Here is a 144,179-nt window from a genome sequence, read left to right as displayed (position 1 = left end):
AGTATTCTCACCTCTCCCCAGGGGCTGATGTGCTAATGAAATAGATACTGTAGGGGTTTTTTTGTTTCTTTCACGAAACGAAGCCCAAATGCGCTTCCTAATGGTTTGTTTTCCAAATGGGCTGAATCTAGTCAAAACTACAACTACCATTGAGGGCCCACAATGTCTAAAAGAGCGGAGGAAGCCATTAAAATATGCTAAAAAAATAAAATAAAGTTGGAGGCCAATGGAATTTTCTTTAGTCAGTTTTTTGAGTAGGAGGAGATAACTTTTATAGACATATAAATGTTGCTGGCTTCCCAGGCAGCTCAGAGGTAAAGAATCCTCCTGCCAATGGAGGAGATACAGATTCAGTCCCTGGGTGGGCAAGATCCCCTGGAGGAGGAAATGGCAGCCCACTCCAGTATTCTTGTCTGGAAAATTCCATGGACATGAGCCTGGCAGGCTACAGTCCATGGGGTCACAAAGAGTCAGAGATGACTGACCACAAACGTATGTCACTAACAAATTATGTAAGTCATCTACCAATCAGCAAAGTTAATGCTGTTTAGAAAAATAAAAGCCTGTCTTTACACAGCCCCCACCCCATCCAGCCAACCCTTAACTCCTCCTCTCCCTCTACCTCTTAACTCTCCCCCCAAGAACTTCCACTGAGTGATCAGCAGACTCATCCATCCTCAGATACTCCTCTGAGAATTCCCTCACCTCTCTGCCAGAGTTGAGACCCCAGCCAGTGTGTGCCCTTCACTCTCCCGCAGCTTGGGGTCTGATGGGAGAACGGTCCTCCACGTGGGTCCTTGCTGCTTCCTACAGTTATTCCTCTACCTTGGTGTTAAACAAACAACAAAAAAACATACAATAGCAACAGCAAACCCAGCTCCCTTGGGGCACGTGCTGCCCTCTGTTGCCTTCTTTCCTCTTGCTCTGTGGTCACGTTACCTCCAGACTCTAGCCTGTGATCTGCGGGCTTTGTCTCCTGGTCCAGGGACTCAGCTCAGGGACTTCCCTTCTGCAGGCAGGCAAGCAGCTCGCCCAGCGCCCCACCCATCCACTCGCCGACCTTCCTTAGCAGCGCCGCAGCCTGGGAGCCTGAGATTCCACCACGGACTTTGTCTCCAAGTACGTGATGATCTGACTTATGGACCACATCTTCCTCTCTTGCCAGGAATTCTTCAGCCTCATGGAGACCTCTAATCTCTTCTTCCAACCTTTATGTTTTGCCTTTTCATACTGTATGAAGTGGTTTGCTATTCCCTTCTCCAGTGGACCACGTTTTGTCAAAACTCTCCACCATGACCCATCCGTCCATTTTGGGTGGCCCTACACTTCCTGAGAGTCCCTTGGACTGCAAGGAGATCCAACCAGCCCATTCTGAAGATCAGCCCTGGTGTTCTTTGGAGGGAATGAGGCTAAAGCTGAAGCTCCAGTACTTCGGCCACCTCATGCGAAGAGTTGACTCATTGGAAAAGACTCTGATGCTGAGAGGGATTAGGGGCAAGAGGAAAAGGGGATGACAGAGGATGAGATGGCTGGATGGCATCACCGACTCGATGGACATGGGTTTGAGTGAACTCCAGGAGTTGGTGATGGACAGGGAGGCCTGGCATGCTGCGATTCATGGGGTCACCAAGAGTCAGACACGACTGAGTGACTGAAATGAACTGATCTGAACTAACACAGCATGGCTCATAGTTTCATTGAGTTAGACAAAGAGTACGTCAAGGCTGTATATTATCACCCTACTTATTTAACGTATGTACAGAGTATATCATGCGAAATGCTGGGCCAGATGAAGCACAAGCTGGAATCAAGATTCCTGGGAGAAATATCAACAACCTCAGATACGCAGATGACACCACCCTTATGGCAGAAAGTGAAGAAGAACTAAAGGGCCTCTTGATGAAAGTGAAAGAGGAAAGTGAAAAAGTTGGCTTAAAACTCAACATTCAAACAACAAAGATCATGGCATCCAGTCCCATCACTTCATGGCAAATGGATGGGGAAACAGTGATACTTAATTTTCTTGGGCTCCAAAATCACTGCAGATGGTGACTGCAGCCATGAAATTAAAAGATGCTTAATCCTTGGAAGAAAAGCTATGACCAACCTAGACAGCATATTAAAAAGCAGAGGCATTACTTTGCCAACAAAGGTCCATCTAGTCAAAGCTATGGTTTTTCCAGTAGTCATGTATGGATGTGAGATTTGGACCATAAAGAAAACTGAGCTCTGAAGAATTGATGCTTTTGAACTGTGGTGTTGGAGAAGACTCTTGAGAGTCCCCTGGAGAGCAAGGAGATCCAACCAGTCCATCCTAAAGGAGATCAGTCCTGAATATTCAGTGGAAGGACTGATGCTGAAGCTGAAGCTCTAATACTTTGGCTACCTGATGGGAAGAACGGACTCATTTGAAAAGACTCTGATGCTGGGAAAGATTGAGGGCAGGAGGAAAAGAGGACAACAGAGGATGAGATGGTTGGATGGCATCACCAACTCGATGGACATGAGTTTGAGTAAACTCTGGGAGATGGTGATGGACAGGAAAGCCTGGTGTGCTGTGGTCCATGGTGTTGCAAAGAGTTAGAGACGACTGAGCGACTGAACTGAACTGAGCTGACTTATTTTTTCTTTTGTTCATCTGCCTTTTCTTGATATCACGTCAATCTCCCTCACTTACGGTTCATGGATCGTTCCGTCACCACCCCCCACCACCCCCTCCACTGTGTCTCTTACCCTTCTTTCCTCTCATCACACACACCTCATAGGTGGAGCAGTTTCTATATACCAACTTTTCCAGGAATAGCCACAGAAAGCCACGAAATGAAGCCAATTGTTGTCACTTTAAATGAAGAGCTGAGTAATTGACTTCAGCTGGGTACACTGTGCTGCCGGGGATTCCCACGCTCTCTGTCGATCAGCTTGACCCCACCCCTTTTGTTCACTCCTCAGATTTCCCCGGCGTATCTGTTTTCCTCCTTAAAATCCAGGGCATCACGTGGGAGTGCGCCCGTCTTTCCTTGACCATGCAGGACATCGTCCTGTGTCTGCATCCAGCTTCCTTCCTGTCTGGTCCAGGAGAGCAGGCACCCTCCTCCTCCCCCTCCTCCCCCTCCTGCCCCTCCCCCTCCTCCTCCCCCTCCTCCCCCTCCTCCCCCTTCTGCCCCTCCCCCTCTTCCTCCCCCTCCCCCTCTTCCTCCCCCTCCCCCTCTTCCTCCCCCTCCCCCTCCTCCTCCCCCTCCTCCCCCTCCTCCCCCTCCTCCCCCTTCTGCCCCTCCTCCTCCTCCTCCTCCTCCTCCTCCTGCGCTTCATCCTCTGCAAGGCCGTCCTCTCCATGTGCCTGGGTTTCCCCACTCCAAGGCCACACCCCTTCTACATCATACGTCATGAATTACCCCTTCTTACCTGGGTCACACACAATCCTGTCCACACACAAAGGATGGAAGAGCCCCCACTTTAAAAACCTTACAAACTAGTGACACTTCGCCCCCGAGCTCCGCCCCCTTCTCTTCACCCCTCGTGCTTAGCTCAGAGGAGCAGTCGGTCTCCAGGCCTCCTTTCCACGTGCGGACTTCCCCTCCGGCCCGCCCGCCACACTCTCCACTCCGGAACGTCTCCTCTCCACGTCCCAGTGACGCCCCTGTCCTCGCCCTGCTCTGACGCTTCCCGAGGCGAGCAGAGTGACCCCCAGAGCCGGCTGTGACCAGTGGGATGCTCTGCTGGGCCTCTCTCTCCCTGGTTCTCTCAATTAGGCTTCTGGCTGGTCCACCATTTTGCCTGTATCCCGCAGATAACAGTCTCTTCCCGTTGTTCTCCATGAAGATCACGGGTATTTTCAGCTGTGCTTTTAGGAAGGAAGCTCTCCACTCTTTATTCCAAATAAAGTCAGAACTGTGGAGCTGTTCCTTCTTGTGGCCTGCCTTTCCCACGAGGTTCAGATGAGTGGTAGCAGTGCACTGAAGCTGGGCCAGAGAGCCTCTCTTCCCAAAGGGATGTCCTTGCTTAGCAAGTGTGTTCTGTGGGAGGCGGTGTGGACACCCATATCATCTCTGCCCTGCAAGTGTGGGCAACCAGGGCCCTGGGACCCTCAACTTGCCTGGGGAAGAGCTTCTGCCCCACAGGTGGGGCTGGATGAGAAGAGGGAGACCTAGTCCTCTTGGCATGACTTTCTGGAATGCAGCTTCTGCAAAATGGGGCTGAAAGTTGAGAAACAGCAGCCTCCTTCCTCCTCTGGGGTCAAACCGCAGCCCCAGACCCAGGTCTCAGGAGAAATGCAGCGTTTGGCTACACGTGCTTTGGGCAGAACTTCCAAAACTTGGAGCTAGTGGGGAGGGCAGTGGAACAGAGTGGGGCTCACACACCACAGATTTTCACTGTTTTTATTGAGATACTTTAGATTTTCTTGAACAAATGTTTCTCTTTTGCTATATCACCATAGGGCATCTTTCCAGAGGCTTTCAATGATGACTGTTTTAAACAATATCCTGAGTTCAGTTGTTATTTTACTTGGGAGAAAGCATGCCAAGCTTTCTACTCCATTATTCCAGAAAGTCTATCTCTTAATTCATCCTTATATGCCTCCTCTAATGTCCCTTGGCATGTTAGCATAGCTGTCAGGAGCACAAGCCCTAGTCTAACAGCTTCAGTCCAAGTTTCTATTCTGCCGCTTGTTAGTTATGGTACTTAGAATAAGTCATGAAACCAACGGCAGCAACCTGAGGAGCGCGGTGAGGATAAAAGAGCTAATTCTCCCGTGATGTTCGTCTGAGAGTCAACACCCGCTGCAGAATAGCTCTCCCTTCTCTGGTTGAACGCTGCATAGCAACAGATCGCCACAAGGGGGCACCAAGAGCCAGGTGTAGTGATGAACCACTCCAGGGATTCAGTTGGATCATCCCAACAGTTCCATCAAGGACCAGCCAGAAGTAGGTATTTTTCCAGACAACAGAAGGTGGAAGTCGAAGGCACTTCTAAACATTACCACATCATTTTCTGCAGAAGGTAGAAATTCAGAGTCTTCCTAAACATCGCCCAGTTTGCTTCCCCATGGAAACTGAGCTGTGTACAATGAAGTATGCTGCGAAGGCCCTGTGTGCAAGGTCGTATTCTAGAAGTTGGGAGGATGCAAAGTTCTCTTGAATTACAATCAAATATCATAAGTTGGTACTTACGTATTGAGTGCCTGCCAAGCATTAAGGGTTCTCAATAGCATCAGGTATTACCCCATTCCTTTCATTCTGACTGAAGAGGGCCCAGGGGCTCAGCTGGGGGTTTGACTTGTTCAGAGAATAATAAAAAGTCAACAGATATTCTGGAGCAGGAAGTAGGTACCTTAATGAAGAAGCGGTTGGCATGATTTATTTAGAGCAGAGTGCAGGGGAAAAGAGTGGCAAAAGTCAGAGACGACCAGGCAATGTTGCAGGAGACCAATGTGAGGCCAAACACTTGCAGTGAAAACTCTTAACAAAGCTAAATTTTAAGAGAAACTCCAGTAGTTAAGAGAAGTGAAAATGAAGCTGTTGTTCTGGCTGAAACACAAGTGTGGGACCCAGGTCTTCACATACTACGCCTCTTTATTACCTTCTTGCAGCCCCCAAACGGTAAACTGGCCACAATTTTTAAAATTAAATGTTGGGAGACCCTTGGGTGTACCTCTGGGTAGCAGTTTGCAAGCCCCTACAGTGGTCCAGAGAGCACAGTGAGTGGATGGAGATTCAGGGTGAAGGATGCCGGTGAGGACGTGGAGGGGGGCAGAGGGGTGCGGCCTGCAGGCTTCCTGAGCTCCCTGCAGCCTGGGCCCCTCACCCTCTTTCCGTTTGCCCTGCTTCTCCTGCCCGTCATGTTCTGCCCCTCTTCTTACACCAGCACAGGTTCAGGGTCTAAGCCACACTTATGTGTTAATCTTGCTTCTTATCCTAAGTTATAATTCACATTTGTCTCACTTCCCAGAGACAACCTAGCCTGCCCCAGCCCTGTACATGGGAGCCCTAGCATGGACTAGGAGGCCACTACTTCTGCCAGGATTTTCTAGCTCCTATGAAAACTAGGAAAGAAAAATGAAGGGGATCTAGCAACTGATCATATATGGAGGCAAAACTACTATACTCTGGATGTACTGTGTATATACATATATGCTATGTACGGTATTATATACTGTGTATATGCATATACAGATATGCATACGTATTTGGAGGCACAACAACCACAGCAAGGGGAAGAAGAAGGAAGCATTATCTTTAGGCTATTATTCATTAAGTGGTGGTTATGTACCGGGGGCACTGCTAAGATCATATGCATGTAGATATATCTAGACATGTACATATGACTGAGAGTCGCTCAGTTGTGTCCGACCCCATGGACTGTAGTCCGCCAGGCCCCTCTGTCCATGGATTTCTCCAGGCAAGAATACTGCAGTGGGTTGCCATTTCCTCCCCTGGGGAAACATATACATATATATTCGTATAAATATGAGGGAAACAGGAATAGGACAAGTTTAAATGCACAAAGCACAATGTTTTTGATGAGAGCCAGACATTTTTCCTGAATAAATTTTCCTTGGATTGTTGTAGGACGTTTGTTCATTTCCATAGTTCTAAAAACACTGATTCAGTGTTCTTCCTGCTTTGTGGAAGAGCAGATTTTCGCAAGGCTCCATTCTGCCGTTGTGCGTTTAAACTGGAAGCCCGGCTGCAGGACTTTCTAAGCGATGGCATCACAGTCTCACTTACACTTCGCTTGTGGTGGTCAAAATCCTCGATCTTTTGTCTTGAGCTTCTGGCTTCTCCTTCCTGTGTAGCCAGGAACAGTATCCTTTAGTTGTTGGGGTCAAAAGCCTCGATCTTTTATCTTGAGCTGCTGGCTACTCCTTCCTGTAGTAGCCAGGAACAGTTTCCCTTAGTTGTTTTTAAGGAGGCCTAAGACTTTTCATTTCCACCAATTAAATTCCATTTTTCTTTATTGTGGTTGTTCCAATATGTCAAATAACTGTGAATCCTGCATCAGTAAGGATGCCTCGTGGTTTCGTTTAATTCACTGGCTGAGTTATAGCAGAGATCGGCCTTTCTGTATTTCACTGGGTACCCCTCCAGGGGCACTTGTCCTCCATTAAAATTTTTGGAATCCTTGTGCTTCCAAACTGTGCCACTGGCATGACAAAATCTCCCAGTAAAACAACTGTTTTCTCAAAAGGTAAGTTGGCTAATTTCACATGATTTATTCATAGCAAACGTTTCCAGCTCTCATGCTTCACTGTTTCTTTACTGTTCACACATCCTTTGTTTCTAAAGAATGTTATACTTAGTGAAATATCAAGGAGCCATCACTGTCTCTTTTTGAAAATTGAAGCAGCATAGGTCTGCCCTCAAGTTTCTAGCCTTTTTCTCATCTCTGCACATATTCTCCAGAGGACAATGATGAGGAAGAATTCATCTGCAGCCTCAGCAGTTCCCGGGTGAGGCGGGGCCGGGAGGGGTGGTCTGGGGAAGCTGTCTCGCTGCAGAGGCTGGTTCCCCTGTGGCCTCGCCTGGGCCCCTGCTCAACAGCTCCCGGGGTGGTGTCGTGGCGGTCAACGAGACCAGAGTTCCCAGCTGCACTCAGGGCTGTGGTGGATAGTTCGGGATAGAAGGAGGAGAAAGGAGAGCATGAGGATATTTTTTTTCTTTTTTTTTTGTAATCCTGAGAGCACCTCGTCAATGATTAGTGGACAAAGAGGAGAATCCAGCATCGCCCACTCGCTGGGAGGGGAGCTGTTGAGGGTAGCATGGGGTAACAGCGCCCTGCAGTTCAGGGTGGAGCGTCTGACATAGTCCCCGGGGCAGGAGTTCTGGGCCGTGAATCAGGCAACTGTAGGCAAGGGGAACACCAGCCCTATTGATCTTCCTGCTAATGTGGTTCCTGCCTGGACAAATGGCTTAAGGTGGAGTGTAGACCACCTGTAATTCCAGCTGAGAAGGACTAGAGAAGGCAGGAGGCCTGAGGAACTTGTGAGAGTTTGCCTGCTCTAGCGGAAACAGAGGTTGAGGGAGGCTCTGCAAACTGTCGTCAAGCTTCTTAAGGCAAGATACTTAGTATCTTTGAGTTTCAAAATGCTCATTTATAAAATAAAGGTAATCATATCTCCCTAAGGATAGGTATGTAGAAAATATGTACATTATGTACATAGAAAAATATGTACATTATGCGCTCAGAACATAAGAGGCCCAAGGCATTATACTTCATTGTTGTTACTCAGGCGTGTCCGACTCTTTGCAACCCCGTGGACTGCATCACGCCAGGCCTCCCTGTCCTTCACTATGTCCCAGAGTTTGCCCAAACTCATGTCCATGGAGTTGGTGATGCCATCCAACCGTCTCATCCTCTGTCGTCCCCTTCTCCTCCTGCCTTCAGTCTTTCCCAGCATCAGGGTCTTTTCCCAATGAGTCAGTTCTTCCCATCAGGTGGCCAAAGATATTGGAGTTTCAGCTTCAACATCAGTCCTTCCAATGAATATTCCGGACTGATTTCCTCTAGGATTGACTGGTTGGATTTCCTTGCTATCCGAGGGACTCTCTAGACTCTTTTCCAACACCACAGTTCAAAAACATCAATTCTTCAGCGCTCAGCCTTCTTTCTGGTCCAACTCTCAGGTCCGTACATGACTGCTTCATACTTCGGGGGAATTCCATTTTGTATGTGGGTTTCTTTCTGGGAGCAATTTCTCACCTCTACTGCCAGATGGCGCCTGTGAGCAGCACTGCCCTTTCCAAAGGCTTTCATTTCCACCCCTTGGGTGCGAGGTATCTTCCTCTGTCAGTGTTCAGGCTGGTATTTAAAATCCAGTATTGCACACAGACTTTGTGTTTCTGATCCATCTGCTCCATAAAGAACTGTGAAACTCAGAAATACCTACTTCTACCCAGACACCCATTTCTCCACTAGGATTTGTCAGCGGATAAGCCTTTGTGATTTAATCAGGCAGTTGGGCATTCCAAATAAGTCAAACAATTAGGAGTCTGGTGTTTTATATGTTTGCGTGCGTGCGTGCTAAGTCGCTTCAGTCGTGCCCGACTGTTTGTGACCTTATGGACTGTAGCCCTCCAGGCTCCTCTGTCCATGGGATTCTCTAGGCAGGAGGGTTGCCAAGCCGTCCTCCAGGGGATCTTCCCGACCCAGGGATCGAATCTGCGTCTCTTGTGTCTCCTGCATTGGCAGGCAGGTTCTTTACCACTAGCGCCCCCTGGGAAGCCCTTTTATATGTTTATCTCTATTGTAAGTTAAAGAACCTGAAAAGAGTGCAGAGATTCCAAGCTCAGGCGTTTGGATTTGAATCTTAGCATGAGGAGAACCTTCGGACAAACATTTGATCTCTCTGAGCCTCAATTTCTTCATCTCTTAAACGTCTGTAATCATTGTGGCTGTTTTGTAGGATGGTTGTCAGGATAAATGAGATAATATTCTGAGGATAAGCAGCACAAAGCCTGATACAAAATAAGCAAGTCCGCCTGTACAGGCAGTTTTGACTGTCAAAGGCTTGAAATCTGAAATCAGTCAGATGTTGATTTGACACCTAGCTCTTACCTTGAATAAGTGATGTAAATTCTTTGAGCTCCACTTGCCTTGCAGTTTGCAAGATTATCATGCAAATCACACACACACACACACACACACACAACGTATATATAATACTTCTAACTTTTTATTTGTATCATGACCCATTTCAGATAGGATTTGGATTTACCTACTCAAAATAAAAATTAACATGATGACCTTTTCTTTTATAACACATTTTAAAATCAAGGATAAAAAATAAAATAAAGGACAGGTAAAGCAGGAGACAAGTTTAGAATTTTGGATCCCATCTTAAGAGTCTATATAATTGCTAGTGATGGGGGCACAAATTCGGCTTTAAGATTCTCAGCATCCAAAGCGGTAAAGAAAGGAAATATGGTTAGTTATGACTCAGAGCGCCGAGCTAAACGCAGAGGAGTTCTGAAGAAGCCCGGCTATTCCTAGATCTGAGACTCAAGCGACTGTATGTCGCACATGGTGGCTACACAATAGGCGCATAAATGTTAGGCGTCCTCATCTTCCGCAGAGAAAAGAGTGGGTCCAAGAATAAAAGCAACATGGAAAGGGTAACATCTGAGCTGAACAAGGCAGAATGGGGTTTGTCAGGAGCCTGGCGGGCTGGCGAAAGGTGAGGCAGAGGAGCCGGTCCAGAAGGGGAGGGTGGCAGCCTGGGGCCTCCTCCGCCCGCAGGGCCTGCGCCGGCCGAGCTGCCCTCCGCGGGGAGGCACAGGGCGTGCAGCCGGGGAGGCCGGGGTGGCTTCGGTGTGGGGTCCTGCTTAACCGGACCTCTGGTGCTTAATGACTGTCCTCAGAGGGAAGCTAGCTGTCTTTTTTTTTTTTCCCCTCCAGGTCTCCTCAGTCATTACAACCTGTGCTGGGGGGTCTGTGACGTGGCCTAAGACAGCGCTTTTAGGCTGTAAAGCCCCAGGGAAGGGAAGCCGTCCCCGCTGCTTCTCCTCTGGCTTCATTGCTTCCAGCACGCGCTGTTTCTCCTTCTCAGGAAGCGGGAGTTGGGATACGCCCGGCAGACTGAGGGGCACCCCAGCCCCGCTGTGCTCGGCGACTCCCTCTTAAATGAGCCTGTAGGCAAGCGTGGAGCTTTGGGGCTCCTAGATGTTTGTGCCCTGAGGTTGAAATGAGCTCATCGGGGGTTATGATTAGGTTTGGGTTCCTGAACACACACCTGGTATCGTTGCCTTGCTTTCAGAGACAAATGAGCAGTCACTTGTTTTCTGGACTCTGGGCTCCTCCGGCCTGCCCGGGACAGGCCCAGGTGATCAGGCAGCCCCAGGCAGCCTATCTCTGCATCAGCTGCATTCTGAGAACTCTGCCCAGGGCCAGTTCTTGGAATGGTTCTGATTGTTATCTTTGTACCCTCCCCGTGACATCGGTGGCAGAGTCCACGTGTGGCAGAGTGCACAGGGTAGGCGATCAAGACATCTGGCCTTCTGGGTATGACCGGCACAGAAAAGTTTGGTGGCTTTGGATAAGTCATTTCTGTTTTCTGGCCCTCCATATTCCCCATCTGTTTAAAAAAATTGCATATTTAAAAAAATTTTATACATAAATTTGGGGGGGAAGGGTCCATGGATGTCATTGTTTTCTCAAAAGAGTCTGTGACAGACAATGGCTGAGAATCCCTGGATTTAAGATTTACAAATTCTTACCATCCAGCTTGAGACAATGACAGCTCTGTGCTTCCAGGATTAACTCTTCAGCAATTTTTGCTGGTGGCCTACCAGTTCCTTTGCTATGGTCCAAGGATACAAAAGTCAATAAGATACCTTTCAGAGAGATTACTCTCCCATGAGCGAGAAGGACCCGTGAACAAAGAATTACGCTGTCTAAAACTCAGGGTGGCATTTAACCCAGGGCACTGAGAGACAAGGCCCCCCAGAGTGTTGCAGCTGTTCCTCCTCATCTCTGGAGGATGTGAAGTGCTGCAAGGGAAGAGCCCTTCAGTGAAGGGCGTGCTCCCAGCCGGCACCGGAGGCCACCGTCGCCCACAGCTGTCCCCCCAACAACCCCCACACGGTCTCTCTCGTGCTGCCAGTAAACTAGCTGCCCTTATATGGGAACAGGTTGTAACCTCAGACCTGCGCTTTCTTGATGAGAAGCCCCCTACTCTGCAGGAGCCCCAAGATCCCATTTTCCCCTCTTTTCCTGCCCTTCCTGGGGCGTCCCAGCCCTCTCAGCACTGTAGGAAGGTGAACTGAAGAGACACTTAGCAATGCCTATCACGACTGGCACATAGATCTCCCTCAGGTATAGACCTTAACAGTTCCCAGGGACCTCCTGGCTCTGCAGGAATCTCTATTAAATGGGAAATCTGCTTAAAACCAAAGAAAAGCAGGACTATTTCTATTGGCACACAGTGGGCCAGAGGGGCAGGTGCTGTAGCAGGCTGGGCTCTAGCCTCAGTTCCCTTACTGCCTGGATCCAAGCTTTTCCATCATGGTGCTGCCCCCTAGTCCAGCTACCATCACTTCTGCCTTCGACTATTCCACTTAACTTCCACATATGTCTCGTTCTAATTCATTCTCCATGTGGCAGCCAGAGGGATCTTTTAAAATGTAAATCAGAACACACCTCTCCTCTACTAAAATTTTCCAAATATTTTCACTGCACTTAGAAAACAATCCAAACTCTCTACCCAGTCCTCCCATGATCTGGCATCTGTCTACCTGTCCAGCTCTCTCCTGGAATCCCTGCTTCTTACTCACCAAGCTCATTGACCTCCTGTCTCTGCATTGCTGTAGTGTCCTTTCTGCCTCAGGGCCTTTGGATGTGCTGTTTTTGTCGACTGAATTGCTCTTCACCAGTCACATGGTTTCTTCCTCCTCTTTATTTTAAAATTTATCTTATTTTGTACTGGGGTATAGCTGATTAACAATGTTGTGATGGTTTCAGGTGAACAGTGGAGGAGTCAGGCATATATATACTGGTTGTTCCTCTTCTGACTCAGATCCCAGCTTAACAGGCGATTTTTGTTAGAGTTCTTCCCTGAGGATTTTGACTAAAGTTTCCCTACCCTACTCCATCACAGCCTTTTCACTGTTTTCTTTTATTCTCATGTTTGCTGTAATCTGAAATTACCTACTTTATTTATTGTCTGTCTCCCCTGCCCCACTAATGAGTCTTGTCTGTCCCATACACTGCTGTGCCCCAGCATATAGAATTGTTGTTGACTTGGTAAGTCATGACTGACTCTTTGCAACCCCATGAACCACAGCTCGCCAGGCTTCCCTGTCCTTCACCATTTCCTGGAGTTTCTTCAGACTCATGTCCATTGAGTAGGTAATGCCATCCAGCTATCTTATTGTCTGTCATCCCTTTCTCCTCCTGCCCTCAATCTTTCCCAGCATCAGGGTCTTTACCAATGAGTTGGCTCTTTGCATCAGGTGGTCAAAATATTGGAGCTTCAACTTCAACATTAGTCTTTTCAATGAATATTCAGGGCTGATTTCCTTTAGGGTTGACTGGTTGGAGCTCCTTGCATTCCAGGGAACTCTCAAGAGTCTTCTCCAGCACCATAGTTCAAAAGCGTCAATTCTTAGGTGCTCAGTCTTCTTTATGGTCCAGTTGTCACATTTGTACATGAAGAATGAAAGAAAAAAGGAAGAGGCATCTAGAATAGGGGATGCATAATAGATAATCAAATATTTTTTGGGTGATTGAATAAGTAATGATGGTAACACCATTTAATATATTGGTGCCCCCATTCCTCAGCGACACATCTGATCTTTCATTATCTTCAGAAAATTCCCTGAGGTAGATGTTAGCATCACAGACAGCTACGTTATAGTTGAGGAAATGGATCAAGTGAGATTAACAATTTGCCTAAAATCTTAATTGTGGCCTGGAAGCTTATCCCCTGTGAGATACCAGTAGACCTTTTGGGGAAAGAGGCAGGGGAGAGAAATTCTATCTGTTCTTCCAAATTTTAAACTCCACCATCACATTATCCATCCACTGAGGAGTTAATGGAATAAAGCACTGCCTCTCTGGTCTACACAAAAACAAGGTCTGTGGCCAGGCCTCAGCCCCAGGGAATGATCAACTCTATTCCCACACACGGTTCTGCTCCATCTGATTCATCCTGAGCACATCCACATTCAGTCATGTGTTTATTGCTGATTGATTCATCACACATGTCCTCTTAGCAGATACTGTGACAGGCACCTGGCAGCTCCAGGGAGGAAAGGAATCCCTGATTCATGTTAAGGGTCTGTCCCTGGTTTCCCCTGGAAATGGCTTCTAATAGGTTCTGTTGGTCAAATTCTAATTCTTTTGACTAAATAAGATAATGCATATAAAATTCTTATTAGCTGGGATTCTGACATGGAGGAGGCACTCAAGGAATATTAGTGATGACGATGGTGATATCAGAACCTGGACTTCTTTTCTCAGCCAGGCTGACTACAAGGGGAGAAAAGATTTAAAATGCTCTTGGCCTGTTTTCCCCCTTCCAGAGCCATCCCATTAAAAACTCCAGCTCACATGACTTCCATTGCCTTTTCCTAAGCGCACAGCCTGTACAAGCAACTGCAAGTAATAAGCATAATTTAAATGCTGTGTCTTTCCTAATTAAAATCCATCCAGAAGGGGATGCCAGAGTTATTTTAGTTCATGAGGCAGAAGAAGTTTCATTATATTAATCCAAGCTTTTCAACAGAGCTGGAGGGGAGATGTGTCCATGTGTGTGCATTGTGTGTGTGTGTGTGTGTGCACGCACATGCATGCATGTGCATGTAGTGTGTTTGGAGTGCTATCAAGAATGCAACGCTGACCCTGAATAGGTTGTAGGATATGAATTCCCTTTGAAATTCAAAGGGATCTGTTGATGGAGCCACTGGGGATTGCTTGCTGAGCACCTCAGGCCGTTGAGTAACTCTGGGGTCTGCCTTGGCCCTTCTAGGTGGTTCTGAAGGAAGCCACTGGGATAACTTTTCCATCAGGAGATGCTGTCCCAGCTCCCTGTGCTGAGGCTCCACGTGCTTGGCGGCTCTCCTTGGAAAACTGGTTGCCAGAGCAGCTGGATCAGGCCGGCTTCCTCAGCAAAGAGGAGGAAGCAAGCAGACCTCCCTCTGCTAACTCAGGGGCCTCTTTCCAGGGGATAGCTCCCAAGAGCAAACGATACAGGAAACCAAATTCAGATAGAGAGGAGATGACAGAAAAACAAGGAGGATGAGAAGAAAGGAAAGCTTGCAAGGACAAGGAGGAGGGAAAGGTTTAGGAGACATTCTCTCTTAGGACAGATTTTGCTTTGCCAGGGCAGGAGTTGGTCTCCATGGGAGCGAACAGGAAGCTGAAGGGTGAAGACAGTTTGGAGCATGCTTTTCATGTTCAGAGGATTCCTCTCCCACCACCAAGCCCTAAGCCCTCACTGTAATATTTTTGAAATACATCTCAATGTATTTTCATGATTGATAAATGTGTTTCTTTCCCAAAATCCCTTTGGCTATAAAGCCCCTGAGATGGAGAGGAAAACTACAGAGTAGCAAAGAAAGAAGACAGGACGTAAAGGGAAAGCCACACCCAGAAGGAAGGGGAGGAGATGGATTTGCAGGTCTGAGAAGGGAGCTTAGAGACAGAAAAAACAGGGCAGGGAGTATGAGGTGTGGGTGTCTGCTCGTCAGCTCCAGGTTACACCTCAGTTGTTGAAGGTGGGATGGAACCAAAGACATTTAGCAGGGGTTAGAAACACCCAGTTAGAGAATATAGGATGACTCGCCCCCGGGGAAATGCAAATATCTTAGCCCAGGTGGGCCCAGAGCTCCTGTAAGCCTGGCCCCTGGGTAGCCGGAACCAGGGCTCAGGAGGGTTTCCAGGAGGTCAGACTTGTGGAGACCTGTGGACTCCAGTTTGATGCAGGGCCCGCATCTGAGAGTTCCTGGACCCCCAGGGGGATGCAGAGGCTGAAATAAATGATTGGGGTGGCAGATAAGATGGCTGCAGGGAGCAGGGACTCACCTCTGAATGCCAGGGTAGAGGCCCCAACAAAGCTCCAAAAGACAAGGCAGGATTCCCTACCAAGGTAGATACCCAGGAACCAGACAAGAATGGCTCATGGGTCAGCACATACCTAAGACTAGCGTATGAACTGTGACTACCCCCTGCTGCCGTAGACTTTTAACTTCTGCTGATCTTGGAGACAGAGCAGTGAGCAGTGGCTTGAAGGAAGATCTTAGTTCCCTGCCCAGAAATTAAACCTGGGTGAAAACCAGGATTTTTAACCACTAGACCACCAGGGGGAATACTGATTCCAGCTTGTGATTCATCCAGCCCGGCATTTCTCACGGTGTACTCTGCATATACGTTAAATAAGCAGGGTGACAATATACAGCCTTGATGCACTCCTTTCCCAATTTGGAGCCAGTCCATTGCTCCATGTCTGGTTCTAACTGTTGTGTATTGACCTGCATACAGGTTTCTTAGGAGGTAGGTAATGTGGTCTGGTATTGCCGTCTCTTGAAGAATTTTCCAGTTTGTTGTGATCCACACAGTCAAAGGCTTTAGCATAATCAATAAAGAAGAAGTAGATGTTTTTCTGCTTTTTCTATGATCCAATGGATGTTGGCAATTTGATCTCTGGTTCCTCTGCCTTTCCTAGATCCAGCTTGAACATCTGGAACTCCTCAGTTCACATACTGTTGAAGCCTCACTTAGAGAATTTTGAGTATTACTTTTCTAGCATGTGAGATGAGGGCAATTGTGTGGTAGTTTGCACATTGTTTGGCACTGCCTTTCTTTGGGATTGGAATGAAAACTAACCTTTTCCAGTACTGTGGCCACTGCTGAGTTTTCCAAATTTGCTGGCATACTGAGTGCAACATTTTAATATCAACTTATAGGATTTGAAATAGTTCAGCTGTAATTCCATCACCTCCACTAGTTTTGTTCATAGTGATGCTTCCTAAGGCCCACTTGAATTTACACTCCACGATGTCTGGCTCTAGGTGAGTGATCACACCATCATGGTTATCTGGGTCATGAAGATCTTTTTTGTACAGTTCTTCTGTGTATTCTTGACACCTCTTCTTAATATCTTCTGCTTCTGTTAGGTCCACACTATTTCTGTCCTATATTGTGTCTGTCTTTGCATGAAATATTCCCTTGGTATCTCTAATTTTCATGAAGAGATTTCTAGTCTTTCCCATTCTATTGTTTTCCTCTATTTCTTTGCATTGATCACTGAGGAAGGTTTTCTTATCTCTTGCTATTCTTTGGAACTCTGCATTCAAATGGGTATATTTTCCCTTTCTCCTTTGCTTTTCACTTCCCTCCTTTTCTCAGCTATTGGTAAGTTCTCCTCAAACAACCATTTTGCCTTTTTGCATTTCTTTTTCTTGGGGATGGTCTTGATCCCTGTCTCCTGTACAATGTCACAAACCTCTGTCCATAGTTCTTCAGGCATTCTGTCTATCAGATCTAACCCCTTGAATCTATTTCTCACTTCCACTGTATAATCATAAGGGATTTGATTTAGGTCATACCTGAATGGTCTAATAATTTTCCCCACTTTCTTCTATTTAAGTCTGAAATTGGCAATGAGGAGTTCATGATCTGAGCCACAGTCAGCTTCCGATATTGTTTTTGCTGACTGTATAGAGTTTGTCCATCTTTGGCCACAAAGAATATAACTAATCTGATTTCAGTATTGACCATTTGCTGATGTCCATGTGTAGAGTTGTCTCTTGTGTTGTTGGAAGAGGGTGTTTGCTATGACCCATGTGTTCTCTTGGCAAAACTCTGGTAGCCTTTGCCCTGTTTCCTTTTGTATTCCAAGGGTAAACTTGCCTGTTACTCCAGGTATCTCTGGACTTCCTAGTTTTGCATTCCAGTCCCCTGTGATGAAAAAGACATAATTTTGGGTGTTAGTTCTAGAAGGTCTTGTAGGTCTTCATAGGACCATTCAAATTCAGCTTCTTCAGCATTACTGGTTGGGGCATAGACTTGGATTACTGTGATACTGAATGGTTTGCCTTGGAAATGAACAGAAATCACTCTGTGGTTTTTGAGATTGCATCCAAGTGCTGCATTTTGGACTCTTTTGTTGGCTATGATGGCTACTCCATTTCCTCTAAGGGATTCTTGCCCGCAGTTGTAGGTATAATGGTCATCTGAGTTAAATTCACCCATTCCCGTCCATTTTAGTTTGCTGAATCCTAAAATGTCAATGTTCACTCTTGCCATCTCCTGTTACACCACTTCCAACTTACCTTGATTCATGGATCTAACATCCCATGTTCCTATGCAATATTGCTCTTTACAGCATCTCACTTTCCTTCCATCACCAGTCACATCCACAGCCTGGGGTTGTTTTCACTTTGCCTCCGTTTCTTCACTCTTTCTGGAGTTATTTCTCCACTGATCTCCAGTAGCCTATTGGGCACCTACAGACCTGGGGAGTTCCTCTTTCAGTGTCCCATCTTTTTGCCTTTTCTACTGTCCATGGGGCTCTCAAGGCAAGAACACTGAAGTTGTTTGCCATTCCCTTCTCCAGTGGACCACGAACTCTCCACCATGACCCATCCATCTTGGGTAGCTCTACACGGTATGGCTCATAGTTTTATTGAGTTAGACAAGGCTATGAACCACGTGATCAGTTTGGTTAGTTTTCTGCGATTGCGTTTTTCATTCTGTCTGCCCTCTGATGGATAAGGATAAGAGGCTTGTGGAAGCTTCCTGATGGGAGGGACTGGTTGTGGGGGAATCTGGGTCTTGTTCAGCTGGGTCATGCTCAGTAAATCTTTAATCCAGTTTTCTGTTGATGGTCAGAATTGTGTTCCTTCCATGTTGCTTGGCCTAAGGCCAAACTATTGTAGGGATAAGGTAATGGCAACCTCCTTCAAAAGGACTTACACCAGTCTGCCATTGTTGCTCCAAGGACTGTTGCTGTCAGTGTTCCTGACCCCACAGCAGGCCACTGTCAACTCATGCCTCTGCTGGACACTCCTGGATATTCACAGGAAACTCTCGTTCAGTCTCTTGTGGGGTCATTGCTCCTTTCTCCTGGTCCTGGTGCAGACAAGGTTTTGTTTGTGCCCTCCAAGAGTCTGTTTCCCCAGTCCTGTGGCAGTTCTGTAATCAAATCCCACTGGCCTCCAAAGTCAAATTCCCTGCCGGTTCTCAGTCTCTTTGCCAGATCCCCACATTGGAAAATCTGTTGTGCATCTTAGAATTTTTGTAACAATGTGAGAACGTCTTTCATATAATTGTTCTCCAGTTTGTGGGTCATCTGCTCAGTGGCTCTATGGTGGGGCTAATAGCAACCTCCTCTAAGAGAACTTAGGCCACAGACCGTGGCTCCCAGGTCTGCTGCAGCCAGAGCCCCTGTCCCTGTGCAGGCCACTGCTGACTGCCTCCGCAGGAGACACTTAGACGCAAAGCTGCCTGGCCCTGTCTGTCTGGGGTCACTGGGTCTTGGTGCACACAGGCGTTGTTTGAGCCCTCCAAGCATCTCTGGCAACTACAGGCTTTGAATCTAAACAAAGCCCTTCCTACCATCCTAATTGGCTTCTCCTTTGCCCTTGGATGCGGGGTATCTTTTCTTGGTGGAATCCAACATTCTCCTGTCAATGGCTGTTGGGCAGTGAGTATTATTATTATTGGCATAGCACAACACATGCGAGAGCTCACACAGAAATAGTTTATTTGGGCAGAAACAAACAGGAATACATACCTGGAGAGAAAGAATATGGGCGTCCTTCCCAATGAGGAGAAGTACAGTAAAGAGGTGGTTAAATCATTTATATAGGGACAGTTCCTCTGGGTCTTTGTCCTCATCTGGCCAATTATCTCATTTCTTTTCCCACATCTGTTCTGTCCCAGGGCCTTCCCTTATATCTGTGCACATCTTTTTGCCAAGATAGATTCCAGCGCAGAGGCCTATGGGAGCTTCACAGCACCTATTATGAAGCAGCGTCCCCTCCCTTGTTGACCTCTGAGAAGTCTTCGTATGCATGTGCAGTCGGGGAGGGCTCCTTGACCTCAGGAGTCATAGATGTGGTCATCTTTTTTTTTTTTTTTTTTCACTTTATTTTACTTTACAATACTGTATTGGTTTTGCCATACATTGACATAAATCCACCACGGGTGTACACGTGTTCCCAAACATGAACCCCCCTCCCACCTCCCTCCCCATAACATCTCTCTGGGTCATCCCCGTGCACCAGCCCCAAGCATGCTGTATCCTGCATAGGACATAGACTGGCGATTCGATTCTTACATGATAGTATACATGTTTCAATGCCATTCTCCCAAATCATCCCACCCTCTCCCTCTCCCTCTGAGTCCAAAAGTCCACTATACACATCTGTGTCTTTTTTGCTGTCTTGCATACAGGGTAGATGTGGTCATCTTACCTTTCTATTCCAGCAGAGCTCAGCTCCTGCCCTTGAGTTGATCCTTGAAGTGTCTAGGGAAAACAAAGATCCAATTTACTCTACTTGACAATCTCCAGCTGTTCAGCTCAGGGGCCCATCTATCCTACCTCATGGCCTCTACATGGACACAACCTGGAGAAAGAGAGAAAGGTTGAGAGATATCTTGAGAGAAACTTCCCTGGACCTTTATATTTTGAATTGATTTATTTAATTTTTTTCCTTTTTTTTTTGACCATGCAGCATGGCATGTGAGATGTTAGTTCCCCAACCAGGGATGGAACCTGTGCCTCCTGCAATGGAAGCACAGAGTCTTAACCACTGGACCATCAGGAAAGCCCTAAATTGATTGGATTCTTAATCTGAACTTGTCAAGTTCAATGAAAGAGCCCGTTTTAAATTGGAAAAGAAGAAATTACTTTTAATTGGCCAATTAAGTTTTTTGGGGACTCAAATAAATTGATGAAATCAATTATACTTTTTAGAGCTACATTTTTTTTTCCACAACTGAATTGCAGTGTAAAAATTTTGACCTCTCTATAATGATTGCTTTACAAATCCACAAATAGATTTAGAGTTTCTGAGTCATCTTCACATACATTATCATTTTGAACTTGACGGCAAATCAAAGTAGATGCTTTATTCCAACTTTACAGATGCAGAAAACAGAGGCTCAGTGATGGTCAGAGCCTTGTTCAAGTTCACCAACCTAGAAAAAGGCTTCTTCCAGGCCCATTTGAAAACAAGCTGCTGAATATCTGTCTAATATAGTGGTTCTCAGCTGGGGCCATTTCTAGAGACAATTTTGGTCGTCACGCTCTACCTAGAGGTAGAGGCCAGGATGCTGGTGGATATACTGTGCTGCAGAGAACAGTCTCAGTAAAGAATGACTTGGCTCCAAATGTCTAGCGCCAAGATGGAGCAACCCTCTTACATATATATTATGGGGGATTGAGTCCAAGGGGGGAAGTTGTATCTCTCCTTTCATACTTGTGAAAATGGACTAGGAACCCATAGCCAAGGTGATTACTACTTAGTAAGGAAGACATAACTGATAAACCTTAATTTCTCTAGAAACATAACCCCACTGGGGCTTCATTTCTAAAATGCTGTGTCAAATGCATAAGTCAAAGGCTTTGTCAGATCAACAAGAAACTATGTGCACCCTGGGCAGGCTGGTGCTTGGGGCGTACCCAAAACAGATCATTTTTAACTTCCTTTCCTCTGTACATGATTGCTTTCAGTGATAATCAAATTAAAATAAATAATGACAACCAGAAAACTGAATTTTTTATGTCATATACATAACATGTCAGTAATAAAAAGATAAATATACATGTAGTGAAAAAGGAAGAGTACTGTATTAATACTTTTAAATTATATGAATGTATTTTCTTTCAAAGGAAAAACTATACCTGTATATTGATATGTTGAAATAATGAATAATGATATTACAGATTCTATATTCATGCCTTGAGTTCTACAAATTTGTCAACGATTTTAGTTAAAATTAGCCTTCTCTGTCAAAATTAGTCTTTGCATATTCCTATTTGATAGACAATGCAGTCAGATTTGTCAAACTGTCTTCACTCGTAGTTGATCAAAGAATTTTTTATTAGTCTTAATTTTGAAATTTTCTTTCACATAAAGAAACAGGTGTACAAGTAGAAATTTTCATACCTATCTAAGAGTAAGTTCAGCTAAGATACAGAAGACATCCCATTTTTCAGTCAATTCCAAAAATTGCAATACTTTCTGTGTCCTGTTTCTCTTCAGGATTTATTCTAAAGCTTTCCAAAGTCTCTACAGTTGAAGATTTCCACTAAAATACTTTAACAGAAAGTCCACTTAATTTAATTGTATTTGGTTAAAACTTGGAAAACTTTTCTTCCACAAAAAGAGAAAATGGCTGATTAACAGAACATTGATATTATCATTTCAAAAATCACTTCTGACAATGAAGCCCCTTACTGCCTACACCCTGGGCTGACCCGTCCTGCCTTCTGGCCCCACCAGCTCTGGGTGAACACTTCCTGGAGGAGGTAAGTTCCATTTTTATGTTGTTAGGGAAAGGTCTATGTGGTCAGTTAGGGTTCAAGGAATCAGTGTTCCACCACGAGATTCCGCCCCCACCCCCACCTTTTTTCACTCTTGGCATACAAATATGCAAATACAGAAACAAATGAAAAAATAAAAATCACACATTTATTAGTTAGGGTTATGTTTGGTTTTCCAAACCTGCCCTCAAAGATGCTGGTGTCTTTGTGGAGGGGCTGTTTTACGGACTGTAGGAAGTTAGCCATCACAAGAGAGGGACAGGTGGAGAGCTGCGTTGGAAAAGGGATGAGGTTCAGGGGAGGGAGTAACTGCATCCAACCACGAGATCAGAGCGGTAGCCCACACTGAAGGATATCGGATTTGTGATCGAAGAAGAAGTTTTAGCTTTGGGACCAGGGACCAGGCTTGACCAGTCAGGGCTCTCGTGTGGCAGAAGTTTATCACAGTGAGAAGGGACAGAGGTAACTTCTGACATAGACATCAGAAGGGGGTGGAGAGTGCCCCCTTGCTAGTCTTTAGCAAGGGAATTGTGTGCTTTTTAATTAGTTATTACAATAAGTCAAAAGAATGTCTCAAGTTTATGAAAATTTTACCAGAGCCACTCCCACAATTTATGTTTCAGGACAACATGATTAGAACTTAGAAAGACAGATCCTACCAGAAAGATCCAGAAAGACCCACTAGAATAGAAAGATCCTACCAGACCCACTGCCATAATTTACATTATAAAATATCAGGATTAGTCAGAAGGTTTTCAGGAAGGATAAACTGTCCTCAAGCAGGATACACTGCTGTTATATAATCCCTAGTATAGGGTTTAAACTGAATTGTTTTTTGTGTAATCATCAGTTCTGGGCTTAAAGAAAAACACTATTTTATGTGAGTAAGACTAAGAATTGTAGAGGAGAAAAAAAAGGTCTGCCCTTTCCTCCTCCTTGAGAACCCCAGACCCGTCTCTCTTCTGGGATTCTTGGACTACTTAACAACCTGCCTAAGAATTGACTCTCTCAAGAGGAGATTTCACGGGAAAAAATGGCATTTCCATGTGTCCTGAAGAATGAATAGCATTCGGTACTTAATGACTCTGCTAGGGCCTAGGAACCAGTGCCTCCATTTCGCCGTCCTTTCTGCCCCTTGGGTCCACAGGGAAACGAACCCAAGAGAAGACAGGGTGCTCTTTGGAACAGAGCCCGGCCGGGGGGGAGGGAGGGGGTCATCGTAATTGTCCTCAACTGCGTATGACATTCAGAGTCGCTTTCCCTCTCTAGGCCACAAAGAGCTTACCCCAGGAAACGTGTCAAAGGCATTCTCTGACCCAGACCTTCCTGGGCCGTCCTGAAAACGCCTTGGGGAGGCTTTCTGAGCATGGCTGTGGCGGAGGGGTTCGGCTCCAGAGCACCAGCTGCGGAGTCTACCGGGTCGCAGAGGAGGGTCGGGGAGTCCGGGCGTGCCCCGTGCCATCCGTCTGCTGGGGGCCTTGAGTCTCTGGCCCCGCTTCCCTGTAGCCATCCCCTCTGCTCATTCACGTCCCCTCTCGACCCAGCACAGCAGCGGGGAGGAGAGAAGGGGGTGGGAAGGGAGAAACGCGGCAGAGACGGAGAGAGTGGCGAGGGCAGAGGGTCAGGCAGGGAGGGGAGGAGAGGCCGCGGGGCCGGAGCAGGGGAAGGGCCGAGGAGGGGAAGGGCCCAGGGCGCAGACGCGCGGACCCCAGCTCCCCCTTTCTGCTCACCCGCCCCCACCGCCTTCTAAAATCACTCTTCTATTTCTGAGATTCATCGTCTGTCAAAAGAAAGAAAGGCCCTTTGGTCTTTTAAAGTACCGTTTCACGAGGCCTCTGTGCGTGTCTGCCTGCCTCTGTAGTTCCAGGGAGGCAGCAGGCGGCAAGGCACCTGCAGGAAGGGGGACCCGCATCCTGCCTGCTGCCCGGGAGGAGGGGGTGCCCCGAGACTGGGAGGGGGCCCTGTGCTGTCGGAGAAGCCCATCAAAGGGCCCTGCTCTGGCCTTCAGCTGTGAGCAGAAAAGTTAGGGAGAGGGCGAGCAGCAGGATCGAGGTGGGAAGACGCACGTTTAAGAAAGGCAGTCCCATCTCAAAGGAAATCAACCAGCCCTGGTTTCTGGCTTCAGATATTAATCGGACCTCAAAGGCGGTGGGTGGGGAGTCCTCACCCCGTCAGAAGCATCTCTTACAATTGATTCACAGGTCATTAATTACAGCTGAGGAGGTCGAGGTGCGTTCCCAGGGCACTGAGGAGAGTCAGGCTGGGCTAGGATCCGCACACCCCCTCAGGGAGCGCAGGGAAGTCGGAGTCACTGCGCAGCTCAGGCCGCGCTCCTCGCTGGCCTTGCAGCAGGCGTGCTGCCGCCAGCCCTGTTTCCTGGGCCCTTCCCGGGGTTGCTGACAGGGCCAGTGAGACGCGGGTGAGGCGTCCTTCTGCGGCGCAGTGGTGTTCAGACACGTCGGGGGCCTGCACTCAGGGCAGCGCTGCACACACTCTCCTTCCCTGAGTGTGTCTTCCCCTGTGAGAGGTGCACGAGGAGACCCGCCCTTCTCTCTCCCTCCTTTCACCGGGTTCTCAAGTCACAGGAGGCTGCCCGGGGAAAAGACAGAATTGGAGCAGAAACCTGGCTTCTGGCTGAACCTTGTGAGTCATCCTGGAAGCCACCTGTTACCCCGGAAAGCTGCGCAATTCCCATCTGACTGGGGCCTGTAGGTCCACACTGCAGGGCACAGATCTCTGATTCTTTACCTCCTGGGACTCATTTTCGGAGATGGCTTCAGACTTTCTAGGAAGAAGTAGCTTAGGGGCTGCCATCTATTTGGGGAGTGGGGGTGCAGCAGCGTTAGTAAACCGAGCATTCTGGTTTTACATGCTAATTCGGGGATGCTTTCAGAAGTCAGTGCTGACCTTGGGGTTAAAAATTTAATGCTGCTCCGCTACCAGTTTATATTAGAGTGAAAAATTAAAGATGCAACTATGGCTCTGATGCTGAAAACAGCTTCTGTGCACTGGGGCTGAATGGAATCTGAGACAAGAGTTTTGACTAAAGTAGAAAAAGAATATTTACTGTTTTGCCAGGCAAAGGGGAACCAGCAGGCTTGTGCCCCAACCCAGAGGGATTTGGTGAGTGTTATATCAGTGGTGCAGGGGCAGGATTTCTGGTAAGGATCGAAGTGTGTGCAGGCTCAGATGGTCTCCTAGTCTTGATGAGCTTCTCTGGTTCTTCAGTCTGGAATGAAGAATGCTACCTTCTTCCGTTTGTTGGGGGTTTTAGTTCTGTCAAGAGCTCAAAGGCATTGCTCTGTGTAACCCTTGAGATGGAGTCAGGCCCCGGCCCCCAAGTTGCACTCTTGTTTCCTGACTGCTGCTCCCTCCTCTCTGCATCTCCTCCTTTCCCTGATTAGCAGCTGTTGGAATCTGCCCTTTAGAACTCAGGGAAAGTCTTGGGGACTGGAGTCTATACCCTGCAAACAAGAAATGGGGGTTAGGGTTAGAAAGGCTTCTATGCCCAGGAGCCCCACAGGTCCCTGCTCCGTTTCAGTTTTTAGGGGGCAAGTTTGATCTTTTAGAATGAGCATTACACCGGAAGTTTGCAAACCTAGGATGGAATCTAGTCTCCACCAGCAAATGTTTGATTTCTCATTTTAAAATCAGGATGAAAGATTCTCCAAAACTCCTTTTTCTTTTTTTAAAAAATTATTTATTTGGCTACATCTGGTCTTAGTTGTAGCATGCAGGGGATCTCTAATTATGTGTGTGGGCTCAGTAGTTGCTCCAGGGCATGTGGGATCTTAATACCTCAACCAGGGATTGAACCCAAGTTCTCTGCATTGGAAGGCAGATTCTTAACCATTTGACCACCAGGGAAGGCTCTCCAAGAATTTTTAATCCATTTGCTCTCCTATAGTATGTTAGACCTGGGTTCGATCCCTGGGTCGGGAAGACCCCTGGAGAAGGACATGGCAACCCACTCCAGTATCTTTGCCTGGAAAATTCCATGGACAGAGGAGCCTGGAGGGCTACAGTCCATGGGCTCACAGAGTCAGACACAACTGAGTGACTAACACAGAGTATGCTAGAATAGGAATCTTATAAGTAAATCTAGCCTAAGGGGCAAAAGTTCGAAAAGGCCTCCTTGTTTTTTGTCCTGTGTTACTCTTGAATTTCAAAGGCCAGAATGAGGACTCCAACCCTGGGCTCCTCCTTCCTGGAGTTTCTTATTTACCTCCTGCAAGGTCAAGGAAAGGAGGAGTTGGGAAGAGTGAGAGAAGGAAATAATACTTGTTGAATGTCTAATATTTCAAGTTGCTAGGTGCTTTATACATGTTGCTTAATGCAAACAATATTAAGATGGCATTAAATGACTCTGAGGCTCAGAAAAATTAAGTACAGTGTTACTAGTCTAAAAGAGCTTCTCCATCATGAATGCTTAATGCATATTTGTTTATTAAATAAATGGATATCAGAGACAGGGTTTGAACTCAAGGGTAATTCAACTTCAAAGCCTTAGTGTGCTAATCCACAAGCTGCAATTGGAATCACCTGGGAAATTTTTAAAAATAGTGATGTCTGGGTTCCACCAACCCCAGCAGAGATTCTGATAACAACTGGTTTGAAGTATGACCTAGGAACCAGGATGTTTAAAAGTTCCCTCAGGTGATTCAGATGAGCAGCAAGGTTTAAGAGCCTCTGTTTTAGGCCAAATGCCCAGCTGACTCAAGGAAATGGCTTCTCTGGGGTTACGTGTTCCTCCTAGTTCAGGCAGCCATGGATAAAGTGCGCGCTCACAGGTATAAACACCCCAGCCCTACTGGACTGTGCAGGGCACGGGGGGTGGGGTGGGGCGAGGATCAGCATGTCTGGACAGCAGAGGGCTCGGGAGCCCAAAAGCCTGATGCAAAATCCTGGCATCCCCTTTTCCTGGGTGTAAGCTCTGCTCCAGGCTCTGACTGCAGAACTCTTTGAGCCTTGGTTTCTTTCTTTTTAAATATTTGCTTATTTTTGCACCAGGTCTCAGTTGCAGCACATGGGATCTTCCATCTGTCGTGGCTGCCAGAGACTTTAGTTGCAGCTTGTGGGATCTGGTTGGTTCCCGACCAGGGATCAAACCTGGGCTCCCTGCATTGGGAGCTCAGGAGTCTTAGCCACTGGACCACCAGGGAAGTCTGAGCCTTGGCTTCTTTAAGTGAAAGGTGAATGGTATCAAATGAGGATGTTTTATTTGTCACCAAACAAATATATATTCACAGAGATAGACTGACAACATTTTTTGTAACGTTTCCCTTTGGGGCACCTCTTCATCTTTTAAAATACGCCTTCACATCCGTAAAAGAGAAGTGGCCTCTGGCCTCCCTCCCTCTTTGAAGCTTGCCAAAGTTGCCAGTCAGGGATCCACATCTCTCTCAGAGAGTCAGTGCTGGTCAACCAAGGATGCACAGAGGAGACGCAGCTAGGAGAGTTCTCTAGGGAAGCAGGCTGGTCTTCCACACCAGAGGCTGCATGTCTCCAGGGGGCGCAGCACAGGTTTCTTTACAAATTCCCCAGACGTTCCCTCTCTGCACTGCTGGCTGTGAATCACTGATCACCAGAAGTCACGGAAGTGAAACCTTGGAGCGGTCCTCCTACCAAACCCTGTGGATCAGGCCCTGAATCCATCCACCCATCACATCCCTAGAACTTTATTCAGATGATGACTGCAGCCATGAAATTAGACACTTACTCTTTGGAAGGAAACTTATGACCAAACTAGACAGCATATTAAAAAGCAGAGACATTACTTTGCCAACAAAGGTCCGTCTAGTCAAGGCTATGGTTTTTCCAGTGGTCATGTATGGATGTGAGAGTTGGACTGTGAAGAAAGCTGAGTGCCGAAGAATTGATGCTTTTGAACTGTGGTGCTGGAGAAGACTCTTGAGAGTCCCTTGGACTGCAAGGAGATCCAGTCCATCCTAAAGGAGATCAGTCCTGGGTGTTCATTCGAAGGACTGAGGCTGAAGTTGAAGCTCCAATACTTTGGCCATCTGATGCAAAGAGCTGACTCATTGAAGACCCTGATGCTGGGAAAGCTTGAGGGCAGGAGGAGAAGGGAATGACAGAGGATGAGATGGTTGGATGGCATCACTGACTCTATGGACATGAGTTTGGGTAAACTCTGGGAGTTGGTGATGGACAGGGAGGCCTGGCGTGCTGCAGTCCATGGGGTCGCAGAGTCGGACACAACTGAGTGACTGAACTGAACATGAGAACCATCCTCAGCCCTCCACTCTTCCTAATTCTTTGCAATCCCTCTTCCATATAGCTGCCAGGCTAATCTTTTCTAAGGAGTCTGCTTGTGTCATTCTCCTGATTAGGATGAATTCCAAAGGCCTTGGAGTGACATGCAAGGACTTTTATGGTCTTGCCACATCTCGTTTCCCATCACGTTGCCCCTCAGACCCTAGGATCCAACAGTGCCGTCGCCCCAAGGAGGGACTCCCTGGTGGCTCAGACAGTAAAGAGTCTGCCTGCAATGAGGGAGACACGAGTTCGATCCCTGGGTCGGGAAGATCCCCTGGAGAGAAAAATGGCAACCCACTCCAGTATTCTTGCCTGGAAAATCCCACGGGTGGAGAAGCTTGCCAGGCTATAGTCCATGGGGTCGCATAGAGTAGAACACTACTAAACGACTTCACTTTCACTTTCAACGCATAAAAATGTTGTTGCTCTACTTCCGGTTTGTATTTCTGGTTTTATGATCCTCTGATAGTCTAGGAGGGTTCTGGTCTCTCTCCCCGCTGTGCTGCTACCTGGAATATCCCTGCCCATTGTTTCCTGACAAACCTGCTTTCCCTCACTCAGCTCAATCATCACCCTCCCTATAGAGCCCTTCCAGACCTGGAGGCCATCCTGTCCCCACAATGGAGAGGGAGGGAGGCTTAGGACCACTTCTGTTTATGGGCTTTAAGGTATATTCCAAAAGATGAAGTGCCCAGAGAAAGTTCCAAGAAAAGCTGCCATTCTATCTCTGTAAATGTATATTCATTTGATGACAACTCAAGCATCCTACTTAAGCTTCCCAAACCCTTCAAAAATGTAAGACTTGCCCAAATGAACTTCCTGCTCCCTACCCCCATCCATCTCCAACACCCTGCTTTGAGCTAGCATAATCGTCAAATTCAAGGAGCCATATATATATCTATATATGTGTGTGTGTGTGTGCTAAGTCGCTTCACTTGTGTCCAACTCTGTGAGACTATGGACTGTAGCCCACCAGGCTCCTCTGACCATGGCAAGAATTTTATTATATATCTATAATAAAAACAAATCTCCAAAAATTCCAAAAATTTAATATATATGTGGTTTTGATCAATTGCATAGTGGTAATAAAAGTAAATAAAAGTGGCAATAAAAGTAAATCACACCTAAAGAAATGTTTTTAGTGGAGGCCTTATTTTCACAGAAAATAAAAATAATCTCAGTCTATAGATATGGTTTTGCAGCTGAAAAATATGGAGGAGCAATACAAGACTTATAAACCCCCAAATATATGCATTAGAAACAAATTCAGTAAGGGACAATGCCATTAAAATAATGATTTCAAGGGAAAAAGAAGTGATGTACAAATTCCAGCTGCATTTTTCAAGTGGATGTTGGCAGGCATCCAGTCACTTGGGGTTTTGCACCTCATTGTCTACTTTAGGAAGAGGTATGCTGTGCTTCACTAAAATGCTGCTGTTTAGAGCAGCTATTGCTCTATTTGCAACTATTAATTCTTGTGATGGGGCTTCCCAAGTGGCATCAGCGGTAAAGAACTTGCCTGCCAATGCAGGAGACTGAAGAGATGCAGGTTCGATCCCTGGGTCAGGAAGATCTTCTGAAGGAGGGCATGGCAACCCACTCCAGTATTCTTGCCTGGGAAATCCCATGGATGGAGGAGCCTGGTGGGCTACAGTCCATAGGGTTGCATAGAGTTGGACATGACTGAAGCGACTTAGCACAGCATGGTACCACATACTTGTGATGAGAAATTTTAGATGTTAGCTTTATAATGTGCAATGTGGGTTCATGGTTTACAAAGAATTTTAGGGAGTATGTGAGTCAAAAACTGGGAAGATCAGTGCTCTGAGAAACGTTAGGCCTCATTTCTAGGGAAGTATCTGAATGTCTCGGGTCGGGGAGGGAGGCAGGACCAAGGAGCCAGGGAAAGAGTCTGGGCTAGCGGGGTGGATGAGGCTGGAAGAGCTGACCTGGAGGTAGAGGCTGCTTCTCCTGAGGGAGGCTAGACAGCTGTGGATACTGTTCAATCTAGGAGAAACTGAGGCCACAGGAAGGCAGTGATATTCTAAAGGTCCAGCCCAACAGGTTTGGCCAAAACAGGGTGGGAGGTCTGTCCAGGAGGCAGGTAGACCACAAAGTCCTGTATGTGAGAGGTGACAAGCTGGGTTCCAAGGAGCCAGCCCCACTCCCCAGCCTGGGAAGGAGACTGGCAAAGATGCGAAGACCTTGAGTAAGGACATCCAACTGCAGAAGAAGGTTCTCAAGTTATGGCGGACTGACCCCTGTAACAACCAACCCCAGCATCTCAAAGGTTTAGTCCAGAGCAGGGTTTTTGTCCCTCACGTGACAGCCCAGTGATTCAGAGACCTCAGTCCCTTCCTCCTGGAGTCTGCATCTTCTTGAGGCATCTGCTGGAGCCAGAAGAGAAAGAAGGAGATATTTGTGGGCTAGCTGTGAAGCGATACCTGGCTCACTCCCGCCCATATGCCATGGGCCACAATCCAGTTGTCTGGACACACGGAGTGCAAGAGGGGCTGGAAAAGGTGGTCTCAGTGAATGTCTAGAAAAGCAATGGGGTTTTGTGGCCTCACTGAGTCCTGTTGTGACATGCAGGACCCACGGGCCCCACGTGGTGTGCAGGCTTCTCTCTAGCCGTGGCTCAGGCTCTAGGGCATGTGGACTGAGTTGTGGCGCGTGGGCTTAGCTGCTCTGTGGCGTGGGGCATCTTAGTTCCCCAGCCAGGGGTTGAACCCACGTTCCCAGGATTGCAAGGCAGATTCTTAACCACTGGATAGCCAGGGATATCCTGAGAAAGCAATGGGTTTAGTAAACTGCTGGCATATTTCTTACTCTCGTCATAGAGCACGGGGGCCCAGCCTATCTCTCCATGTGATTAGCAGGAGCTAACAAGGATTGATAGAGGTATACAGATGGATATATGAATGTAGATGTACAGTGTGGAGACTGGGGCAGGCCTGAAGGCAGAAGCAAATGAAAGACCCTTGAGAGCCACTCGTGACTTCTCGTCTCTGTGAGCCTGAGCCTGCCCTCACACTGCAAGGGTCAGCCTTTCAGCACCACTTAGTACATTCGTTAAAGCAAAGATCTCCAGGTTCTCAACAACATCAGAGGCAACAGAGTTGACTTAAAATTGGTGATGCCTCATGGATTTTATAAGATCAATCTCAGAAACACAGCTAGGCCCATAAAGTGATCACAGCTCTCCCATTTACTCATCCAAAAGAGGGATGTCACCTAAACATAGTCAAGGATTTACAAAATAAAAATGCGGCCCACTAAAATACACAGCGTAGAGTCTGACTCCATTGTAGTACATTGCTAGTGAAATCAAACCAAGCAATACTTATTAATAATTGCTATTATTACCATAAAAAGCAAATATTTGTTGAATTCCTATTATACTTTGGACATTGATCCAAGTGTTTGAAATGCATGCTCTCACTTAATCCTACAACAACCCTATGGTATGTCCATTTTGCAAATAAAACTCAGGGTGCTCTGGTGAATTTTCTATGTTCACACAGTAAATAACAGAGGGGGGATTTAAGTCCAGGTTTGCCTGCCCTGGGCTCACCTTCCTAATCACAGCAGTTGCCTTTTGCCTTAGCTGAGTCATTCATTTAAGTCATGGAGAAGAGCAGCACAGAACACAAACTCTGGAATCAGACATCCTGTCTGGGTTTACATTCTGCTTCCTTCATTTCCATGAACCTGTTTCTTTACCTGTAAAACAGGAAAAATACTGGCAGCAATTTCATAGCATAAAAATTAAGTGAGATGTGGCAGGTACAAGGCTTAGGACTCAGTAACTTCTGGCTTTTCCTATTGTGCCGGGCTTTGCACAAAGAAAAGTCAGAGAGGGGCCTTTGCACCCAAGTCTTCACTGACTCAAAGCCCAGAGGACCAGAAGACGCTCACCACTTTCCTCACTTGGGACTTTCTCCTTCAGTAGCTCCCTTACCTTTATTACCAAGGAGCCATCTCCCAACCACAAAGGCAAGATTTCCATAATTTCCACCCAGATCCCGGCTAAAGACGCACAAAGAGACTTCTAAGCCAGTGATTTTCGAAGAAGGAATGGAATTCCTGTGCTTTGAAGAGAAAGGGCTTGGGGGCTGATGGTGTGTTAATGTTTAAATGTGAGTGGAAAAGCCAACCCCAAGGCAGCATGTGACTGGCCTGGGGACTGAGTGACTGTGAGTGACGGGGGCATCTGCAGCGGGGCTTCTCACCAGTTCCTGCCATCTGAGACTCAAAAGTCTCTCCAGGCGTGGAGAAGTAGTCATTTCATCTAAGATCTGAAAATGCGAAAACACAGAATCACCTACTCAAAGAGAATCTGAAGGTCATTGTGCCTATTCCTCTGAGGAAGGAGAAACCGATTTGATGGTGAAATAGAGCTAACTCTTAATTGCGACTGCTTAAACTGGAAAGGACCACTTGATGGATGTCCCCCAAGTTTGGCCAAAGCTCGGATCTACTAGGGGCATTGGAACACGAACCACACCCATGTTGGGGCATTAGCATTTCCCTCGCCACCAGCCACCTGCCCCTTCTTCTGCACAGAATTGTTTTCTGCCTTCTTTGGAGGAACGAATGGTCTGAAATACTGAACTGGAAAAAGTGCTCCAGGCACATTCGACTCCTCAGGTCCCCATGGCAGTTATTTTTTGAGGGCTGACAATGAGCCAGACTATGCATTTGTTATGTCATTAATTCTTCCCATGACCCCCAGGGATGGTGAGTGGAACTTCAGCTCACAGAGGAGGAGATTAAAAATGCTCCATGGCTGTTCAAGGTCACACACCTGCTAAGTGACAGATCTGAATCACTGGGCTCCTCACTGGAGCCCTTTCTCTTCTGCCAGAGATGCTGAGCTCCTTGGCTGAGGCTGTGGCCCACACAGCAGCAGTGTTCTGAGCTTCCCAAGTGACTCTAATGGGTTGCCTGGGCTGGAAACCACCACACTACATCACCTCTCCTGTAAATCAGGGATTTTTATTCCATCTTGCATCATAGATTCCCATGTGGGGTGGGAAGCCACGGATCCCCTCTACAGAAAACTGTTTATGTACAAAAAGTTGCATGCAATTCCAGGTAATTACAGTTTTCAAGCTTCTACATGGATTCCTCCAAGGTCATGGACTCAGATGAAGGTCAAGTCTGTAAATCCTTGAGCTCCAGTTACTTGGCCACACATGCAAGTTAGCTGGGAGTCTTTAAGCAGTTCAGATTTCCAGGCTCTATCCCAGATGTACAGATTCAGAATTACTGAGTCTGTAGTCTAGTAATATGTTTCCAGATGATTCTCATATATATGACCAAAAAACAGCCTTTGGATTGGTTTTAGGGAAACACCACTCTAAATGATGCCCATCTAATGAACCAGAACTCATTTCCATCACTTCTACCAACTACATAACCTCTCCACGCTTCTATCTTCTTTTCCATAAACGGAGATAACAATTGTCCCTACCTCATGAGGTTAATGTGGGATTAAATATTCCTTGCAAGTGTTTAGCACTGGATCTGACATGTAAGTACCCAATAAATGTTAATTTCTCACTAATTATGTTATTACTTTATCATCTATGTAATTAATCTGTCAATGGCTTCTTGGTGATAGAATTGGGAATAGAATCCGATTTCCAGCAGACTGTCAACAAAAATACATGAAAGACAGGAAACAATTCAAATTTTATTAAACATGAAGAGTAACAGACAAAGTTTTGGACTTAATAGCATAAACAGCAACCAAAACCATGGTGTACAAACACACTGACCTCAAGTGAACTTGTACCTGTTTAACAGATGCAATCTTTGTGGTGTTGCCAAAAGGATAATGGTGATTATTGTTACGTTTGGTAAGGTGCTCCACATGAAAGATTTTATGCCTTAACTACTCTCTCTCTCTCTCTCTCTCACACACACACACACACACATACTCCTCTACATACACTTAGCCCTCAGCAAAATATACTGCCTTTAGTTGCTGAATCCAATGCATCATGATTAAAAACATGGCTTTGCTCATTTAAAAAATGACATTAATTGTAGAGAAAACCTAGAGGAGATCTTAGCCTCCCCAGTGGGGGCCTAGGAGCCTTTAGCAGGAAGCTGGCAGACTGAGAGCAGGTGTCTATCACCTTCTGGAACTGCTCTGATTAACACGAATTAAGTTTTCCAAAAAGGAACTTTAGGAAGAAGGGAGGCAAACTCCTTTGCATTTTACAGAATGACCTTTGTTTTAATTTGGGGTGGGGGTGGGAGTGACTCTACTTAAAATTCTTATTGACTCTTCTGCAAACAGACCCAAGACCTTTCAAACATACATTTAGAATTGAGTTCCCTCACAAAACCGCTAAGTTGGAAGGAACCTCTGGGCTTTCTAGCACTGCTTCCTCTCCACCCAGTGCTAGCATTCCATCTGCATGCTCATCAAGCCAATGGTCCTGCTTCAAACGATGGTTTCACAGCGGCCTGTCATATGTAAAGATGAAAGGCCTGTCACTATCCTGCTCACTGTGGGTTTTGGAATGGTCAAAGCGTCCACTTTCTCAAGAGGAGGAAGTGATCACTTACAGCCCTCCCATTCCTATGTCCTCCAGGTGGCACAAGCAGTACCATAGGCTGACCAATTTTCGCCTTTCTTTGCAAGTCCAGTAGAAAGGAGGATGTGACCTTGTCAGGAAGTCCTAGGCTGCTCATTCCAAATCATGTCTAAATGATGTTGGCATAATATGATTTGGATTCATTTTTAATGGCCAAGTAATTAATCTCTGAAAGATGCTTATGATGAAAAGGTGAAAAATGACAACAGGACTCTTTTAATAGCTGCAGTCTGCAGAACTCATCTGACCCTGGATGATCTAAGTCATTCCAAATCGGGCCATGCCTTCTCATGTCATTTAGCAGGACTGCTTTATTTACTAGCTGACTGCCCTGGACAGAAGGCAGTGAGTTCAGGGGTTGAGTGCTTGTGTGTGGTGACAATGACCTACATATAAGGCACCTGTACAGACTCCAAAGCTTTAAAAAATTTAAAGCGAGGCAGGTTTCTGAAACCACCCCTGGCACGCCAAAGAATAAGTTTTATTATGATCTTTAAATTTCTTCTGCAGAAAACATCTGTGATGCTCATCAGATACAAGCAACCTAATTTCAGAAAGACTAGTACTCAAATACAGTTTTTTCAGTTACCATTTTAAACTTCAATGAATTTGGATTGTCTTCAGTACAATCCTTCAATACTTCTCCAGCTTTCTTCCTAGATATTGAACTATTTAACAATTCTGCTGCAGTTAGTCTCTTTATCTATAAAAAGGCCAACTCCATGTTTACTTGTGTCTCTGAATATCACTAATTCAGTTCTGCTTATGATAGAGGTTTTGTTTATTATTTACCTGAACAAGGTTATTTCAATTCCAATATGCATCCATCTCCCATTATAATCTGTAGCTTCAGATAAAATGGGGTATCTGTAGGAATATTCCACTATTCAGATTCCCCAAGACTATGACAGTAAGAGAGAAGCATTGCTAACAGATTGACAAGGAGATCACCATTAAAGAATTATTAAAAGGTCATTAAAGAATCACATACTCTGGACACAGGAAACTAGAAAATCCCACTGATAAAAGGGTATTTTAATCTTGCAGAAAATGTTTCTTTATAACAATGGCAAAATCTCTTACCACAAGTTAGTGAAAGAAAAGAACAATCACCTTTAAAGTCAAGACAGCTATCAAGTTATAAATCATACACATAGCACCGATATTAACCTTATACTGTGTAAGATGCACGTGCCCACTGAGGAGAACAGAATTTTGGGGGATGCTTGCAGTGCTATTCATTTTTAGGAACTCATAATTTTGAAGTGAACATTTCTGTGGCAGATGCTTTTCCTAAAAATCACTGTATCATCCAATAAATATTTGACTAACATCCATTTTGTGGTTCTGGGTTTTCTTTCTGAGACCTAATAGGAAATAAGAAAACTCCTTAGATATTTTAGAGCAGAATTCGTCACAGCAAGCTTCGATACTGTTGCAAAATTTTAATTTAAAGCAGAAAACATGCTGATGTGTCAGTGACAAAATTAAAATATTTAAGACTTCAAAAACCCCCAAGCACTTCTCTGTACAACATTGATGAATATATATCTTTGCTATATAATTTTAAAACATGGAATAGTTTTCCTTTTCTCTTTGCTATATATAATATATGTCTTCCAAAATACATCGTCAGTATTTATATCTGAAAAATACTGTACAAAAAGAACTTCCTATAATTACTCTGTATAAACATTAAACAATTTAATAATCTCTCCTTTTGGTCTACAGTAAACACTTAAATTGATTGGATTAACCACAGTTTGTGACAACACCATCCCCTTCGGAGATACACCAGTGTCTTTTACATTCATTTTTCAGAAGTCCACTTAATAAGAGCACATACGTTCAAAAGAAAACAGATAGTAAGAAACATAAGCTCCAGAATCATTAATTTATGAAGCATTCAAATATGACACCACTAAGAAAAAGGGGTTTTACAAAACATCAACTTATTAACTGATTTTTTAAAACAAGGTATAATTCACAAAAATATATACATTACCAAAAAAATGGGGAAAACTGAATCTTAAGTAATTGAATTGTATTGAATATCAAGAGGGATGTGGAAAAAGTTAACTAGAAAATTGGGGGCTGGGGGCATGGGAAAAGAGAGAAAACAAAAGCAAACACATCAATGTCAAAAGCTGTTCCAAGATGCATTTTTTGGCTGTACACTGATAAGTTAACCCCTTGTTCTTAGACCTGGCGTTTCCCTCTGCTTCCTGGTCCTGGGGATGTTCTGGGCATGCTCAAATACATTACTGTAATTTTTGCTTTTTAAAAGACAGTGAAATTCTCAGGTAGGGAAAAGATCCTACTTCCACTAGTAATACTCAGGCAGCATGCTCTAGCGTACAATAGGATTATTGCTTTAGGTACAGACAGTGCAAAAACACACTCTGTGTTCTATAAGAGTACTCTTACTCGCTGGAGTTGGTAGAGTTAAAAGGAAACTTAGTAGAGAGCACTAAGTAAATATGGGATCTAGTAAATCTAAACAGCACTTTAAATTTGAAGACGATTATCACCAAAACTTAAAAAGTGAGGAAAGCAACCTATAACTGAACGGAGCTGCAGTGTAGTGCTAAATTACTCTGTGCACCTTATTAGCATGGTAACTTACAGATTAAACAGAAACAAGAGCCTGTGGTCTTGAGAAACCGAGATCTACTATTTCAGCAGGGCCCTTCTTTGTGAACCCGAGCAGAAGGTCCTGGAAGAGTGGGCAGGAGCACACTTGAAGCCACACGGAAAGGGCGGGAGTGGGGTGAGGGGGCGGGGAGCAGGAAACCCGCGCCGTCTCCTCAGTCCAGTAAAAACATGGCACCTTTCGTTTCAAAATGGCAGGCGCAAAGGGATGCACGAGCACACGCACACACCGTTGAGCACACAGGAGCACACGCACGCACACACACACACACCTCTGAGCACACAGGAGCAGATACACACACACACATACACCGCACTGACCACACAGGAGCACAAACGCACACACCGCTGACCACACTGGAGCACAAGCACGCACGCACACACACGCGCACACACACACACACACACACACACACACACACACACACACACACACAAAACGTAAGTCCGTCGTGTTGCTGCGTCTGGTAAAGTGCTGATGTCAGAAAGGTCGGTCGCTGCGGTGAAGGCCTGTCCGGGCCGCGGCCGCCCGCCTACAGGGGCCCGTGCCGGGCCTCGTACTTGGCCAGGATGTTCTTGCACTTGCCCAGCTCCTTGCGCAGGTCGGCCACCTCCTGGCGCAGCGCCGAGTTCTCCTTCTCCAGGAAGGACGCGCGAATGGCGATCTGGTTCTCCTTGAGGCGCCGCGCATCGCGCGAGCGCTTGGCCGCCATGTTGTTCTTCCGGCGCCGCGCCCAGTACTTGTCGTCCTGCCGGGAGACACACGAGGCGTCAGAGCGCGGCCGCCCGGGCCTCCCTCCCCGGCCCGGCCCTCTGTCGGGCCGCCTCTCCCGCCCGGCAGAGCGCAAGCCCGCCAAGTGGGGTGCAGGCCCTGCACCCCCGGAAGGACAGGCCAAATTCCTTCTCTTTGTGCAACCCCTTCCTTCCCTGGGCGCGCATGCTTTCTGAGATAAGCTGGTACTTTATTGCTGGAAGACGACCTGGCAATGTCTTGTCAAGGGCCACCTCACGCCTGGCTCTCTCCCTAGGGCAGTCCTCAGTCAGCTGCACACACAAGGGCCTGTTTTTACTAAAGCGTTGTCCGCAGATGGTGACTGCAGCCATGAAATTAAAGACGCTTACTCCTTGGAAGGAAAGTTATGACCAACCTAGACAGCATATTAAAAAGCAGAGACATTACTTTGCCAACAAAGGTCCGTCTAGTCAAGGCTATGGTTTTTCGAGTGGTCATGTATGGATGTGAGAGCTGGACTGTGAAGAAAGCTGAGCACCAAAGAATTGATGCTTTTGAACTGTGATGTTGGAGAAGACTCTTGAGAGTCCCCTGGACTGCAAGGAGATCCAACCAGTCATCCTAAAGGAGACCAGTCCTGGGTGTTCACTGGAAGGACTGATGCTGAAGCTGGAACTCCAATATTTTGGCCACCTGATGCGAAGAGCTGACTCATTGGAAAAGACCCTGATGCTGGGAAAGATTGAAGGTGGGAGTAGGGGAGGACAGAGGATGAGATGGTTGGATGGCATCACCAACTCAATGGACATGAGTTTGGGTAAACTCTGGGAGTTGGTGATGGACAGAGAGGCCTGGGGTGCTGTGGTCCATGGTGTCGCAAAGAGTCAGACACGACTGAGCGACTGAACTGAACTGTCCGGAACTGAAAGAAATGGGCACCCCCCCCCACCCCAACCAATTATCAGTACGAGCTTTGATAACTACATCATGATAAGTCACACAACTATTAAAAATAATGATCCTGCTGAATCAGAAAGATGCTAGAGACATATTACTGTGTGGGTAGAAACAGTGGCAATTTGCAGATCAATAGGTTCTCATCCCACGTCGTTTTTGTTTTTTTTTTAAGTAATAATATATATTCAGAAATAGTATAAATCCAGAAAGATTTATACCCAGCTATTAAAAGTGGTGCCTTTGGAAGGAGGATTGAAGGAGGTAGGATCTTTCAGTTTTTATGTCCTTCTGAACTATTAGAATATTCTATAATGGCATGTATACTTTGGCAATTAAAAACAAACAATAATGTTCCACTTGGCCACTGATTAATAAATTCTTATTCATGGCTAGCATTTAAATAATTTACTCTAACTTTTTTTGTTTAACTGTTTGTTAACTAGGCCTTCTTAGCCTGAGTGATGTTTGATTGTGGTCAACTTGAAAACAGTCCCTTTCCCCCCCCATCACGACTCTCTCTGCCAAAAAAGGGAAAACCATCCTAGAAGCACTAAGAAAGTCTTCTTCCATTTATGGTGCCACCAGGTGTGTTTGCCACCCCTTTTTTTCAACACATTGCAATAGTAAATTCCTCAATCCTAGCAATGCTAATACCTGCAGTTAGTACCACCCAGAATAAGTGAGTGAGGTCAGTTCTAACCCTGCCCCAGGATTCCAAGGGGCATTTGGCATTGGAGGAGGTCACATGGTGACCTCAGACTTGAGGGAAAATCTGCAAACAAGTTGCAAGGTCAGTGGTCTGCCCCATCCGTGCCCTTTACCCTCAGCCAACACTGCCCAGCAGACAGGAGGTGTAAGACAAAGTCAGTGCAGGCACCTTCTGTCTGCTTTTCACAAGCTAGTACTATTCTCTTATTTATAAAGCACTCCCAGCTTACTATACATTTCATAATAATATACAATAAAGTGAAAAACATGATTTTCATAATTGCCGAAGAATTCTTCTTAGGAGGCTATCCTTTGGAAACCTTGGGGCAGGATTTGTTGCTTGCCCTTGGGAAAAAGGCGTGGGGAGCTGGAGGAAGAGGAGAGAGGCCAGGCCAGCTGGCTGGAAAAGAAGCTGGGAGGAGCTAAGAGAGCCTAAGACTCCGTGGGGTGAGAGGGTCTATGGCACATTAACAGTGACACCTCCAGTTCTGATGGACGTTGTCTATGTTAGTAAGCCCCAGATCCACGCCCTTGGTAAATCAGGAAATCTACCCCTCTCATCAGTGTTCCCAGAAGTGTGGCTTCCAAGATGATTTGAAAGAGGGACTAACTTAGGATGTATCAGAACTTGCACATAGGGGCCAGGGAGTAGGGAGAACAAGGCCCTGGGAAATTGAAGAAGCTGTGTTTTCAGGGGGATGGAGAAGGGGTACCACCACAGGCCTTGGAGGTTTGGGATCAGGTCTTAAGGACCAGGGGAGTCACCAGCTGACCTCAGTGTAACAACCGATTTCTGAGCTCTTCTCACTTCTGAGGTACTTCCATTTCCCAGCCTCCTGTGCACGTGAACAGATGAGCGAGCAAAGTTGTGAAATGTGGACCGTCTCAAGTAGGAGGGGAGCTAGGAGCAGGAACGGAGCAGGGGACACAGGAGGCAGGAATGATGGAAGGAAGGCTGTCCCCGACAAGAAAACCAGCCTCCCCAACTCTGTTACCGCAGAATGGGGCTGGGGTGCAGAAGTATTGATCAGGGCTGATACATCACCTGTGCCCTTTCCCTCTACCTCCCAGGGGTGGATGCCATCTGGCTCCCAAGGCACCACCACCTGGCAAAGCACCTTCAGTCCAGTCCCATCTTCTTGAGGGTCTGCGTTTGATGCCACCTCCACTCAGCAGGCCCCTCCTGACATATCAGCACTCCCTTTTTCTCACTTGCGGGTAGGAACAATGTCAGTAGCGGCTCACCTCTGAATCCCCAGGCCCTGACTTGGCAGACACTAGCATTTGAAAAATATTTGTCAAGTGAATGAATGGGTCTTTGGAAGACACCAAGGCGATTAAACTGATTCTCAGTTAGGAACCAGTATGCCACCCTTTCATCTTCCTGGGTGGGGGCAAGACGCCTGCTAACCCAGATGAATGGCTCCAGAGAGGAAGTGCAGGCAGTGAGGGCCGCTTCACTCACTCAGTCTGCTCACCCAGCGCTGGAGGCCACACATGTGGCTCCCACCTGCCCCAGCTCAGTCCTCCTGCTGCACGAGAAACACCTTAGAGTTCTGCTTCCTGTTTCACCTGTGCTCGTGGTCTGGGGCCTGAGGATTTGCTCACAACTGAAGGAATCCAGAGACCCCTGGTAGGAGAATGTTCTTGCCTGTTCCCCACACTGGCACGTGGAAAGGCCACGTCCAGCCATGGTGGTGGTAACATGTATAATTCCAGCACGGCAATGTTCACGTGGCCTCTCTGTTGCCAAGGTTACCTAGGTAATTAAAGCAGCTTGCTCCTTGCTTTAAACTTGTAAATTTGGAGACTGTGCAAGTCTGGCTAGAGGTTTTATCCACTACACAGCAGCACCTCTTCAAACTTGCCTCTACTCAAGAGGAAATCCATGCTGAATGGGCTCCCTGATTTAGTTTAAGAAGCCAGTTCTAAAATACACAGAGGATTGAATGACTAAGAACACAAGGTGAGGAAAAGCATCCATTGAAAGAAGGTACTTAAACTGCCCAAGACCTAATCCCGTGGGCCCCTTTCTTATCCCATCTTTGTCTAACCATCAGTTCCTTGACTAGTCTCTGTCTTCTGGTGTGTTTACTATGCACTTTCCTCCTTCGAGTCTGAGAGTTATTGAGGATGACAATTACTGGAGGTCCTTGTTGTAGCTCCTGTCAGGGCCACATGCCGCAGTGACGTTTCTGGAAGCTAGCAGACTTGGGGACCTGGCTGGGTCTTGTTCTAACTACCAGGGCTCATCTTCGCTTTCCTTCATCTCCCATTTCCTCAGTGGTACAATGACCACTTTGATCTGAGGTCTGAGGTCCCCTTCACCTTGGGCATTTTATGATCCTGCATCACCGCAGGTAATTTCAGGTGCTGGATGACAGCAGTGGCAAATCTGCAGGCATGTTTTCTTCCAGTGCTCTTTAGGTCTGAAAAGCAGGCATGACTGGTCTAAAGTGGTTCCAGGATAATGTCCCAAACTCCCTATTTTCCCAACATGAGTTCTCTTCATGTGAACCATGTTTAGGTTTGAGAAGCCAGAAAAGACCTAATTATGCCTGCTTCCAATGCCTTGAATGTATACAATCACATCTCTATTGTTCATATGACTAGAAAGCAGCATAAACACAGACAATTCTAAGCAATGGCTAATCAAAAATGGTTCTATTTTGGTATCAGTATGCATGGCATAATTTTAGAATTCTCTTCCTAAGGTATCATAAATGTGTTAGATTAATTTTGTTTAAGTTGTATCTGATTTCCTAAGGTAAATCTATTTTCCTTTATAAATAATGTGTCCCTTCAACACAGTAGAGAAAAACCAACCTCAAATTAACCTTTTGTTGAGATACCCAAGTGATCACTATGTGAGACGCAGAGTGAACATTACTTACAAACAGTGTCAGGAAACCCCCCAGCTTCCTTAACAAAGTCCCACCCTGGCATCCAAGGTTGGCAATGTGGAGAGAGGTCCTGTCTCTCACTGTTATTCCCTGAGGCCTACAGAGAAATGGCAGCAGTTAATTAGCATTAAACTCCCAAAGGAAAGGTAACCCTTGAAGACTCTGAGGTCTAGGTACCCTTCCCAATAATTTTTTTTTTTTTTTCCTTTACAACCTTGAAAGATCCAGATTTGTCTTTACTAGGCTTTCATGGATTTCCTTGCAGGTAGCAGTGGGCTTGCTTCCTTCATGGGCTGCAAAGTACTTCATTTTATTGCTTTTCTTTATTTCTGTGCATTATCAAGAAAAGAAAGGCAAAGTACAGAAGACATCCAGAGAGGAAGCAACCAGCCTTGTCACATGCTGAAAAATGGGGCCGAAAACTACCAGTCTTTGTTCACAAGCTTGTGTGCTTTTCCTGGGCTCACCCTTTCAGCCTGCCTCTCGACCCTACTCTCCACTTGCCCACAGCCTAGTTACCAGTTCCCGTTTACCTTCAGGTCGTCTGGGATGAAGACTTTGCGCGCTTTCTTAATCATGGGCTGTGGCTTCAGCTCTTCCTCGGAGAACTTGCGTTTGCGAGGGTCAAACATCTCCTGGCCAGGGATGCTGGAAAGGGCGAGGTCGGCTGGGTCCGGCTCGTAGCCCACGGGCACCTGGATGGTGTCGGGGTCGATGGGGCTCGGAGTATTGCGGTTGGCTGGCAGCAGCTGGCCTGGAACGATACGGGAACTTTAGTTTGTGAGCATTCTGTGGAAGCCCAGAAGCGGGCTATTGACTGCCATCTACTTGATGATGCTCAGGATGAGGTGAAGGGTCTTAAGCTTACTTAAAAGTGACCCCAACATCCCCCCTGAGGCACAGCAGGCTGAACACTTTACTCATGTCAGATAGGGGGAAACAAAGACCCACGTACACATATTCACAAGCTAAATTAAAAAACGCATGCGTTCATCCCTTCCAATAACATAATCCCGAAGCACCAACTATGTGGCAGGTACTCGGTTTTTTTTTAACCTTTAAGGTTTTTTCCAAGTAAGTTGGGGAATCAGATTAAAACCAGCCAGTGAGATATAGTGAAGGGGTGAAAGGAAACCACATGTGCCTGCAGAGAGTGGAGGAACAGGACACAACACAAAGCAGGCCAGGGAACACTTTCCAGAAAGAATGCTTAGCATAGCTGCATCTCTACAGAGAAATGAGCCACAAAGGTAATCCAGGGACCCAAGACAGAGGGTCAGGTTTTGAAAGAACCACAAGCAGTCTTGGGTGGCTCTGTCAGAGCAGGAGACCGAGAGAGGCAGGAGTGCAAGAGACGTGGTCAGGAAGGCGGCCAGTAGGGATGTTCAAGAGGTCTTGAATGTCACTGAGGGGTTCTGCGCATGGAAGTGACAGGCGGAGCTGAGGTTTGGAAAGCGTGAGGAGGGAGCTAAAGGGGACAGGACTGGACACGGGAGATGAGCCGGCAGGCTGCACCCTAACCCACATGGGCACTCTGGAAACACAGAGCAAAATGGAAAAGACACGGTGGAGATGCTCTAACTTCCACCTGAGGCATCTGTGAACCAAGCTGCCGAAATGCACAAAGGTCCTCAGAGTAACAAGCTGACTGCGTTTTGCAAAGTGTCTTACTGGTGAATGTGAACTTGATAACAGACTGCAGTGTTTATGCGGGGAGCTCTGAATCCTAACTTCCAGTTTCACCTGAATTTTAGTCATCCCTTTCATGCCCAAAGAATACATGAGAGGATATGCCTCGGCTAGGTCTGGCCCGGGTCCTCCTCCATCTTCACTGCTGAAGGCCGGATGTCACGTGGAACATCCTGTAGGTGCCATTAGAACCTACCCTGGGCTAAAGGGCAAAGCCGTTGGCTCGCTTTCTGGCTCAACTGTGAAACCACACTTGTCTGTTTTTCAGAAAGGCCTGGTGGGGAGCTTGCAGAATGAATGTTCTGGGTGACCTTTTGGTCCTCACTCTGCTTTGAGCTCTCTTTGTATCCTGCTTGCCAGAGAGGAAGGGATGGGCCCCCAGGCACTGGCAGAGGATGGAGATTCTCATTAGCCAAGCTCTGCTTGGTTCCAGCTTCTAGTGGCTGCTGAGATCTGCACTGGATGGTGTCAAGCCAGATTTGATCTTGTGCCTCTCGACACTGACTGAGAGAATGAGCCGTGTCTGACTCAAACTGGTATTTTATTTTCCCTTTAGGAACTCTCTTTGAACTTAATAATAAAGCTACCCAATGCCCGCCACCCCCCCAACCCCCACGCCCAATACAAACACACACACACACAGAGGCATAAATACCCTCTCCTACCATCTAATTGGTCAAAGTTACTTCAAGTACTTATGTTGTATTTAAAGACTATACTCTATTTCTTTATACATGTTAAGCTTTACACACACACATATACACACACTCCTCCCCTACCGACTACATGGTCTTTCATCTTTCCTCTATTTTATCCCCACCCACTTCTCCCAGTGTGCCTACTTCAGAGTTCTGCTTCTACAAAGAATATTGCTCATTTAATGGTGGCCCTCAGAAATGCCGGGTGCTGACATTCATTCATGGACATTCTAACAATAACACTTCACATGAGGCAGAACCTTTATCTGCATTCTTTCTCTTCAGCCCTTTCTTCCAATGGAAGTAGGTCAGCCCTACCTGAAAAATGGAGAAAACCTAACCAGACCGCAGATGAGTCAGTGGCTTCCCAGCATCGCAGAGCACCCAACGAAGGACCTGAGAAACATCCAGGTCTCCCTTCTCCCAAGATACCCTTGCATCATCTTGTTTGTCTATATTTTCGACTGCATTAACTCTGCTGGACACGTTTGTTTCCCCCTTTATTCCTAAATGTCAACAGTATCCCTGAGTAACAGGGAGGAGGATCTTTATTATTTTATCCTACTTTTTGTGGATTTGCAAAATTTTATTAATAAGAATTTTCAAATTAAAAATGAATCATTACATTAATCTTTTAAATTACCACAGATGTTCATTGCAAAATTTCAACAAATGGAGAAATGTGTCTCCCTTGCCCTCAATCCATCTTGCTGTTCTTCCCAAAGGATACCTTTAACTGTTTAGTGTGAACTTCTCAATCCTATAGGATTATACTACCCCTAGGTCTTACATTACTCTTTCTATATACCAGTATACCATATGCAATTACCCATGTTAGTACAAACAGAACTACTCTGTTCTTTTTAAAGGGTGAGTAGTTCCCAAAATTTGGGTATAACAATTTACTTAATTATTTCCCAACTGATGCATTTTTAGGTATGTGAGTGTTTTTATAGAAGAGATTTCTAAAAGTGAGATTGCTCTTACAAAAGGCAAGTATTTTTAAATTTCTAAAAGCACTGCTAAGTCATCTATTTATACTTGCACCAACATTTCTGAGAGTGCATTTTTGTACCGATTAAATGATAATTTTTTAAATGTTGCCAATCTGATTACACAAATATCACTATTGTTTAGTTTACATTTCCTTCTTAGTAGTGAGACTAAACAACTCATGTATCTATTGGATATTTGTTTTTTCTGCTGTATACTACCCTTTTCTTATTTTTTGCTCCTTTTTAAGTGGATTTTGTTGCTTATTCATTTGTAAGCACTCTTTATAGAAAGAATTTTATATCAACTATGGATATAATCATTTTATCTGTTTTCTCTGTAGAAAATATTTTCTCCCAGACTATTTGTATTCTAACTTTGCTTAGAGTTTTGCACTACTGATGAGATCTTGCACTATAATATAGTAATAATATCTTAAAATTTTCTTCTTTATGGCTTTTAATTTCATATCTTCTCTATCCCCAAAGCATACTATATGCATACATGTATACATGTGTGTGTGTGTATATATATATATATATATATATACACACTATATAAGTGTACATATGTGTGTGGCTATATATATATACATATATATTACTCTATCAGAGAAGGCAATGGCACCCCACTCCAGTACTCTTGCTTGGAAAATCCCATGGATGGAGGAGCCTGGTAGGCTGCCGTCCATGGGGTCGCTAAGAGTCGGACACGACTGAGCGACTTCCCTTTCACTTTTCACTTTTATGCATTGGAGAAGGAAATGGCAACCCACTCCAGTGTTCCTGCCTGGAGAATCCCGGGGGTGGGGGAGCCTGGTGGGCTTCCATCTATGGGGTCGCACAGAGTTGGACATGACTGAAGCAACTTAGCAGTAGCAGCATATTACTCTATACTTTAATATAACTATATTTTAGGATTTTGAGTCACCTATGATTTATTTCTATATAACATACAAGCAAGAACCTTTACATAATACTTTCCAAATGGCTTAATATAATGGTATTAGTAAGATTTGATGTTTGAAAGGGGACGTTCTGCCCTCTTTATGGTTCTTTTCAGGAGATTTTCTTCAGTATTCTTATAGAAATAGGAATTTCTGGATACATTAAATTATATTTTAAATTATTAATGGGATTTTGAATGAAGATTGAATGAAACCATAGGTTAGTTTGGGGACAACTGATATCTTTAAAATATTCAATATATCCTTAGTATACTCTGCATTTTTATTATTTCATCTTTTTCTTATATCTTTAAGGCCACTTTACTCCCTTATTGGTTCTAATAGTTCTAACAGAGTTTTCAAGGTAAATAATCTTTTCTGCCTCTAGAGATAGTTGTTGCCTCAGTGTTTATAATTCCTACTTAAAAAAAAAAAAAAACAACTCACTGCATTGGCTAGGCTCTGCAAAAAAAACACTGAGTAAAAGGGATGAGCCTAGAATCTGTCCCAGACTTTTATGAAAATAACTTTTAATGCCTTACATCCTTAAGGTTTGTTCTAGACCCCTAGTAGATAACCTTTTGAGAAGCTAAAACAGTTCCAACCTTCCCAGCTCTACTGTTGTTTTCTTAAAATCAGAAATTATGTATGATAATGCTGCTGCTAAGTCGCTTCAGTTGTGTCTGACTCTGTGCGACCCCATAGATGGCAGCCCACCAGGCTCCCCCGTCCCTGGGATTCTCCAGGCAAGAACACTGGAGTGGGTTTCCATTTCCTTCTCCAACGCATGAAAGTGAAAAGTGAAAGTGAAGTTGCTCAGTCGTGTCCGACTCTAGCGACCCCATGGACTGCAGCCTACCAGGCTCCCCCGTCCCTGGGATTCTCCAGGCAAGAACACTGGAGTGGGTTGCCATTTCCTTCTCCAATGCATGAAAGTGAAAGTGAAGTCACTCTGTCGTGTCTGACCCTCAGTGACCCCATGGACTGCAGCCTTCCAGGCTCCTTCATCCATGGGATTTTCCAGGCAAGAGTACTGGAGTGGGGTGCCATTGCCTTCTCCATGTATGATAATAAATTTCCTCAAATGCATTTTTTAGTATCTGTTGAGATATCAAGTGTTCTGTTTCTCTTTTCTGTATTTGTTAAGTCTGAGCTTGGTATTTTTCCAAGGCTTTCTCTGAAAGAACTGGGTGGACAGGATCAACCCCATGGTGTAGACTCTGCAGTTTGCTGGGACATAGTTTTCTTTTTCCTAAAAGCATCTCAGTGAAAGTCATTTCTAGGAGAGCCAAGGAGGATTTCTGGTGGAAAGGGTGGAACAAAGGGCTTAAATCTGGAAAGAGATGAAAAGTTATCTTGAAACCAAAGATTGGCCTCTGCTTTTGTCACAGAGTAGGTATGCCTAAACCTCCAAATAACATAATTGAAGATAGGATGTTTCTTATTCTTACATACTTAATAAGAATCTAGCAACCTCTTTGACCCCACACAGTCATAATTTGAGTATGAAATAGCACTTTTGACTGTCTTTGCACTCACTGCTTTCAGAGGAAAACCATCATCAGGGCTCACTTCACTGCAAAACACTCTGCTTCTGAGCATCCTTACGTTACAGGGAACCAATTAACTTAGAAGACTCCAGTAACATTCGAGGGTCTATAATGAGTGACCATTTTAGGTACAGAGATTAAATAAAGGCCCTACAAGCACATCCTAAGGATATGGGCTTTCTGGACCCTGAGGCTGACTCTGGGCCCTGAGGTCTCTATTCCAATGGCAGGAACCTCTTGGCTGGTCTAACAAGCACTCTGCAAAGACAGCAGTGTCCTAAAGGCCAGAAGTCTTGCCCCTCCCTCTCCCCACGTTCTGTTACATGCGACCCTGCAGGTCCAGGCTGAGTCTATTTCCCCGGCCTTCGCATCTGGGCTGGCCCTGTGACGAGCACTGGCCGACAGAACGTGACAGAAGTGACAGTGTCAGCTCCGAGGCTGGGCCTTGAGGGCTCGCACGTCCTGCTGCTTCTCTGCAGCACTGCAGTCCCCACCAGTCACACTGCCCCTCGAGCCTGCAGTGTGGGGAGGGGCTGAGGGGGACAGGGAGCAGGCCAGTCCAGGCCAGCCCAGGTCACCTGTTCCCCAGACGTGCAAGTCCAGCCAAGATCAGCTGAGCCACCTGACCAACTCATAGCCACTTCAGACAGGGAACAATAAGCCTCCATCTGTGAATGCTACTGAGCGTTTGTGAGTGTTTGGTAAACACTGTCATGGCAACCCGACTGATCTACAGGCTGAGCTGTTGTACTTAAGCTGTTGTACTTGAGCTGTATAAGCTGTTGGGGAGACGCTTATACAATAACATTAAGATTACAACAAGGTTTTAAAATGTACTGAGTAGTGGTTAAGCCATCTAGTGAGTCAGACTTGGGTTTGATTTCTCGTTCTGCCACCTATATGTTATAAACTTGGGTGTTTGAGTAAAGGACCAGAAAGAAATTGCCCCCAATTCCTAGTAAGGTCTATAGTAAGGACAGAAACTATGGTGAATTTTTTTCCTTTTTAAAAATCTACCTCTCTGAGTTTAAGTCTTTTCATCTATAAACACGGATTACCATGCCTGTCTCACAGGGCTGTGTGAGAAACGAATGTGAAAAAGAAATGCAAAAAGGCAAAATGGTTGTCTGAGGAGGCCTTACAAATAGCTGAGAAAAGAAGAGAAGCGAAAGGCAAAGGAGAAAAGGAAAGATATACCCATTTGAAAGCAGAGTACCAAAGAATAGCAAGGAGAGATAAGAAAGCCTTCCTCAGTGATCAGGGTAAAGAAATAGAGGAAAACAACAGAATGGGAAAGCCTAGAGATCTCTTCAAGAAAATTACAGATACCAAGGGAACATTTCATGAAAAGATGGGCACAATAAAGGATAGAAATGGTATGGACCTAACAGAAGCAGAAGCTATTAGGAAGAGGTGGCAAGTATACACAGAAGAGCTATACAAAAAAGATCTTCATGACCCAGATAACACGATGGTGTGATCACTCACCTAGAGCCAGACATCTGGGAATCCGAAGTCAAGTAGGCCTTAGGAAGCATTATTACAAACAAAGCTAGTGGAGGTGCTAGAATTACAGCTGAGCTCTTTCATTTGCTTAATTGGAAAAGGAGTACATTAAAGCTGTATATTGTCACCCTGCTTATTTAACTCATATACGGAGTACATCACACGAAATGCCGGGCTGGATGAAGCACAAGCTGGAATCAAGATTGCTGAGAGAAATATCAATAACCTCAGATATGCAGATGACACCGCCCTGTGGCAGAAAGTGAAGAACTAAAGAGCCTCTTGATGAAGGTGAAAGAGGAGAGTGAAAAAGTTGGCTTAAAATTCAACATTCAGTAAACTAAGATCATGGCATCTGGTCCCATCACTTTATGGCAGAAACAGTGAAAACAGTGACAGACTTTATTTTTTGGGTGTCCAAAATCACTGCAGATGATGACTCTAGCCATGAAATTAAAAGACGCTTACTCCTTGGAAGAAAAGCTATGACCAACCCAGACAGCATATTAAAAAGCAGAGACATTACTTTACCAACAAAGGTCCATCTAGTCAAAGCTATGGTTTTTCTAGTAGTCGTGTATTGATGTGAGAGTTGGACTATAAAGAAAGTTGAGTGCCGAAGAATTAATGTTTTTGAATTGTGGTGTTGGAGAAGACTCTTAAGAGTCCCTTGGACTGCAAGGAGATCCAACTAGTCCATCCTAAAGGAAATCAGTCCTGGGTGTTCACTGGAAGGACTGATGTTGAAGCTGAAGCTCCAATACTTTGGCCACCTGATGTGAAGAGCTGAGTCATTTGAAAAGACCTTGATGCTGGGAAAGACTGAAGGCAGGAGGAGAAGGGGACGACAGAGGATGAGATGGTTGGATGGCATCACCAACGATGCCATGATGGACGTGAGTCTATGTCAACTCCGGGAGTTGGTGATGGACAGGGAGGCCTGGCCTGTTGCAGTCCATGAGGTCACCGAGTTGGACACAATTGAGTGACTGAATTGAACTGACAGACAAAGTGCTTAACGTAATTCACAGTACCTGGGAAGTAGTCAGTGGTCTCCATATAAACACAAATATCAAATATCCAGAGTATGAGGAATTCCCTGGTAGTCAAGTGGTTAGGACTCTGCACTAACACTACAGGCTCGATCCCTGGCTGGGAAACTCAGATTCTGCAAGTTGCTTGGCACAGCCAAAAATATAGATAGATAAATAAATACTATGATCCCAGATACTTTTAAAAAATTGAATAAAAAGACTACGCCTCCTCATCTAAGCTTCATGGTTTCTTCACCACGCATCTGTGTGTGTGTGTGTGAGTGCAGGGTCAGTCATGTTTGGTTCTCTGCAACCCAGTCGACTGTAGCCCACCAGCTTCCTTGGTCCATGGGATTTCCCAGGCAGCTGGGTTGCTATTTCCTTCTCCAGGGGATCTTCCCAACCCAGGGATCAAACCCGCATCTCCTGCATTGGCAGGGGGATTCTTTACCACTGAGCCACCTGGGAGTCATCTCTCTCACCCTCCTAACTGCTCCCCCTCCTTCCATTCGAGTCCTCACAATGGACTGTCCACACAGCCTGGAAAACATTCTAAAAATGGACCTGGACTTCCGCGGTGCTCCAGTGGTTAGGACTTCGCATTGCCACTACAGGGAGCGTGGTTTCAGCTCCTGATTGGGGAACTACAATCCCACATGCCACGTGGTGCAGCCAAACATAAGCATAAAAAAATAACAATACAGACCTACGCTGGTCACTCTCCCGTCTGAAACCCTCCAAAGTCTTCGCACTGCCACTCAAGGGTCTGCACCCTGCTGGCCTCGCCATGCGGCCTTCCCTCCACTCCTCACGCCCCAAGCAGGACCCCCAGGGTCTGGGTCCTCAGGATTCCTTAACCTAAACATTCTGCCCTGAACTGCCTGCTTGACCCTTCTGCGTCCTTTAGTCGCCGGTGCAAATGCTGCGTCTCCTCACTCTCTGACTCTCCTCTGCCCCAACTACCAAACTACCCTGTTTCATGTCCTTTGCAAAATTTATCTCCACCCCAAATTATCTTTTGTATTTGCTTGACTTGGTCAGAAACCTCCCTCCACAAACACGTAAGAACCAGGGGATGGGGACCTTGTTTTCTTTGCTGCTGTATCCCCAGCTTCTAGAAGGAGCCTGCATGCAAGAGACGTTTAATACTAACCACTGAACAACCGGAAATAAATACCCCTGGTTCGTAACGAGGATGGTTTGGGGGACTATGTTTTCTTTTTATTATATTTTACCAATTATCTATAATGAGCCTCTTTTACTTTCAAAGACAGAAATAAAAATAAGCTTTTAAAATTGGACTTTGCTTCATTTTGCAACGAGAAGAAGCCCCCAGAAAAGGAAGAAGAAGAGGAGACAGAAAAGGCTTAACCAAACATTAGATTCGAAAGAGTCCTTTTCAACTCCAGCAGCTGTGACTCTGTCATAACATTTGACACTTTCTAGTGTCCTGAGCCTTATTTGGCTGATACACTAACTTCAAGGCAAAAACAAATCCCTCTGTCTCTGTTTTACACACACACACACACACACACACACACACACACACAGACACACACACGGCTTCCCTTGTGCCAAATCCAGACAAGGTGCTCAGTAAGTGCTGTCCATGATTGCAGAACAAATATACTGAAAGGTCCCCTATAAAGATCACTTTGATCAAAGCAGCTCTTTCCTAACACTCTCCAGAGTAACGGGCTGTCCACAGAAATATGGGTAAAGCACAGTATTGAGAAGCCAAACCAAGCCATTATGTGTGAACATAAGGAAGGGTCTGTCTGCTCCCGTTCACTGAGACAGCGAGTGAAACGCTGCCCTGTGGGCCAGTGGATGGGCCCCTGCCCACTGAAGAGTCGCTGTTAGGAGCAAAGGTCAGTGTTCAGGAGGAGCAACCCCCCCAGGTACCCCACCACGTACCGCCTCACTTAATCCTCAAGATATCTGTGTAAGTTGGAATCATTGCTGCTGCTCCCTTTTTCCAGACAGTTTAAGACAAGCTCAGAAATGCTGGAGAATGGAATGGCACCCTACTCCAGTATTCTTGCCTGGAGAATCCCAGAGACAGAGGAGCCTAGTGGGCTATAACCAGGGGGTCGCAAAGAGTCGGACATGACTGAGCAACTATCACTCACTCACTCAGAAGTGCTAAATAATGAACCAAAGTTGCCCAACTGGTAGATGAAACAGAATCTCACCTCCCAACTCTTCTGATTCTAAAGCCCAAGCTCTTAAGCATGTAAATGCCTTAAAGGAAAGCAAGTGATTTTGTACTCTCCAGCTGAGCTCAGCGTCAGGACCTGGGTCTCCTGGCCTCATGGACAACTTCCCACTGACCCATGAGCCTGCCCCACAATTTATGGATTAGGAAGAGGCGGGTCAGAGGTGAAATCCACATCCCCCCCCACCCCCCACCCCAACACACACACACAGTCATGCAGCCGGAAAGCTGGAGGGAGACTGGTGGGGCTCCGTCTCCCAGGGCGCGACATGCTCCTGGACGTGGATGCTTCTCCAAGGGGGCAGGGATGCCCCCAGGCATGGACGAGAGCCCCAGGAATGAGGGCAGCCAGCCGCCCCATTTCCTCTCCCTCCCTGCCTTCACCACTTCGGTCCTCCTGAATGGCCGCTCATGCCAAGGACACGCCTTCAATGACGAATCAACTAATGGCCCAGAGGGCCGGGGCTCCTGGCAATGCTACATCTCACACAGGCATCTTTAAAGAGCCGCTGGACAGCCAGAGACCAGGCCTCATCTGTTCTGTTATGGGCTGTAGCTGCAAAAGTCATATCGTGGGGGAGCATGTTTCACGTCTATACCCTTGAGTGATCAGTGTGCTAATTAACTCTGGGTCTGTGTTTGGGCACAGACCAGGGAAACACCATTCAGGCTCCCACTGCAGCCTCTGTCCGTCCCCTCTGACCCATCCTTTGGAGACCGCTGGGCTCGCCTGAAAGCACAGATGGACTTGGACTCAGGGTGCACTTGCCCTAAAGAGCTTTGTGACCAGGGCCAGCCGCTCCACCACGCAGAGTCCTGCTCAGTCCCCCAGGGCTGGCTGTGCTGGGCACGGTGTGGGGCGGCCACGCGGCAGCGTCTGCACCTCCCCTGCCCTCCAGCACACACTGCCCGCCAGCTGCCACCCGAGCAAAGCCTGCTGGACATCACCAAGTGTGACCCCACATCCAGGACAAGCACGGTGCTCTGGGATCGCGCTCCAGTACCCAAAATGGCCCTGACTTGATCTGGCAGCTCCTGATTTGGCAGAGGCCAGGGCTGGATTAGCAAGGCCTCTCATTCCAAGGGTGTGGATCAGCGCAAATCTTGCCAGTGGAGTCAGCAAGAAACTTGCCTCCTTGAGCCGACTGAGAGCTGAGGGGCTCACAGCCTCCCCCGTTGGCACTCAGTGCCACGCAGCAGCACCGAACCTCCAGCTGGGGGTCCAGGCACGCGTGGGCCCACCGGCCACCGCACTACTGTTACCGAGACAAAGTGACAGAGCCCCCTCCAGCTCCTCTATCCCCAGGACCAGAGTCTCTCCCTGCTGCGCGCATGCCATCGCCGGGTGCAGGGAATTAAAAAGGTGGCCGGCAATGTACTCACAGCCCCACAGACCAAAGGGGGCGGGTGCAGGCCAGATTCCAGGTCTGGCAACACTGAGCCTCCCTCCCCCTATCAACCACAGGTGAGTCGGAAGGGCCACGGATGGGAAAGAGTGCCCGGTCCTCCCCTGCACTCTCCTGTCTCCGCCCACTCCATCCCAAGTCATGGCACGCCGCTGTGCAAGAGTAGGCCTCTTGGTTCCTCTGCACTTGCATGGCGGGTGAAGACCTGGGAAGTGCAAGGTCGAATCCCACCAACTGCCTGCTTGCCCAGCCTTTGAACACTCTGAATGTCACACACGTTCTCTGAGAACTGCGTGGCTGCAATCCTCCCCAGGCCGCCCTGGGAATGGGGACTCTCATCTAGAATGGCTGTGTCAAGCCTTTCTGCATCTCCATGGGACAGAGGACAAGTGACAAGAGGCATCTGGAGAGGATGAAGCGGAGACGGGGGTCCCCCCCCGCCCCTCCTCAGCCCCCTGCATGGGCACAGTGGTGATGTCGCTTTCCGAGGAGCAGCAGACACCAGGGGGGCTCCTGCCCGGCGTTACTCGCTGCCTCTGGACCTGGTTCAAGTGCACATGGAGTGTCGATGGGCTCATCCTGCCCTCCTGACAGCCTGCAGAGCCCCAAGGGCCAATGGGCACACGGTACCTGTGGAGAAACTGAGCCACTCAGCAGTTTACGGAGGTCCCGCTGGGATGGGGCTACCTTCTCATCAAGCAGAGAAGCAAGCTCTCCATACCTGGAGGCTATTTTCGGAGGCTCTTTCCATTTTTAATGACAACACGCACCACTGGAGTCAGCACCGCTGAGGTCTCTGGAGCCTCTTTAATTGTCCGAGTTGGTGAAAATCTGCAGGTCTAGTCATTTGAAATCTGCAGTTTTCAAAGTGCTGCCAGGGAGAGTTATTAAACTGACTATTCTCCTTTGGGCCATGTGAGTTTTTTGTTTGGATTTGGGGACGAGGTAAGCGCCGGGCTTGCTGACGTCCACGGTGAACCCCGGAACTGGCTGCAAACAAATGGCCCACATTCCCCCGAGCGACACCCTTCCTCCTCTCCCAGCCCCTCAACCTGTCCAAACAAACATAGGAAGAGAAACAGAATTGTTTGAAAGCCTGAGTTTCCGGATGAACATGAATAGGATTCAGGTGTGGCTGCGGCTCTGCGGCTTCTCAAGGAGATCCACACAAATTCTTTCCTGTGCGAGTCTCCAGGCTGAGCACCCAAACGCAAATAAGCTTTTCTAAGGCCTCCTGCCTCGGCGCCCGGCCAGTGCACTGAAATTCTCTGCCCAGAGTTCAGAGTCCTGCGCTGGTCCAGGCGTGGCCACTTGAGGCCTGTCACTCACCGTCGCTGGGAACCGAACTCAAGGTCTGAGCTCACAGGGACCACCAGCCCCTCCCCCTGGGTCTCCCAAGGCCTGGACACTGCCATCTCCTATCCCTTATTCCATCAGGCTTTGGGCGTGGACCACACCCGTCTCATGCAGGACTGGAATCCAGAGACCGGGCCAGTGACGCAGACCGTGGGGGAGACCCCCTGGGCTCTGATTTGAGCACCTGTTATATAATGAGATGTGAGTTCAGAATAAGAGCAAAGGTCATTCCAGCTCTAGCAATAAACCATCCTTAAGTCCCAGGGAGGCTGTGCATTTTGGTTCAGATCCGTCAGAGGCAGGGCAGGCCATCCCTGAGGACCTGGGCCGATGCAGTGCCCTCCTCGCTGGGCCCCCTGCCCCCTGCAGGCTTGTCCTGAGCATGCCACCAGGCGACTCTTCAAACACCACCTCCACCTAATCAAGGCTGTCAGCGGCCTTGCTCCGCCGCCTGGTCCAAGCTCTGTCCAGAGGTCGAGGATGCCCTCAGCCTTGCTCCGCTCTCGGTCCAGCCACGCTGGTCGGCCCTGTTCCAGATGCTCTTGCTTCTCACCGTCTCCACCTCTACCTGCCTGACCACCCCTCAAGGTCTAAGTCAAGCCCTCCTCCCACTGACTGTCCTAGCGTTGGTGACAACGTCCAACATGCCTCACATTTAATATCTATATCATATCTCATGCAAGCATATGCAGGCCTGGAAGCTTCTCAGGTTAAGTGACTCTATAGCTTTTCAGCAATTATCTGTTCTCAAACTACACGGGAAATCTTTTCAGGCAAAGGCCTTGCCAATGTCTTGCACAGAAGATAATTAGCAAAGGCTTGTTGAGACTTCCCTGGCTATCCAGTGGCTAAGACTCTGCTCCCATCGCAGGGGGCCTGCATCTGAGCCTGGTCAGGAAATCAGATCCTGTGTGCTGCAAGCAAGGCCTGGTGCAGCCAAATAAATATTTAAAAATAATAATAATAAAGTAAAACAAAGGCTTGTTGACTAAAACAATGATTTAACAAACATTTACTAGGACCTACTATGGACTAAGTTCTGAGCGTGCGTGTGTTAGTTGCTCAGGCGTGTCTGACTCTTTGTGATCCCATGGACCCACCAGGCTCCTCTGTCCCTGGGATTTCCCAGGCCAGAATCCTGGAGTGGGTTGCCATTTCCTTCTCCAGGGGATCTTCCCAACCGAGGGAGTGAACCTGGGTCTCCTGCATTGCAGGCAGATTCTTTACCGTCTGAGCCACCAGCGAAGCGCCAAAAGTTTGGATGGTCTTAATCCAGCAGAGCTGTCAGTTTCCTAGTTGTGTATTTACTTTTGGTGTGTGTGTGTGTCTGTGCGTGTGAGAGAGAGAGTTGCTCAGTGGTGTTGGACTCTTCTTGACTCCACGGACTGTAGCCCATTGTTCATGGGATTTCCCAGGCAAGAATATCGGAGTGGGTTGCCTTCCCCTTCTCCAGGGGATCTTCCCGACTCAGGGATCAAACCTGAGCCACCAGGGAAGCCTAGCTGTGAAAATACATAAATAAAACCCAGCACACAGTCTGGAGGTGGAAACTGTAAGCACACAGGTGTTCACAGGAGGTGCTAAGTGCTACAGGAGAGCTTTGCCCAGGGAACCACAGGGTGGAGGCCAAAGGTCGATCACTAAGCCAGATCCACGGAGGGAATTGCAGGGGCATCAGGAAAGGCTTCTCAGAGGGAGTTGGCATCTTGGAGGATTCTCGACATCAGCTGGACAAGTAAAGAGATAAGGGGTGATGGAGGCAGAGGGAACAGAATCTGTGAGGCCATGAAGATGTTCAAGAACTCCTGGATCAGGCAGGGAGCTGAAAGCAGGGGGTAGCTGGAGCTTAGAGGTTGAGGAGAGGGGAAGGAAGAGCTGAGACCAGACAGAGAGGGGCCCTCGGTGGTCAGATCTCATCCTCAAGGGGCTGGTGAGCGAGCGATGAGGCGACACCATGGCAACAGCAGAAGAGGCCTCAGACGGGAGGCAGGAGTGCTGAGCGGCTCCCCCAGCGCTGGGAGAGGGCAGGCTGGATTCAAGTGTCATTGATGAGGTAGGGTCAATATGAGACTCCGTTACTCTGTGAGGCAGCGCAGGAGAGAGCAGGACCAACTTGCAGGTTCCAGCTTGGCCAGCCAGAAAGGAGGTGATAAAACTCACCGAGACCTGGGAGACCTGCCCTGAGCACTTTCGGAGGAAAAGTCAGAGTCTGTGGCTCCACCAAGCCCAGGGCACCTCTGGGCTCCAGATGGAGACCCTGGAGGACATGGACCCCAGCTTTAGGCAAGAGTCCAGGCCTCAGAAGCGCAATCGTAACTAGAGATGCGGATTTCACAGCCTTGTGATCCCCTGGGAGATAACACAGGGCAGGAAAAAAATCAAAGGAAAGGCCATGGGGGAATCTTGATGTTCCAGGGATGGGAGCTGAACAGGAGTCTGTGGGCAGCTCTTGGAGAGGACAGAAAGGCAGGAAGTGGACTCACTCCTGGACAGGCTAGTGTCTCGGGCTGACTGAGCGAGGGTTCGCCGCGTTACAGCTTGGTAACTGGCTCCAGGTCGAGCAACCAGTGAGGTGTAAGACTTACATTCAGACTCGGGTCAGTCCCAAAGCCCTCACCTCTCTACACTCCCGCCACCACCAACACCTGCCCAGCTAGAACAGGAATGCCGCAGGCCATGGCCAACAACTCCCGCCAGGCAGCCCTGCCCTGGACCCCTCGTGCGGCGGAGTCCGGGGCTCCGACCTGCTCCTCAGGATGCCCGTGTCTGCTCCGTGTCCTCCGAGGGAGCTCTCTCTGAGGGATGGTGAGCAACCAGCCTAGAGTGGCCCCTTTGCATCCACTGCCTTGATGTCCCCTAAAGCCCCCATGACATCTTTTGATTCGCTCTTGGTCTGGAGAGTGCATGTTGGACAGAGGATGACAGATAAAAAATGCCCATAGATACCCCTCCAGCCCAAAACAGAGATGTCTGCAGTGTGCAGGCTATGTATATAACACGGAGCAGGGATGTTCTCTTCCTCAGTATTAATGATAATTCTGAAAGGTGACTAAATAAGTGTTGCTAGGCAACAGGAGTCACAGTGGGGGTGTGGGGTGGGGTTCTGATAACTCGGGGGTATGGATTCTCGGGAAGGGGGAAATCAGCTTAACCCAAGGGAGTCAGCTGGTACCTGAACAAAATGCACTGTGTGCCCCCCACCCCACCCAGCACCTCATCCGGGGCAAGGCGGGCACTGCCAGCCTCTGCAGCAGCTGCGGGCACTCTGCTTCATGTAGGTGCTCCCGGCACGGGTACTGTCGTCTGATGGGCATACACCTTGGTGATGAGGTATGCGAGGAACTGCATTTTAAAGGAGTGATAGCGTGGTCTCGGTTATTTGGGCAGAGTTAAAGGGAAGACTAAAGAGCAACATACACTGTTTCCAGTGATGTAAAACCTGAATCAACATTCACTGAGCATGCGTCAGGCGAGCCAAGACTTGGGAAAGGCAGACACTCAGGTTTTCTTAAATAAATTTAAATCCCACACAAGGGAATATTTGCCAAACAGGCACTGGTCTTTTTTGACAAGCAATAAAAATGGAGGGGCTTAACTGAATCTAGTCCTTGCCATCACCATGCTGGTGGGGGACAAGGGAGATGCAGGTACATTTTCCTACATATTTATAAGCCTTGCTGTAAGTCAGCCCAGAGTCATGTGGTTCCCTTACATATACTAGCATCATATTCTAAACCAGACAATTTCTTAGAAATGTGTTGTTTCGGAAAAATTGGAATTTTCCAGCTTGCACTAAGATTAGCCAAGCTAAACCCATCTGGCTCCTGCCTCATGTAGAAAAATCTATATGGGACAAAAATCTGCCTTTCTATTCCCCAGGCACGAGGTGAGGTCTGCGTGCCTCTTGGGTAAACAGAAACGAGGACTAAGTCAGCATCAAACACTCGTGCGGGTCCTCGTGTTGCAACACCCCTTCTCGGGCTTCAGGCCAGGGCCTGCCAGGACCACGCGCGGGACGGGGGGCCTGGCACAGTCTGTGACCTTTCGGTGGACCCAGGGTGGCCCAGAGCCTCCGTGACCTTTGTCATTCCAGTGTGCAACCCACCCCGCCCCCCCCAATCAACTCAGATTTCCTAATATTGATACAAACTCCTTAGCTAACGAATGGCAGTTCTTACCTAAACATGGGAGTGAGAGAGAGAAACCGACTGAAAAGACACGTGGGCAAACAAGAGATGGGCGGGGACAGGGGTATTTCCTCAAAAAGGAAAGGACAGACACATCAGACAGGGATGGAGGTCTTCCAGCGGGTGGGAGGCGTGAAGCAAGACGTGATGTCCTGATGCCAGCAGGCAAGGACGCTGCTCTTGGCACAGCTCGGCAGACAGAGGCATGGAAGGGGATGGCAGAGCACAGCCTCAAAGGACAGAATGAGAGCGACCGAAGGCAATGAAGGCGGTGACTTTCTTCTGACACACGCTGTGCAGGAGGAGTCATTCCCCCAGATGGAGAATGCTTACGATGGGCTCTCTGAAGAAGAGAGGTCCATTTTCTCTCTATCTCCTGAAGCTAACTAAGCAGAAGAAAGAAGACACTGTTACTCCCCAGAGTGGGCCAGGCCAGGGGCTCTTCATACTGAAGTCAGAGAACAAAGTACTGACTTTCATATCCACAAATTCTGCCTCTTCCAATGGAATCTGAGGCCATGCAGTAAGGAATTACCCCCCAGCTGGCCTCCGTAAGCGAAGCCTTGCTATTTGGATCTTAAAGGGAATAACCGAGGCATCACCACCTAGAAGCAGGCTCTTAATTTTACCCCCTCTGTCTGAGGTCATCGCTCCCAACCCTGGTTATGGCCCAGATTCACCTGCAGAGCTTTAAAATATATAGATGTTAAGCACCTCTCTCACCTCCGTCAGAAGCTCTGAAAATGGGGCCTGGAACCCTCTATTTTTGCTTTGTCTTATTGATTTATTTTTTTAATGATAGAAGAAATAGGCTTCACATCCACTTTTGATAGGAGGGGTGTGAACTACTACAATTCTTTTAGAGCCTACACACTTTGATCAAGTAATTCCACACCTAGGGACTTACACTTTAAATATGCTGAATGTATGGAGAATGGCAACCAAGGATGAAAACAAGCTAAAGGTACTTGTTAAATAAATTACAGCCCATCCAGACAATGGAATTCCATTCAGCCAGGAGAGCTGCATATACTCATATGGAAAGATATCCAAAAAACATTAAGCAAAAAAAGCAAGTTGCATATTATGTATAGTATATATTCTTCATATAGTGTGTGCATATACATATATTTCCATATTTCTCTACAAAATCAATCTCTATATAAATATATGTACACATGTATTTATACACACAAAGAAAATGTCTGGAAGAGTATCCAAGGAACTGCTGACTGTTAAATCTGGGAATGAGATAGAGGAACTCTCAAGTTGTATTTTACACTGGTCATATATTACTTCTGAACATTCAAAAAAACTAAGACCATGGCCTCCGGTCCCATCACTTCATGGCAAATAGATGAGGAAACAATGGAAAGAGTGACAGACTTTAATTTTGGGGGGGCTCCAAAATCACTGAAGATTGTGACCACAGCCATGAAATTAAAAGCCGCTCGCTCCTTGGAAGAGACGCTATGACCAATCTGGATAGCATATTAAAAAGCAGAGACATTGCTTTGCCAACAAAGGTCCGTCTAGTCAAAGCTATGGTTTCCCCAGCAGTCATGTGTGGATGTGAGAGCTGGACTACAAAGAAAGCTGAGTGCTGAAGAATTGATGCTTTTGATTTGTGGTGTTGGAAAAGACTCTTGAGAATCCCTTGGACTGCAAGGAGATCAAACCAGTCCAGCCCAAAGGAAATCAGTCCTGAATATTCATTGGAAGGACTGATGCTGAAGCTGAGGCTGCAATACTTTGGTCACCTGATGCGAAGAGCTGACTCACTGGAAAAGACCCTGACGCTGGGAAAGACTGAAGATGGGAGGAGAAGGGGATGACAGAGGATGAGATGGTTGGATGGCATCATTGACTTGATGGACATGAGTTTGAGCAAGCTCCAGGAGTTGGTGATGGACAGGGAAGCCCGGCATGCTGCAGTCCATGGGGTAGCAAAGAGTTGGACACGCTGAGCGACTGAACTGACTGATACATTTCTTTTGTAATTAAATTATTTTAAATAACTTTTTTTCAGAAAGCTCCCCCGGAGAGTCTCACATGAGGCCGAGGTCGAGAACCAATTTGTTGTTGATGTTGTACCACTGAGACCTGAACCAAAGGTCTGAAGATACAGCCCACGTGAAAGTAAGTAGCTAGCACATGGAAGCCTGTAAGGAAACCCACCACCCAGATTCACACCATGTCATACCTCTGAGGTGCCAGAAGGTGGCGCCGCAGAGACAATCACCCAGCTCTTGGGCCAAAACTTTTCAAAACCAATTTTTCATAAACCAAATTCTTTTTGCTCCTCTCAGGACTCTTTTTTTTATGCCAACAGCATTCTTTGCTGCTGCTTCCATAGGGAAGGTTTACACACATTTGTGCCATATGCATTTTTTCACAGAAATCCATGGGTCATTCAATATATTCCAATACAGTGCTTGGGAGATGTTTTCCTGAAGGCAGTGGGCTTGCTCAGAACTCCCCCTCCTGCTCACACGGTCCCCGGCTGTCTGCTCTGGTTTACTCATCTCCTTATCTTATTCCAGAGTCAGTTCCACGAAAGCAGACAACAGTCAGCCACGTGGGGCGTTTGCCCTTCTCAACCCATCCTCACCTTTGGCCAGAACAGGCAGTGTGGGGTGTAAGGCAGCCCAGGGCAAGGACCACACCTTTTCCTGCCCTCCCACCAAATGCTTTTCTGAAAGTGGGTGTGTTGCCACAGCAACTGTCGAATTCCATCAGTTAAGCTGCCTCTAACCTCCCAACTTCTTTAAACGTGCCACGTTTGAGACACGTGCCTCAGCTGCCCTGGAGTGCAGACCCCCAGCCCCTCACCACACAGCAAAGCCTTGCTTCTCTGGGTATTTATCACATATACATTCTTTTCATTCTTTTCCCCCTGGTTTTAAAATTTTAGTCTCATGTCCCTTAACGCTATGATCTGAATTAATTTTTGAGTGTATTTAATGGAAATTAATATCAGTCAAGAAAAACTCAATGAGTCATTTAAATACGTACTTCACATTGAATAATTTGTGCTCATTCTTCAAGACACAGTTCATCTCTGATCGTTTCTCTGCACCCCATTCAGAGCTGACCACTCTTGCCTTCCTGACTTCACTTTGTCCATACCCTTAACACCTTTTTTTAAAATTTCTACTTTCTTTCTTTACAACTTTCATTTCTTTCCAAGTGGTACATTTTTTTCCCCCTCTATTTTTGGCCATGGCATGTGGCTTATAAGATCTTATGGCTCATAAGACCTCATAGTCCAACTAGGGACTGAACTTGCACGCCCTGCAGTGAAAGTGAGCTTGCTCACTCAGTCGTGTCCGACTCTGTGCAGCCCCAAGGACTGTAGCCCATCAGGCTCCTCTGCCCATGGAATTCTCCAGGCAAGAATACTAGAGTGGGTTGTCATGCCCCCCTCCAGGGGCTCTTCCCAACCCAAGGATTGAACCCAGGTCTTCTACATTGCAGGCAGATTCTTTACCATCTGAACCACCAGGGAAGTGGAAGTGTAGCATCTTAATCACTGGACTGCCAGAGAAGACCCATACACTTTAGTCATGTTTATTTATCTATCTCTTTGTAGTTCATAAACTTCTCAAGTTCAAGAGATAACATCTTCCTGATCGCTGAATTCCCAACATCTAGTTCAAAGCCTGATAGCTGGCCCTCAGTAAATGTCAGGTAAGGAAAAGGATAAATGCACTGAAAACAAAGGTTCATTTGCCGTGGTCTTCCATTAGTTTTTATCATGTTAAGTAACAGGGATAATGATGTGGTGACCAGGTATCAAACCTGAAGGTAACAGAAAGAACACAAGTGCAAATGCTTTTTTTAAGAAGGAGAATACAGAAAGTTCATTCCTGAGACTTTTATACCATCCTCTTTTTCATTCTTGTTTTTCAGATCCAAGAAGTGCATCGAGAGGGAGGCTCCTCCATATGGGGAGAAGCAGTGAAGCCCCGAAGAAGGAAGCCGTCACATTCCTGGAGTCCTCACCAGGCAGCCTGACATCTGGTCCACATGCAGGGAAAAGAGGCCACATCCTCACATGGAGCTCTATTTTTGCATCTGAACTGCTGATGCTTCACTTGTACAACTTGCCTCACACACAGGAAGGGGAAGGGAACTAATATTTACCAAGTGCCGGCTCCACGCTCTGAGCTGCCTCACCTACATGACTGCGAACACCCGTCCCCCACGTTTTGAGTCTCTGCAAGGAGCTCTCAGTAAGCTTGTCTCTGAAAAGCACGTGAAGGCGCGCACTCCCTTCACCCACCCGCTGATGGCGGAGCACAGAGCTGCAGTCCGGCGCGTCCACATGGCCGTGCGTGCTTCTCCGTGCCAGCCTCTCGGGACGGCTGAAGACAGAAATCTCAGCACGGAGGACCGGCGTTCCCGGGCCCCACCGGCCTCCCTGCTGCACCGGGCAGATCAGCACAGCCTGGGCGCTGGGGGCCGACCCCTGCCCTCAGCCCTACGCGGACCACGCCATGAGCTCGGCACAGAGGCAATGCACGCTCCCAAGCCTCTAGACTGTCCCTGACTCTTCCCGATGGCTGTGTTTACGATTTCACAGAGGTTCACTTTTAAAATCGGACTGGAAGGTGCTGTGGCTTTGAGAGCTGTACCAAAGCACAGAATCCATTTTTAAGTCACATCCGCTATGATTTGAAAGGAAAGCCTGCGCTCCAACAGCTGGCCTCCCCAGGCCGGGGCCGTGAGATCTCAGCACCGCCACAGACGCGTGGCTTGTTTTGGGGGCCCTTTCGCTCGCATCCCCTCCACACCCAGGTCCCCAGGATGCTGACACTGTCATGCCATCCACACGGGGGTTCCGAGGTCCTGGGAATTCTCCACCTTCCACGAGGGCAGAGCATCTCCCGAGGGGAAACAGGAGCGGTGGGCCCGCACACGGGTGCAGCGGGCAGCTCTCGGAGTGCCCGCGCCAGCCTGGCTGCCCACTGACCGGACTCCGTCGGCCGTCTGCTCGTTGTCCAGCCCTTGGTTTTCTCCTCTGTGCAAAGAGCATAATAATAGTACCTACCTAGTACCAATAATAGCAGCGCCCGAGGCTTGCTTTGAGTTTTAATTGTACATGTAAAACCACTGAGTCTAGCTTGTAGCCCAGGCTACAAGGATTAGCTGTTAATCACACTGTTCCTTTTTACCCATCTGTTTGAAGGAAGCTCTGTGTTCAGAGAAAAACGGGTGCACACTGCAGACGGCCTGACTCTCAGGATTTCACCGGTCAAGAAAGAAGGCACAGGTGACCGGTCCGGCTGCCTCACCTGACAGGCCTCCCCTGTGATGCCAGGTGCCCTGGGGGGAGCTGGCATCACAGCTCACCACCCGGATCCCCTGTGACACTGGGTGCCCTGGGGGGAGCTGGCATCACAGCTCACCACGCAGCTTTGGGTTGTACCACACTCTTCTCTGAACGTCTGCTTTCTGCATTTGTCTGTTTTTCTCCAGCACCAAGGGAAGAAGATGGCTCTGGTGCAGTCTCCCCTGAAGTGAAGGGATACTCCCCTCACATTCCGAAGGGAGACACCCAGGACTCTGTGCCAACGAGCCGCCTGCCCCCCTCTGACAAAGGCTAACCGAGTGGAACGCAGTGCTTCTATGAGCCAGCCTGGCCTTCTCAACCAGACTCAAGCCAGGCTTATTTATTAATACGGTGGACCCAAAGGGCCAGGACAGATTTGCACCTGAGAAAGCAGATTCGGAATTATTAATGTTCTGCCTTATGAGTTTACACGTGGCTCTTTTTCAAAAGTTCCCCCCGAATCACAACTTGATCTGTAACATTTAAGTTCATAAACCAATACATACATTTATATATGAACATACATGGTAAATATGCCAAGTTGTTAATTCACCAATGGATAATGGAAGAAGGGTGCTTGCTATGTAATTTTTAAAAAATATTTTAAACCTTTCTCAAAATAATTTTTCAAATGCCTCAGTTGTTTGAATAATTTTCTGCTCGGTTCTTTCCAGAGACCTCTGTGACCTCACCCGAGTAGGAGGGAGGTTCTTTTCCCCAACGTTCTACTAAACAGACATAGCCACAGCACACAGGGGAGGGTCCCACACCTCCAGGGGGCTTAGAATGAACTCTGCTCAGAGCCTATTGAGGACATCACAGATCCAGCCAAAACCCAGTCTAATTCTTGACCTGCCGTGGCGGGGGGCAGAGGGCCAGAAGGGCAGCTCCGGCCCCCAGCCCATCCTCAGCACAGGGTCGGCTCCTGAAGCCCCTCTCCCTCCAGCAGGGCCCTGTCTATCTCAGAGGCCCCAGCCACTGGCTGGTGAGGACAGAGCACCCTTCCTCAAACCAACAAACCGTATGCTCAAGGGAGTTACATCCTAACGCGTCACTGAGAGGCCTCTGCATCTGCTAACCGAAGAACTGTAAGTTAGTGTTTTTCAAAAAAACTGGCATTCCTCTCCATTCCTCCCTTCCCCCAACCCAACATGGGACTTCCTACTTGCCCAGTTAAAACTCCAGTCAAGTACCTGTTAGATGAGTTTCACGACTCTTACAGGTGATCTGGGGACACAGTACAGGCTGGAGTTGCTGGCTTGCCACTTGGGCATGGAAAGTCAGGGCTGAGTACCCACCTTTGTTTGTAATCTCTCATCCTTGGCTATTCAACAACCTATCAGAAAACAGCCCAAAGAGCAGCTCACTGGAGCCCTGAGGTGAGCCCTGACCCCATCACCGTCCACAGGGGTCTGTACACACGGTTCCTCCTCCAAGACCACCCTGACTCAGCGCTGCCCTAAAGGAGCTCATCACATCCCCTGGACCTTCTGTACAGACTCGCCATTTTGAACCAAATTTTGCCAGCATCACCAAAGATACTGAAGTGAGCACAAGTGCTCCTGGAAAACCATTTATGGTGAAAGTAATGTCTTTGCGATCTCAATCATTCAACAAGTGCTGACTAGGGAAGCACGTATGCCAACCACGTGCAAAGCATGGGCTTCAGTGCCTGAGAGAAACGCCTAATCCCTGTCTCTGAGACACCCACGAGCAGGGGTAGAGTCCACACAAGTGCTCTGGGGAACATGGGGTTCAACACACCGCCACCTGTTTTATGCAAAACTCTCACGGACTGAGGTACCCACAGGACTGGCACGAGAATAGGTCAAACTCAGGCCTAGCCACTTAATCTATCGATTTTCAAAGTCCCAACACAGTCAATTCTGAGTGGTAAGTGTCCTGCCATTCAAAGCAGTAAGAAAAGCAGTGTGCGTTGCATCAGTTAAGTATATCACGAAGTTACATTCCCTGAACCCTCCTCCAAGCGAGGGCAGAGGGTAGCTGCCTCGAGGTGCCATCTTGCTGGGTGGCAGATGGCAGCAAGCCAAGAGCTTACACATTCACCGTGGCCAACGTAGAAAGCAGGTGACCCACACAACACACCTGCCAGACTGCAGATCAGACCATCCCCGTTGTCCACCAGAGCTTCTGCCCATCAAAAAGGAAAAAGAGACCAAAAAAATTTTAAAAACCTGTCTTGCTTATAAGGGGAAGGGGAACAAAGATTCTGAACTTCAACCATTTCTCAATGCTTTCAGGAGATCTCTTTGAAACTGCAGGGCAACTTTCATCTCTCCAATAACCTTGTCTGACCTCACCTGAAATGACTAATGTGATTGCAACAGTTTTACTCTGTGAAGTAGCCCTCTTTCCACCCCCCACTGCGCCGAGGCCTCTGCCATCACCATGAGAACTTGGCATTATTTTTAAAGCTAATTACCTTCAGGTTTTGGAGACAGGTGGCATGGGTTTCTGCCCCCTCCCTTCTGCAGAGTAAGGAGAAACTTCTCCAGATGCCTGGCAGGAGAGCCTGCATCCTGGTCTCCGAGTTTCTGGGCACCCTTCTCATGGGGGGAGGGGTTCCGTGGCGTCCTGTTCAATGAAGCAGCAGCTGCCGTATGCATCTTGTGGACGAAAAAGTTTCTTTAAATCTTTATTAGTTGCTGTTTGGCTAGATGGGACTTACAGCAAAAGCAACATTCCAAGGTCGTCAACACTAGGATCAGAATAAGACTTGGCACTTGGGAAATCCCCAAAGGATGTATGGGCTGGCACAATGTCGAAAAAAAGAGTTTATTTTCAATTTTTTGTTTGTTTGTTTCAAGAGGGGTCGACTTCATTGAGAAAAGAGAGGTCAGTATGATTCCAATGAATCTCTGTGTTCTAACCATTCTGATCTTTCCTAATCAGGGTTTAAAATTCCAGAACCAAAGTTCTTTTCAAATCCGAGTCAGGCTTAGGTATCCACCTATAAGAACAGTGTATGAGCCAACACGAAAAAGAGGAGGTTACACCACCCCTTTCCTCCAACTCCTCTTTTTGAAATTAGATGTGTTACTGAAGGCCAAACAATGAACTTAGTCCCGAGAAAAGTGAGGTGAGGATGGGAGGAGGGATGCAGAAGGGAGGGGATTACAAAATGTTAAGTACTGAGGATTGGGGCGGGGGGTACGGAATAAAAATAGACCAGTAAGGGAAAACTGAATGGAAGAGGTTCGTTTGTTTATTTTAACAGTGTTTGCCATTCCAGGAGGCTTGCTGAAGCTCTTTCTTTCAATGGCTGGCCTTGGACCAGCATTTGAAAAATCTTAGATCTTTGGAAAGGAAGATTTAGACAACGGAGTTGTTTTATCTGGGAGGGTCATTGGTTTCAAGAGTTCCAGGACTTTGGTTTTGATGTTATTACCTTGGCCTGAGTTTCTCTGTCCTGGCTATGTTTACTGACTTAGGAAACAGGGGAACCTAGGAGGGGGCCTCTCCCGCCCGCCGCTGCCATGCTTCGCTGGGTCACCATATTACCTGGACTCCCTGAAGACAACAGGGACGGGGACCAGTCCAACATGCTTTAAAGGTCCTATCTCTCGACACTCATAAGAGGGAAATAACACTTCTCTAACTCACTCCCCAAATAGACGCCGCCGTGGATGTTCTGCCAAGGAGTGATGCGAAAGTGTGTTCCAAAGTGAAATGTAAGCTTGGCGCGGTGCCTAGCCCGCGGCTGGATTCTGCACAGAGCTGCGGGCTGGCGAAGCGAAGGAGCACATTTCTCTCCATGTGACTGCGAGAGCCAGGCAGCCAGAGCAGATTTCTTTGTGTTAATAAAATGTGATATCTAGACTGTACACACAGGCAGCCCTGGGAAAACGTGAGCCAAAGGGAAGGACCCGAGGAAACCCACGGCCCAGGCTGAGGAGGGCTGCAGCGGTCGGCAACCTCGACTGCACCGCCCAGGGCGGCCACGCTGGGCAGGTGTGGGATGAGCCCCGAGTCAGAGGTGAAAGGTCGTGCCAGGCGCTTGCGCGAAAGCTGCTTAAACATCAGATAATCCACGGAGGCGCAGCGAGCATGTCCTGAGCAAAGGTTTGCTCCTCCTTGACGGGCCAGAGACCAAAGTTCATGAGCACTTTCTCAAGATATGGAGTTTACCCTGGACTCGAGGCTCCTCCCCCACAGCCGAGATCCCTCCCAGGGTGGCAGGAGGTTGGCTCTGGGGTTAGACTGTGTATGCTCCAGGCTGGCACATGCCTTGCTTTTGTGGGCCACTCCTGCCTCGCTGCCACTGTGGCCTCAGCCTCCTTTGACCACAGGAGGTAGCCACTGCCCACAGACTCAAACCTGCAAACCCATGTTTGGGGGTGCCATGGGTGGGGATTCACAGGGAGAAAAGGGGGGATTAGGGCCCCTGCTTGCTGAGACTCTTTCAACACCCTAGATCACTTCCTCTCCAGGACTGTCAAAGGTATTGTGTCAAAGGTACTGATCTCCCCAACTTGGAAGCTACCAGGAGCACAGGCAGAGCCCTGGGCCCCAGGAGTTTCTGAACGTCTCAGGGGATGTGCTGGAGGTTGCAGGACTTGCCGGGCCTGTGGGCTCCTCTGGCTGAAAGGAGTGGAAGGTCCTAGAAGACACTGGTACTTAGCTCTCCTCCCCTGCAGCAGCCCAGCCCTCAGGCTCCTGGACCACGGGGTATGCAGTCAACCAGAACCAGCTAATTGTGGGGCAGCTGAATTGATGAGCACCTCCCAGGCCCAGGTGAGCCTTCACCTTGGTTAATCTGCAAACTGGTTAATCGGCCTCAGGATAATTGAAAGTTAATCGTATGCACAGCCCAAGCGCAGTCACTGGAAACAGCAGGAAACCACAGTAGCGGAGGAAGTCAGGTCCACGTTCGGTGAACCTGTCGCTTCTCCAAAGATAATGTTCAACCTTGAGCCCACTTCATGCACGGCCCCATTCACTCCTGCAATTGACCCTTATTACACAGCGACCCTGGCTCCTGGGACCGCCCAGTAAGTGCTCAATAAGTTGCAGTTATTATTAATCCTTTAGTGTGGTTGAGGTGGTCGAGCCTGTGGTCCCAGGTGGTGCTAGTGGTAAAGAACCTGCCTGCCAATGCAGGAGACATAAGAGACGCAGGTTTGATCCCCAGGTAGGGAAGGTCCCCTGGAGGAGGGCATGGCCACCCACTCCAGTATTCTTGCCTGGAGAATCCCACAGACAGAGGAGCCTGGTGGGCTACATAGGGTCACAAAGAGGTGGACACAACTGAAGAAAGCCTTCCTCAGCGATCAATGCAAAGAAATAGAGGGAAACAACAGAATGGGAAAGACTAGAGATCTCTTCAAGAAAATTAGAGATACCAAGGGAACATTTCATGCAAAGATGGGCTCGATAAAGGACAGAAATGGACCTAACAGAAGCAGAAAATATTAAAAAGAGGTGGCAAGAATACACAGAAGAACTGTACAAAAAAGATCTTCACGGCCAAGATAATCACGATGGTGTGATCACTCACCTAGAGCCAGACATCCTGGAATGTGAAGTCAAGTGGGCCTTAGAAAGCGTCACTACGAACAAAGCTAGTGGAGGTGGTGGAATTCCAGTTGAGCTCTTTCAAACCTGAAAGATGATGCTGTGAAAGTGCTGCACTCAATATGCCAGCAAATTTGGAAAACTCGCCAGTGGCCACAGGACTGGAAAAGGTCAGTTTTCATTCCAGTCCCAAAGAAAGGCAATACCAAAGAACGCTCAAACTACCGCACAATTGCACTCATCTCACATGCTAGTAAAGTAATGCTCAAAATTCTCCAAGCCAGGCTTCAACAATACGTGAACCGTGAACTTCCAGATCTTCAAGCCGGTTTTAGAAAAGGCAGAGGAACCAGAGATCAAATTGCCAACATCCACTGAATCTTGGAAAAAGCAAGAGAGTTCCAGAAAAACATCTATTTCTGCTTTATTGACTATGCCAAAGCCTTTGACTGTGTGGATCACAATAAAATGTGGAAAACTCTGACAGAGATGGGAATACCAGACCACCTGACCTGCCTCTTGAGAAATCTGTATGCAGGTCAGGAAGCAACAGTTAGAACTGGACATGGAACAACAGACTGGTTCCAAATAGGAAAAGGAGTATGTCAAGGCTGTATATTGTCACCCTGCTTATTTAACTTATATGCAGAGTACATCATGAGAAACGCTGGGCTGGAAGAAGCACAAGCTGGAATCAAGATTGCCGGGAGAAATATCAATAACCTCAGATATGCAGATGACACCACCCTTATGGCAGAAAGTGATGAGGAACTCAAAAGCCTCTTGATGAAAGTGAAAGAGGAAAGTGGAAGAGCTGACTTAAAGCTCAACATTCAGAAAACGAAGATCATGGCATCTGGTCCCATCACTTCATGGGAAATAGATGGGGAAACAGTGGAAATAGTGTCAGACTTTATTTTTGGGGCTCCAAAATCACTGCAGATGGTGCATGCAGCCATGAAATTAAAAGATGCTTACTCCTTGGAAGAAAAGTTATGACCAACCTAGATAGCATATTCAAAAGCAGAGACATTACTTTGCCAACAAATGTCTGTCTAGTCAAAGCTATGGTTTTTCCACTGGTCATGTAAGGATGTGAGAGTTGGACTGTGAAGAAAGCTGAGTGCTGAAGAATTGATGCTTTTGAACTGTGGTGTTGGAGAAGACTCTTGAGAGTCCCTTGGACTGTAGGGAGATCCAACCAGTCCATTCTGAAGGAGATCAGCCCTGGGATTTCTTTCGAGGGAATGATGCTGAAGCTGAAACTCCAGTACTTCGGCCACCTCATGCGAAGAGTTGACTCATTGGAAAAGACTCTGATGCTGGGAGGGATGAGGGCAGGAGGAGAAGGGGACGTCAGAGGATGAGATGGCTGGATGGCATCACTGACTCGATGGACGTGAGTCTGAATGAACTCCGGGAGTTGGTGATGGACAGGGAGGCCTGGCGTGCTGCGATTCATGGGGTCGCAAAGAGTTGGACACGACTGAGCGACTCAACTGAACTGAACTGAAGTGACTTAGCACACACACACAAGCAGGACCAGTGTGGCTAATGGATTTAAAGTTAGGAAGTTAGGAGGCCTCCAAGACATTTGGCTGGGGGAAGCACACTGGGGGAGCTGCAAAAACCACTCTACTCTCCACCTGAGTGTGCTTTACAAAAAGGAAAATCTGAAGAGTTTAAACATCTCTAGGAAAGCATATCAAGAGACAAAAACATCCAGCACATTCTGAAGGGAAGAGAAGTAAACTTCAGAATTGCTAATATGGATACCTGAGGGTCATCCTCAAACCTACACAGGTTGGTAAATTCTCCAATGCTCTTTCAGGTAACAGAAATTCTGTTTTAAACGTCAAGAATCACCGTGTGCAGCGTCCCGAGGGCCCAGCCTCCCGGTCCTTCCGAGGGCTGGGTTTCCGCCACCGCGGTCCACAGGGCTTCGCGGTGTGCGGCTGCCCCTGCAGGGCGGTGAGCACTTTGGTCGGAGCGCCACAGTTTCCACGGGAATCTGATGGCGACCGCTGGAATGACAGCTTCCTTCCACGCTCAACACCGGTCCTGTGACCATGGTACAGAATCAACAGATTTCCCTTCTTCCATCCTGCGACACTAACCGGAGGAAGACTCCTGGTGAGAGCGGAACAGTACCTGCCAGGGACTTGGATAAGCACTTTCCCAGGACACCAGGAACAGCACTGGCCTGAGTCCTTAACCTTCTTCCCACTGGAGGGACAAGTCCTGAACGATCCTCCCAACCGGCTCAGTCAGGGCAGCAAAGACCCGGCACCAGTAAGGTCCTACCTGCGCTCAGGGCAGACATCCCTAATCCATCAGAGAGCTCTTTCCACTGAGCCCAGACCAAGTTTCAGTCTTTTAAGACATTCCAGGCACCTCCTAATCCATCAGAAGCGGCTGGGGTGAAAACGGCTGCATGGGAAGTTCCTTCAAACCGAAACCCGGCCACCCAGAGGGGCAGGCCAGGGCACCGCGGGCCACGGCCCTCCAGAGAAGTTCCATCAGAGCTAGCTGTGGGCCTTGGGGTTTTCCTGCTTCTCTTTTTTAAAAATTATTTCTCTGGTGTTTTATACACCACTTAAAAAAAAAAAACAAAAAACTAACTCTTGGAGCAGTGATTTCAGCCAGAAAACTTGCTTTCAGGATTATTCTGGAATGCTGAACACCAGAGAGAAGTCAGTAGTTCCCATTCAGAACGGGATGAAGACTAAGTTTTAGGAAGTAAGGAGCTTTAATGCTGCTGCCTCGACCCCTTCCCCCACCCCCCGCCCCCAGCCCCAATGGTGTCAAATATCTTTTGCTTTTCAGTTTTACTTTTTGAACACTGTCATCCTTTATGAGTGGCAGAACATCAGACTCTCAATCTACTGACCAGCTTAGGAGTGGTACCATCACCCCAAGAAAATTTACATTTTTTGCAACAAAAGTTGAATATTAGTCTTTCAGTTCATAATAACTTTATGATACAGGGTCACGGAGCTTAAAATAGCACCTGTGTTTGATAGATAAGAAAACTGAGGCCTTCAGAGATTCAGTGACCTGTCCAGAGACACACCACCCATTGGTGCAGACCAGGCCCGGAGCCTGGATTGCGAGTGTGTGTGCGAACCTGCTCAGTCCTGTCTGACTCTCTGCGACCCCATGGACTGTAGCCCGCCAGGCTCCTCTGTTCATGGGGTTCTCCAGGCAAGAATTCTGGAGCAGGTCGCCATGCCCTTCTCCAGGGGATCTTCCCAACTCAGGGACTGAACCTGTGTCTCTTATGTCTCCTGCATTGGCAAGCGGCTTCTTTACCACGAGCGCCACCTGGGAAGCCAGAATCTAGATTAGCTGATTCCAAACTCAGTGTTTTGTAAATGGCCTGCCCTGCAATTATTGCTATGTATAAAAGACGCTGACTCCTTGGAAGGAAAGTAATGATCAACCTACATAGCATATTAAAAAGCAGAGAGACATTACTTTGCCAACAAAGGTCCGTCTAGTCAAGGCTATGGTTTTTCCACTGGTCATGTATGGATGTGAGAGTTGGACTGTGAAGAAAGCTGAGCACTGAAGAATTGATGCTTTTGAACTGTGGTGTTGGAGAAGACTCTTGAGAGTCCCTTGGAGAGCAAGGAGATCCAACCAGTCCATTCTGAAGGAGATCAGCCCTGGGATTTCTTTGGAAGAAATGATGCTAAAGCTGAAACTCCAGTACTTTGGCCACCTCATGCAAAGAGTTGACTCATTGGAAAAGACTCTGATGCTGGGAGGGATTAGGGGCAGGAGGAGAAGGGGACGACAGAGGATGAGCTGGCTGGATGGCATCACCGACTTGATGGACGTGAGTCTGAATGAACTCTGGGAGTTGGTGATGGACAGGGAGGCCTGGCGTGCTGCAATTCATGGGGTCACAGAGTTGGACACGACTGAGCAACTGAACTGAACTGACTGATTTTCCCCTTTGCCACTTAAAACCCAAGGGAAACAATAACACTCGCAGAACTTATACTTTGATTTGAATTTAATTTGGTCAGTTTTCTTTTTTTTTTAATTTGGTCAGTTTTCTAATTGGCTATCTTATATTTATTTGTAAGTTAGAAAAACATAGATTATTCCCATCTTACAAATGAAGAGGTGAAACCAAGAGAGGCTGATAAACCAAGAGAGGGTGGTCTTGGCACAGCTGAGACCAGACACTAGATTTGTTAGTGTATCTAAAGAAGCATCAGGAAGCTTGCAAAGACTCAGCCTAGCAACTCAGAAATCTAACAGTGAGCCTCAAAGTTGGCGTTTAAATACCAGATTCTCACTCTGAGTTAACACTTACTGAGGGACAACTCTCCAGATCTGTTCACCAACTAGCCCATTTAATGTCATTTAACCCTCACAGCATTCCTATAAAATAAGACTGCAATGTTCCAGATGAGAAAACAGGGCTCAGAGTTTAAGTGATCTGCCCAGGGTGTCACGGCTTCTTGGCCTCCTGTTTAGTTTAGTGTCCGAAGGATCCAAAAGGAATGTGCACATGCTATTAGGACCGTGTTTTTCTGAAAGTCTTAATCAAAGCTTGTTATTTCTGCCTTAAAATTATTTAATCCTGATCTCCATGGTTTTGGGCTAGTGAGATAGGCCTACATTTATTTTCAAGCAGCTTGTAATCAGAATGGAAAGATGGATGAAGAAAAGAGAAAATGTGCTTTGGCAATGGATCCACAAGAGTCAATGCTCCTGGGGGCAGAGTAAATTCCAGAAACCAATTTCATTTCTAATGTGACTTGATTTCCTGCAACCCCTTACACTAAATGCTCAGCGCCATCCTGGCCTGAACACATAATGAGTATGGCCATGATTTCATAGCGTTTAGTTCATTTAACTTAGGAGCATGGTGTCTAGTCTTTTATAAAAGCTCAGAGGTGTGTGACTGGATGTGAAATCAGGCTGAGGGAGCGTTCCCTGAAATCAAACTCCCTCCCAAGAGGGAAGTCTTGCCTAGTTTGATGCTGATGTACTTTGCCATCCTTAAGACAGGACTGTTGTACCTTGAAAAGGCTTATCCTGCCACACTGATGTGTACACTGCACTCTGTACTGTATGAAGACCCATGCCAAGAGGGCCAGATCTCTAATCCAGCTGAAAGACAGTCATATCAGGTTAATCCTGAGTCTTAAATTAATCGACTCCTAGTTTCCCCCTTTGTGTAAAAACTATTTTCACACGTTTCTTCCAAATCATTTACTTCTGTTTCCTTGGTTTCCATTCTACTCTGACAGAAGGCTCTATCTGCCCTGTCTGGAGGCACCCTCTGCCATGCTTTTATCTTGCTGGGAAGGCTAAGAAAATGTTTGCGAGATGTGCACCAGGGGAGCAGAAAGCTGGGGGTTTTTACCATGGAAGCCCATGGTCCCACGTCCTCTGCTCCGCACCCCGCTGCCCACAGCAGGGCCACGGCCAGTCTTCCAGTCCATGACCCAAAGGCGTCACCAGCAAGGAGAAAGAAGCAGCCCAGTCCCCAACCCTGTAATACACTGGAAAAGCTTGAGAGCACGAAGAGAAGTGAATTGTCCCATTTCCCCCGTTAGTCTCTCTGGGTCTCCCAGGCAGAGTCAGAGGATGGCAAAGGGGGGTGGAGACGGAAGACACAGCGCTGCCCGAGGAAGACAGCATGTGCTGTGACAGAGCCACAAACAGGGCTCTCGGGGTACGGGGGCTGGATATGTGCTCACTGAGGTCAGTACAGAGGATGCCCCCAGGGTGGCCTCTCCATCACCCTTTTCTCCCTACAAGAGGCAGAGAGCATGGCTGCAGCAATCACTGCTGGCCATGATTGCGCAGCACGAAACCTGTTCCCGTCTAAATGTCCACAGATGACGATGGAAGGAGGAAAAGGGAAAACCCGTCACTGTAGAGCAAATGAAAGCGGTGACAGCTACCAGTCAGACTGACCACTGTTTCCACAGAGCACCTCGTTTACTCCTCCAGGAATCCGCTGAAGCTGAAGCGGGTATTGGCCATCCCCACTTACAGAGGAGAAATCAAAGGCAGAAGAGCTAGAGAGCGGGTCCATTTGGCTCTAAGATCTAAACCAAGACAGAAATTGTAACCACACGGTGCTGCCCATCAGTGAGAGGAAGGGAAGAAGGAGAGGAGTCTGCTCCAGCAGGTGATGAGTTCATGAGAAAAGTCCTCAGGGAAAACACCACCCTTGCATGACATCCTCTCCGATGGGATGAAAACAAACAAAAATGCTCTTTTGGTTCCATGCACTTGTATGAAAACGTAAGCTTAAAAAGATGAAACTTTAGTAGATGGGGACAAGGTGGGGGAAGGCAGACAGAGACAAACTCCCACAGCTTGGTGGTCACACTAATCTGAAGTACTGACGCAGCTGAATGAAAGAAATTCCTTTACTCCTGGCTGATACATGCTGTGGTTAAGAACGTCAATGTATAGACACAGAGAAGGCCTTTAAAGCCTGTTTAATACTCAAATAAGTTCAATGTGCCTTCTAAAATTCTATTTGCATAATTAATGGGTTTCGTAATATCTTTACAAAAAACACAAAGATACAGATTTCAGTTTGATCAATGCAAGATCAAATGATCACAAAATGTGAATCAATGCCATGTCACTGCAAAGTAAGCTTGAGGGTAAAAAGAGAAATAAGTTGAATGTAAGTAAACGCAAATTGCTTCTTTACACTTAATTTTTGTAATACTGAAACTTCCTATCTTTTACCTTTAAATGTCTAAGGAATCCAATAACTAAGTATCACTAAGAGACCTGATATGTCCGGGTTAATTTCATTTACAATGCTAAACATATTTTTGACCTGAATATAAATATCATTTTAAAAATCATTCAGGTGTTACTGGTCATTTGAAATAAACATACTTTAGATTCTATGACAGAAAAAAACCCACAACTCCCCCGGAAAGCGTATTAATAAACAGAAATCAATCGTGATGAAATGAATTCTACCAAATTCCTATGAAGTCAGTTCTACAAATTTTCCTTTTCCTATCCTCAGAAACTCTATCAAGGCTTTATTTCTATCTTTACATTTTATATTATTTATTCTTTCTTACATAAATCTTTCAGTGGCATTTGGCCTCTAAAAGCAATGTTATTCAAACTGAATATGAGATCTCCATCCTATTTTAAAAGTTCTCTCTAGTAAAAGCCTTCCTAATCTCCTTCCATGATTCTAACTAAGCCCATAGCACAATAAATCCATTCTAAAGTGAACCAAATCTTCTGATCGATCCTTTGGGCAGACAGAGTTTGACTCTTTGCCACTCTCCTTAGGAGACCTCTTCCTGTCTTGGGGTATTGAAGTATCTGTTCTGGGTAATCTGATTACTGCCTGTCTAGATGGTCTTGTTCATCTGGTTTACAGCCTCGATTCCCATTGGCCAGGGCCTGGTGGCATCCCTCCCCAAACAAACCTTCACTCTGCTCATTCAATTCAGGAGGCATTACTGGCCTGAATGGCCAGTCTCACTTAACTCTTTCCATTAAGTGTGAAAACACTTACAGAGCGGCAGTGAAGCTTTCCTTCTCTACTCCACGGCCCATGCGTGGGTTCCCCAGCAAGGACCTCCGAGCAGACTGTTACCCAGAGCCGGTTACAGAAGAAAGCACTGCTGTTTCCCACTCAAGAAGCTTCTGCCAAGGCGCTTATTTCTGCTGATCCATTTATGCAATCCCACTGTCTAAGAGAACATTTTGTCACAGATGATTTAATGTTGCAGCTCCCTGGAGCATCTTTCTGCAGCAGCGTGCGCTCATTGTTTTTAGGAATCTAGGATCTCCTGGGCAAGATCTGAGACAGAAAGGGGCTTAATTAGCCACAAGCTATCTCTTATTACAAGACCCCAAATTCCAAAGCATTCTTCCAAAAATCATTAATGAAAAAAAAAAATCCTAGATTAAACTTCTAAAAACAAAACTTTTAGGAGATCTGTCTGACAACGGAACTGCCATTTTTCAGGACAGACTGGATTCCCATTATGAGCTGGATGGTTAGGAACTTGAGACAGTGACAATACTTGTTAAAGTCAGAAAGGAAGGAAAACATTTTTGGAATTTTCATAGTAAGTCATGGAGTGTGTATCCACCAGAAGCCAATTTAACAGAAACAAGTACTGTATAGTTTTTCCCCAACAGATGCTTGATTCTGCCAACACTCCTGCAATTGTCTACTGTACATAGCTGGAGGTGAAATTGCACACATTGACTGTTTTTTTTTTTTTTCCCTTAAGTGAACTGATTTGGGTTATGGCAACTCCTCCTGCTTTCTGTAATCTTGGCTTGATCTCAGAGAACACTTCAGGGGTACCTGAGCGAGCTACTTCAAGCAGGTGCCGTTCAGCAGCCCCCTTCCCTCCCCCAGAGCCTGTCTGCTCCCACAAAGTCCTTTTCCTCCAGCAGCAATTCAGCACAACCCCCACCCCACCCCCAGCCACCGGATCTCTACATGACATGCAATTAATTCCGGTTTTCAGGGAAGAAGCGAGCCACAAACACAAGGTCAGGACTCAAGAATACACAACTCTAATAAGGATTCCTTTGTCTCTCAGGAGTAAAATTACTAAGCTGGCCAAACACTCGCCTAAGTGTTTTAGCCTGATATTACTGCTGTAGGTAATCCTTATAATCAAGGATTAAAATTTCTATCACTGGAGCCTTCCCTCCCTCTCTCTCTCACAATCACATATACACACACAAAAAGGCACAAACAAAAACCTACACTCATAGAAAGACGTTTAACATATTTATTTGCAAACCCAGTCAGCTTTATAATATAGAGGCATTTTAAAGTCATGAATGTTAATAGATTGGGTAAACTCTATCTTTCTGCTTCTGTGAGATCAGGCCCGCTTTTGGACTTTTAAATTCTGAATCGTTCACATCCCTCAAACTCTTTTCTTGCCAAAGAGGGTTTCCCCCAATCACCAAAATTATGGGCTTTATAAGTGAAACTTAAACCCTGTGTTTTTGAATTACTTTCTCTAGATCATTAGAACATTGTGTTTTGAAAAGCTGTTTGATGTTCAAGGAAGAGTGTTTATTTTCCAAACAACAAAAATAAGGAAGTCCCGGTTTGCCAGAGGAAACTGTTGTGAAGGATCTAAAAATGTTTCAAATCCAACCTTGAACCCAAGCGGAAACATCCACATGCCGCTTCCCTGCTCAGAAACCTTCAATGGCTCCCCACTGCCGCCTGGACCAAGTTCAAGCTCAGGAGCCTGGCGTTCATGAAGCTGCCAGCCTGGCTGGCACCTGCCTCTGCAGACTCACGCTCCTGCCTCCTTCATGTGAGTTTTCTGCACCAGCTGAACTGGATTGACACCCTGCTCCCCGGACACCCACGGGCGTTCCCACCTCCATGCTCCACCACACCATTGCTGCTGTCCACCCCGGCTCCTCCATCATGCACGAGACCCGGGAAGGCCTGACCCCCCCCAAGAAGCATCACCCCCACGCCATCCCGCCCCAGGCAGCGGCTGCTTCCCTGAGACCTGGCAGCCCTGACTGACAGCGCTGCCCCCGCATTAATTTTCAGGGGTTTTACTCATTTTAGGGCTGACTCTTTCACCCTCCTCTTTCAGTAGATACTGGAGGCCTCTGTGGACTCATCCTTTAGCCTGGAACATGCTAGCTTGTCCTGTCATTCATCATTTTACCTAAATGCTCCATCTCCCCTACTGAACTCCCATCTCCTTGAGACCAGCAGCCCGATCATACCCTTATCTATCTTCCCCAGGGGGAAGCACAAACCCACAGCTGATGCTATTGCTGGGGATCACCCACGTGCCCCCAGCTCTGACGGCTTCCTCTGTTGCCTCCTCATCTTCCCACTGTTAACAAGAGGAAAGTGATGGGACGGATGGGTTCAGGGCTGGCTTACTATGGGAGGTGCCATGCTGGCCTTCATGGACATCAGAAACCTCACATCAACCCAACAAAGATGTTACTCTGCAGATAAGAAGATAAATGTGTGGAAAGAGTCAAGATTTCTCCATTAAAGGACCTCTGTGGGGGGAGGAGGAATTACTCTGGAATGCTTTTGGAAAGTCCTGCCGGTAAGCAGGAGGATGGACGAGACTTTCCTGCTTTCCCAGTGCCCTAACATGCCTGTATGGTTTATTTACCCCTGAGTTCACTGTATTTCCTTCAAGTGGGATTCTTGCCTATTAGTAAAAATTCACAATAGTAACATCAACTGATTGACTGATTGATATACTAACCATATATGTCACGGAGAAATCTTCTACTCAAGAACTTCTTTGGGCTACATTTTGCTTGTCTGATTTTTTTTTTAAATCTCATGAGCAAGGAGGACTGAATAAAGGTTACAGTTAGCGATCCAAGGTTAATTAAAACTCAGAGGTGAAGAAGGGGGTGAGCAAGACTCGGCAGAGAAGCAAAGGAGAAACGCCAACTCCAGAGGCCTTAATTGGCCAGGAAGGGAGAAGTGTGGAGACTCCCCAGGAACCCAGCGAGAGATGAGGTCCTCCTATGAGAGATGAGACCAGACGGGAATGAGGAAGCCCTCAGAGCAGCTGTGACTGGGCACTTGCTGCGGGCTCATCACTGTGCCAAGTATTCCTCAGCAATCCTTCAACAGCCTAGAAGGCAGGTCCAGGGATTTCTCCGAAGTTCCAGACGGGAAATGCAAAGCTCACACCATTTAAAGGACATCTCCAAGAGCATGGGCGAACGTAGCAGGGATGGGATTTACACCAGGTGTGTTTGTTTGTGGGATCCTGTGCCCTACAAGAGTGACACGCTGCTTGGATGACCCGCGTATCAAACACAGGTCACCCTGATGGACATCTGAATGGTGAGCTAGCAAGCACCTAGGTCGGAAACACATTTCAGTTTATTCCAAAACAGTGGTTGAGTGGTTTCAGGTTAAGACACGTGCTAGGGGAACACCAAGCAGTATAATAAAGTGGGATATGACCTGGCACCGATATTCTTGGCCCTTCCCACAACAGGACCAGATGCAGGCCCTGCACCTCCCCGTCCCTCTCTCGTTTATTCTTTTCCAAAGCTTTTTCCATCTTAATGCTTCCCCTGCCACCCTCTCGCTTCCCTCCATCTTCACTGCTGAGACATAAAAAATGATTCCTGGGTACAAGTGATTAGTGCTGGTTGGCGGGGAGGCTTCTGCGAAACCCAATAAATCACTGTTGTCTCTCACCCTCTGGCTCTCTGCACCAGGATGTTATCGCGGCCCCCTCCTTCCCACCTCCCCACCCTGTTCTTCTGCTCTACCTAGTTCTGTCTTTACACTGCTATTTTTCTCGTCTGGTAGACACCGGCTGAACTGAAAAGCCTCTGCCAAGCTCCTTGGCAGGAGTCGGCCTGCAGGAAGCCTGCCCACCGCAGTGGCACAAAGAAGACAGCGCCTCTGGGCAGCTGGGCACTTGGGGTCTGGCTAGGACGTGGGGCAGAGCAGGCTTCCCTGGCATGGGAACGGCCCTCCAGAGCTCGGCCTTCTCGTGCCAGGGTCAGGATTACGATCGCTGGCTGCACTCATAGCGGCGTGCCTGGGAAGGGAAGCGAGGGTGGGGGCGGGGGGGTGGCAGGCGGCCAGCTCGCCACCCAGGGCCGGGCGAGCTCCGCGGGGCACAGCCACGTGCCCGGGGCACACAGAGCGCGCAGGCAAGCAGCCAGGGTCGCCCAGGCTCACGCGGAAGGGAGCTGGGGGCTGGGCACCCAGCAAGCGGCTGTGTCTACACTGGAGGACATGAGGTGAGAACCCAGAAACTGCTGGAGTAACATCAGGGAAGTGGCTCATTCTAATCCAGAATGAGGCCAAAAAGTCAGGCAGCCTCCAGGGTATAGGGCCCGCTGGGGGGCGGACCACAAAACACCCCACGTCCTAGTTTTGCAGAGGGAAGGGTGCTAGATGAAACAAATCCCTCAATGGAGAACGGGGTTGGGAACAGGCCGTTCCTTTCCCTGCTGGCAAGCCACGACATCCCTCCAGCTCCCAGCTTGCGGAGGCGTGTGTCACACAGCCCGCTAACACCCCATGGGAGGGGGACTATGTCCAGTGTCCATCTCCCGCTGGGAAAACCAAGGCTTAAAGAGGTCCAGAAATGGACCCAAAGTTACACAGCACGCCAGCGTACATCCAGGTTGTGAACCCAAGTCCCTGGGCCCAGAGCTCATGCTCTTAAGCACCTAGCCACCCTCATTGTGCACCCCTGTCCACCTCCTGCCAGAAGATGTGTCTGTCCTCTGCAGGGTGTGGTGGAGAAGATGAACTCGTACAAGAAACTGAAACCAAAAAAAGTCTGCCTGCTTCGAGGACAAAGCTGACGCTCTCCCCTCAAGGCCTCCTTGATCCCAGTGAATGGAAAGCACTCCCGAGACACGCGGGCACAGTGCACCTCAACTTAGAGCACTCCCAACCTGCAGACGTGACCAGCACACGGGACGGGAAGGTATGTGAACTGCATGCCCTTCTCTCCCTGCAGGGAGAAATCGAACCTTCGTCTCACGGTGTCAGAAAAGCCCAAAGAACTCTGTTGCTTTAGCAGGACCCCTCGTAATCTCAGAGGCCCCAGCACAGAACTCCCTGACATCACGATTCGGATCCCATGGCAGTACCTCCCTTCCACATCAGAACTTCATTACAAGAGGAGAACGGAGCATACACAATGCTGATTCCATCCTGCCAAGCTCCAGTGGGGTCTCCCCAACCCCCCACCCTCCTCTTCCCACCCCCCCCCCACACACACAGAAGGGTTCTCACTTTACTCCATAACCAGCCTTCACCACAACCCAGTTCGTGCTCAGAACTGGAAAGAGAGGCTTCGTAATTCTCAGCTGAATATGGGTCTAATGGTGGTAGGACACCTCCAAGCTATTCAAAGAAAAACCACCAGAGGAAACATTTCAATTCTGGCTTTACAAGCATATGATTTAAAAATAACTCTGCCTTTGTCTGCTATAGATGACTTTCCCTAAAGGGACTGCTGTCCTTAAAGCAATCACTCAATTCTCAGGGCAAACTGATTTTTCTTTTTTTTCCAGTATGCAGCACATACCTCCAGGAAAGCACTCCCGGGCACCGCCTCTGATAGCATCCGACAAACATACATTGAAGTGGTCAGGACAACTCCTGCCATCCCTGCGGGCTCAGGAATGTCCAGGAAGCTGCACCTCAAATGCCTGAGAAGCCCCTGCCGATGCCTACAGCATCCGGGAACAACCACTGCTCCTGATTAAGATGTCAGCCCAGAAAGCATAGTAATAACCCCCACTGCCAGAGGAGGCTTCAGCAGATCCCTGGGTTACTTCTTCAAGGAAAACTGTATTCAGATATTTAACTCTTTCTTTGAACAGAGAGGTAAACAGAGGAATAATGATGGGTGTATAAAACAGGAGAGGGCTTGCAGGGCAGTCAGAGTAAACAGTAAGAGAATTCACAGGAACACTCACCTTGTCATTCCAAGACACACTTGGGGTAAACCTAGAAATGCGTAATGTGTCATCTCTTTCACTTCCCTTCAGCCACACCATTGTAACACTAATGGTACAATGCTACCAAGTATAACTCAAAAGATGCATGCTGAGCAGAGAGTAGAAAACAAATATTTAACGAAATTGCTTTGCAATTATCTCCTGATCAGCCTGATATCTTAGTTTTATTAACTGAAAGTGGATAACTATGCTCTTATTAATGTTATGTCTTCTTGTTATATTTCAACTTAAGGTCTCCTGACTGCTTCAGAAGTTTTGCCATAATGCATTACAGGGGGTATCCATGTGTGTGACAGGATCCTGAATTAAGCCCAGATGTGGCCGTTCAAATCGCGAGTCGAGATTAGTAGTTCTGGGGCGGGCTGGGGGTAGGGAGAGGGAGGGGGTGATTTTGCCCTCTGGGGACATTTGGCAGTAACACCAGACGTTTTTACTGGTCACACAGGTTGGGGTGGGGAGGGTTTACTGGCTTCTACAGAACAGAGGGCAGGGATGCCCTTAAACATCCCACAAAGCACAGGGTAGCCCCTACAGCAAAGACTGACCTGAAGCGTAACAGTGCCAAAGCTGAGAAATCTTGCTCCAGACTGAGATTCTATAGTTCCCAGAATGTTCAGAGCTAACTCTGTGCTCTTCCCTTCTCAGGATTTGTTTTCCTCAAGGTTTACTTGGTATTTCTATTCGGGTCACCACTGTGATTACACCGAATAATGAAGGACACTCTCCTTTTTCAGGTTTGCCTGTGATATACCATCCATCAATTCCACATTCCCTAGAATTTACTTTGCATTATCACCTCTGTAAGAATAGCAGTGTTATTTTATCTGCACTGGGTATTTCAAGAAGAGCTCTAACTTCTTTTCCTTTTTTTGTCAGGAATATCATTGAGTTTAAATGAACTGAAGAGTGTTATTTATGAAGTGTGCTTCCATTATGAAAAAAGATATATAAGTGAAGAACTTATTTCTAGGTCCCAGTGCACCCTTTGATCCAAGCATCTTTAACTCCACAACCTAACAAAATGACAGTCGACCGAAAGCAGGAGTCCTTTGTTATGGACTGCAAGTCTGAGGAGGGCATCACAAGTTTCTGAAAGTCACTGACCAATATTGATTCAAATGACTTTCAAGCTCCAAAATCCCAATTCTTGATTTTTCAATAGGAACCTAAGGGTGGGGACCCGACAATCAGCATGCCTTTTTGGGGAAAAAAAGATGCAATATTTCCAACATGGCACACATTCTATACATGAACAGAAGACTGAGAAATAACTTGCCAACTGAGTGCAAGTGTTAGGCTTAGAACACTGCAAGCCAAAAACTATTGGTCAAAATCTCCTGACATTTCTCTACAAAACAAAGGGGTATACACTGTACCTAGTTACTCTATGAAGGTATTTCAGAAGATAAGCATTGGAAGAAATGATGGAAGCTGACACAAAGAGAATAATGGTCATAACTGCTCTCATTAAGAAATATCTAGTAAAGTAAAATTAAGTAAAAATAAAAATTAAAAAAAAATAAAATTAAAAAATTAAAAAAAAAGAAATATCTAGTGCTAGTCATCTGACCCCTTCGACACATTCTCTCTAACTTTCACAATGATCCAATCGAACAGAAATGACACCCTCCTGCACAAAAGGGAAACCGAGGCCCAGAGAGCCTGCAGCACTTTGTAAAGTCCCACTGCTGTGAGCAGATGGCAGGGGCACAGCTAAGCCCTCTCACCGGGCCTCTGTGCCCTTCCTCCTGCCTCTCTTCTCGCTCTGACGATTATTTATTTTGTAGTCTGTTCCTGGGAGAACGCCCCTGTGCATCCTAAGTAACAGGGGGTCAGGCTCACATGAAAGGAGTGTTTCCGTAAGCTTCTGTGGCCCCCAGCAGGGGCAGGGGCTAAGATTTCATGCTGTTCCAGGCAGCACCCTGGAAGCTATAATTCAAAGTGGGTTTCGAAGAAGGGGCCGCACAGAGAGACTGGATGGGAGAGCTTTAACTCCAGTACTAACATTTTGAGGCAGAGGCATTCTCTTCTTCCTCTGCACCGCTTCCTTTCATTTTCATCTTGCTCTGTGTGTCACAGAAATTCTACATGAGCCGAGGACACAGAGTTCGGGAATGATCTCCGGCCCAAGTCTCCCACTGTCCTGCTTTCTGGCCTCCCCGCGGCTAAGGCCCCTGGCTCGGTGACCTTCCCGACGACTTATCCGCTGCATCTTTGTTCCCGGTTACCTGTGCACATGAAACGGCTTTTCTTTCTGTGTGTTTTGTACAACAGGGCTAAAGACACAGAGACAGAGCGCCCTCACTTGTGTTTACATCTGAGCGTTTGCAGGTGGGTTTTGAAGTACCGGTCATTTCAGGTAACATTTTTGTGCAATACTTCAACACCATTTAAAGCCAGCCTTGTAGGTTTTGATAAAAGTGGATTATGTGTGGTGAACAGATGAAAATGAAAAAAAAAAAGGAACAATTTGGTAGGAATAGTGAAGAGAAAGACAGGATCGGATGCTGAAGAAGGCTAAGTCATGCTTAAGGTGAGAGCTACTTTAAGACTCAGTTTCTCAACTGACAACACAAGATGAAGTGGATGAAAAAGATACCTGCCCCCCACCCCTCACTCACATCTTGTTCCCCTTCAGGCCGAAAAAACAATGAATACAGGTAAACCACAGCATTATACAGACAGTCCACCCAAATCATTCTGCAAGGTCCTGTTATCTGTGTACTTGGGGAAGGAGGAAAAGAGACGGAGGTGAGTCGAGGCCTAAATTATCTGAATCATTAACCACAGGTTGGCATTCCTCAAACTGCAGTCCTTGGATCAGCTGCATTAGAATCCCCACTGGGGCTGGATAAAAATGCATATTCCAGGCCTCAGCCAGACCTGAAACATCAGAATTTCTGGGGGTAGGTTCCATAGAGTCGGCCTTTAGCAGACTCTCTGGGTGATGCGCTCGCTGAAATGGGACAACCACTACCGTGGCTGAAATCCAAGGCTCCTCTTTTCAGATGCACCCCTGAGGATCAAGACGTTCACATCAGCTGTCCTCCCCCTTTGCTCCCCTCCTCCCCAGGGGAAGGAAGAACCATCTGGGAGTTTACCTGGTCGCATGGGGCTCTGCACACAGTTTGGGGGTGGGATGCCAGGGTGAATGGGTGCGGAGGCCCGACTGCTGAGGTCCATGACGGAAGGGGCCGCTGAGGAGGTCGGCTGCAGCCCTGGAGGGTGGGGGCTGTGGTCATGCTGAGACGGGCTGGGGGGAATGCCATTTTCCGACAAAAACTCCTCCAGGTCCATGTATTCCAACTGGAAGGTATCTCCGTCATAAGGAAGGGTTTTGTCCCATAAGGTGGGCCCCAAGAATGCTGATTGGGGGACCGTCGGGCTATTACTCTCATCATCCAGCTTCTTTTCCTTGTCTTTATCCTTACTATATGCTGCAAAACAAGGGGAAATATTGGAGTTTAAAAAAGACAGTGAAAAAGTCTCACTTTTTTTTTTATCACTCCTCCTTGGCTTCTGCTACAAAACTACTTTCCACGCATACCGGGGCTGTTCTCTGGCTGCTGTTTCTTGTGGATCTAGAGTTAAAAGTTCAGGCAGGACATGGATCTCTGCCTGTTTTTCGACATCTTCCTATTTACTTTGGAAAGAAAGCCCTAGTCCTCGGGACAGGGCTAGAGACTGGTCTAGGATATAAACAAGACAGCACAGCCCTCCATGCATTATTTAAGGAGACAAATAATAATTTAAATCTACAGTGGGAAAATAACACCTGCAATTACATACAACTACTGTGATTTTTAAGAAAACAGCCAATAACTAGACATGATTTATCTTCCAGGAAATTCATTACAGTGACAATATGAGGTCATTCAGATTTAGAAAGCCAGTGCATTAGTAATGCTAATTTTGGTAAAGCAGGGACTCTCTGCCCTTCTTCAATACCATGTATTGAGCACCTACTAACATACCTGGTTCTTTTATATGTTTCTCCCCCCCAAAAAATCTCATAATAAACTTGCAAATAGTGACAACTTGCATTCACAATGAAGAAATAGAGGCTCTGAGGCCTATGGGAGCTTAACCAATGTATCACATTGCAGAGAGGAAAGCTGAGAACTTCCTAGCCCACATGTGTTTGCTTCTAAGGCCACTGGGGTACACTGTATTTTACAAAAGGAGTTTCTTGTTTTGCTGTGGTTTAAAATACAAAAGTGTTTTCTTCCTCCTCTTCCCCAAACACTTAGGTATGATCAAACTCAAAAATTACACATGTATGGGACCTGTCAAAAGCACAGTTACCAGAAAAGGTGGTTCCCCTGAGCACCTATGATGGAGATGTACAGCTATTTTCTACCTGCAAGTATCCCTCACCCCATCAGGTCTTTAACCAGCACTCTGGATTTGGACAAGTCTACTAGTCCTTAAGTGCAGGTGAAATCTGTGATTAAGGAATTTGGTTTCTGACTTTCTTCCTCACAGAAACACAGCCTCCATGCCATCCCTTCTAATCCTGTACAGTCTCATCTCCCAAGAATCTGACTTCAAAACTCCCACAGATGCAAAAGACTGCAGGCAGCACCTTCCTCCCAAGTGCCCCTCCTTAAACGGGATTTAAGAGGGAAGCTCTGTTCCGCAGACTGGGAACCAAACCCCTCAGCTCTTGCAGTGCAACAGGTTGCCCTAGGAAAGAAAAATGCGAATATGCCCCGGCTGCTAGCAGCCAAAGGATCTTTTAAGACTTTAAACTCTTGAGCCGCAGGGCTCACCTCACAGTTCACATTTGCTCCTGGGATACCTATGGCAGGAAACCCGCCAGCCCAAACGACAAATCCCTGGCGGCACCAACTGGATCCGGCGCCTCCACGCAGGACCCCTCCGGGCCTGCCCCAGCCAGGGTTGCTCGGGAAGGTTTGGGACTTACCCAGAAAGGGCTCAGGCCAGAGGAGGCTCCGGTGCGGTTACACGTGAGCCTGCCCCGCTCTCCCTTCCTACCAAGAAAGTGAGCGGCGAAGGGGGCCGCGCGGGGGGTGTGCGCGGCACCCCGCCCAGGGACCACTCCTCCAGCCCATCCCAGCCCCCATCTCCCGGTCTGAAGCACCCAGCCCGGGACAACGCGCGTCTCCGCCGGCGCCTCGGGAGCTCCAAACGCTAAAACTAAGAGCTGTGATCAGCACTATCGCAAATACCCCGGCTCCGCGGTGCGACCCCTGACTCAAGCCCCCGCCCGCTTGGAGCCCGGCCCTGGGGTTCACTCCCGGGCGCGCGGGGCGCCCCTCGCCCCGGCGCTGGGGCTTTCGTTCCGCGTGTGGGTGCACCTGGACCTCGGGGACGCCGACCTGTCAACTTCTGTCTCCCACCTGAGCCGCCCGAGAGGACCCGCAAGGCCCGGCCTGGGCCCCAGCGCTCAACTAGCAACACGGAATATCCCCTCGACAGAAACGTCCCCTCCCTTTTGGGGGGGGGGGGGAGAAAGGGTGGGGCGATAGGTGAGAGCCTCAATTTCATTCAAGCGGGGCCGGGGTGCCGGGAGTGGGGGAGCGGGGGATGCTCCGGGGGTACCCGGCCCGGGAGTGGGGCCCCAGCGGGGCAGCCAGCAGGGCAGCGCTCACCGTCTTCGTGATGAAGGGGGAGCTTCAGCGGGTTCTCCAGCAAGGACCTGAGCACGCCGTAGGGAGGCGGGATAAAGGTGGGGTTCAGGGGAAGCGGTCGGGACATTTTCTCCATCGCGATGCACTCAATTTTTTTTTTTCTTAAAAAAAAAAAACAAAAAAATAAAAAAACTCCAACCTCCCCCCAAAATGTTGCGGAGCTTTTTCCTCCGTCCTTTGCCAAAAGTACTAGCTTTTAAGGCGGTGGAGACAAGAGGAGAAAAAGAAAAAAAGATTACTTATGTCTTTATAAATACATCTGCATAAAAACACAAAACCAAAAGAACTTTCGGGCTCCCAGCGCAGACGACCCCCGGGGAGCGCGCCGAGTGCCCGCGGGCTCCTCCGCGGCGGGCGGGATGCTCTCACCTGCCTCGAACCTCTCGTCATGCACAACGCTCAAAATTGCGAAAAAGGAAGGAAAAACATGCAGAGCGCTGCAGAAGGCGGAGAGCCCGCACCGCCCCGGCGCGAGCGCGAGCGCGAGGCCGCGCGCCCCGCCCCGCCCCTCCCGCGCCGCGGCCGCTGCCCCCCGCGCCGGCGGCCCCGCAGCGCCCGGCCCAGCGCAGCCGGCCGCCCATGTGCCGCGGCCGGCCGGGAGTGACGTCAGTGCCCGCCCCGCGCGCCCAGCGGCGTTCGGGGGCGGGGCCGCGGCCCCTCCCACTGAGGCCCCGCCCCATCGGGCTCCGCCCCCGCCGAGGCTCCGCCCCCGCCGCGAGTGTAACGTTGCCGCGCGCGCCGACTTTCCGGAGCCTTGTGGTGCCGGCGGGAGGCGAAGGGCGTCGGGACGCCAGGTCCCCGCGGGGCCGTGGGCCTGCGCTGAGGACCGAACTTCTTCACAGTAAGAAGATGAATGAGAAGTTTATCTCTTTAGTTTTCCACCTGGGGATAATTTAGGGCATTTGGAAAATCACTCCCAGAGTGATTAGGGAGCAACCAAGTTGGGCAATGACTGCTTCCAATCGAGGATACTCATAAATATTACCCCCGGCCCAAGCCAAGTTTAGCGCCCTTTCTCTTGCCCCGCTCCCACAACCTCAGAAAAATAAGGACTTGCTAGAAGTTCAAATGAGACATAATAAAAACCAGAGGAGACCACAGAGGAGCGCTGCGAACTGTTTCCAGAGCTTTCAAGGCAATGTTAATAGGGATACACTCTGGCCTAAAGTTGAGTGAGGGCAGGAGAGATACACACTGAATAGTATTTCAGGAATATTTGCTCTAAAAGAACGCAGATAACTGTGTCTGGGTTACAAAGTCTGCATGGTATTTAAAATGATTTTGTAAAATTTTCCCCAAAGTAATATAACTGTTCGAGGCCACCACAGCAGCTGCAGGTTCGTGCTTGGCCAGTTTGCTGCCAGTGGTGATCGCTGAGCACTGCGTGAAGCCGGGTATGGCTTGGCTGGTAGCGCGGGCATCCAGGCCTGGGGAGCCCCTCCCCTCCAACACCAGACATCTGGGTCTTCCTCACCCTCCCTTCCCATATCTCCTCGCTAAGACTGGGGTACTGTCATCTCCGGAAAGGTCTGCAAGAGTGAATGGGCACAAATTAATACAATCTTACAATAAGACAGAAAGGCCTTTGTAAACACTACCTCTGGCTAAGAGTGGGCAGTGATTGCTATATTTAAAATGGATAACCAACAAGGACCTCCTGTACAGCACAGGGAACTCTGCTCAATGTTATGTGGCAGCCTGGACGGGAGGGGAGTTTGCTGGAGAATGGATATACATACCTAAGTGTATGGCTGAGTCCCTTCACTAGTCACCTGAAACTATCACAACATTGTTAATCAGCTATTCCCCAACACCAAATAAAAAGTTTTTGTTTTTGTTTTTTTAAAGACTACCTCTGGGGGGTGGAAATTCTTGGTGGCTCTTTCCTGGAGCCCCCGATGGCATTTGGAAGACAGGAGACCAGGTGGAGGGGGCCCTTGGCAGGGTGGCTTCTGGTGAGTGCCTTTCCCTCTCTGAGCCACAGATTCCTCCTCATTGGGCATATGATCAAGTGACCTCTACATTTTTCCTCATTTGAAAATTATGAGGAAAGGTAGGTGAGACAGTGCTAGAGTGTTTCAGACTTCAACCAAATTCTGAAAACATCAGGCTTTAAGCTAATGTCACATATATGTATCGAGCACCAGCTGTATGCCAGGGACCTATACTAGAACTGAGGAGGAAAAGATGGATAAGACATAGTTCTAACCCTCAAAAAAGTTTAGAGCCTGGCATATATGCACATTACAATATAGTTTTAAAGGAGCAAAAATAGGTAGATAGAGATGACATCTCCAAACAATCCCTCAAAAATCTACTGGCTTCAAAGAACAGCTGTTTTGTTTCTTCTCCTCATCATGCAATCTGGCCTAGACTCGGCTGGGGCACTGCAATGGCCAGCCTTCTCTTCCTCCACATGAGGTGTTAAGGCTTGTCTGCTGGCATGTGGCCTTTGTGTGGTCTCTCCAGCTGTGTAGTCTGCCTTCTTATGTGACAGCTCAGGGCTGCCAAGAGCCAGCCGTCTAAAATAAGCCTCAGTCTGCAGCACTTGTTAAGATTTTGCTTGCTAATGTTCCAGTGGTCAAAGTCAGACTGGTAGTCAAATCTCAAGGAAGTGAGGAGGGACTATACAGGGGGGTGGAAGTTGGGTGGCATAGTTCATTAGGAGGTCCCCAAAGTAAGAGTCTACCACAGTTATTTTATCTTAAATAAAGGCTAAGATTAGAGAACTTATCAAACATCATTATATCAAGATCTTTTGACCATTAGTCCAGTGTGTCGTTGGATGATTATATGTCCACTCAGTCATTCATTCAGTACTAGTTCAAAACAGCTTGTGTAAAGCTCTGGTTGCCAGGCAAAGGTGTCAGTCCAGAGGGATCAGGTCAGGTGGAAGCTTAGAGACTGGCTGGTGATATGCCATATGTAAGCAATGTGAAAAGCAATGGTGTGTGAGAGACACGTGCTTCCCAGGTGACGCTACTGGTAAAGAATCCAACTACCAATGCAGGAGACATGAGGGATGCGGCTTTGACTCCTGGGTTGGGAAAATCTCCTTGCGGAGGGCATAATAACCCACTCTAGTATTCTTGCCTGGAGAATCCCATGGATAGAGGAGCCTGATGGTTTATGGTCCATAGGGTCAGAAAAAGTCGGACAGAACTGAAGCAACTTAGCACACACGCACGTGAGAAACACACAAAGAGTACAAGAGAGGTCTGGAGAATAAAGATAAGGGAACTTGCAGCAAGCTTTCTCAAAACAATACATTAAGAATGCATAGTATTTGGGGACTTCCCTGGTGATCAAGGAGGTGTGGGTTCAGTCCCTAATCAGGGAGCTAAGATTCCACATGCCTTGTGGCAGAAAAAACCAAAACTGTGAAACAGAAGCAATATTGTAACAAATTCAGTAAAGACTTTAAAAACGTGCTGTGCTGTGCTTTGTTGCTCAGTTGTGTCCAACTCTCTGCGACCCCATGGACTGTAGCCCACCAGGCTTCTCTGTCCATGGGATTCTCCAGGCAAGAATACTGGAGTGGGCTGCCATGCCCTCCTCCAGAGGACCTTTCCAACTTAGGGATCTTTACCATCTGAGCCACCGGAAAGACCAACTTTAAAAATGGTCCACATCAAAAATAAATAAATAAATAAAAAGAATGCGTAGTATTTGTACATGTGGAAATCAGGGATACGGGTAGGAAAAAGGGAATTCTAGAAAGGAATGACATTGGTCAAGATATGGAGAAAGGAAATTGACAACTTGTGAATGTGTTTTAATTTATTTTGGATATAAATATAGGAGTGTAATTTGTTTCATTGGAAGGGTACATGTTTTACCTCATGAGAAACTGCCAAACAACTTCCTGAAGTAGGTGACTTATTCTGCATTTCCAGCAGCAGTTGAGAATCCTGACTGCTCTGAATTCTTACTGACATTTACCTCTGTCAATTTTAAAATATTTAGCCATTAAAGTGAATGAATGTCTCATTGTGCTTTTAATTTGAATTTTCATGATGACAATGTTAAGCACTTTTTTATGTGCATTTCAATCATTTGTATATTTTTCTGTGCAAACTGCCCAAATCCCTTGCCCAATTTAAAATTGGGTTGTTTGTCTTTTTTATGATTGAATTTTAGGAGTTCTTTATATACTTTGGATAACAGGTCCTTTGGCAGATACGTGTGTTTTTGTCCACTCTGTGGCTTTCCTATTAATTTTCTTAACATTGCCTTTCCATAAGCAAAAATTCATGGACTCACGGAACTTTAATGAAGTTCAACTTATTAAAAATATTTTCATGGCTATTACTTTTGGTGAACTAAGAATCCTGAGTTTTGGAGATATTTTCTTCTAAACCTTTTATAGTTTAAGCTTTTCCTTGTAAGTCAGTGACCCATCTCAAATTAAATTTTGTGGATAGCACTGAGATAGAGGTTGAGGCTCTGTTTTTTTGCTTTTTTGTTTTTTTCTCATGGGAATATTTGATTGTTCTAGCAGCAACTATTGGAAAGACTTTTACTTCCCCTTTGAGTGGCTTTGGTAGGTTTATTGAAAATTATTTGACTGTATATTTGTGAGTGATCAAAAACTTTGATCCTTGAGGGAAAATGGACACTTTATTTCCAAGAACAGAATAATGCTTTTTCTAAGTTTCCTGGGCTCTGATTCGTATCAAGCAGCCAAACAAAGTTCATTCACGTTCAAGGCTAAAATGGATGGCTCACTTTGGATGGCTCATTTGGTTTGTTACACTACAAGAACTTCTACAAAGCTATCCATGTTAAGGTAAATAAGAGCCTAGAGGCAGAGGGATGGCTAATTTGCTTTTTATGTCTAAGAGTAAATAATCAAGTCTATTGAATGCTTTTTGTTACAAATGTGAATATTTTCAGCCCTCCTGTCCTAACCCGCATGTGCTTGGGGGATAAAAAGGTCAAAGCTAAACCTCTGTTGCATACATCCAAACAAATAAATTCTGTAAGGAGAACATTTAACAGGTCAGTGGAAACTCTTTAGTTGTCTCTTCAAGTAGGGAAGGATAGCAGAGGTTCCTGGAGTATGGAACTGTCCTAAAAATAGAAATGACCTTGGAAGAAAGGTTTCTCAGACAACCTCTTAAAAGCTGTCAGCACAGCCCTGCTCTGCCCTGATGGTTTGGGAATCAGCGTTCTGTCCAGCCAGGGGTTTGCACCTGGCCTGTCATTTCAGAACTTGGGTGAGACTAAGTGAGGAAGTCTTTCTTGCAGCCTAGTGGGGGCATATTTGATACTGCCGCCGTGGCACTGCCCTGCAGGTCTGCAGAAAGGTCTTTGCAGAGTAAGCATCATCTGTGTTTCAGGTTCCCAGTGGGTGTGAAAGCTTTTGAGCACACAATGCCTGCCACTGTACCCTACCAGTGGCTGGAAGCCTATGGTGCTGAGAAGCAGCCACTGAGGTTATAAAAGGCTTTATGTGCCAGCGAGCCAAACCTCTAGATGAACCTGTTTATCTTGCTGCCAGAAAGGGCACTTTATCCAGGAAATTAATTCAGAAGTAAAAGACATCACATGGGCGTTGAGCTGGATACGCCTCACCCAGCTTTCCCTCTCTCCTTCCTGAAACCTCTATTCTGGCTAAAACACCAAAGATAGGAAAATTATATTTAATTAGCTTAACTACTCAGTTCAGTTCAGTTCAATCACTCAGTCGTGTCCGACTCTTTGCGACCCCGTGAATCGCAGCACACCAGGCCTCCCTGTCCATCACCAGCTCCTGGAGTTCACTCAGATTCACGTCCATCAAGTCAGTGATGTCATCCAGCCATCTCATCCTCGGTCATCCCCTTCTCCTCCTGCCCCCAGTCCCTCCCAGCATCAGAGTCTTTTCCAATGAGTCAACTCTTCACATGAGGTGGCCAAAGTACTGGAGTTTCAGCTTTAGCATCAGTCCTTCCAAAGAAATCCCAGGACTGATCTCCTTTAGAATGGATTGGTTGGATCTCCTTACAGTCCAAGGGACTCTCAAGAATCTTCTTCAACACCACAGTTCAAATGCATCAATTCTTCGGTGCTTACCCTTCTTCACAGTCCAACTCTCACATCCATACATGACCACTGGAAAAACCATAGCCTTGACTAGATGGACCTTAGTCGGCAAAGTAATGTCTCTGCTTTTGAATATGCTATCTAGGTTGGTCATAACTTTTCTTCCAAGGAGTAAGCGTCTATTAATTTCATGGCTGCAGTCACCACCTGCAGTGATTTTAGAGCCCCAGAAAATAAAGTCAGACACTGTTTCCACTGTTTCCCCATCTATTTCCCATGAAGTGATGGGACCAGATGCCATGATCTTTGTTTTCTGAATGTTGAGCTTTAAGTCAACTTTTTCACTCTCCTCTTTCACTTTCATCAAGAGGCTTTTTAGTTCCTCTTCACTTTCTGCCATAAGGGTGGTGTCATCTGCATATCTGAGGTGATTGATATTTCTCCCAGCAATCTTGATTCCAGCTTGTGCTTCTTCCAGTCCAGCTTTTCTCATGATGTACTCTGCATATAAGTTAAATAAGCAGGGTGACAATATACAGCCTTGACATACTCCTTTTCCTATTTGGAACCAGTCTGTTGTTCCATGTCCAGTTCTAACTGTTGCTTCCTGACCTGCATACAGATTTCTCAAGAGGCAGGTTAGGTGGTCTTGTATTCCCATCTCTTTCAGAATTTCCTACAGTTTATTGTGATCCACACAGTCAAAGGCTTTGGCATAGTCAAAAAAGCAGAAATAGATGTTTTTCTGGAACTCTTTTGCTTTTTCCGTGATCTAGCAAATGTTGGCAATTTGATCTCTGGTTCCTCTGCCTTTTCTAAAACCAGCTTGAACATCAGGGAGTTCACAGTTCAAGTATTGCTGAAGCCTGGCTTGGAGAATTTTGAGCATTACTTTACTAGCATGTGAGATGGGTGCAATTGTGCGGTAGTTTGAGCATTCTTTGGCATTGCCTTTCTCTGGGATTGGAATGAAAACTAACCTTTTCCAGTCCTGTGGCCACTGCTGAGTTTTCCAAATTTGCTGGCATATTGAGTACAGCACTTTCAGAGCATCATCTTTCAGGATTTGAAAGAGCTCAACTGGAATGCCATCACCTCCACTAGCTTTGTTTGTTGTGATGCTTTCTAAGGTCCACTTGACTTCACATTCCAGGATGTCTGGCTCTAGATGAGTGATCATACCATTGTGATTATCTGGGTAGTGAAGATCCTTTTTGTACAGTTCTTCTGTGTATTCTTGCCACCTCTTTTTAATATCTTCTGCTTCTGTTAGGTCCATACCATTTCTGTCCTTTATCGAGCACATCTTTGCATGGATTTGGAGGCCAGGAGCTGGGATGGCTGGAGGGTGAGGAGCCACTGCAGTTTCCTCACATTTCGACTCTTGCCAAAAATAGACATGAAACCAGTCAATCCTAGAGGAAATCAACCCTGAATATTCATTGGAAAGACTGACGCTGACCCTCCAATACTTTGGCCACCCAATACAGAGAGACGACATTGGAGGAGACCCTGATGCTGGGAAAGATTGAGGGAGCGATGGCTTCACGGGCACAGGAGGGCCTACAGGAGCCATCCCACATTGAAGGTCAGGAAGGGCGGCGGTGAGGAGATACCCCTCGTCCAAGGTAAGGAGCAGCAGCTGTGCTTTGCTGGAGCAGCCGTGAAGAGATACCCCAAACCCAAGTAAGAAGATGGTAGGTGTTGCAAGAGGGCATCAGAGGGCAGACACACTGAAACCATACTCACAGAAAACTAGTCAATCTAATCACACTAGGACCACAGCCTTGTCTAACTCATTGAAACTAAGCCATGCCCGCAGGGCCACCCAAGATGGGCGGATCATGGTGGAGAGGTCTGACAGAATGTGGTCCACTGGAGAAGGGAATGGCAAACCACTTCAGTATTCTTGCCTTGAGAACTTGATGAACAGTATGAAAAGGCAAAATGATAGGATACTGAAAGAGGAACTCCCCAGGTCAGTAGGTGCCCAACATGCTACTGGAGATCACTGGATAAATAACCCCAGAAAGAATGAAGGGATGGAGCCAAAGCAAAAACAATACCCAGCTGTGGATGTGACTGGTGATAGAAGCAAGGTCCGATGCTATAAAGAGCAATATTGCATAGGAACCTGGAATGTTAGGTCCATGAATCAAGGCAAATTGGAAGTGGTCAAACAGGAGATGGCAAGAGTGAATGTCGACATTCTAAGAATCAGAGAACTAAAATGGACTGGAATGGGTGAATTTAACTCAGATGACCATTATTATTTTTTTTTTTAATATTTTATTTTTTTATTTTATTTTATTTTTTTTGTAAATCAACTACACTTTATTTATTTATTTATTTTTTTAAATTTTAAAATCTTTAATTCTTACATGTGTTCCCAAACATGAAACCCCCTCCCACCTCCCTCCCCATAACATCTCTGTGGGTGATCCCCATGCACCAGCCCCAAGCATGCTGTATCCTGCGTCAGACATAGACTGGCGATTCAATTCTTACATGATAGTATACATGATAGAATGCCATTCTCCCAAATCATCCCGCCCTCTCCCTCTCTCTCTGAGTCCAAAAGTCTGTTATACACAGCTGTGTCTTTTTTCCTGTCTTGCATACAGGGTCGTCATTGCCATCTTTCTAAATTCCATATATATGTGTTAGTATACTGTATTGGTGTTTTTCTTTCTGGCTTACTTCACTCTGTATAATCGGCTCCAGTTTCATCCATCTCATCAGAACTGATTCAAATGAATTCTTTTTAACGGCTGAGTAATATTCCATTGTGTACATGTACCAAAGCTTTCTTATCCATTCATCTGCTGATGGACATCTAGGTTGTTTCCATGTCCTGGCTATTATAAACAGTGCTGCGATGAACATTGGGGTACATGTGTCTCTTTCAATTCTGGTTTCCTCGGTGTGTATACCCAGCAGTGGGATTGCTGGGTCATAAGGTAGTTCTATTTGCAATTTTTTAAGGAATCTCCACACTGTTCTCCATAGTGGCTGTACTAGTTTGCATTCCCACCAACAGTGTAGGAGGGTTCCCTTTTCTCCACACCCTCTCCAGCATTTATTGCTTGCAGATTTTTGGATCGCAGCCATTCTGACTGGTGTGAAGTGGTACCTCATTGTGGTTTTGATTTGCATTTCTCTGATAATGAGTGATGTTGAGCATCTTTTCATGTGTTTGTTAGCCATCCGTATGTCTTCTTTGGAGAAATGTCTATTTAGATCTTTGGCCCATTTTTTGATTGGGTCGTTTATTTTTCTGGAATTGAGCTGCATAAGTTGCTTGTATATTTTTGAGATTAGTTGTTTGTCAGTTGCTTCATTTGCTATTATTTTCTCCCATTCAGAAGGCTGTCTTTTCACCTTGCGTATATTTTCCTTTGTTGTGAAGAAGCTTTTAATTTTAATTAGATCCCATTTGTTTATTTTTGCTTTTATTTCCAGAATTCTGGGAGGTGGATCATAGAGGATCCTGCTGTGATTTATGTCTGAGAGTGTTTTGCCTATATTCTCCTCTAGGAGTTTTATAGTTTCTGGTCTTACATTTAGATCTTTAATCCATTTTGAGTTTATTTTTGTGTGCGGTGTTAGAAAGTGATCTAGTTTCATTCTTTTACAAGTGGTTGACCAGTTTTCCCAGCACCACTTGTTAAAGAGATTGTCTTTACTCCATTGTATATTCTTGCCTCCTTTGTCAAAGATAAGGTGTCCATATGTGTGTGGATTTATCTCTGGGCTTTCTATTTTGTTCCATTGATCTATATGTCTGTCTTTGTGCCAGTACCATACTGTTTTGATGACTGTGGCTTTGTAGTAGAGCCTGAAGTCAGGCAAGTTGATTCCTCCAGTTCCATTCTTCTTTCTCAAGATTGCTTTGGCTATTCGAGGTTTTTTGTATTTCCATACAAATCTTGAAATTATTTGTTCTAGTTCTGTGAAAAATATGGCTGGTAGCTTGATAGGGATTGCGTTGAATTTGTAAATTGCTTTGGGTAGTATACTCATTTTCACTATATTGATTCTTCCAACCCATGAACATGGTATATTTCTCCATCTATTAGTGTCCTCTTTGATTTCTTTCATCAGTGTTTTATAGTTTTCTATATATAGGTCTTTAGTTTCTTTGGGTAGATATATTCCTAAGTATTTTATTCTTTTTGTTGCAATGGTGAATGGAATTGTTTCTTTAATTTCTTTTTCTACTTTCTCATTATTAGTGTATAGGAATGCAAGGGATTTCTGTGTGTTGATTTTATATCCTGCAACTTTACTATATTCATTGATGAGCTCTAGTAATTTTCTGGTGGAGTCTTTAGGGTTTTCCATGTAGAGGATCATGTCATCTGCAAACAGTGAGAGTTTTACTTCTTCTTTTCCAATTTGGATTCCTTTTATTTCTTTTTCTGCTCTGATTGCTGTGGCCAAAACTTCCAGAACTATGTTAAATAGTAGCGGTGAAAGTGGACACCCTTGTCTTGTTCCTGACTTTAGGGGAAATGCTTTCAATTTTTCACCATTAAGGATAATGTTTGCTGTGGGTTTGTCATATATAGCTTTTATTATGTTGAGGTATGTTCCTTCTATTCCTGCTTTCTGGAGAGTTTTTAAAAATATGGAACGCTTCACGAATTTGCGTGTCATCCTTGCGCAGGGGCCATGCTAATCTTCTCTGTATCGTTCCAATTTTAGTATATGTGCTGCCGAAGCGAGCACTCAGATGACCATTATATCTACTACTGCAGGCAGGAATCCCTCAGAAGAAATGGAGTAGCCATCATGGTCAACAGAAGAGTCCGAAATGCAGTACTTGGATGCAATCTCAAAAATGACAGAATGATCTGTGTTCGTTTCCAAGGCAAACCATTCAATATCACAGTAATCCAAGTCTATGCCCTAGCCAGTAATGTTGAAGAAGCTGAAGTTGAATGGTTCTATGAAGACCTACAAGACCTTTTAGAACTAACACCCAAAAAAGATGTCCTTTTCATTATAGGGGACTGGAATGCAAAAGTAGGAAGTCAAGAAACACCTAGAATAACAGGAAAATTTGGCCTTGGAATGCAGAATGAAGCAGGGCAAAGACTAATAGAGTTTTGCAAAGAAAATGCACTGGTCATAGCAAACACCCTCTTCCAACAAAACAAGAGAAGATTCTACACATGGACATCACCAGATGGTCAACACCGAAATCAGATTGATTATATTCTTTGCAGCCAAAGATGGAGAAGCTCTATACAATCAACAAAAACAAGACCAGGAGCTGACTGTGGCTCAGATCATGAACTCCTTATTACCAAATTCAGACTTAAATTGAAGAAAGTAGGGAAAACTGCTAGACCATTCAGGTATGAACTAAATCAAATCCCTTATGATTATACAGTGGAAATGAGAAATAGATTTAAGGGCCTAGATCTGATAGATAGAGCACCTGATGAACTATGGAATGAGGTTCATGACACTGTACAGGAGACAGGGATGAAGACCATCCCCATGGAAAAGAAATGCAAAAAAGCAAAATGGCTGTCTGGGGAGGCCTTACAAATAGCTATGAAAAGAAGAGAGGCAAAAAATAAAGGAGAAAAGGAAAGATATAGGCATCTGAATGCAGAGTTCCGAAGAATATCACGGAGAGATAAGAAAGCCTTCCTCAGCGATCAGTGCAAAGAAATAGAGGAAAACAACAGAATGGGAAAGACTAGAGATCTCTTCAAGAAAATTAGAGACACCAAGGGAACATTTCATGCAAAGATGGGCTCGATAAAGGACAGAAATGGTATGGACCTAACAGAAGCTTAACTATTAGAGACCCTCAAATCCATTCACTTGGTGCAGGAAGATGCAAACCAAAAGTAAACACATGTTTAGCAGGCTAAGTTCTTGTCCAAAGGATGACTCATGTGAAGGACCAGGGCTGGGCTTCCTACCCTAGATCTGGGTTCTGGGGGTGTTTACTGAATGAAATGATAAGGACTAGGACAGACAGATACCTGTAAGAGGTGGTAAGCCATCTTAGATACACCCATCATTGATAAGTGGATGTTTAATTTCCAAATACATGGGATTTTGTTTAAACTATCTTTAATTCCTTAATATTAATTTCTAAAACAAACAAACAAACAAAAAGCAGTAGATGTGGTAAGCAGGTAGGTGTGGTTTATTGCAATCCAGAGGAAAGCGAAGAAAAATTGTGTTGACGAGAAGGAAAGAACAGATCTATAGTATGTTGAAAAGGAGAGAAAAAAATATAGTGTGTTACAGTAGAATAAGTACAGAGTTTGGGGTGAGACATACCTCGGTATCTCCTAATAAAGTAGTAATTAGAACAACATGAAGGAGGAAAAGTCACATTTATTGTGTGCTTAACTGTGTTCTGGCACGGCATTAGACACTTTTCATATATTATCTCATTTTTTGCTTGTAACATCAGCATAGGGTGTGGAGCACTGTCACCCCCATTTTACAGATGAGAACAGTGAAGCTTGGAGAAGGTAGTGACTTGCCTTGGTCCTATGTCTAGTTGGGACATGGAAAACCTGTGAGTTGAAAACAGCTCTGCTTGACTCCAAAGCATGTGTTCTTAACCTCCATGCAGGAAAAGAATGACAGTCATCCATCCAGTAAACTCACTGGGCTTCCCTCTGGTTCAAATTCTTCTTCTGCCTGTGACCTTGGATAACCTCTCTGATCTCCATTTTCTTTGTGTGAAATAAAAACTAAAGCTCACAGAATCACTAGGGGGATTAAATGAGAATGCATGTGAAGGTGCTTGGAAGGGCTGTATATTGTCACCCTGCTTATTTAACTTATAGGCAGAGTACATCATGAGAAATGCCAGGCTGGATGAAGCACAAGATTCCTGGGAGAAATATCAATAACCTCAGATATGCAGATGACACCACCCTTATCGCAGAAAGGAAAGAACTAAACAGTCTCTTGATGAAAGTGAAAGAGGAGAGTGAAAAAGTTGGCTTAAAACTCAACATTCAGAAAACTAAGATCAAGGCATCCGGTCCCATCACTTTATGGCAAATAGATGGAAACAGTGAGAGACTTTATTTTTTGGGACTCCAAAATCACTGCAGATGTTGACTGCAGCCATGAAATTAAAAGATGCTTCTCCTTGGAAGAAAAGCTATGACCAACCTAGACAGCATATTAAAAAGCAGAGACATTACTTTGCCAACCAATGTCCGTCTAGTCAAAGCTATGGTTTTTCCAGTAGTCATGTATGGATGTGAGATTTGGACTATAATAAAGAAAGCTGAACAGGGAAGAATTGATGCTTTTGAACTGTGGTGTTGAAGAAGATTCTTGAGAGTCCCTTGGACTGCAAGGAGATCCAATCAGTCCATCCTAAAGGAAATCAGTCCTGAATATTCATTGGAAGAACTGATGCTGAAGCTGAAACTCCAATACTTTGGCCACCTGATGCGAAGAGCTGACTCATTTGAAAAGACCCTGATGCTGGGAAAGATTGAGGACAGGAGGAGAAGGGGACAACAGAGGATGAGATGGTTGGATGGCATCACCGACTCAATGGACATGAGTTTGAGTAAACTCTGGAAGTTGATGATGGACAGGCTGTAGTCCATGAGGTCGCAAAGAATCAGACATGACTGAGCGACTGAACTGACTGACTGACTGAAACAAATCTGAGAACTTGTTAACTGGGGCATTTTTGCATTTTCTGTTCCTTTGCAGGGGTGTTCCATTTGTGGATCTACATATCTGTTTATTTGGCCCGTGATGTTAGATGCTTCTTCTAATCCAAACACATGTGTCCTTTTCTTTTTTCACACTTTTCTTGCGAAAGTGAGAAACCCAGGGTAGCCACCTTCTATTGCTTCCAGACTCCAAAAGATGTATGAGTTTGAAGTTCAATGAAAGAATCCAATAAAGCAGATCCCTAATAGCCTTTCAACCAGAGTAGAGAAAAGATGTCCATTTCCTGTATCTTACTAAAGGGTGAGGAATAGAAATCTGGGTGTTAATTGTGTATTAGTCACTTAAGTCATATCCTACTCTTTGGGACCCCATAGACTGTAGCCACCAGGCTCCTTGTCTATGCAATTCTCCAAGCAAGAATACTGGAGGGGATTGTCATTTCCTTCTCTAGGGGATCTTCCTGACCCAGGGACTGAACCCAGGTCTCCTGCATTGCAGGCAGATTCCTTACCATCTGAGCTATAGGGAAATCCCTATACAGGGTGTTAATTAGCACGTGAAAATTATTTCAAATCTAGTCAGTATAACTGAAGTTAGAGGTGTTTGAGCTACAGAGGCAAGGACTTGCCATGACTCAGAATCTAGCCTTCAGTTTTCTAGAATCCAGGCTTGGTCAGCCTCAGCAAAATTGACCATTAACCACACTCTAAAATATAATTTCCAAGCTGCGTGTTAGGCTCAAGGGCATGTGTTAGGGACAAGGGCTGTGTTAGGAACAAGGGCATCTCATCACATAGGAATGCAGGTTCCCTCTGTTCATTACATCTTCACTCCAAGAAAAAATGTGATCCACAGACCTCACCACCATTTTCTATATCCAGATTTTGCACTGGGCGGAGTTTCACATGGGCCATCTCATAACAAGAGGCCAGAATGATGCCTTTAAGCGGGTGTCTTTGTTGGGACATTGGTAATCGATTCAATTACTAGAGGCCAAGGTAGCTGGTTTTACTCAAACATGTGGCCTAAGCCATGTGTGGACAGATCAACTTGGCACAGCTTTCTTCTGTAAAGAAACACTGGGCATGCCAGGTGTGTTGAACTTCTAACAATACTTAAAAATTTGTATCAGCTGGATAGTGTTTCCTGCTCTGTAGGGACACTCCATGGGAGCGTCCTTGCTGACGATGGAGTTAGAGCTAGGCAAGTGAGTTGCATGGCCTTAATGACACCAGGCAGTGCCAGCTGGGTACACACGATCTTGCTGAGACTTCCCTCCCATTGCATAACTGTGAGGATGTGGACACATCCATCACAGGGGCTCAGAGCCTGGGAGCAAAAGGCAGGAGAAAGGGCCTTGCTTGGCTGGAGGTGGCATTAGGTCTTCTCACACACAGACAGACACATTCTAGGCTCACTTCATTCCAGCTCATTATGTCTCACAGGCTTCGAATCTGCTGGTCTTTGCTCAGAGCTGGAGGCAACCTTCCTGGCTTTTTGGACACTAATTTTAGGAGGCTCCAAGCACACTGTTTCCCATCTGCTAGTGCTTTCTTCATCAGGCAGGGAACATGAGGACTGAGGAGCTTTCAGCAGGCCCGCCCTTCTGTTTCCGCAGGTCCTCTTCTCAAGGCACAGAATGCTGATGGGTGAAGGAGAGCACTCTGGGACCCAGTGCTGTCCTGGATGCTGAGGATTCAAGCTAAGAAGAGAAATAGAAACATGGGGTTCCCTGCAGTCAGCTGGGAAGACAGTCACTTAGCTAGATACGTACATCAGTGTACAATTGAGAGAGACAAATGGAGTGTGAAGAGGGAAGTGACTGTCTCTTACTGAAGGGCTTTAGAGAGTGGCCTCAAGAAGGTTTTGTAGGCAGAATAGGAGTACATGAGGGAGGACGGGAGTGGGAGAGGTGTGGCGGGTGTAAGGTACACAGGCATAGAATAGCACAGTTGAAACTACAGGCTGTTCAGTTTCTGGAATGACAAGCTCACAAGAAGAAGAATGATACCAATGATCTTAACCATGGCAATGACTCTATGTAGAGCACAGACCAGGTCAGGCTCTGTGTGCTTTGCATCATCACAGACCATCTTCAAGACAACACTAGGAGATAGACACTGATAGCTTTTTGTTGATGAAAATGCTTGGGGTGTCATAAGCCAAAGCCACACTGGCTGAGGCGAATATGGGGAGTTTGGGTTGGCCTCACTTTGCCTTCTCATTGTCTCCGGATTCTCTCTCTGCAAATCGGCCTCTTCCACGCACTGTGAGGCTTCCAGTCATTTAGGAGTTTCATATCTTTGGCTTTCCTCCACCAGAGATGGACTAACTCTCTTTCTTGGTTTTGTAGACAGGCTCAAGTGGGCCCAGCTTAGATCAGCTGCCCATTCTGGGAGTGGGCAGTGGTGTCCTGTAGTTGATAGGAATGTGACCACCCCAACTGGGACCAAATGGTGGAGCAGAAGGAAGAGGAAGTCCCAAGAGTAGGGGGTTCTGGACTGGATGAAGCACAAGCTGGAAGCAAGATTGCCAGGAGAAATATCAAAAACCTCAGATATGCAGAAGACACCACCATTATGGCAGAAAGCAAAAAAGAACTAAAGAACCTCTTGATGAAAGTGAAAGAGGAGGGTGAAAAAGCTGGCTTAAAACTCAACATTCCAAAAACTAAGATCATGGCATCTGGTCCAATCACTTCATGGCAAATAGATGGGGAAACAGTGAGAGACCTTATTATGGGGGGCTCCCAAATCACTACAGATGATGACTGCAGCCATGAAATTAAAAGATGCTTGCTCCTTGGAAGGAAAGCTGTTGCCAACCTGCTGTTGCTGCTGCTGCTAAGTCGCTTCAGTCGTGTCCGACTCTGTGCGACCCCATAGACAGCAGCCCACCAGGCTCCGCCGTCCCTGGGATTCTCCAGGCAAGAACACTGGAGTGGGTATTGCCAACCAAGACAGCATATTAAAAAGCAGAGACATTGCTTTGCCGACAAAGGTCCATCTAGTCAAAGCTATGGTTTTTCCAGTAGTCACGTATGGGTGTGAAATTTGGACTATAAAGAAAGCTGAGCACCAAAGAATTGATGCTTTTGAACTGTGGTGTTGGAGAAGATTCTTGAGAGTCCCTTGGACAGCTAGTCCATCCTAAAGGAAATCAGTCCTGAATATCCATTGGAAAGACTGATGTTGAAGCTGAAACTCCAATACTTTGGCCACCTGATGTGAAGAGCTGACTCATTGGAAAAGGCCCTGATGCTGGGAAAGATTGAAGGTGGGAGGAGAAGGGGACGACGGAGGATAGATGGTTGGATGGCATCACCGACTCAATGGACATGAGTTTGAGTAAGCTCCAGGAGTTGGTGATGGACAGGGAGGCCTGGTGTGCTGCAGTCCATGGGATTGCAAAGAGTGGGACACGACTGAGAGACTGAACTGAACTGGACTGAGGGGGTTCTTGGCAGACAAAATCACATATGCTTACTGCTTTCTTTTTAGGAATGAGGATATTGAAGTTTGAGAGGTTGACTAACAGGCTGAGGCCACACAGCTAATAAGTAGCAAAAATTGGAATCTAATCTAAGTCTCTTTCTGGGGTTTGCAAACAGGGAGGATTCTGCTCCCTCTCCTCAGCACATCTGGAAATGTCTGGAGATTTCTGCTCCTCCCAAATCTGGGCTGGGGATGGGGCTGCTTCTGACCTCTGGTGGGTAGGGGCCAGGGCTGCTGCTCAGATTCTACAGAGCAAAGGACGGCCCCACAAGGAATGATCTGGTTCAAAATGACAGCAGTGCTAAGGCTGAGAAACTCTGATATATCAGAGTACTGACCCACTCCTCTACGTGCTCCCCACTGCCACGCCCACAGAGGGCCTTGCTTGGCCTTTGGTGGCTCCTAGGCCTCCTCCCCACACATCTATAGACAATGGATCAGGTCGTCTCAACCTCCTTCTTTAGGTTTCAATTTTTACCAATTTCCTGTCAGAGAGTTGTCCCCTGGTTTCCAAATGTTGGGTTCAACTTGCACACATAAATGCTAACTAAATACCAAATAATAGACAACTTAAACCCAAGCCCTTTGGAGCTTAATTATTTTATCCAGATTAAAGTTGATAGTCTAATAAACTGCTTTCAGTATATGGGGATTGCATCCTATCTCTGCCCAGAACTGTCTTCCATGAGGAGAGATGGATTTGCAATGAGGTAACCGTATTCTTCCATCTCTCCCCTCAAGGGTAACAGCACAGTCTGTGGCTGTGGAAAGCTTCTTGTGGTGACAGAGTTGGTGATTTTGCCTGTGTTTTGTGCTTTTTCAGGTGATGAGCAGTCAAGCGTTGCCTCAAGAGAAGACAAGAACAAGGAGAGGCTTGTGAAAACAAGTTTAATGTACTCACAGGTCCTAGAAACAGGAGGCATGGCAACCCCATGCAGGGCCATATGAGGAAACACCTGTGCTGGTCAGGAGGCTGAAGGGGCAGGAGTGAGCGGAGAACCTGGGCAACCTTTAATTTCTGCCGGAAAGGCAAGGCGGGGAAGGGTCCACAGTCTACAACTGGCTAGTTCAATATTATCAGCTGCAGGCTATAGGGGTGGTCCTATTTGCGGAGTACCCACGGTAATTGAAGCAAAGTAATATCACCCTGAGGGTGTTCAGGCCAGGTAGAGGAGGTGTGGCTCTGGGTTGGTTCATTTGTATTTCAAGAGTGTGCTCCCAGCTGAGTCCTTTGCTATCTGTAAGAATTATCAAGCCCCAGGACTCCCCTGATGATCCAGTGGTTAAGACTCTGTCCTCCCAGTGCAGGGGCCCAGGTTTGATTCCCGATCAGGGAACTAGATCCTGCAGGCTGCCGAGACCCAGCACAACCAAATTAGATTTTTTTTAAAAATCATCTAGCCCCCAAAGGGGTAGGAAGGTTTTTAAGATGTCAAATGTCAAACCACCATAATATGAAGAAAACAGAAACAATATGACCTGGCTGGCACAATTATCTTGTTCAATCAAGTAAGCTTAGATGCCACCAAACTCAGTAATTTTCCAAATATTTGAGAGTCTAGTCCTCTTTGCAAAATAACTAAATAGTACTCCTCTTTCGTCCTACTGTCAAATGAACCAACCCTTCCCCGGTTGCATTTCCTCTCCCCTCCTCCCTGCTGGCACCAGTTTGCTGGGTCAGCAAGTTAGAAGCTACAGAACCAACCCTTCTGTCCTCACTGCCGCTGCTTTGGTTAAGGCTTGCTGCAGCTCTCCCTCGAGAGGAGCCTCCTTACCCACTGCTGCCCCTGAACTTTACGTCTTCACTTCCCGCCTTCCCAAAGTAGTGTTCCTCCAAACAGGTTCCAAACGTCTAATTGGGATTTGGTTTCTTTCCTTTCACTATGAGCCCTCAGTAGCCCCACACTGCTTGCCGAATGAAGCCCACCCTTCTGCAGCAGACGCCCCGCCCCAGTTGGGCACCAGCCTGCAGGCTCTTTTCGGCCCCGGCCCAGGCCCCCCTACCTGTACTCCAGCTCCCTCAGCAGGGCAGCAGGCAGCGGGCAGCTCGGGAACAAGACCTGGGAGCTCAAAACCTGGCCACTGTCTCTCAGTTGGATGATGTGTGGCAAGTCCCTCAGCTTCTTCCCCAGCCATAAGATGAAGGTAGCACTTGTACCCACTTCACAGGGGAGGGTTAAATGCATTAACACATAGGAAGGACTGTGACTAGAGCCTGGCCCAGAGTGTAAGTTGGGTGACCACGAGGAGTCCCGCTCTCACAGCTCTCAGGAATGCCTGTCTCGGCCTTCCGGGCTCAGCACAGCTGCCACTCCTTGTTGAAATCTCCCTGATGCCCTCAAAAACACTTCATCCTCCTTTGTGCCCCAGAAACTCTTGGCTTCACGTCCATCTTCCTCCCTGCTCCTCGAGAGTATGGTTCTTTTCTCTTGGTATTCGTCACCATACCTAACACTGTACCCACCACATACCAGCTTGAAAGCATAAATATGTAGATTTTATGGTGGCAACACCAATATCTAGAGATATTTGCCTGGGTCATCCAAAGGTGGTGATTCGTTTGCCTAACCATTGTTTTCTCTACTCATATTTCAACTGTTCCTACCTGCTTACCTTCAGAGGTGTGGAAAATATCATTTACAGAGCTCAGGAGCTTGGTCCTTCCGCCTCGACCCGTCAGCTCTTATCCACGTCTGAGTGTTAGTTGTGTTTGTTATCAAGCTTCCCAGATTCTCCATTACCTCTCCAGCTTGGTTTCTGTTTACCTGCCGACACCAGCCCTTGACTGTGCAGCTCTCCTTCCTCATTAGTTTCTGCACAATCAGAGAGGTTTCCTGTCCATTGAGGCCAGTTACCAGGTCTCCAGCTTGTGGCTCCAGTTGCTACTCAGTCAGGGCTTAAGTAATTATACGTCTCCAATAACAGTAATCCGGGCATCTCATACCTCTGCCTGATAATCCTGGCTACTGTGCTGAGAAAGTGGAAGGCAGCCTTTGGGATTTCCTATTTCATTAAAAAAATAATAATCTTGAAATATTGGGCCACTTCCATCCCAAAAGACAGCAGCCGCACTCTGTTGTTCTTTATCTGCAGTTGTCAAGCCTTATATACTAACATTTAGAGGGGTTCATTAGGATGTAGATCGCTGGGCCTGCTGCTCAGTTTTCATTTAGTAATCTGTTGTTGTTGTTCACTTGTTAAGTCATTTGCACTATGTTTGCATCAAGGTGGATTGTTTCCTAGGGCTTCCCAGGTGGAGCTAGTGGGTAAAGAACCCGCCTGCCCTGCAGGAGAGGTAAGGCACAAGTTCAATCCCTGGGTTGGGAAGATCCCCTGGAGGAGGTTGGAAGGTTCAATGGAAGATCCCCATGGCAACCCACTCCAGTATTCTTGAGGAGCGTGGTGGGTTATGGTTCGTAGGGTCGCAAAGACTCGGACACGACTGAAGTGACTTAGCATGGCCCAATTAGTTTCCTAGGGCTTCCCTAACAAATCACCGTAAATGTGGTGTCTGAAGATGAAAGGATTTTTTCTCACACAGTTCTGGAGGCCTAACCTGAAGATACTTGTAGATCAGGGTCCCTGCAAAGGCACTTGAGGGAGAATCTCTCCTGGCCTTTTTCTGCTGCTGGCGGCTCTGGACATTATTTGGCTATGGCTGCATCGCTTCAGTCTCTGCCTTCGCCTCCATACGGCCTTGGCCTCTGATGTGGGTCTCAAATATACCTCTTATTTCTCTTATAAGGATACCAGTCATTGGTTTTGGAACTCATCCTAAATACAGGAGCATTTTACCTGGAGATTCTTAAATTAATTTCATCTGCAAAAACGCTATTTCCAAATAAGGTCACATTCACGGGTACTGGGAGATTAGGACTTGGACGTATCTTCCCTGTTTTTAGTTTTGGTCCCCCCTGGGTCTTCGTCGCCATGTGTGGGCTTTCTCTCGTTGTGATGAGCAGGGGCTACTCTCGAGCTGCGATGTGTGGGCTTTCGTTGCAGTGGCCTCTCTTGTTGCAGAGCACAGACTCTAGAGTGTGGGCTCGGCAGTTGAGGCACACGGGCTTGGTTGCCCTGAGTCATGTGGAATCTTCCCAGACCAGGGATCGAACCCATGTCCCCTGTATTAGCAGGCAGACTCTTAACCACCGGACCACCTGTGAAGTTCCTTGACATACCTTCTTGAAGGGACCAGATTCAACCCACTACAGAAAGTTATGCTGATTTATGTGGTTCTGCGATTATACTGTTAAAATGCTACCCTAGGTCCTGGATCAGTTTTAGAGCTTATCATTGTACTAGTCTTTGTGATAGCTAGACGGTTCTATGCTAGAACACTAGTAAGTTGAAAAAATTAGAAATAAAAGGGAATGCTCTCGCCCTGGGGCTTCCCTGGTGGCTCAGACTGTAAAGCATCTGCCTGCAGTGCGGCAGACCCAGGTTCGATCCCTGGGTCGGGAAGATCCCCTGGAGAAAGAAATGGCAACCCATTCCAGTACTCTTGCCTGGAAAATTCCATGGACTGAGGAGCCTGGTGGGCTACAGTCCACGGTATCTCAGAGAGTCAGACACGACTGAGTGACTTCACTGGGCAATTGCCATTGTGGAAGAAAGGGAGGGGGAGGAAAAGCAGAAGGGCTGGCTTCCCTCCTCTGTTTCATATCGCTTCCTCCCCTCCCTTCCTCTTCCCTCTTCTCCTTTTCTCCCTCCTCTATTAAATGTCTGGTCTTTTCCTCTCCAGCCAAAATAAAACTTAAGCTCTAAAAGCAGAGTTCCAGGCTCAGACACTGCCTCTTCACCAAAAGCACCGAGCCTTCTGCTGGAAACATAGATATTAAATGCATGAACGAATGAACAAACACACAAAGGCACACAAAAGAATGGAAGTATTTCCTTTTCTTTCAACTCATTCAGACCTTTGTATATTGAACCTTGATAAAAATCAGCCCTTCCTCTCCGTAATCCTTATCCTGGTTTTCTCCTCTCTCTGTCTTATTAGTACAGTTTTACCACTGAGATAAGATACCTCCTCCTTCTCTTTTTGTATATTAGTTACCTTCCTCATCCTGTTTCAAACTAAAGAATTCCTTGAAACCAAGGATCTATAGTAACCCCTGCTTTTTCAACAAAAGTGTGGGAGTCTTCATGGCTGCAATCTGCTTTGTTACAAGAACCTCGTCCCTTTTACCGTATTTATTTCCTGTACACCCAATACTCCAAGGATTTTCTACACATCTTGTAGCTGGTGCTCCATCTTCAGACGTGTGTGTGTGTGTGGACATTTTACTTTCCATGCAGTCCCCAATCCTGTTTCTTCCCCCAACATTTCCAGGAGCTGTGACTCTTCTTAACGTTGGGATCAGGGCCAACTACAGCGTGCTTCATCCCAAAGCTCCGCCTCCCCCTTGATATCCTAAAAGCAAAATCTGGCCAAAAGTGCCTCTTCACTGGTGTCCACCTCTCCCATCCTTGTACCCTTGCTATTGATTCTCCTCTCAGTGAATCCACTCCATGCAACGATATGAATCTCATAAATGCAATATGGAAGAAGGCAGAGAGATCAGATCCAGAAGAGTATGCACTATGTATTAAGTTTCTGTGGGTCTAGAAACCAATACTGGCTGTTTTCCTGGGTGTAAAAACTCCTCTCTCAGCCAATTTCAAGCTGCTAAAACAATGCCATTTAATTCAGAGTTGGGAGAAGCTGTATTGTAGCACAACATTATATGGAATTTCCACTGGATGGATAGATGTAAATACCTCAAGAGCATAAATACTAATAAAATGTAGTAGAATGCAAAGGAAGTAGAGAATTTTGAGTATTCATTATCTTTTTCTGTGTTCCAAATGATCTGTACCCTCACTCACATGCAAATTTGAAACAGCTAATGCCTTCTGAGATACATGATTGAAATGACTTCAGATGTCCAACTACCCTCTCAATTTGCACCATTCTTGTTTTTCCTTTTTTTTAATTTATTTTTTAACTGGAGGAAAATTGCTTTACTATGTTGTATTGGTCTCTGCCATACAACAATGCGAATCAGCCATAATTACACGTGTATCACCTCCCTCTTGAGTGTCCCTCCCCTCCCCTACCCCTCCAGGTCATCACAGAGTGCCAGGCTGGGCTCCCTGTGTTACACAGCAACACCAGCTCAGTTCAGCTTGGTTCAGTTCAGTTCAGTTGCTCAGTCGTGTCTGACTCTTTGCGACCCCATGGACCTCAGCACGCCAGGCCTCCCTGTCCATCACCAACTCCCAGAGTTTACCCATACTCATGACCATTGAGTCGGTGATGCCATCCAACCATCTCATCCTCTGTCATCCCCTTCTCCTGCCCTCAATCTTTCCCAGCATCAAGGTCTTTTCAAATGAGTCAGCTCTTTGCATCACGTGGCCAAAGTATTGGAGTTTCAGCTTCAGCATCAGTCCTTCCAATGAACACTTAGGACTGATCTCCCTTAGAATGGACTGATTGGATCTCCTTGCAGTCCAAGGGACTCTCAAGGGTCTTCTCCAATACCACAGTTCAAAAGCATCAATTCTTCGGTGCTCAGCTTTCTTCACAGTCCCACTCTCACATCTGTACATGACTACCTGAAAAACCATAGCCTTGACTAGATGGACCTTTGTTGGCAAAGTAATGTCTCTGCTTTTGAATATGCTATGTAGGTTGGTCATAACTTTCCTTCCAAGGAGTAAGCATCTTTTAATTTCATGGCTGCAATCATCATCTGCAGTGATTTTGGAGCCCCCAAAATAAAGTCTGCCACTGTTTCCACTATTTCCCCATCTATTTGCCATGAAGTGATGGGACCAGAGGCCATGATTAGTTTTCAGAATGTTGAGCTTTAAGCCAACTTTTTCACTCTCCTCTTTCACTTTCATCAAGAGGCTCTTTAGTTCTTCTTCGCTTTCTGCCATAAGGGTGGTGTCATCTGCATATCTGAGGTTATTGATATTTCTCCCAGTAATCTTGATACCCGCTCAGCAGCTATCTATTTTACACATGGTAGTGTATATATGTAGAGCTACTTTCTCCATTAGTGTCACTCTTTCTTGAACCCTCCTAGTCTGTCTGAATGTATCCAGCTTCTCAACAAATATTTAGCAAGCTAAATATTCCAGGCACCTTTCTTTTTGACAGTTCCGTTGAAGTATAATTGCCATTCAGTAAACTATAGGTGATTTACTGTACACACCAAGTTTTGATTTCTGTATATACCCACAAAACTGTTACCATGATCCAGATAATGAACACATCCACCAACCTCCAAATTTCCTGGTGCCCCTGTGTGACCCTCTCCCCCCCTCCATCTCCAGGTCACACTGATCTGCTTTCTGTTACTATACATTAATTTCTAAAATTTCTAACTTTTTCTTTTAATACAATGTATCTAATTAGAAATTGATATAAATTTTTGAGTTTCTGTGTTTAACAACCATTTCATAGAGTCCTGAAAATTTGATCCTCATCACTTCCAAGCTGCCAGGAGCCGTCTTTAACATGAGTAAGGAGTGGATACGTGAATGGGATGGGACATCAGGGGAGGTTCTGGACTTGCAGTAATGTTCTGTTTCTTGATCTGGGTGCTGTTTAAATAGAGATCTTTACATTGTTAAAATATATTGAGCTGAACACTTTCAATCTGTGGATTTTTCTGAACTTAAGTTATACTTCAATAAATTTATCCCCAAAAGGCATGAGGATTTTAAAAGATGAGGGTATTGGGTCACTTTTCTTCCCTGTTTAAAATCCTTCTCTGGCTTTTCTGTTGCACTTCAGCTAAAATCTAAGCTCCTTACCACAGCTCTCAGTCTCGGCCTTGCATAGCGGCAGCCCGGTTCTATTTCTAGCTTCACTTACTCAAGCCTCAGGTCCTTGAGCCTGGTTCGTTCTTTCCGGCTTTCAGCCTCTACACACGCTGCTCCCTCTGCCTGGAGCTCTGCCTGGGCCAGTCAGTCAAAGCCTAACCTTCCAGGTCTGCTCCTCACCCCCACGCTCTCTAAAGTCAAGTTACTCTTTTTTTTCTCAAAGCCTTATTTGCTTCTTTCTAAATACCTTTAAAATGTGTAATTCTTTGTTTCTTTGTTTCTGGCTTGCACCCCCTGCTAAAGTATAAGCTCTGTGAGGCCAGGAATCACACATGTCTCGTTGACCAGTGTGACCCAGGCACAAGATCAGGCTCCTAGAAGGCACTCAATATACATTTAGTAAACAAAGCTGTAGATACTTGGCTTTCTTGGGGCTTGTGGGGAAGCTGTAGCCCAAGGGTATGTGTGGCTACCAGGAACAGGCCTGGAGACCTCATTCCAACGTGCAGATTGGAAAGCACTTTGTGTCATTCCTACACCAGCTGCAGGCTTCACAGGTTTCTTCCCACAGGAGTCCGAGTTCATCTAGCTTAACCCCAGTGCCCCTGTTGTCAGATGAGGACACTGAGCTCAGGGTGCCCCAGGCCTGAGAAAGCCTTTCCCTGGCATTTCTCATCACATTGTCAGAAGCCTGGGATGGGGGCAAGGTGTGCGGGTAGAGGGAGCATGAGTTTTTAACAAACACAAGAGAATCTGGCTTCATAACTTCCTTGTTCAGCATTTGTGAACAAATAGCCAAGCCTCCTAAGCCTCGGTTTTCTCATCGGTAAAACAGGGATCAGACTTCCCTGGTGGCACAGTGCGTGGGAAGCTGCCGGCCGACACAGAGGACCCGGGTTTGATCCCTGGTCCAGGATTCCACATGCCACAGAGCAACTAAGCCTGAGAGCCACAACTACTGAGCCCACGTGCTGCAACCACTGAAGCCCAGTCACCCCGGGCCTGGGCTCTGCAAAAGAGAAGGCCCTGCAATGAGAAGCCCATGCACTGCTGTTAACAAAGAGTAGCCCCCACTCATCACAACGAGGGAGAACTCACCAGCAGCAGCAAAGACCCAGTGCAGCCAAAAACATAAAATAATTTTTTAAAACATTTTAAAAATAAAATGGGGATCATAATGATGATTTTAAGGGCGCCTCGTGAAGAATGAAGGAAACAATGTGTGTAAAGCACCGATATGCTTGGTATTTGGTAGAAATCCCTTTGGCTGCCTTTTTCCCCCTGTAGTGGCAGCCACTGGAGGAGGCTGAGCAAGATGAGGCCTCTCTTCACCATTCCGTGGATTTTCTAGTCAGAGCTCTGATTGTTGCCCAATTTAATTAGTGCCCTGGCAGTGGGCTGACATTCACAAGCCTTAACTGTGCAAGAAAAGAACTGGTACCACCACACGGGGCTAACACATCAAGCTTCTGCCACTGAATGTCTAATGAATTCATTCCTGCAGGCGCTCTAAGAAGTGTGAGAAAACTAAGGCTTAGATTGGATAAAGAGCTATCTGTGACAGTTACAAGGCATGAAATCAACAATGCCTCACTTTCCCAAGGAATTGGAACCTTTTTAATGTCAAAAATATAGCAAGACATTTCCTGGCAAACATATGCAGTGATGTGATCCTCTTACAAACAACATTTTCTAATTACCAGTATTTAGTTTCCCATTAAAACATAGTCACATTACCTTAGGGTTTCCAGGCATCAAAATGATGTGCTGAGTGAAGTGGGGGGAGGGACAGGGCTCTGCTATTTTTAGTATAGCCTTTGTTCTGAACACTGTGCTAGGTGTTGGCCTCCCTATGAAGTAGACATACTGCCTTCTTATTAAGGACTTCCGATTTAAGTGCAAAAGGAAATGTATCAGCTAGGTAGGATCTACGGTGCTGTAACAAAGAGGTCCCCAATAGTACAGAGGTTCCAATGGGTAAGAAGGTATTTCCCTCTCACATACCGGCCTAGGGGCAGGCAGTGGCTGCACCATCCTCAGGACACTGCTTCCACTTCTGAACCGCAGATGGCTGCTCTCTCTGCTGTCACTGTGTTTGCACCCTAGACAGCAAAGTCAGGGAAAGGCAAGGTGATCTACTCTTTTAAGACATGACGCAGAAGTACCACACATCATTTCTGCTCACAGCCCTAAGTAGCAATGGTTCTAGCAACATGGAAGTTTATTTCTCTCTCCCTTTTCAGTCTGAAAGTAAGCAACCCCAGGGCCTCCACAGTGGCAGGAACCACGTTTGCTCTCATTCTTCTACCATCTCCCATAGTTTGCACCATCTACAGTGGAAGGCAGGTCACCACCACATGGTCCCCATGGGAGCCAGGAGAAAGGAGAAGGAAAGGACAGCTATTTTCATCTTTTAAAATATTTATTCCTTTATTTTTGGCTGCATTGGGTCTAGTGTGTGGCTGTGTGAGGCTCTAGTTGTGTTTCACCAGCTTCTCATTGCGGTGCCTTCTCTAGTTGCTGAACAGGCATAGACTCTAGGGCCCGCAGGCTTCAGTATTTGAGCTCACGAGATCTAGGACCCAAGCTCGGACCCAGAAGATGTGGCATACAGGCTTAGTTGCCCCGCAGCATATAGAGTCTTCCTGAAACAGGGATTGAATCCATGTTTGCTGCATCGGCAGATGGATCCTTAACCACTGGACCACCAGGGACGTCCTGACAGCTCTTTTCTTCTTAAGGGCACAATCTAGAATTGTTCACATCAATTTTCTTCACATCGTGTTGACCAGAATTTGGTCACGTAACCAAAACTGGCTGCAAAGGAAGCTGGGTAATGTGCCTAGCTAAAATTCTTGTTTAGTCACTAAGTTGTCCAACTCTTCTGTGAACCCATGGACCAAAGCCCCACCCAGACTCCTCTGTCCATGGAATTTCCCAGGCAAGAATACTGGAGTGCATTGCCACTTCCTTCTTCAGGGGATCTTCCCAACCCAGGGATTGAACTCTTGTCTCCTGCATTCACAGGTGTATTCTTTACCACTGAGCCACCAGGGAAGCCTCCTAGCTAAAATTAGGTAATTCTATTAGCAAAAGGAGAAGAAATAAACAGTCTCTGGTTGAAAAGAACTTTGTCATAGAAAGTCACTGTAGGGATTTGTGCAAGGCTGTGACCCAATCTGACTGATTCTTCAGAAGTTGCATGGATGGTAAAGGAAAGCAGCTTGAAGAGAGTATGCACGAGAGTGGAAGCAGAGAGCCCAGTGGAGAAAGAGAGATGGCTTGGGCTAGAGTAGTAGAAGCTGAGCGGGTGAGAAGTAATCTGATTTGAGATATATTTTGGAATCCACTTTCAGAAATCCTCTACTGGGCTTTCACAAGACAAAGAAAGCGGAACTGAGGATCGTGGATGAATGGCTTCGGTCATTCAGGGTTCAGCTCAAACCCTGAAGCTGTCCTTAATCCACTGCTTCCTGGTAGTCACGCTGTTAGATCATCCTGGTTTTTCTTCCTAAAACGTATCTCTATCTGAAAGGCTCTTGCTTAGTTTTCTGTTTAATTATTTTCTGTTTCCTTCTACTAAAAGGTATGCTCCATGGAGTGGAAACTTTGCCTGTCCTGTTCATTACTCTACTGTTGGCATCTAGAACAATGCCTGGCACATAGTAATATTAAGAATGGTGACCAACATTTATTTAATATTTGTTGAATGGATGAATGGGTTTAGACAGTTGGCATATCTGAAGATAAAAGAATAAAAAGAAAAGTTAATATAACAAGAAAATGGAAAGGTGAAAACCAAAGAACTACACAATAAAGGGTCTATAGTACTTTTTTAAATGATTAATATTGACTACTGCTATCACATAATCTTTGTGAAGTTGTTAGTCTAAAGTTTACAATCCAAAAGTGCCCCAGCAGAAGTAAGGTTATTCCAAAAGAAGAAATGATCAGGCTGATCTCAAGGCAACCTTCAGCCCAGAAGGTAACAAAAATAACAACAACAAAAAGCAATCCCCAGAGACCTAAGAGGGAAGGAAAATGACTCAAGAATTCTAAAACACGGGACTTCCCTGGCAGCCAATGGTTAAGACTCTGTGTTCCCAATGCAGGCGACACAGTCACGGGAATAAGATCCCACATGCCAGACAATACAGCCAAAAAGAAAGGATTCTAAAATAAACAAATTGACACTCTCCACCCCAAAACTATGAGAAATAATAACAGAATTCAGCAAGGTTATAGGATACAAGGTTAATATGCAAAACTCTGTTACACTTTTCTGCACACTAATAAAGAAATAGAGAAAATTTTCTTAAAATCCCATTTAAAATTGCATCAGAAAACTTAAAACACTGCGGAACAAATTTAACCAAGGAAGTAAAAGGCATCTGCTGAAAACTATAAAACACCGATGAAGGAAACTGAAGATGATTCAAAGAAATGGAAAGATTATCTCAGGTTCTTGGATTAGAAGAACCAATATTATTAGAATGGCTATACTACCCAAAGTAGTCTACAGATTTAATGCAATCCCTATCAAAATACCCAGGACAGTTTTCATAGAACTAAAACAAATAATTCTAAAATTTATATGGAACCACAAAAGACCCTGAATTGCCACAGCAATCCTGAGAGAAAAGAACAAAGCTAGAGGTATAATCTTCCCAGAGTTCACACTATACCACAAAGCTACAGTAATCAAAAGAGTGTCATCCTGGCAGAAAATAGGCATGACAAAACAATGGAACAGAATAGAGAGCCTAGAAATAAACCCACCCACCAATGGTCAATTAATCTACAACCAAGGAGGCAAAAATATATGATAGAGGAAAAAAACAGGTGCTGGGAAAGCTAGACAACCACATGTCAAAGCATGAGATTAGAACATTCCCTTGTACCACAATAAATAAATAAATAAGTAAATTCAAAATGGCTTAAAGACCTAAATGGAAGACATGAAACCATAAAATTCTGGAAGAGAACATAGGTGAACATTTTTAGACATAAACTGTGGATATATTCTCTTGGATTAGTCTCCCAAGGCAAAAGAAGCAAAAGCAAAACTAAACAAGTGGGATTTAATTAAATTTAAAAGCCTTTGCATAGCAAAGGAAACCATCAACAAAGCAGAAAGACAATTTACAGAATGGGAGAAAATAATTGGAAGTTATGCGACTGAAAGGGGTTAATATCCAAAGTATACAAACAGCTCGTAAAACTCAATAGCAAAAAAAAATAAACAATTCAATTTAAAAAGGGGGTGAGGAATGGGCAGGAGACTTGAACGACATTTATTTGCCCAAAGAAGACATATAGATGGCTAACAGTAACATGAAAATATGTTCAACACCACTAATTATTAGAGAAATGCAAATCAAAACTGCAGTGAGGAATCACCTCACCGTCAGAATGGCTGTCATAAAACAGTCTATAAACAATATGTTGGAGAAGATGAAAAGGGAACACTTGTACACTCTTGGTGGGAATGTAAACTGGTCCAACCACTGTGAAAAACTGTTTAGAGCTTAAACAACTAAATACAGAACTATCATGTGATCCAGAAATTCCACTCCAGATTATTATATTCAGAAAAAAAAAAATGAGAACAGTAATTTGCAAAGGTATAGACACCTCAGTGTTCACTGAAGCACTATTTACAATAGGCAAGACATGGAGGCAACCCATGTTCCCATCAACAGATGATTAGACTAACAAGATATGATATGTGTATATATATGTGAATATTACTCAGCCACAAATGAGAATGAAATACTACCATTTGCAGCAAGGTGGATGGACCTAGAGAATATTATGCTTAGTGAAATAAGTCAGAGAAAGACAAATATTATATAATATCACTTATATGTGGAATCTAAAAAATAAAACAAATGAATGTACATAAACAGACCCACAGACATAAAATATAAACTTATGGTTACCAAAGGAGAAAGGGGAGGGGGGAGGATAAATTAGCAGCATGGGATTCACTACTATATATTAAATGTATGAGCAACAAGGATACACTGTGTAGCACAGAGAATTATATCCATTATCTTCTAATAACCTGTAATGAGGTATAATCTGCAAAAATATTAAATCACTATGCTGTACACCTGAAACTATCACCATATTGTAAATCAACTATATTTCAATTTTTAAAAATTGCCATTCAAATATGAAGACCTCTGGGAATATATCACTCATTTCTTCCTTTTGTAATGAAAAGATACCACCAGGGCCACTAGGCATGATTAAGACTAATATACTTATGAAATGGATGGTGTTGAGGCACATAAGGATTATTGGTGAACACTGAAATACATGAAGCATAAAATGAATTTTTAAATAACTGTGGTTATAAAACATAATGTAAAAGTTACAATTCTCAAAAGAAAATCTATACAATATAAGATAATAACACAATATTGATTTGGTGTCTTTAACAGATGCCAACTTAATAGTGGTTTAAATAAGATAGAGGTATATGGACTCCCCTGGTAGTCCAGTGGTTGGGAACCCACCTGCCAAAGAAGGGGACACAGGCTTGATCCCTGGTCCAGGAAGGTCCCACATGCCTCTGAGCAACGAAGCCTATGCACAGTTACTGAGACTGTGCTCTGGAGCCTGGGAACCACAACTGCTGTAGCCTGTGTGCTCTAGAGCCTACACTCTGCAACAAGAGAAGCCCCTGCTTGCTGCAACTAGAGAAAGCCCATGCACAGCAACAAAGACCCAGCACAGCCAGAAATACAGACAGAGGTTTATTTCTCCCTCTTATAGCAGCCTGAATGCAAACAGTTCAAGGCTGGTCTGGAGCTCCCTGGCATCAGGAACCCAGGCTTTTTGCTCTCATGTTACTCCCCCTGCCCTGCAGGAGGCCCTCTTAGTCTTGGTTGAGTATGGCTTCCCACCATGTCCACTTTCTGTATTCTAGCAGCGGAAAAGGTCAAAAGAAGGAGGTGGGACAGAGGTCGTACTGGTATCGTCTCACATCCAATCCGTTGGCCACCTAGCAGTCAGGGAGGCTGAGAAAACTTGTCTTTAGCTGTGTGGTACACGTCTACCTAAAACTTCTATTATTATGGATAAAGTAGAGGAAACATACACAGGGGAAGGTTGATGCCCTCAGTGTTTGCCATCCTACTTCCGGTATTCCTGTGAGGACGAAATGAAGTGTCAGGACACATGCTACATCTATACCCACAAAACAGTGAGCATCCAGTAATTGTTAGGTATTATTTTAAATTAAAATAATCCTATTATTTTCTTATAAAAACGTTGGCTTAAAGTATTCGAATAATATGAAAGAACACAGAAAGCCTAAATGTCACTCCAAACTCCTTTAGCGTTGACCAATGCTAATACTATGTCTCTATCTGATAATTTGTCAAGTGTTTGTAGTTACTTTTATAAATGTTTCAATGTTTAAAAAGGATGTGTATTCTCTATGTACAGGGTAAACTATTGATGTTTATTTCAACAACATTAATCATGTTTTACTTTTTTGTGTTATTTGGTATGAAAACATTTGTGACAGTTATACTTTGGGGTGGAGCTTCCCTGTTGGCTCAGAGGGTAAAGAATCTGGCATGCAATATAGGAGACCTGAGTTTGATCCCTGGGTCAGGAAGATCCCCTAGAGAAGGGCATGACAACCTCCTCCAGCATTCTTGCCTGGAGAATCCCATGGACAGAGGAGCCTGGCAGGCTGCTGTCCATGGGGTGGCAGAGGGTCAGACACCACTGAAGTGACTGCATCACACATGCATCCTTTGGGGTAGTTACACTTCCCCTTGGTTTTGAATGTCTGATGGTAATATCACAACCCTTCTTTCCTTTCTGCTTCCACTTCTCTGGAAACTCAAGTTGATACAAAAATTTGACCCAACTTTAACAGGTTAATTTTTTTTTAAGTTTAATTTATTTTTAAGGGCTCAATTTTCTTCTTCCTTTTCCTCTTAACAACTGAAGTATAATTTACAGCCACCTGCTTTGTACTTAGTAATCTTAGGTTCTATAAGAATCTGAGATCTTGTAAATACTACATATCCTATTTGAATCCACTTTCCCTGTATTGAAAAAGATTGTGCCTCAACTCCATGGAGTTTGAGCTTTCACTCTATTTCAAGTGGAGCTGTCAATTCCCAGCTAATGTGCAGATCAAAGGAAGATTAAGGGCTCCTTTTCACTCCCTTGAGAATGTCACATATATCTTAGTATGTGTACACATTTTGTGCTTATATACCTTTGTACTTGTACATGTCTATAAAGAACCAGCCACTGTAGAGTTAGCATCTGTGGTTACCAAGAGGCAAGTTGGAGATTTCCAAATTTATTTTCATTCCTTTGAATTCCTCTTATTAAGAGGGAACTTTGAAGAAAAAGTAAATCCTTGCTTATCTGCATTGTTTTTCTTTCTAAAAAAATAATAATGATGCCAGGACTCAGTTGAGGGTACCCATCACATGCAAGCGCTTTACATACATCACCTTTACTCATACTCACAGCCAACTGCCCTGCCACAGGAGTGTGACTTGCCACGCACAGAGTCAAATCACTGTAGCTCAGAAGGTGAAGTAACAAGTAGTTACACATGTAAACTAGCTGTGGTTGGAAGGAGCTGGGGTTCAAAACAGTTTTGTTTCACTTCAAAACATCTGCTTATTCTACTGCTCCAAAAGCTGGACTTCTGGGGAAAGCAAGAAATTCTTTGCTTTTCAATGTGTTGAGTAAAGTTTCCTCTGTTTTTCTCTTTGGGTGCTCTTTACTGAAGTCCAGTGAGAACAAATTCCACATGCAGCCACAGAGATGCAAGGCTGAAGCCGTGGAAGAACCTGTTTAATTTACAGTTCAGCAGGCAAATACAATTTCCTTACACAAACCCTCCAAGAGAGCTGACGGAATCAAGCCTGTTGTTATTCTAGTGCTGTAATTCCAAAATACACCTCAGTGGTTTCACAAAGAGCACTGATACCAAATACTGCTCTGCATCTACTGCAAACGCCATGCAAAGTTTTGTTGTTGTTTGGAGCACATCAGCACTGTAGCAAAACATTACTCCTAGTTTCAGAAAAGCTAACTGCATTTAGAATGGCAAAATAGGTAAAAATTTAAGTTACTTGGATGCTTTCTCTCCACTCAACCAACTAAAATTCTTAATATGTAACTTTGGAAAAAAAAAAAGAATTGTCCTTCTTAACTGCAGATAAGATATATGCATGCAGTTTTCCTGGATTATATCCATAGGCTTCAAGGTGTTTTAACATCATTGGCCAAAAGGACCCAGGAATGGTTCAGAGGAAAGGTTTGGATCAAACACCAGTTCAGAGCTAGTGGTGTGATGCATTATACCTGTAGTTCTTTCCACAGACATGCCATTCTCCAGAATCACTGATTCAAAATATTGAGGAGCAGAGTCCAGGGCATGTGTGTAAAACGATCACAGGCGATTCTGATGTGCATCCTTGGTTCAGAACCCTTGGGCTGGAGCCTGCCTTCCTGGGATGGTACACTGAGAAGCTATAACAAAATATTTCCTTGAGATGCTGGCTTCCACTGTGAACAATTCTTCTTCCCTCCCCCTTTTTCTTGCTCTAGGGGGAAAAGTAAAAGAATCATATAATGAAATAAACATGGGCAGATGTTCAAATATAGGAGTATCATCTCATTCTTAAGACATACACTTTTGTTACCTGTTGTTGCTGGCAAGTAACAGATAACCCAACTCCAATGGTCAATACTGAAATTAGATTGATTATGTTCTTTGCAGTCAAAGATGGAGAAGTTCTATACAGTCAGTAAAAAGACCTGGACCTGACTGTGGCTCAGGTCATGAGCTCCTTATTGCAAACTTCAGGCTTACATTGAAGAAAGTAGAGAAAACCACTAGACCATTCAGGAACGACCTAAATCAAATTGCTTATGCTTATACAGTGGAGGTGACAAACAGATTCAAGGGATTAGGTTTGGTAGACAGAATGCTGGAAGAACTATGGGCAGAGGCTCATAATACTGTACAGCAGGCAGTGACCAAAACCATCGCAAAGAAAAAGAAATGCAAGAAGGCAGAGTGGTTGTCTAAGGAGGCCTTACAAATAGCTGAGAACAGAAGAGAAATGAAAGGTAAGGGAGAAAGAGAAAGATATACCCAACTGAATTCAGAGTTCCAGAGAATAGCAAGGAGAGATAAGAAAAACTTTTTAAATGAACAATGTGAAGAAATAGAGAAAAATAGTAGAATGGGAAAGACTAGAAATCTCTTCAAGAAAAGTGGAGATATCAGGGGAATCTTTGATGCAAAGATGGGCATAAGAAAGGACAGAAATGGTAAGGACCTAACAGAAGCAGAAGAGATTAGAAAAGGTAGAAAGATTATGACCCAGCAATCCCACTGCTGGGTATACACACCGAGGAAACCAGAATTGAAAGAGACACGTGTACCCCAATGTTCACTGCAGCACTATTTATAAAAGCCAGGACATGGAAGCAACCTAGATGTCCATCAACAGACGAATGGATAAGAAAGCTGTGGTACATATACACAATGAAGTATTACTCAGCCATTAAAAAGAATACATTTGAATCAGTTCTAATGAGGTGGATGAAACTGGAACCTATTATACAGAGTGAAGTAAGCCAGAAAGAAAAACACAAATACAGTATACTAACACATATATATGGAATTTAGAAAGATGGTAATGATAACCCTGTATGCGAGACAGCAAAAGAGACACAGATGTATAGAACAGTCTTTTGGACTCTGTGGGAGAGGGAGAGGGTGGGATGATTTGGGAGAATGGCATTGAAACATGTATAATATCATATACGAAACAAGTCACCAGCCCAGGTTCAATGCATGATACTGGATGCTTGGGGCTGGTGCACTGGGATGACCCAGAGGGATGGTTATGGGGAGGGAGGAAGGAGAGGGGTTCAGGATGGGGAACACATGTATACCTGTGGTGAATACATGTTGATGTATGGCAAAATCAATACAATATTTAAAAGTAATTAACCTCCAATTAAAATAAATAAATTTATATATATAAAAAAGAAGAGGTGGCAAGAATACACAGAACTGTACAAGTAAGGTTTTAATGACCCAGATAACTACGATGGTGTGGTCACCCACCTAGAGCCAGACATCCTGGAGTGTGAAGTCAAGTGGGCCTTAGGAAGCCTTACTATGAATAAAGCTAGTGGAAGTGTCTGAATTCCAGATGAATTGTTTCAAATCCTAAAAGATGATGTTATTAAAGCACTGCACTCAATTTGTCAGCAAATTTGGAAAACTCAGCAATGGCCACAGGACTAGAAAAGGTCAGTTTTCATTACAATCACAAAGAAAGGTAGTGCCAAACAATGTTCAAACTTCTGCACAACTGCACCCATTTCACAAGCTAGCAAAGTCATGCTCAAATCCTCCAAGAGAGACTTCAATAATACATGAACCAAGAACTTCCAGACATTCAAGATGATACCTCTCTAATGGCAAAAAGTGAAGAGAAACCAAAGAGCCTCTTGATGATGGTGAAAGAGGAGAGTGAAAAAGTTGGCTTAAATGCAACATTAAAACAGAAAAACCAAACTAGGATCATGGCATCTGGTCCATATTGCTTCATGGCAAATAAAAGGGGGAAAGTGGAAGCAGTGACAGATTTTATTTTCTTGGGCGCCAAAATCACCGTGGATGGTGACTGTAGCCATGAAATTAATAGATGTTTGCTCCTTGGAAGGAAAGCTATGACCAACCTAGACAGTATATTAAAAAGCAGAGACATCACATAGTCAAAGCTATAGTTTTTCCAACAGTCACATATGGATATGAGATTTGGACAATAAAGAAGACTGAAAACTGAAGAATTGATGCTTTTGGATTGTGGTGCTCTTAAAAGTCCCTTGAAATGCAAGGAGATCAAACCAGTCAATCCTGAAGGAAATCAACCCTGAATAATCACTGGAAGAACGGCTGCTGAAGCTCCACTACTTTGGCCACCTCATGCAAAGGGCAGACTCACTGGAAAAGAACCTGATGCTGGGAAAGACTGAAGGCAAAGGTGAAGCAGGGTGGCAGAGGATAAGATGGTTAGATAACATCACCAATTCAATGGACATGAATCTGAGCAAACTCCAGGAGATAGTGGAGAACAGAAGAGGCTGAAGTGCTGCAGGTTGCAAAGAATGGGACATGACTTAGCAACCGAACAATAACTTCAATGACCGAAGAAACAAATGGGATGTGTTTGTCTCAAGAGGTAGTGCAGGCTTCAAGTGCAATTTGGTCAGGGTGTGGCCTCCTCTGCCCCTTTTTTATCAGGTATGGGGTTGGGTTAGCTTGGCTTGGCTCCCTTCAAGGTGGAAAGATGGCACCAGTTGTTACACATCTTCTTTATCTCCTTCCTAGAAGAAATAAGGTCATCAAGTAACCACTAAAACAAGTTCAGGCTTTCTCTGAACAGTCATTGTTACACTAATCATAACAACAGTATCAACAACAAATGTTCACTGAGCTCTTAACATGTGGCAGTCACCCTTCTAAGTGCTTTTGCTGAATTAACTCTTTTAATTTTCATAAAAATGCAATGAGACTACTCTGATTTGTTAATTCAATCAAGGCCAGCCCCACAGGCTGCTGGGAGGTAAATCCCTTCCCCCAAAGTATATGGTCATTACCCAATATGCAGAATAGATATTAGGGAACAATACAATGTGAACTATAGCTTTGTGTCTGCAAAATCAAAACTGTACCATGCTTCTGCTTTCCTTAAACATCTAGCTTAATACAGGCAAAAAGGAAGGTATGTTCTGCTTTCATAGTCCCTATTACCTAAATTACTTTCCCCCTAAATGGCCTTTTGAGTGTCACAGTACTGTTTTCTTCTTGTAGGTACAGATGCCAACAGAGACTTAGCTGGGAAGCATGCAGATTTCTGGAATTTCCTTCCCAGCAGGTGACCAGGCTTCCTCTAAGTTATAGTGGCCTTTTGGGTCAAACTCTGGACCCCTTTGATTCTGCTGCTGTTCTGACATTTGGTGCAAGGTGTGGAACTTTCCTGGCTTGTTCTGACTTGTGTGGCACTAACTTCTCTATTCCTCTTGATTCACAGCAAGAAAGTAATCAGAGACAAGTATTGGACATTAGTGCTGGTTTAGTTTCTCTCACTCCTATTCTCTGTCCCTTAACCCCCGCTCCCAACATACACACACACACACACACACACACACTACCTGGTTCCCTGTAAGGATGAAATGCACTGATCTGATATTTTCCATTTTTCAGACTTGCATTCAATCAGAATTTTATCATGGGTCATGAAAACTAGAAATGCATATATTATGACTTATGGCATTTTGGTAAATAAAATATTCATCTCATCAGACTATGTTGATTTGAAATTATTAAAGGGGGACTTACTGCCTCTGCATATAAGTTAAATAAGCAGGGTGACAAGATTGCTGGGAGAAATATCAATAACCTCAGATATGCAGATGACACCACCCTTATGGCAGAAAGTGAAGAACTAAAAAACCTCTTGATGAAAGTGAAAGAGGAGAGTGAAAAAGTTGGCTTAAAGCTTAATATTCAGAAAACGATCATGGCATCTGGTCCCATCACTTCATGGGAAATAGATGGGGAAACAGTGTCAGACTTTATCTTTTGGGGCTCCAAAATCACTGCAGATGGTGACTGTAGCCATGAAATTAAAAGATGCTTACTCCTTGGAAGAAAAGTTATGACCAACCTAGATAGCATATTCAAAAGCAGAGACATTACTTTGCCAACAAAGGTCCGTCTAGTCAAAGCTATGGTTTTTCCATTGGTCATGTATGGGTGTGAGAGTTGGACTGTGAAGAAAGCTGAGCACCGAAGAACTGATGCTTTCGAATTGTGGTGTTGGAGAAGACCAACATCTAGTCAAGGCTATGGTTTTTCCAATGGTCATGTATGGATGTGAGAGTTGGACTGTGAAGAAAGCTGAGCACCGAAGAACTGCTGCTTTTGAATTGTGGTGTTGGAGAAGACTCTTGAGAGTCCCTTGGACTGCAAGGAGAACAAACCAGTCCATTCTAAAGGAGATCAGCCCTGGGTGTTCTTTGGAAGGAATGATGCTAAAGCTGAAACTCCAGTACTTTGGCCACCTCGTGTGAAGAGGTGACTCATTAGAAAAGACACTGATGCTAGGAGGGATTGGGGGCAGGAGGAAAAGGGGACGACAGAGGATGAGACGGCTGGATGGCATCACCAACTCGATGGACTTGAGTTTGAGTTGGTGATGGACAGGGAGGCCTGGCGTGCTGCGATTCATGGGGTCGCAGAGTTGGACACGACTGAGCCACTGAATTGAACTGAACTTACTGCCTCAATGCTAAATATTTAAATGCTACCTTAACACAAATTTAAAATAACTTTTTTTGGAAAACAATTTGACAGTGCTTTACAAAAGTTACAAAAATATTTGTGACTTCTATGTACCCATCCTTTTCCTGGGATTTATTTAAAAGTGAAATGGGGAAAGCATTGTGCATAATGATGTTCATCAAAGTCTGGTTTAGAATAACATAAATGGAAACTACATACATTCCAACTACATGCATAGCTAAAACAATTACAATGAAGAACTCTGTGAGGGAAACATTGTGTAACTATTAGTAGCTCCTTTTGTTTGGAACACTTACCCACCCTCTCTGCCTTACTTTTCTGCCAGCTAACTCCCACTTAGCCGTCAAGACTCAGGGTACCCACCCCTGCGCTTGGGTGCCCCTCCTCCTTTGTGCTTATGTAACACCTGGGCACACCTCTATCCAAGGATTTACAGCCCACTTCGGTGTGGCCCGCTGACTTTGTTGGTCTCTTCCACTGGGTTTGCAAACCACTTAGGCGGAGCCCGTCTTTGTGCAAAAAGTTTAAAATCAGAAAGGGTGGAGACAAGAAATAGTTTTTCCTAACACGCAAAACCCAGGCTTCAGTTGATTCAGAGCTGCCTCACACACAGCCAGCCCCATGGGCACCCATCACCTCTGCAATCTCCTGTGGAAGGTGAGAAATGTGCCTAAAATCCTCGCAGTGAGGTATCTCGGGCGGGGGGCGCAGATTAGAAACGCGGTCTGAGGGGCATTCCTGCAAACGTCCAGGAACCAGTCACACTCTCCCATTTCCCTGGTGGCTCAGGCGGTGAAGAATCCGCCCGCAGTGCGGGAGACACGGGTTCGATCCCTGGGCTGGGAAGATTCCCTGGACACAGTCCGTTTCCCGGAGTGTCTGAAGTTCCCTCACAAACAGGGACCGAGAAGGCTCCGTGGAGTCCGGCCGACATGGAACGGCCACGCGCCCCCTCCCCGCAGCCGGCAGCGCCTCAATGAGCCGCGCCCCAGTCAGCGAGGGGAGGCCGCGGCCCTCTGCGGTTCGCTCCTACTCCGCGCCGGAAGGCTCGGAGCGGAGCTTCTTTCGCCCGCCCGACTTCGGAGCGGAGCGCCCGGGAGGGACGAGAACCGGCGAATCCTCGCGGGCGCCGGGCGCTCGCGGGCCGCGCCCGCCGCTCACGTTGGCTGCGGAGCGCCTGCCGGCAGCTCAGCGCCTGCCGGCTGCGCCCGGGCGGGAGGCGCCGGGGGCGCCGAGGGGAGCGGGTCACGTGACACGGGAGTCTGACCTACTTTTCCCGCCGCCCGCGCAGGCGCACTTGCGCTCTGCGCGCCCCGGCAGCTTCACGTGGACTCGCACGTGCCGCTCCTCCGGGCCGCGGGCGGGACGCGCGGGCGGGGCCCAGAGCGCGCGAGGGGGGCGGGGCCGTGCGGCCCAGCTCAGCGCGAGCTGGGGATTCCTCGGCCGCCACCCCACGGCCCAGAGAGCTGCTGAGGTGCCCCCGGGGGCTGCCCCAGAACGTCGAATTTAGCATTTGTGAATTCAGAAATGAAAACAAAGTTACTGTACACGACCCTTTGAATCAGCAGTTCCGCGGCTCAGAATGCATCCTGCAGATGCGCTCTCAGTTCTGTGCAATGCCTCCCTAGAAGGGTAATCATGACATCACTGTGTGACATCCGCAAACGGTGGGAAACGCTCTAAAGTCACATTCAGGAAAAGAAACTGCGTTTAGGCAATGTTTGGAATTCTCTGCAGTGTTTACAAAGGAATGGACAACCCTATAGACGCTGATACGGAGAGACCTCCAGGTTACATTATGGAATCTAAAAGAATAAAATGGAGCACAGCAGTTTGTATGGGATGCTACTGGAGCCTGTTGAGTAGCTCTGGAAATACACGAAAGAAATGCAAAGGAAGGTATATCGGATGATTGACAGGTCCCGGGAAGAAGAGAGACTGACTTGACACTAACTTTGGTAACTTCGACGTTGTACCTTGTGTGATTATTTTATTTTTAAAAATTAAAATTGAAGAGTTATTTGGCACTTCTTTTGTGCTATGCACCAGGTTTTATATAAATCATTTCCTTCTAGAAATTTGTCATATGCAGTATCTGCTGCACTTTTAATCCTGATCAGCTTGTGTTTTAATGTTTCAAGCTTTCTGGAATCTCTGTTGAGAAAAAAATTTAATGCCCAGTATAACCACCACCATCCCACCCCCCACCCCCCCATCAACAAGACTGCTACACCTTTAAGATCTCTCCATGTTCTATGTCTTAAGGGAAGAAATCTTAACACAGAAACTGTCAGCAACAAATATTTGCATGGTAAAACCGATGCAGCAGCTTTGCATCTGTGATTAACCTGCACCCTCCCAATTACTCTGTGAGTTTGTGATGAACTAGTATTGTCTTTATAGATTATATTGGGTTACAAGTAACAGGAAATCCAGCTCTAAGTGGATTGAGTTGACCTTGAACACATAGCTCATTTTACTCAAGTCCAGGACAGGATGGACTTCAGGGACCGTTTGATTCAACAGCTAAACAGTATCACCAGTAACTAGTTTCTTTCCATCTGTCCGCCATGCTTTCCATGATGTCAGTTTCATCTAAAGCTTTGGGAAGGTCTCCTTTAGTGAAAATGTGTCTTTTTCAGAGTCAGCAAGCAAACACCATTTCCTTACTCATTGACCTGAGTTGGGACAAGTGCCCACATCTGAACCAACAACTGTAGCTGGAGACAGGATTATTTTCATTCATTTGGCTTAGTCCATCATCCACCTGCTTTGAGGGGAGCTAGAGAGAACAAGCAAACATACTGCATGTGGATCTTGAGGAGGCAAACACAGTGTCCCACATCCTTTTTATTACTACTATTGTTATTATTGTCCCCCTTTTCAGGTGTGGATTGGATGTTAGATCTTCAGTTCAGCTCAGTTCAGTCGTTCAGTCGTGTCCCACTCTTTTCCACCCCATGAATCGCAGCACGCCAGGCCTCCTTGTCCGTCACCAACTTCCAGAGTTCACTCAAACTCACGTCCATTGAGTCCGTGATGCCATCCAGCCATCTCAACCTCGGTCGTCCCCTTCTCCTCCTGTCTCCAGTCCCTCCCAGCATCAGAGTCTTTTCCAATGAGTCAACTCTTCACATGAGGTGGCCAAAAGTACTGGAGTTTCAGCTTTAACATCATTCCTTCCAAAGAACACCCAGGGCTGATCTCCTTCAGAATGGACTGGTTTGTTCTTCTTGCAGTCCAAGGGACTCTCAAGAGTCTTCTCCAACACCACAGTTCAAAAGCATCAATTCTTCAGCGCTCAGCTTTTTTCATAATCCAACTCTCACATCCATACATGACCACTGGAAAAACCATAGCCTTGACTAGACGGACCTTTGTTGGCAAAGTAATGTCTCTGCTTTTGAATATGCTATCTAGATTGGTCATAACTTTCCTTCCACAGAGTAAGCGTCTTTTAATTTCATGGCTGCAGTCACCATCTTGGTTTATCCCAAATGATGCAGCCAGAGAATGTGCCATTTTTCCCACGATGTACATCTTCCCAGTTAGGGTGTGCTACATCAGAGAAAATCTGTGTTCACTGCTACAAAAACAAAGTTATGGTGAGAGATTAAGTGGTGTCATTTTGGCAGAATCATATAAAGGAAGTATACAAATACCATAGGATTTCCCAGGTAGCTCAGTTGTAAAGAATGTGCCTGCCAATGCAGGAGACACAGGAGACGTGGGTTCGATCCCTGGGTCAGGAAGATCCCCTAGAGAAAGGAATGGCAACCCACCCCAGTATTCTTGCAGGGGAAATCCCAAGGAAAGAGGAGGCTGGCAAAGAGTCGGACATGACTCAGCAACTAAGCACACACACACACATACTACATGTATGTGCTATTTCTGCATCCACACATGCAATAAATATTAGACTACTACTATATATGGAGGCACAGGGGCTCTTGTAGAAAAATGGAGGACATTCATTATGCCTAAACTCAAAGGAAATGTAGTTAAATTAGGCAAACCAGAGACTTGGAAACTATTAAAATAATGATGAGATGGCATGCAGTTAAGTGCATAAATGGATGATAATGCAATGTGGCAGAGAGAGACCATGTAGGCAGAGCTTAGTTTAAAGAGTTAAGAAACAGAAGAGGGCCTTGAAGGATTGCTTAGGTTAGGTCAAATAAACAGAGGACAAGGGAAGAGCTATATAGACAGTTGAACACCATATGAGCAAAGGAGTGCAAATGAATCCAGTATTCTCAAGAATAGTGACCAGGCTTATTGGCACAGGGGAGGGTTGTGTTGGAGAGGAGAAACGAGGTGTCCCAGGTGTTCAGCCCTTGTGGATATAGATGCACAGTGGTTATTAAAATTGCCCTGGCTCCTGATCCCTCCTGCTCATCCTGTCCAAGTCTCATCCAGTTACACCAGAGAGTACCCAAGGGTGTTTCACGTGTGCTCAGTGACAGGCAACTGATTACAAGCACCCCACAGCAGGTCCATGCACTTCCTGTGCCCAGCCCCGCCCTCACCCGATCATCCTTTCCTAGGAAGCAGGATGAACAATATCTCACCATCACTTTGCTGGGTATATGGGAAGGAGAGGGAGGGGTCAGGAATGATTCTAGTTGTATCATCTGTGTTTGTGCCATGCTATATCATCACCATGTATGTATGCCCTGAAAACAAAACTGCAGATATCCTGAGAAATGGTCAATAAAGGTTTCTGCCCAGTGCTGTGATGCTATGGAAAACCAGGAGAAAGAACCAGATGTCTGATATGTGGGAATTGGGAGACATTTGGGGTGTGACAAAGCCATCCATTCTTCCAGTATAGAGAGCTTAAAGATTAGACGGTAGGTTTGAGCATATTTGCATAAGGAGCTAAGGGCTTTTGAAAGGGATGGAAATTCCCTTTTACTTTCCGTTTTGATGTTTAACATGTTTGAAAATTTCTGATGATTTAGATGGTACTGACTGAAACCAGTAGGTGAAAAAGGATACCAAAATATCACAGTGATGGAGTGGTGACTTGGTTGGGGACAGGGCATTTGTCAAACTGAGGATGAAGCCTGTGTTTGGGGCTGAACCAACTTATCACCGAGTTAATGTTAGCAAGGAATGACCACAACATTGGGAGCTCATAGTTGAGCAAAATGCTGGAAGGAGGAACCTTATTTTCCCTTCTCTCATATTTTCCCAGAAATATCTTCCCCCATATCCTGGCCCTGAGAAATGCTGTGGCAGAAAGAGCCACTGGCAAAAAACCTTTTTGAATTTTCAATAAGCCACGGACTCCTCTGGAGATGCACTTGCCACGCAATAGCTTGTGTTGCGTTAATCGAGTTCCTGGTGTTGGGCTAGAGTGAGTCACAGAAACAAACAAACCCAAACCTGAGTGGCTAAAAGAGTGAAGACATTGCTATACAGCCATTACAAGCTGGCAGGAATTCTGTTCCATCTCATCACTATTCTCAGCTGAGGATGGAGACAGAAGGAGCAGCCCTCATCTGCAACATTGCTGGTCTTCTGGCAGGTTCTGCATCAGCAATTAAAACTCCATCGTGGAGGCGAACATGTGTTGCTTCCATTCACAACCCAGTGGCCAGAATTAGTCACATGGCCTTACGCAACCATAGGCAGTTGAGTGAGTCCACTTCTAGCTGGTGCCGGGAAGACCAGGGAGCCTGTACACTTCTGAGCATTGCGTCTGTGACATCCTTTGCCTCTAGCTGGCTTCCCAAATTCAGACTCCCATGTGTGCTAAGTTGCTTCAGTTGTGTCTGACTCCCTGTGACCCCATGGCCTGTATCCTACCAGGTTTCTCTGTCCATGGGATTCTCCAGGCAAGAATACTAGAGTGGGTTGTCATTTCCTGCTCCAGGGGATCTTCCCCACCAAGGGACTGAACCTGCATCTCTTACGTCTGCTGCATTGGCAGGCAGTCTTTTTACCATTAGCACAACCTAGGAAACCCTACTGGACAAACTGAAATACTGGGAATGATATTGATGGTGGGAATAATAATAATTTATTGAGTGAGTGCTATTCTGTTAGAATTGAGCTGGACAGTAGTGTAAACACTTTTCCTGTAATAACTTCTTTAATTCTCCCAATAACCTGGAATCACAGAAAGAAGCAATTGCATGGCAGAGAGAAAGAGTCTCTCAACAGTAAGTGTAAGCTTAGAGTCATGAGTCAGTTCAGTTCAGTTCAGTCGCTCAGTCGTGTCCGACTCTTTGCAACCCCATGAATCGCAGCACGCCAGGCCTCCCTGTCCATCACCAACTCCCGGAATTCACCCAGACTCACGTCCATCGAGTCCGTGATGCCATACAGCCATCTCATCCTCTGACGTCCCCTTCTCCTCCTGCCCCCAATCCCTCCAAGCATCAGAATCTTTTCCAATGAGTCAACTCTTCACATGAGGTGGCCAAAGTACTGGAGTTTCAGCTTTAGCATCATTCCTTCCAAAGAAATCCCAGAATTGGTTTCCTTCAGAATGGACTTGTTGGATCTTCTTGCAGTCCAAGGGACTCTGAAGAGTCTACTCCAACACCACAGTTCAAAAGCATCAATTCTTCGGCACTCAGCCTTCTTCACAGTCCAACTCTCACATCCATATATGATCACAAGAAAAACCATAGCCTTGACTAGATGGACCTTAGTCGGCAAAGTAATGTCTCTGCTTTTGAATATACTATCTAGGTTGGTCATAACTTTTCTTCCAAGGAGTAAGTGTCTGTTAATTTCATGGATGCAATCACCATCTGTAGTGAATTTGGAGCCCCCAAAAATAAAGTCTGACACTGTTTCCACTGTTTCCCCATCTATTTCCCGTAAAGTGATGGGACCAGATGCCGTGATCTTCGTTTTCTGAATGTTGAGCTTTAAGTCAACTTTTTCACTCTCCTCTTTCACTTTCATCAAGAGGCTTTTTAGCTCCTCTTCACTTTCTGCCATAAGGGTGGTGTCATCTGCACATCTGAGGTTATTGATATTTCTCCCCACAATCTTGATTCCAGCTTGTGTTTCTTCCAGCCCAGCGTTCCTCATGATGTACTCTGCATATAAGTTAAATAAGCAGGGTGACAATATACAGCCTTGACGTACTCCTTTTCCTATTTGGAACCTGTCTGTTGATCCATGTCCAGTTCTAACTGTTGCTTCCTGACCTGTATACAGATTTCTCAAGAGGCAGGTTAGGTGGTCTGGTATTCCCATCTCTCTCAGAATTTTCCACAGTTTATTGTGATCCACACAGTCAAAGGCTTGGGCTTAGTCAATAAAGCAGAAATAGATGTTTTTCTGGAACTCTTGTTTTTTCCATGGTGGGAATAATGATAATTTACTGAGTGAGTGCTATTCTGTTAGAATTGAGCTAGACGCTAGTGTAAACTCTTTTCCTGTAATAACTTCTTTAATTTTCCCAATAATCTGGAATCACAGAAAGAAGCAATTGCATGGCAAAGAGAAAGAATCTCTCAACAGTAAGTGTAAGCTTAGAGTCATAGATTTTATTATTAGCAGAAAAATGAACTTATTTTTACAAACCTGATCTATAAAGTGGGATATATAGATTTCACATCAGTTCAGTTCAATCACTCAGTCGTGTCTGACTCTTTGCAACCCCATGGACTGCAACAGGCCAGGCTTCCCTATCCATCACCAACTCTTGGAGCTTTCTCAAACTCATGTCCATTGAGTCGGTGATGCCATCCAACCATCTCATCCTCTGTTATCCCCTTCTCCTCCCACCTTCAATCTTTCCCAGCATCAGGGTCTTTTCCAGTGAGTCAGTTCATCGCATCAGGTGGCCAAAGTATTGGAGCTTCAGCTTCAGCCTCAGTCCTTCCAATCAATATTCAGGACTTATTTCCTTTAGGATGGACTGGTTGGATCTCCTTGCAGTCCAAGGGACTCTCAAGAGTCTTCTCCAACACCACAGTTCAAAAGCATCAATTCTTTGGTGCTCAGCTTTCTTTATAGTCCAACTCTCACATCCATACATGACTACTGGAAAAAACCATAGCTTTGACTAGATGAACCTTTGTTGGCAAAGTAATGTCTCTGCTTTTTTAAAATAAATTAATTAACTTATTTTAATTGGAGGCTAATTACTTTATGATATTGTAGTGGCTTTCACCATACACCAACATGAATCAGCCATGGGTGTACATGTGTTCCCCATCCTGAACCTCCCCTCCCAACCTCCCTCCCCATCCCATCCCTCTGGGTCATCCCAGTGCACAGGCCCTGAGCACCTTGTCTCATGCATCGAATCCGGACTGGTCATCTATTTCATATATGGTAATATACATGTTTCAATGCTATTCTCTCAAATCATCCCACCCTCACCTTCTCCCACAGAGTCCAAAATTTTGTTCTTTACATCTGTGTCTCTTTTGCTGTCTCACATAGAAGGTCATCATTACCATCTTTCTAAATTCCATATATATGCATTAATATACTGTATTGATATTTTTCTTTCTGGCTTACTTCACTCTGTGTAACAGGCTCCAGTTTCATCCACCTCATTAGAACTGAGTCAAATGTGTTCTTTTTAAGAGCTGAGTAATACTCCATTGTGTATATGTACCACTGCTTTCTTATCCATTCATCTGCTGATGGACATCTAGGTTGCTTCCATGTCCTAGCTATTGTAAACAGTGCTGTGATGAACACTGGGGTACACGTGTCTCTTTCAGTTCTGGTTTCCTTGGCGTGTATGCCCAGCAGTGGGATTGTTGGGTCATAAGGCAGCTTTATTTCAGGTTTTTAAGGAATCTCCATACTGTTCTCCATAGTAGCTGTACTAGTTTGCATTCCCACCAACAGTGTAAGATGATTCCCTTTTCTCTGCACCCTTTCAGGCATTTATTGTTTGTAGACTTTTTGATAGCAGCCATTCTGACTGGCGTGAGATGGTACCTCGTTGTGGTTTTATTTGCATTTCTCTGATAAAGAGTGATGTTGAGCATCTTTTCATGTGTTTGTTAGCCATCTGTATGTCTTCTTTGGAGAAATGTCCATTTAGTTCTTGGCCCATTTTTTGAATGGGTCATTTATTTTTCTGGAATTGAGCTGCATGAGCTGCTTGTATATTTTTGAGATTAATTCTTTGTCAGTTGCTTCATTTGCTATTATTTTCACCCATTCTGAAAGCTGTCTTTTCACCTTGTTTATAGTCTCCTTCATTGTGTAACAGCTTTTAAGTTTAATTAGGTCCCACTTGTTTATTTTTGCTTTTATTTCCATTACTCTGGGAGGTGGATCATAGAGGATCCTGCTGTGATTTTTCAGAGACTGTTTTGCCTATGTTTTCCTCTAGGAGTTTTATAGTTTATGGTCTTACATTTAGATCTTTAATCCATTTTGAGTTTATGTTTCTATGTGGTGTTAGAAAGTGTTCTATTTTCATTTTTTTTTACAGTGGTTACGCAGTTTTTCCACTACCACTTGTTAAAGACATTGTACACTCTTGCCTCCTTTGTCAAAGATAAGGTGTCCATAGGTCCGTGGACGTATCTCTGGGCTTTCTATTTTGTTCTGTTGATCTAGGGAAATATACCATGTTCATGGATCAGAAGAACCAATATAGTGAAAATGAGTATACTACCCAAAGCTATCTATAGATTCAATGCAAACCCTATCAAGCTACCAATTGTATTTTTCACAGAACTAAAATAAATAATTTCACAATTTGCATGGAAATACAAAAAACCTCAAATAGCCAAAGCAATCTTGAGAAAGAAGAATGGAATTGGAGGAATCAACCTGCCTGACTTCAGACTATACTACAAACTACAGTCATCAAGACTGTATGGTACTGGACAAAGACAGAAATATAGATCAATATCTCTGCTTTTTAATATGCTGTCTAGGTTGGTCATAGCTTTTCTTTGAAGGAGCAAGCGTCTTTTAATTTCATGGCTGCAGTCAGCATCTGCAGTGACTTTGGAGCCCCAAAGACTAAAGTCTCTCACTGTTTCCACTGTTTGCCCATCTGTGTGCCATGAAGTGATGGGACCAGGTGCCAGGATCTTAGTTTTCTTAATGTTGAGTTCTAAGCCAACTTTTTCACTCTCCTCTTTCACTTTCATCAAGAGGCTCTTTAGTTCTTCACTTTCTGCCATAAGCGTGGTGTCATCTGCATATCTGAGGTTATTGATATTTCTCCCGCAATCTTGATTCCAGCTTGTGCTTCCTCTAGCCCAGCGTTTCTCATGATGTACTCTGCATAGAAATTAAATAAGCAGGGTGACAATATACAGCCTTGACATACTCCTTTTCCTATTTGGAACCAATCTGTTACTCCATGTCCAGTTCTAACTGTTGCTTCCTGACCTGCATATAGGTTTCTCAAGAGGCAGGTCAGGTGGTCTAGTATTCCCGTCTCTTTTCAGAATTTTCAACAGTTTATTGTGATCCACACAGTCAAAGGCTTTGGCATAGTCAATAAAGCAGAAATAGATGTTTCTCTGGAACTCTCTTGCTTTTTTGATGATCCAGCAGATGTTCCCAATTTGATCTCTGGTTTTCCTGCCTTTTCTAAAACCAGCTTGAACATCTGTAAGTTCAAATTTCATGTATTGCTGAAGCCTGGCTTGGAGAATTTTGAGCATTACTTTACTAGCATGTGAGATGAGTGCAATTGTGCAGTAGTCTGAGCATTCTTTGGCATTGCCTTTCTTTGGGATTGGAATGAAAACTGATCTTTTCCAGTCCTGTGGCCATTGCTGAGTTTTCCAAATTTGCTGGCATGTTGAGTGCAGCACTTTCACAGCATCATCTTTCAGGATTTGAAAGAGCTCAACTGGAATTCCATCACCTCCACTAGCTTTGTTCGTAGTGATGCTTTCTAAGGCCCACTTGACTTCACATTCCAGGATGTCTGGCTCTAGATGAGTGATCACACCATCGTGATTATCTGGGTCGTGAAGATCTTTTTTGTATAGTTCTTCTGTGTATTCTTGCCACCCTTTCTTAATATCTTCTGCTTCTGTTAGGTCCATACCATTTCTGTCCTTTATCGAGCCCATCTTTGCATGAAATATTCCCTTGGTATCTCTAATTTTCATGAAGAGATCTCTAGTCTTTCCCATTCTATTGTTTTCCTCTATTTCTTTGCATTGATCACTGAGGAAGGCTTTCTTATCTCTCCTTGCTATTCTTTGGAACTCTGCATTCAGATGCTTATATCTGTCCATGTCTCCTTTGCTTTTTGCTTCTCTCCTTATCACAGCTATTTGTAAGGCCTCCTCAAACAGCCATTTTTTTTTTTTTTTTTGCATTTCTTTTCCATGGGGATGGTCTTCATCCCTGTCTCCTGTACAATGTCACGAACCTCCATCCATAGTTCACCAGGCACTCTATCTATCAGATCTAGTCCCTTAAATCTATTTCTCACTTCCACTGTATAATCATAAGGGATTTGATTTAGGTCATACCTGAATGGTCTAGTGGTTTCCCCTACTTTCTTCAATTTCAGTCTGAATTTGGCAATAAGGAGTTCATGACTTGAGCCAGTCTTATTTTTGCTGACTGTATAGAGCTTCTCTGTCTTTGGCTGCCAAGAATATAATCAATTTGATTTCGGTGTTGACCATCTGGTGATGTCCATGTGTAGAGTCTTCTCTCGTGTTGTTGGAAGAGGGTGTTTGCTATGACCAGTGCATTCTCTTGGCAAAACTCTATTCGCCTTTGCCCTGCTTCATTCTGTACTCCAAGGCCAAATTTGCCTGTTACTCCAAGTGTTTCTTGACTTCCTACTTTTGGGTTCCAGTCCCCTATAATGAAAAGGACATCTTTTTTGGGTGTTAGTTCTAAAAGGTCTTGTAGGTCTCTGGTTTTCCCTACTTTCTTCAATTCCAGTCCGAATTTGACAATAAGGTTCATGATCTGAGCCACAGTCAGCTCCTGGTCTTGTTTTTGCTGACTGTATACTGCTTCTCCATCTTTGGCTGCAAAGGATATAATCAGTTTTATTTCGGTGTTGAGCATCTGCTGATGTCCATATATAGAGTCCCTTCTTATGTTGTTGGAAGAGACTGTTTGCTATGACCTGTGCATTCTCTTGGCAAAACTCTGTTACCCTTTGCCCTGCTTCATTCTGTACTCCAAGGCCAAACTTGCCTGTTACTCCAGGTATCTCTTGACTTCCTACTTTTGCATTCCAGTCCCTTATAATGAAAATGACATCTTTTTTGGGTGTTAGTTCTAGAAGGTCTTATAGGTTTTCATAGAACCATTCAAATTCAGCTTCTTCAGCATTACTGCTCAGGGCATAGACTTGGATTAAAATGATATTGAGTGGTTTGTCTTGGAAATGAACAGAGATCATTCTGTTGTTTTTGAGATTTTACCCATGTACTGCATTTCAGACTCTTTTGTTGACTATGATGGCTACTCCATTTCTTCTAAGGGATTCTTGCCCACAGGAGTAGATATAATGGTCATGTAAGTTAAATTCACCCATTCCAGTCCATTTTAGTTCACTGATTCCTAAAATGTCAATATTCACTCTTGCCATCTCCTGTTTGACCACTTCCAATTTACCTTGAGTCATGGACCTAACATCCAAGGTTCCTATGCAATATTGTTCTTTATAGCGTTGGACTTTACTTCCATCACCAGTCACATCCACAACTGGGTGTTGTTTTTGCTTGGCTCCACCTCTCCATTCTTTCTGGAGTTATTTCTCCACTGATCTCCTGTAGCATATTGGGCACCTACCAACATGGGGAGTTCATCTTTCAATGTCCTATCTTTTTGCCTTTTCATACTGTTCATGGGGTTCTCAAGGAAAGAATACTGAAGTGGTTTGCCATTCCCTTCTCAAGAGGACCACATTTTTCAGAACTCTCTACCATGACCCGTCCGTCTTGGCATGGCTCATGGTTTCACTGAATTAGATAAGGCTGTGGTCCATGTGATCAGTTGATTAGTTTTCTGTGATTGTGGTTTTCCTTCTGTCTGCTCTCTGATGGAGAAGGGTAAGTGGTTTGTGGAAGCTTCCTAATGGGACAGCCTGACTAGGCGGAACTGGGTCTTGTTCTGATGGGTGGGGCCATGCTCTGTAAATCTTTAATCCAATTTTTTGTTGATGGGCAGTGCTGTGTTCTCTCTCTGTTGTTTAACCCGAGGCCAAACTGTGGTGGAGGTGATAAAGATAATGGGGATGTCTTTCAAAAGGTCTGTGCCTTCACGGCTGCACTCAGTGCCCCTGGCCCTGCACCAGGCTGCCACCGACCCTCGCCGCCACCAGAGACTCCTGCACATACACAGGCAAGTCTAGGTCAGACTTTTCTGCTGAAGGAGATGGTGCAGTAGAAGGACGTCCACTCATCTTCTGTGGGAACTCCAAAATTACAACTCACTCCTGAACAACCTTCAACAGGAGGATGTTGGATCTCACCAAAAAAATATATCCCACTTCCAAGGGCAAAGGAGAAGCCCCAGCAAGATGGTAGGAGGGGCAAAATAGCATTTAGAATCAAACTCCATACCCACCAGAGATGCTCAGAGGGCTCAAACAAAACCTTGTGTGCACCAGGAGACTCCATAGAGACTGAGCCAGACCTGTCTTTGAGTGTCTGAGTGTCTTCTGTGGAGTTACAGGTCAGCAGTGGCCTGCTGCAGGGACAGGGGCTCTGGGTGCAGCAGACTAGGGTATGGCATAAGCCCTCTTGAAGGAGATCACCATTAATCCCACCATAGAGCTGCCAGAACTTATACAGGGCTGGGGAAACAGACTCTTGCAGGGCACAAACAAAACCTTGTGCACACCAAGACCCAGGATAAAGGAGCAGTGACCACACAAGAGATTTCACATATATATCCACTTTTGCTTTGTAAAGGATAGATTCAGTGTGTAACAGAACAAGGGAGGTACATTTCAGGGCCTGAATAAATTGTTTCTTGTACTCCATTCTCTGCAGTAAAACTAGTTACTTTTTCAATTCATGCACAACGTTTTATCATAGGCTTTCCTCGTCCTCAAGAACCACAGTCTTCTCAACGGAAATTGTGATGAGAATGCCTTTCTCCATGTTGGCTCAAGGATCATCCCTGGAGGGGCAGAGCCAAGAGTGCTTGCTGTGACATATTGTTTGCAGAATTCTATCCAGGGGACATCTGGAAAAGGGAGTGTTTGTGTGTATGTGTGTGTGACAGACCCAGTAGCAAAGAATCAGGCATGCCTGTGTGTCTCTGGATGTGTTTTTCTCTTTATGCCTGTACATCTTCCCTGTTACAGTCTGAATGTTTGTATCCCCCCAAATTCTTATGTTGAGATCCTCTCCTCAAAGATGATTTTATCAGGAGGTGGGTCTTTGGGAACT

At 45.9% G+C, this 144,179-nt stretch overlaps 1 protein-coding gene and 1 non-coding gene across 2 annotated transcripts; both read right to left on the bottom strand.

Annotated features, from left to right (window-relative positions):
• Positions 1–38,057: 38,057 nt before the first annotated feature.
• On the bottom strand, positions 38,058–90,511 carry HLF (HLF transcription factor, PAR bZIP family member). Its single transcript, XM_068978533.1, has 4 exons — positions 90,397–90,511; positions 87,883–88,218; positions 43,359–43,579; positions 38,058–38,273 (listed from the first exon to the last, which is right to left on the bottom strand). Exons 1-4 carry the CDS (start codon positions 90,509–90,511, stop codon positions 38,058–38,060), a joined length of 888 nt encoding a protein of 295 aa, XP_068834634.1.
• Positions 90,512–101,086: 10,575 nt separating this feature from the next.
• On the bottom strand, positions 101,087–101,193 carry LOC138084968 (U6 spliceosomal RNA). Its single transcript, XR_011145357.1, has one exon. It is a non-coding gene; the product is annotated as a U6 spliceosomal RNA (small nuclear RNA).
• Between the last annotated feature and the right edge of the window lie 42,986 nt (positions 101,194–144,179).

Source organism: Capricornis sumatraensis, chromosome 8 (assembly GCF_032405125.1).
Source record: "Capricornis sumatraensis isolate serow.1 chromosome 8, serow.2, whole genome shotgun sequence".
NCBI classification, from domain to species: domain Eukaryota; kingdom Metazoa; phylum Chordata; class Mammalia; order Artiodactyla; family Bovidae; genus Capricornis; species Capricornis sumatraensis.
This window is presented reverse-complemented; position numbering and strand designations above follow the sequence as displayed.

Excerpts from the sequence above, each read along its gene's own strand:
- HLF (XM_068978533.1), bottom strand. The coding sequence starts at position 90,511 with ATGGAGAAAATGTCCCGACCGCTTCCCCTGAACCCCACCTTTATCCCG. Across the intron at positions 43,580-87,882 it reads GCAGAGCCCCATGCGACCAG|GCCAGCTGCTGCCAGCCAAC; the intron begins GTAAACTCCCAG and ends GTATCGTTCCAG. Across the intron at positions 38,274-43,358 it reads TCATCCCAGACGACCTGAAG|GACGACAAGTACTGGGCGCG; the intron begins GTAAACGGGAAC and ends GTCTCCCGGCAG.